Here is a 144,179-nt window from a genome sequence, read left to right on the forward strand (position 1 = left end):
AGTTCAAGCTAGCAGTGGTTGCTGTGGGATGAGGCCTTAGGAGGATAGACTGCACAGTTTCAAGAGGCAAGGTGGACTTAGAAGTTGAGAGGCCTAAAAGGTAAATATGTGCAGTTTCTAAAGGTAGTGAGCTCCAATTGGCGAAGAGCAATGGAAGAAGAATCCGCAAAATTTTAGAGGCCAAGGGAGTTTTGGCTATCTCCGCATTGCACCAGTAGGAAAGCGGAAATCTTGAGGGTTAAAGGTGCGAAATGTGCAATTCAGGGCAAACTCGGAGGCACAACTGCATAATTCCGGAGGTTAAGGGAGGTTGTTGGGCTCTGGAATTTCATAGAATAGTAGCCCTAGAGGTTAGTGACTACACACTATGAAGTTCCAAGCAGCAAGATCACATCCATGAGGGATGATACTGCACATTTTGCAGCTCAGTTAGGGCCAAATGAAGCCAAGTTTTCACACACTTAGCATATTTTGATGACACGACAACATAGATCATCGGAATAAACAAACAAAGCATTCCCATTTGTTTGACTACCTCATGACAAGATGCGGCAAGTGCGACACTTAAGATAGACTTTATGATGACTGTGATGACACTTGTGTGACAATGCTCTAGACCTTGTGTGTGAGTGTGACAAATTTTTACATGGTTAGGATAACTAATTTACTCAAAGACCAACCTTCTAAACCATGAGAAAATGCTCACAAAAATTACTTAATGGTCAAACATGCCAAAACAGGACAAGTAATCCAACAAGCAAAAGGGGCCAAGGAACTTCATGAAAGCTCATGGGATGAGCTTGAGTGTTTGCAACAATCAAGGAAAATACTAAGGAAGGCTCTGAAATTTGAGTGCAAGCCAAAACTTTGGAGGGTGTTGCAGCAACTATAACACTTGGTGACACATTGGTTGAACCCTAGCTTCTCTATCTTGGTTAGTTTCTTCTATGCAAGATCTTGGTTCCTCAGGGGGTATTGATTCTTCGTGGAGGTCACTTTGGCCTTATCACTTACCCCATGAGAAAACATGGTCCCCTTATCATTTTGGTATATGTATGTAATGTATAGGGATGTAAATACCTCCATGAGCTAAGTTATAAAGCTCCAATAAGTGGTATGGGTGTCATGTTATTATGGTTGTTATATTGTCATGTTGTCATGATTTTTTGATTTTGAGCAGATCTTTCATTGTAAATACTGCAACGAGATAAGTTAAAAATATCCATGGGCTGTATGTTTTCTTTTCAATGGTTTTGTTGAGGTCTTGGTGTGGTTTAACACTAAGGGCAGTGTTCCGCAAGGGGGAGTGTTCTATAACAACCCTGGTGAAAATTTCATGTAATAGACGTTAATAAAGGAAAAATAAGACCATGGTTAAGGGACACTTATTCCAAGTTGAATGTTGGGCAAAGACATCCTAGTAGGCATCACTGTTTGTGTGTTTGGCTAAGGAAAATTGGCAAAGGCATTAAAATCCAAAAAGGCATTTTTGGCACATTTATTTATGAAAATAAAAGAAAATAGGAGAAAAGTAAGGTGAAAGGTCCCAGGTTTCATGTGAGGAGGAAATTGAAGGAAAATAATGGAAAATGAAGAAAATAGAGGCCTCATTAATAAAAAGGTTTCTGAGGATCAATTGGTAACATTTTGTCAATTCAATTTTGGAGCTCTCTCACTATTTTCTCTCTCTCTCTCTCTCTTGGTCACTTAGAGTTTTCTTGGAGCATTCTAGTTTTGGATCAAGGGAGGAAAATCAAGCAAAGGGAAAGGAATGAAAGCAAGGATCAAGGAAGAAGAGTAGGATCAGGGAACTTCAGTAGGAATACTTGCAGGTAACCTTTTGCATGTGTGATTTCCTAGTTGATTTGGACATGCATGGATTTGCATGTTGGTGTATAGTTCTCTTGTTGTTGGTGGCATGGTTTTGTCAAGTTATGATAGTGGTTTTCAACCTAACCTTGACTTTTTCTAGATGCCACGGTATGTTTGGATGTTTATCTCGGTTTTGAGCTTTGGTTTGTCAAATGGATTTCAGAATCTGGGGTGGAGGTGGTTTCGAGTTTCATTCCCAAAGGCCTAGGAATCCCTTGACCGGTTTTGGCAGGATACACGGTAAAGCTTGAGGGAGAAGTCTTAGTTTAGGTCCTAATGATCTAGGTTTGGATTGCACTAAATCCTGAGATACTACTCTCGGTTTAGGGCCTAGTGATCTAGGATAGGATTGCATAAAGCCTCAAAGAAAAGGAGATGGAACATTCCTCAAGGATAGTGATGGATACTTGATGGCATTCCAAGTTCAGTTTGGTTGTGATCGGAGCATTGATTTTGGTGTGATCACGGTTTGGTGAGGGTGGAGGTGGTTTAACCTCTGGATTCCCTTGGTTTTTCTTGGATTGGTTGTTCTATGAGATCCCACATTCATGCTTGGAATCTCACAAGAGGATGACTAGCTGAAGGAGATATTTTATTCAGCCATGTCTATGGTCGAGTGGCATGTGGAGTCCCGAAACTGGTCAGATTTTCCTCTGATTAATCAAATCTAAGTTATCTTACTTTTTCGTAGGTTTATATGTGTATTTAATGCTTTTCATATCTCTAATATTTATATGGTTTTATGCTAGTTATAAGCATGGTTAAATGACTGGTTCATGGCATGGTTATTTCATGTATTTACTCGTAATTGTTAAATGGATGGATGCAAGACCTAATTGATGATATAATAGCCCAATGGATAAGTAGGTGATCCTTTTGGTTATCTTTCATATGTTATTTTAGTCATTTATGCTTTGTCTTGTATCCTAGACCTATTGGTTGCATTGATGCCAAGTGTTTGAAAAAATGTCATTCCCAGTTAAGGATGCTCAGGCCTAGTCCTAAGGTTTTTTATTTATTTATTAGCATAGTTATTGTGTCTTTGATGGACTGTTAATGTTGTAGCAAGTTCCGAGAAGAGGCCAATATTCTGGTCTAGAAACGTGGCTCAAATATCAGGGTTGTTGGCACAGGTCTGCTTGGAAAATTCCATAGTCGCTGGCACATAGGCCTATGAGAGTGAATTTTGGTTGTTGGATGTTATCATGCCTATGGCATGAGAGTGACCAGGGGTTAGAAGGATTAAATCATAAATGGGGCTCAAGGACAGGATACTTGAGTGGCTGACATGTCTCTTGGGGGTATTGTTGTTGATGTGGATGAGTTTGTTTGATATGTTTCAACGGTTCCATTTCCTTAAGGTCACCAAGGAAGTTGAATCCCTTATAGTAACCTATCTCGTTGCATGTTTACCCCAACTAGAAAGTTCTTGGGTGGACATGGGAGGAGGGGGAGTTACAGATTGGTATCAAAGTGTGGTTACACTCTCCTTGGGTGAAGGCGCTTGGTCATGCATGCATGCCAGTTTCATGCGTGTCTCTTACACTTGCATTCCATGTGCTTGTTCAATTGCATCATGTTTATCATGATTGTAGTAAGGTTGTCATGAGGAACTTGGTGTGATTTTGTGGGATGCATCATTCGAAGTATATGATTCGTTATATGATTATATGCAGCTTAAATACATCCTTGTATGTTAGGTTGCATGCTTGTATGTTTTGATTACATGTATCTGTCTTGTAGGTTGATTACAAGAATTGATCACTTATGCTCAACTACATGCATTCATATGTATGTGTATTCAATCAGGCATTGTTTATGCGTGTTGTAGTTTCATGTGGAAATGGGTGCAATGGAGTAATGGTTGTTGTCATACATAAGGTAATAGCATGCATTGTTGATATGGTCTTGCATTGATGGTTGGACCCTAACTAGAATGATGTTTATGCATTGATACACTCATTTGATATATGTCTATATGTTGTTATGATTATCTTATACATGTATCGTGCTAATTTGATGATCTTGCAAACAAGGTATCCTCTCCAAATTATGCTAAGGTACGTTGGTTTATTGTGATTTGGTTTATCTGACATATTATGCCTTGCAGGAAAGATATCAGATGGCTAGAAAGGTGGTAGACTACATAGAATATCCCTATGCATCAGATGGGAAATGTGGTGTGGGGCATTCTTCTGACTTGGCACACACATTAAGAATCCTTAAGGAAGAAATGAGGAGTTGCAAAGAAGACAATGGAAAAATCATGTAGGCACAAGGGAAACAAGTAGAGGTGAATGTGATACTACTTCAGAGTTTGTCAGATTTGCAACAATAGGGACCACTTCAAATCAGCCATAGACATGAGGATAGAACTAATGGGGTATATGGCAGTAGGTCTCCTATTAGACATAGGTCAGATAGATCTGACATGATCAAAGATGGAAGTTTTTTCGATACTCCGTGTTGGTGTCCGAGTGTGAATGCTATGATTCAACCCTTTACCACATTAATATGTCAATCCAAGGTCATTTATTATTGAAAAGTTATCATGCACAGTATATGGAGGGGCAAATTGAAAATCCAACAATTAATCAAGAATTCAATTAATAAATTAAACATGCAATCTGAAATAATAAATCAACTGTAACAACAAATGAAAATGATAGCAATAACTAATATGTAACAGCAATGGAAATGACAAAAACAATTAATCTATAACTACAAGCCGATTCATAGCAGTCACATCAAACCATTACAGCGAAAAGAAGAAATACATTAATTAAAAAGAAACTAAGCACACATTACTTCAGCAACACCTGATCAGGAGAGTGAGCCCAACTCCTTGATCAGGGCTGTGGTAGAAAGGATCGAAGTCTAGATAATCAGAATATCAATATTGCATTAATAAAAATGAAAATATAGAAGTCTCATGTTATATTCTCAAAGCAAAACCTTCAATATTTGATTTGCTTCCCTACTACCTACGTTCTCCCTGATTTGTGTCTTTTTAAATATACAAACAGCAAAGGGGGATTTAAAACAAGCTTGATTGCAAAATATCAATAAGAAAGATGAGGTTTGAGAGATTTTTCCATCATGATTTAGCTGGAACAAGTCGATTTTTCTCATTGCAATTAGGGCAATTTGGAAAACGGCCACAACAGAAAATCTGAAAATATATCCTTCTAAGAACCTTTATTTTCTCCCAATCCAAACCGAATTTCTAAACCCTGCTCGTAAGGAAATTGAATTTTTCCTTTCTGAACAAAACCCATGTCTCGGAAAATTCTAAGATTCTTCTTCGTTTGCCCGAAATGTTCAATACAATACTATCACATTCTATTCCAGCAAATTTCTGAGTTGGAATATTTGATTTTTCATTGAAGATCAGATTTGCAATCTACAAGAGAACTTGGAGGCTAAAATCATGAGTGATGTTATAAAAAAGTTATCTATAAATCATTATTAGCAATATCAATCATAATAATCATCAATTTATTAAAAATAAAGGAGAACCAATATTACTTATCCACAAGAGCATAATTAATTATGAAATGGAATTACATAATAAATTATGGTAAATAATGTGATAAAAAAACAGTAGAAATGGATGAAATGGATGTTAAAAAGTGATAATAATAATGAAAAATTAGGGGCCCAACACTCTGGATAGGAGAGGTAATCGACATAGATACTATTCTAGTTTTAGTTTTGATAGGCATCATGATCGCCATCATTATCATCCTTACAAGAGGAGTGACAAGGGATACTTTCCATATGAGTTTAAGAAGGCAAAGCCACCTACCTTTGATGTAGAGATGAATAAATCACAGGATGAAAAGGCATGGTTGTTGGGTATGAATAAATTCTTCCGATTGCATGAATATTTATAAAACATGAAAGCAAAGATAGCCACTTTCAGTCTTAAAGCGGATAGTTGGTGGGAAGACGTGAAGAATGTCAAAGGTATACATGAGGAGGATTTGACTTGGCATGAATTTGAAAGGCTCTTCAAGAAGAAGTACTTATCTGAGAGGTACTATGATGACAAGGCTAAGGATTTTTATGAGTTTTGGATGGGTTCTATGACAGATGATGAGTATACTAGCAAATTTTTGGAGTTGTTGAGATATGTGCCTTACCTCTGGGAGGAGAAGGCCAAGGTGCAGAGATTCATTAGTGAACTGCCAATTTCATAAAAAAACGGGATTGAGTTCGATGAGCCTAGATCATTGGAGGAGGCCATCTGAAAGTTGAAGCATTTCTATTTTGATTGATCCTAGATCTAACTATACTTATATTAATCTTGGCCTAGTGGATAAGTGTGCTTTGAGAAAAGAAGTGCATGCGAAATCTTGGTAGGTACAGTTAGCTACAGGTACGAAGAAGCGAGTTCACCATTGGGTAAGAGCTTGTTCATTTGAGTTAAATGGTATGCCTACAACATCACATTTGGATGTACTTCCATTGGGTTCATATAGTATGATTTTGGGTATGGATTTGCTATACCTTCATAGAACCAAAGTGGATTGCTTCAACAAGGTTGTTGAGTGTGTGGATGATAGTGGTGAACAGAGGACTTTGCAAGGAAAGAAGAAGCCTACATCAGTGAGGATGGTTATTGCTATGCAGGCTAAGAGAAGCTGCAGAAAAGGTTGTGTGATGTTTTCAGTACACATTTCTAGTGACAAGGGTTGAGGATACAGATGTGTTAAGCAGATACCCAATTTTGCAGCAGTTTCAAGATGTATTTCTTGAGGACATTTTAGAGTTTCCACCTCACACGGAGGTAAACTTTTCTACTGAGTTGGTGCCATGAGAATTCCCAGCATGAAAATCACCTTACAGGATGAGCACACCTGAGTTAGTTGAGTTAAAGTTGCAGCTGAAGAAAATTTTGTACGAGGGGTACATTAGGTCAAGTGTATTTCCTTGGGGAACACCAATGTTGCATGTAAATGAGAAAGATGGTACTCTTAGATTGTGCATTGAATACAGGCAAAAAATGTACCCTTTGTCAAGGATCAATGATTTTTTTGATCAGTTGAGGGGAGCATCAATGTTCTCTAAGATTGACTTGAGATCAGGATACCATTACGTATGCATCAAGGAAGAGGATACCTTCAAAACCACATTCAGGACTAGGTATGGGCATTATGAGTTTTTTGTTGTTCCATTCAGTTTGACTAATACTCCAGCTACATTTGTGTGTTTGATGAATAATGTGTTGCATCCTTATATGGACAAGTTTGTTATTGTATTCATTGATGACATACAGGTATATTCTAAGAATGCAGAAGAACATGTTGAGCATTTAGCAGCAGTGTTGAGATTTCTAAGAGAGAATCAGTTACATGCTAAACTTAGAGAGTGTAGTTTCTTTCAGAATGAGGTACATTACTTGGAGCATGTTGTGTCCAAGAATGGCATAGCAGTGGATCCAAAAAAGATCAGGGCTATCATGGAGTGGGCAGCTCCTAACAATGTGGATGAGGTGAGATCATTCATGGGATTGGCAGGTTACTACAGGAGGTTCATCAGGAACTTCTCACGCATTTCATATCCTATCACATCATTGCAACAAAGAGGTAAGCAATTTGAATGGACATAAGAATATGAGGCTAGTTTTCAGTAACTTAACAAGTTATTGACACATGCACCAATGCTAAAGATTGTGGATCTAGAAAAGGAGATTGTAGTGTGTACAGATGCTTGTGTTGTGGGGAAAAATGCCTATGCAGGACGATCCTATCCACCTAAGTTGTGACAGTACCTTAGCAACAAAATAATACAGCTACTTCGATTTCTTCCTTTATGAAATGTGAAAGGGAGGAGATTGGTAGACTTACCGTTATCTTCCGGTTGTCCCTCGATCTAGACCCTCTCCTCTTTGGGTGTCCACAGCTACTTGCCTCCTCGCTTGCTCAAGAGAACAGCTACTTGATTCCCACGAGATCACAAGAGAATAGCTACCTGTGACAAGAGAAAAGCTACTTGCGACAAGAGAAGGGCACAACACAAAGACAAATATACATATTCATAAATTATTCAGGATTAGAAATAAATCAAATATACTAATGCAAATAATACAAAATACACCAGCATATAGGAAAGAACCAAGAAGCTTTATTGATTGATAACAAGGTTCAGGAAGAGATACAACCCATAGGGCTCCAACTTAGCATCTCCTTCCCAGCAGAATGGAATTCCTTCTTCAGCCCCTTTCAAAGCATAAACACCCAATGATCCAACCAAAAACCAGCAACAATTCTTTGCAATCACAACATTCCAGCCTCCTGATCTCATTGAGGAGAGATCTATATATAGGAGTTTTGGAGAGAGGATGAGTCAGCTTGAGAAGTGACTAGTGTCCTCTCTCTCTCTTAGTTCTTGAGTCCACTTGGAGGTTCTTGCTTCCACTTAGAGATTTGGAACCTCTTACTCATCACCAGTCAAATTCCCTGATGCAAGTGTCATTTTGGAAGCTTCCTGGGCATTGACACCTTGAGAAATGAGCCTACCACTTGTCCAGTTACGCTCAGCACAGGTAGCCTTTGTTGCAGTTGACATTCAACGTAGGTAGACAGTGGAGCAGTTGACATTCAGCGCAGATGCTCAGTGGAGCAGTTGACATGATCCAGAATTGGCCTGTTTTTTAGTGTTTTTAGGTGGAGAACTTTAGTGAATTGTTGTGGTTTGCTGGCCTTGTTCCTCTAGGGGTAGGAACAACATGTTTAGGGACTTTGGATCCCTTGATTATAGACATTTCATGCTCAGTGATGCAAGGCACAAAAATTTCTATAACAGTTGCCCCCTAAAGTATGAGGCTGTTTATCAGGTGAAATGATTTATCCAGGAGAGTCCGAAGTTCATCCATTTACTGGGAGGAGACCTATAATAAGATACAATACAATACATTATGATTCATACTGCTTTCATGATCTAGCTGAGGCAGGCATTCCCATGCTCAGCTTTATAAATACATTTTGGTACATAGAACAGACGATCGTCTAATGGTAGACTGATAATTCTGGCGAAACTATCATCCTTTGAGTAGGATGATCATCTGCTGCACTGATGTACATGTCAAATGTCTTTATTTTTCCTGAATATATATATCGCAGCCCGGATGGATGAAAATAGATCCGGGGTCTTCAAACTCGTTCGATCTTCACTCTAAGTACAAGTCGATCCATGTGAGAATTGCGCTGAAGTCGAACATGGAAAGACATCGCTTGATTACCGGTCAATGATGTAAACCGTTAACAAGCGCAAGAGGAATCACTGATAATGATAATGACCCTCAAGGTACTGCAGTACAATTCATGTGGTGTGAATAAAGGACTTGGCGTCGAACACCACGCAAAATCTTCTGGTCGAAGGTCATTGATGTATACCTGTCGCCGGAAGTGAGAAACTTGCCATTGAGGCATGCAAGCTTCAAAGTACTGAAGGGGTTGTTCCTAGATCAACTTCTTGGATAATGAGCTGATGTCAACAAGAAGCGATCCGTCAAAGGAGGGCCTTGATGTATCCCACATCAGTGACATGGAACGGAGCTAATGATTTCAATGGAGGTGAAAACAATCTGTGACATATGATTCAGGGTGGCGGTCATGAATGGATGAAGGATAATGTATGGCAGTGGATGGGACCCAGTTGACTCTTTATGAACAACTTCTCTTGAACATATGGCGACACTGATGCGATGGATTGGTAGCATTACCCCAAGTATGGATGGTATGGCGAGACCATGGTGATGTGACCGGTGAATGAAACAACCCAACCCGATGTGGTACGGAGGAAAAGTGTCATGTTCAAGAGCGACCTTCTACCATCAAAGTTTTCTTGATTTTTTCCCAAATTTTCCCCAGTCATTTCTGACCAGTACCTCTTTATTTTTGTCAAGCTTGAGGAGGATAACATATGCTTGTTCTATAACTTGCCCTTCGGGCAAGCCCATCGCTATGTTTTAACGAGCTTAGCGATAGTGAAACTCGTTCTTGTCTAAAGACAAGTTTGTCGCTATTTAGTGATTTTAACGAGTCTAACGACAAGGAAAACTCGACCCTTTTCATTTTTAGAGAGTCTGAAAAGGTACATAAAGTTAACTCCAAAATTCCTTTTTCGTCATCTAATCCCTTAAGTCCGAAAAAGTATAAAACAATACAGAAGGGATGAGTTTTCGGTATTTTTAACGAGCCGAACAAAACAAGCGCTCGATCTTTTTGTGCAATAATTCCTCAGGTCCAAAAAGATTAAAATTTAGAGGAGGGATAGCTCTTCCGGTCGTTTAACGAGCTGGAAGGCCAAAACTCGGCAATCTTTTCTTATTTTACGAGTCAATTGAAAAGAGCTTAAAGAAGACTCGTCTTTTGAGGAACGAGTGATGAACAGGGTTAGCAGTTGATTCCAGGTACAGGTTGGAATTTTCCAATCACGGCAGTGTCACAAAGATGGCTAGGTGAAATCACTCTTCGCAGTTGTTCCTCAAAATGGGTAAACAATCAAATGGAGGTAAATGATCGGCCAAATGAACAGTGGAGGTGACGGTACACAAACACGACCAAGGCTTTTATGGTTGATTAGGTTACATACTCAATGGTTATTTATCGGGATGGGTTCATTTTTTAACGAGCTTGAATGCGCCAAAACACTGCTCAATCTTATGTTTATTTTTTAACGAGCATGAACTATGTGCTAAAACTGCTCGGATCTCGCTTTTCTATTTTTTAACGAGCATAAATTCCACGGTAAAACTGCTCGATATACCAGTCATATGATAAGAGTGTCTCATGGGAGATTGCTATTTTTTATGGAGCTTCATCTCCTTACGCTTTACTCCACATCCTTTCTTTATGCAAGTTCGGAAACGACTAATCCTACGAGTTTAAAGGGTTAGAGGTCCTAAAAATTTAAAAAATAAATAGTCGCCCCTTGGAAGCACTCCAAAAGGTTTGCATGCCCCTAGGCATAAGACAGAATTTCAAGGTTACCTCTACTTCTTTTCCACTAAAACTTTCGTTTTACCGGGAGAGGCTTACCTCTTTCAGGTTACCCAAAGATTGTCTCGTTAATCTTTCAAACAAAACACTTCCTCGGCAATGTCTACCGAAATAGACAAAGGTGAGCGACGGTTCCCGTCCGCCTCACATAACTTTGACAAAAGAATCTTATTCTAGAACAACCCCTCTTCCTCTACGGACGGGGTACGGACTAGTCATATTCTCCCGCGGAAACCTATCTTATACCCAAAGTTCTCTGCCGAAGAAGACCAGGACGCATGCCCCCTGGGTTCTAGTCATATCCTCCCGGATTACTCGCACTCATCAGGAGGACGGACCGTGGGTTGAGACACTTCTTTTGTGAATATACCATTTAGGGATGGTATATGACTATTTGCGATGTGTGATCCGGGAAACGAAAGTTGGTCCACGAGCTTGACCATTCTTCCTTCATGCAGAAAACACATTACTCTAAAGAGTGAGGAGACTATGGCTCCCATGCAATATATATAGTCTCGTCCAAGGAGTAGGTTATAAACCAAGGGTCCTTGAACGACCATCACGTTCATTTGAACGGTCTTCCCTTTCAATGTTATTGGCACATTGGGAAGGATCCCTAAAGGGCGACTGGTTCCCTTATCAAAGCCTGATAGATTTCTCATCTCAGGAAAAAGCGCAGGTGAACCAAGCGCTTTCCAAGCAATAGAGGAAAGGATACTCACAGATGCCCCTTCATCAATAACTGTACCAGCCATTACCATTCTGTATATTTGGACAATAATTCTGAATGGTATGCTAGCTGGCAAGCGGGATCTGCCTAGTTGGTTCCAGTCAAAGGACACAACCAGGTTGCTTGGTGGTGGGACCGAGTAAATGGCTGGATAGCGCTTTGATGAACTTCCTTCCTGCGATAAAGGAATGGTGGCATTGCCCCCTTGATCATCAGAGTTAGTGCTGATGAAGAGAATTTGGACGGTGTCGTCTTTATTCTCCTTTGTGATGGTGTCATTCGAAGATAGAGCCTATGAAGGCAAAACTGGGTCAACTGCCATTTCAACCTTTAGACTTTCGTCAGGTATGGATTCAGACGGTTCATATTCAATGATAGGTGCTTCGGCTGACCACCTGGGCGGGTCAACTGGATTCTCAACTAGCGAGGGACTTGGCAAGAGCTTTTGATATCCAGGAGGAAGATTCGCTCGTAAAATCGGGCGATCTTCTAGAACTCTTTTCGCCTCGTCTAAGAAGGGACAACGGTGGATGGCGTGATCGCCTTCACACAGTCTGCAGGGAAATTTAGCTTTCCCGCTCTGTCCTGGAGCTTCACTCCCACTAGTTGACGGTGAACAATCGACATGGCTATCAGAGGTCGATGCTACCGAATTGTGCAAATGGGGGGACCAGTCTCTTAGTATCTGGGGGATACATGGACAATCTCTATGGAAGTGGTATCCCCTGCATATTACGCATGGCGATTTAGGCCTTACAAGTGCTGTGTGTGGATTTTTGTTAGATGACGCTTGTTTGCCCCCAGTCGCCTTAGGCTCCTTCTGCTTCTTTTCTTTCTTCTTCTCCTCCTTCTTCTCCTTAGGAACCCGGTTCTTTGACCGACCAGTTCCGTCAAGCGAAGAGGAAGGAGGAGAGGAAGATGAAGTGGAAGGCTGGTGGGCAACTCTTGTCTGATCTAACTGTTGACTCGACTGTTCAGGAATGGTGGTATTCTGAACGACATTGGTTGAAAAGAGCCAAACTGGTAGGCCAATTGTCAGTCTTGGAAGCGAAAACGTAGCCATGTGGGGTGCACCAACATCTGCCCAAGAGGAGAAGGGACTAGGATTTCCACCAAGGGGAACTCCTTGGTTGGTGTGCTCCATATTTTCAACCTAAAGATCAATGCGGGAATGAGGGTGATTGTTCCGTTTAAAATAAATTGTTAACGACGCTTTAGACACAACTTGCTTTTTCAGTTTTAAAGAGTCGAGAAAAAGCTAAAGATGACTCTAGTCTCCTTCGATGTTTTAATGAGCCCGAAGTGACAAATGCTCGGATGGACTTTTTCTGTTATAGAGTTTGAAAAAGGCCAAAAGAAACTGCTCTAGAGATCTAGGTAGAGGTGTGCCAAACATTTCGCAAAACCACAGAATACTTTTTACGGTACGGGTGGTCGATCTTCGTGAATGCTGTGTTCACTGCATTGCGATTAGTAGGGCGGCCGACACGGCTTCCTAAGGATAAAGGATATATGCCTATAGGGGTCTCCCAATATATACGCGACGGTACGTGGGAGCACAAGTCCGTATTAGCGCTATAATCCCTCAGGAGGAATCACCCACCTTCCCCGAGATCGACAGTCACTAGGTTTAACGACGTCGGAACACGTCTCTACCTAGACCTCTATGTTGTGCGTTATGTTGCAAAGCATTGTTAGGTTCATTTAGTTTATTTTAAGTTGATCTTTTTAAAGTTTGTATTTCAGGATCACCACGAGATGTATGGTACAATTCCTAAATGCAGTCTAAGATGATAAGCAAGCTTTATAATCTTTCAACTTTGAAAATCCTAGCTACTAAGGGAAAAGAGAGCGACTATCTTTTCTCAAAGAGAAATCAGCACACTCTAATGCACTCTTCCTAAATCAAACATGCAAACTTATCAAAATGTAAAATTCACAATGCAGGTGTTTGTTTTCCACTTTCTTAGTATAAATGCCTACAAAGAAAGCTTTTTGTACAACTTTGAATTTGCTTTTAAATGACTGAAAATAAACAAGTTTACTTTTTCCAAAATCAACAAGGGTAGAAGAGATTACAATCACTTTGCGACTTTTCGAAAGGAATACTTGTTTCGACACTTAAAAGTGACAAATTCAAACCAATAAGCAAAAGCAAATGATAGTCAAACTGCAAACAGCCAATGAATTCTCTCCTAAGATCACAATCAATCAATCAATCAGATCTGAATCAAGGCTACAGGATGTCTATTTCGCTTATGCAAAGGAAAACTGTAAATGATGCCACAAACACATAAAAACACTTACAGTCTTTTTGTACAAAAATGAGGCGGAATTCAAGCAAAGAAAAGGGGTTATCAGACTGGTACCTATGTTGGTTAAAGGCTGCAAAAACAGAGATCAAAACAGGGTAAAAGAGAGCAAAGAACCCCAGCTGGACAAGGCCACACTGGTTCAGCGCAAGTCTAACACTGTCAGTTTGACATTCAGCACAGGTAGCCTTCACGGGACATGCGTTGAAATGCAGACTGCCTTCACAGTGTCTGCGCTGAAAGGAGAAACTCTCGTTTCTCTTGGATTCTGGGTCATAAAATGCTCAAAAATCAATTGTTTCAGGCCAAATCAGAAACACAAGCAAGGTATAAACAGAGGGATGCTTTGAGAAGGTACTAAAGACTATCACAAAGGATCATCAAGTCATTTGTGAGTTCATTGTTGAGATCATAGACAAAAATCCAGTAAAGGATCAAGGCAGCAACATTCTACCTTGCAAAGCAGTTCGATTGTTGCCGTTGAGTCTATGAAGTAAACAATGATGTAAACACAAACAAAATGACTAAAACAAATGTCCCCATCGGAGTCGCCAATTTGTTGTGGGGAAATATGCCTATGCAGGACGATCCTATCCACCTAAGGTGTGACAGTACCTTAGCAACAAACGAATACAGCTACTTCGGTTTCTTCCTTTATGAAATGTGAAAGAGAGGAGATTGGTAGACTTACCGTTATCTTTCGGTTGTCCCTCAATCTAGACCCTCTCCTCTTTGGGTGTCCACAACTACTTGCCTCCTCGCTTGCTCAAGAGAACAGCTACTTGATTCCCACGAGATCACAAGAGAACAGCTACCTGTGACAAGAGAACAGCTACTTGAGACAAGAGAAGGACACAACACAAAGGCAAATATACATATTCATAAATGATTCATGATTAGAAATAAATCAAATATACTAATGCAAATCATACAAAATACACCAGCATATAGGAAAGAACCAAGAAGCTTTATTGATTGATAACAAGGTTCAGGAAGAGATACAACCCATAGGGCTCCAACCCAGCATCTCCTTCCCAGCAGAATGGAATTCCTTCTTCAGCCCCTTTCAAAGCATAAACACCCAATGATCCAACCACAAACCAACAGCAATTCTTTGCAATCACAACATTCCAGCCTCCTGATCTCATTGAGGAGAGATCTATATATAGGAGTTTTGGAGAGAGGATGAGTCAGCTTGAGAAGTGACTAGTGTCCTCTCCCTCTCTCAGTTCTTGAGTCCACTTGGAGGTTCTTGCTTCCACTTGGAGATTTGGAACCTCTTACTCATCACCAGTCGAATTCCCTGATGCAAGTGTCATTTTGGAAGCTTCCTGGGCATTGACACCTTGAGAAATGAGCCTGCCACTTGTCCAGTTACGCTCAGCGCAGGTAGCCTTTGTTGCAGTTGACATTCAACGCAGGTAGACAGTGGAGCAGTTGACATTCAGCGCAGATGCTCAGTGGAGCAGTTGACATGATCCAGAATTGGCCTGTTTTTGAGTGTTTTCAGGTGGAGAACTTCAGTGAATTGCTATGGTTTGCTGGCCTTGTTCCTCTAGGGGTAGGAACAACATGTTTAGGGACATTGGATCCCTTGATTATTGAGATTTCATGCTCAGTGATGCAAGGCACAAAAATGTCTATAACAGCTTGTAAGAGAGGATTCAGTGGAGTTCTCATGAAAGAAGTACAGGTAGTGTGGTATGAGTCATGGAAATTGAATGAGCATGAACAAAAACACCCGACACACGATCTTGAGCTATCAACAATTATACATGCATTGAAGATGTGGAGACACTATCTTCTTGATAGAAGGTTTACATTGATGAGCGATCAGAGTGGGTTGAGGTATTTGTTTGATCAGCCGAATCTAAATTCCAGGCAAGCTATATGGTTGGCTACCCTTAGTGAGTTTGAGTTTGAGATCAGATACATCAAATGAAAGGAGAACCAGTTTACAGATGCTCTTAATAGGAAGTATAGCAGTTATGAGCTCTTATCGGATAGAGGTATAGGATAGGATCTTGAAAGCAAGATAGTGGGATGAAAAATGCATGGAGATTATGCATGGATTACAGAAGATTGAAGGTCTAGGTACAGGTGCAGGTATAGGTACAAGTGATCAGGATGCAGACTATCATCTCAAGGCATATGGTTTCGTGAGGTTTAGAGATAGGATCTACATGTCGAGTTGTAGTGAGCTCAAGAATATTATCTTTGAGGAGTTTCACACCAAGCCATACTCAAGTAATCCAAGATATTAAAATATGTTGATAGCAGTAAAGAAGTTCTACTATTGGCTAAATCTGAAGAAGGAAGTGGCGGATTTCATGGCTAGAGTTTAGATTGTTAGCAAGTAAAGGCAGAATGTAAGCATCCAAATGGTTTATGTTGATTTTTGGTAGCATCGGATGTGCTCTAAGTCTCAAATTTTTCATGGAGGCTTGGGCATGTGTATTCCAAAGAACCCAAAATGTGTTTTGGTAAATTCCATCTCGAGGCAGTTTTATTAAAATAATTAATTATTTTTAATGGGTCCCTAATTATAAACTTAGGAAAATAAAATAATTAATGGGTATTAATCTAACTATGGGTGTAACTTCTAGAAGAAGACGAGGATCAAGAAGAAATGATCTTAGCCATTGATTAGCTTCTAACCTAGGTCATTGAATGTCAACGAGAAGATTATTTAAGGAGGTTTGAGGTCATTTGGAAAACACACCAAGAGAGATCAAGAAGATCAAATTTCTCAGAGAGGGTAGCCCAGTAGTTGCTAGAGGAGTGATTGAAGTGATATTTTGTAGTGAGGAGAATATATAGTATCTGGAAGAGGGAAGTTTTTTTGGGTCGAAGAGTACGAGGCAGAGAGGATAGAATGACGTCTAGAGAGAGGCAGATGTTGGCCCACACAGTGATGGTGCTGGCCTTAGAGGGAGATCAAATTAATGCTGAGGAAATCTTGTTTCAAAAGTTGGGAGCCGACGTGTGTGACTGGGAGGTAGAAATTCAAAATTTCTAGCTAGAAGAGGGTCCGAAGGAGGACCAACATGATTCCTAGCAAGGGTGATGCAGAGACTACATGAGGCTTATGTAATTTTGTGCACAGGCCACAAAGAGGGGACGCGAAGGCTCCAAACCAACATAAGCAAACTTAGATTCTTCCAATGATAGGGTGAGATCATCTCACTAATTTTTTTTCCAGTTTCTCTCTGTATCGGATTGCTAGTTGAGCATCCAAGGAATTGTACTTAAAATTACTACTGCATAATAATAAAATCCTCAGATCTGCCGCACCAGTTTTCTTGCATTAGGCCTTTTCGAGGACATTTTTTTTAAAATAATGGTGTTATGGTGTTGTATTTTCTTTCTTGCTCAGTTTCTTGTTTCCGCATCTATTTTAATTAAGTGAATGTTTTAATGTATGTATTCCGATATTTATCATAGGAAATTGCAAGTAATTTGTTTAAAGGAATTTAACAAATAGGAGAAATATCATCAGTTGTTGCAGTAGGGATTCTGAGTTTAGGAATTTTGAGATGGTATCAGAGTGGTGCAGGTGAAACAAGAAGAGCAGTACCAGAGAACCCAACATTGAGCAGAGAAGGAGATCGAATAGCTACATGAGGCAGAAGTTCGAATCCCAAGAGGGATTGCATAGTCCAAGCCAGGAGGGTTGAAGTTTTGAGGAATGTCTCTCTCTGAGTGAGTTGACAGAGAGGAAGGGCTTCCATATTGAAATTTTGTCGTGCCAGACGGAGTAACGTAGAGCTTCAGCGTGAGGAAGAGCTAGTGGGACGCGATTTTTCTGCACGCAGTTTATTAGGAAGAAAATCCTCAGAAGAGAGAGGAGAATCACAATGAGGTAATTTTTTCTCAGTAGACTTCCTGCCAAGAAGTCTATTTTCTTATTGCTTGAGCAGCAAAAGTGAGAGACAGAGAAGAGAAATTTGACATTTTCATGACAGAGATGGAAGCCAGTGGACTGAGAGATCATAACAGGTTGGATGGGGAATCTAACTATGTGATCTGGAAGGCAGGGATGTCATGCCCTCTGGATGAGCATTTTCTTAAGGTCTATGTCGATAGCGTTGTGGCTGAGCCTGTAGATCTAGATCAACTGAAGACGTACAAGGGAGAAATAGTGAAGGCCAAGAGGATGATCTTTGATGGAGTAAAGGATCATGTGGTATGTCACATCACTATCAAAAGGACTACTAAGGATATGTGGGATGCCTTGGAAACGTTATATCAAGAATCTTCCAAGCAACAAAACATGTACTTAGAGTAGAAACTGAGATCTGCACAGACGCAGAAGGGGGAGCGCATTGATCTGTTCCTCGTGAAGCTTCAAGAGACCCAGGATCAGTTAGCAGCTATGGGGTCTACACCTCAAGGTTCCAAGATGGTGAGATTGGCCCTAAACTTAGACTCAGAAGAGTGGCAAGTCTTTTTCCAGAATATCCTCAGGAGGGTAGCTTTGTGAGACTAGGATAGTATGTGGGAAGCTCTCAAGTAGCAAGAGATGAAGAGAGATCTAGTCAAGTGTAATCTTGATAGAAGCAGCAGCATTGGGCTAAAGCCCAAGGAGGAGAAAGAGAATGCATCCCTTGCATCCAAGGGGCAATAGGAGTAGCGGAGCCAGAAGAAGGATGTATTGAAGATCAAATTCTTTAGGTGTGGTAAAATGGGTCACTACGTAACGCAATGTCCTCTCAAGAAGAAGGACAAAGATGAGAAGCATGATCAGAAGGTTTCACTCGAGAATATCGAGGAGGATTTTTCCATGACAACTGAGATACCTCCAAGAGGGAGGTGGGATGCTTTAGAGTTGTAGTTCGAAAGAGCTATATATGGGCAGGCCCCTTGAGGAGCCCACCTCTCGGATCAATTCCTTTCTATGGGAGCCTAGATCAGAAGTAATAGGATGGATCAATGTCAGTTGGTGTAGTGGAGTGTTGGAGCAACATATGTAGTGGCTAGAATGCCAAGTCTGAGCAACGTAGTGCAGATTTGCAGTAGTGCAGGGAGGCAGAGTGCAGTAGCAGAAAGCAGCATAGTGGCTTCAGAGGGATAGTGTGGGACTAGAAGTAGTTAGATCTTCATTATCGAGATGCATCTATTTTTAACACTTGTTCAGTAATTTTGGATGTTTTTTCGTTGTTGATGCAGTAGCAGCAGTAGTTTGCAGTGCACATGCAGTTGGTAGTGGTAGTTCCAGTAGCATCACGGATGCAGAAATTCAAAGGGAGTTGTAGTATGGATGCAGTGTTGAAAGTGGTAGTATCAACAATAGTATAGTTGTAGCAGTAGCGCAGTAGTTGGTGGATAGCATCTCATACATCAATAGTGCAGAGGACGATGTTACAAAGTCACGGTGAAGCTTCAGTGGGAGGTATTGCTAGAGCACATTCCTCTCTAAGAGGGATTATGGATTTCTGGCATCATCAGATGTGTTCTAAGTCTCAAATTTTACAAGGAGGCTTGGGCACATGTATTCCAAAGAACCTAGAAAGTGTTTTGGGAAATTCCATCCAGAGACAGTTTAATTAAAATAAATAATTATTTTTAATGGGTCCCTATGTCTAAACTTAGGAAATTAAAATAATTAATGGGTACTAATCTAACTGTGGGTGTAACTTCTAGAATAAGACAAGGATCAAGCATAAATGATCTTAGCCATTGATTAGTTTCTAATATGGGTCATTGAATGTCAATGAGAATATTAATATAAGGAGGCTTGAGGGTCAATTGGAAAACACATCGAGAGAGATCAAGAAGATTGATTTTTTCAAAGAGGGAAGCGCAACAATTGCTAGAGGAGTGATGGAAGTGATATTTTGCAGTGAGGGGCAGAGGTTGTATCCGAAAGAGGGAATTTTTCCTAGGTCGGAAAGTACGATGAAGAGAATACAGAGCAACGTCCAGAGAGAGGCAGATGTTGGCCCACGTAGAGCTGATGCAGTGACAACGTAGACCTTAGAGGGAGATCCAATTCCTGCTGAGGAAATCAAGTTTCAAAAGCCAAGAGCCGACGTGTGAGACCAAGAGGCAGAAATTTGGAATTTCCAGCCAGCAGAGGGTCTAAAGGATTAGTGTGATTCCCAGACAGGGTGATGCAGAGACTGCATGAGGCTTACACAGTTGTATGCAAAGGCCACACACCCTTGCAAGCATGCTAATTGATATGAATTTGGTCCATACCTTCTAGGGGAAATCCTATCAAATGTTAGTGAAGCTATCTAGAAATAAAAATAAATAAATAAAAAATAATAATAATATATAAATAAAATAAATAAAAAATATAAACCTTCAAATGATTATGGTGTTTTGAAACTAACCACGTGCCTTTATAAACATTAATAAAAAGTGTAAAACTTATTTCCAAAAAAAATCAAACTTGAGGTACCATATCATTTCTTCAAATGACTCTAATAGTGATCTTATGATGGCAAGAGACTCCTCACACATTTGAGGAAAATCTTAGCTAGGATATGACATTACAACATTTGGGGTCTCATATGGAATATCTCTCAATCAATTGGTTCATGTTAAAAATAATCTTTATTTAGTTTTGAGTTTTTGTTTTTGTTAATTCTCTAATTTTTCATGTTACGTTTTGTGCATGTTCATATGCTAAATTTATTATATGTTATCACTATTGTTGTGCATATTCTAAATATGCCTTGCATAATATATATCAATCTCCTGTATTTTTAAACATTGTATGTTGCTTAGAATTTCTAACAAACAACATATTCTTTGTGAATCTGTGTTAAATTGCACATCATCTTGGATTTGTTTTTGCAATTATTTTTGTCTTATTATTTTTTATAAAGATACTGAAACATGGTAATATTGTCATGAGGCTCTTCAATATGTGAGATTTTGTTTCCCATTTTGAATTCATAGATAATAAGACTTACTATTAATATTTTATATCTATAGTCTACAATTGAGGAGCATTATAATTTGTGAATATATCTTTTATGTATTCCCTTTTAAAGAAGTTTCTTATGTGAAGGGTGTTTCTTTCCAATATTGGATTTGTTGTCATGGGAGTGGATGTTGAAGAATGTAACTAGTGTCGATCTTCATAATTGTATTTGAGTCATGATGTAATGTGATTGTCAAAATAAATAAAAAGATATTTTATTATAAAAGAAATTGACTTATTAAAGCATGGGTTTGATGCTTGAGTCAATTGTTTTTAGGTCAAAGTCTTCATTGAAGGCTTCTAGGGTTTATGTCAAGTATCCTTGTCCATGTTTGTCAAGAAATAAATTTATTATAATTTAAATTAGGTCTTCTAGGCCTCCTCCACCAAGTTGGCCTCAAGAAAGGTCAATTCGGCCTCAACAAAGGAATTCGACCTCACATAATCACTATATAAAGGCACAAACTCTACCTCATTTGGCACACTCACTCAACAAGTTCGAATTGCAGTAGTTGGAGGCAGAAAAAGTGTGAAATTCAAGAAGGAAGAAGGAAAGGGATAGCTAAAGAGAACGAGGTCATTATCTAGATAAGGAAGACGAAATCTTATCACTCTTATTTCATACATGCGAAGGAACTGAAGCTGCAGGAGGTCTGAAATAGAAGTCTTGAAGCTGGGCCGAAATTATAATGCAGTAAAGGTCAAAAATTTTTCCTTTATGCCATGTTGAAGCAATGTTGATACAATATTGTTGCAGTCGATATTTGAAGGTTGGAAGAGAAGTTTAAGGGCTGACTTGGTGGAGAAGGAAGGTATTTGGACCTAAAGTCCGGTTCTATCTCAATTTGAGTCTACTGAAGGAAGATTTATTACTGGGTTTTCCCCTATAAGGGGGTTTTAGCCCTAGTTGAGTGCCTACTCTTGGTGTCCCTGATATTCATGTGTTTCTTTTGATGATTGCTTGATGCGGAGAAGATAAAGAAAGAACAAAAGAAATTAATAAAATCATAATATATCACAAGTAATTATCTACATAAGAAAATCTTTCTGCCTTTCTGATTTTCTAACATGGTATCACATCTAAGGTGAAGAAGACGGAAAAAGGCAGACTGAAGATCTATTGAAGAAAATTGGATCAAACAAAAGTCATTAACGAAAAGGATTATATAAGAAGATAATCCTACTATTTACGAACTATGTCAACTTCAATGAAGGGAGAAAACAATCTAGAAGGAGCATCCAACTATAGGGCATTGATAACGAGGATAGATCATATCCTTGAAAAACACAAAGTTTTGAATCTTGTTCAAGGAAAATTCAATAATTCTATTGATGAAGAAGAGAAAGAGAATTCTAGAGAAACTGAAATCTTGGCAATGAATCTCATAGTAGAGGGAGTAAATGAAAACCTAATTCCATACATATCCAACATAGGTTCCGCTCAATAAATGTATAAGGCTCTCTCCAAGTTATTCACCATCAAAAACATTGGTAAAAAAGAAAACCTCAAGAATGGATTAAGAACTATAAAGATAACGAAAGACGATACTATATCATCCTACTTTATCAGGATATCTAGAATCAGAGATTAACTCCAATCAATAGATGAAGTTCTACCTGAAAAGAGCTGGTAATTACTGCTCTTCTAATACTACCAAAATATTGGAGCGTTTTTGCATCAGGATTAAACAGTTGGAAGGATACTCCAACATTTGAACAAATGTGGAAGTCATGCAGTTAAGAAGAAGCCTGAATATCGATACTAAGCAATAAGAAGGAAGATGAAGATGAAAATACCTCTAATGCATATTCTGATCATCACAAGAAAAAGGGATCCTTTAAGAAGTTCAATGGACCAAAGAAGAAAGTTGAACTATCCAAAATTGAATGCTACAACTATTATAAGATGGGCCATTACAAGAATCAATGTCCTCATAATCCAAGGAATAAGAAGAGAGATAGGGAATAAGAAAATATTATCAATGAAGATCTACCTAAGAAGAACAAGGCTGAGGATTCATAAGTCCAGGACTTATACTACTAAATTCTCTCCCACATATCCTTCTTAGTTTTGTATTGTTTTCTTTTATGTTAAATTGATTTCTAAAGTTTGTAGGTGTAACATATTTTGTTAGAACATTTTTGAATTATTTTCATATGTTGTAGGTATCCCTCAAAAGGATTGGATTAAGAGGGTGCTTCCACCATTTTACCAAAAGATTGTAGAAATTCCCACTGCAAATCACCTGATAGTGCAATATACTAAAGCAAAATACTTGATCTACTTCTACAAACACTTATGCGGAAGCTTAATCAAATATGAGCAAGATCAATAGAACACATATAATTGATAAGGAGAAATCAATGACACATAACATAGAAGAAATAACCCACGGAAATCCTCAGCCTAAAACCCCAACTCTATATTATCATACAAGTGGAAATATAGTCTGGATTACAAAAAGAAGCAGCTCACAAGCTATCCTGCTCTCTCTGCAATCCCTCTGCTACTCATAGACAGTCAAAGGCTTCTCACAAACCTTATCCTCTTCCCTTCAAGCCTCCTATTTCATTGCGTAGTTTTTCCTGAGGTCCAGTGCTAACACAAGTGTGAATTACCACCTCACACTGCTGACTTGGCTCAGAAATAACTGCACAAACCTGAAGGAGATAATTCCTTCTACATGGATGAGTTTTCTTTATAGGAAAAATCCTCCAACTGATAGTACATTGTCCCTCCTCTGATCTCAAATGGGTCTTTCTCTGAACTGACATGCATGAGTTATTTATGAGAGAATATTCAGTTATCTAGAGAACAACAGTTACATGCATGCAAGCATTAACTAACTGAACTCACAATTTATTATACAAACTGTTTGAATTAATCTAACTAGACTTGACTGAGTTAAGTGGGCAAACTAACTACAACTCAATATTACAACTCATCCTTATCTCCTTAATTGATGGATAAATTCCTCAATCAATGGATAAATTGTTACATGTCCTCACATAGACTTCATGTTTGATTTTCTACAACTAATTAACTCATGGTGAATTAATTAATTATTTTACAAACAATTGCTAAGATCAAATTCGAATTTTACTTCTCAATTTTAGTCCAAGCACTAATTAAAATTGGAATCTATCCCGAACTCCTAAAAATAGCAATTTTATTTTTAGCACTTCCATTTTTCATTCCTTGTTGCTCAGTCCAACACTAATACCTCAACTGCTATTTATAGCAGTGCTATTTTTAGCACTTCTATTTTTAGCATTTCTTGTTGCCATTTTCAACACTCCCTCTCAAAAAGAAAGGCATTCAACTCGAACCCCATCCTGTACCTTTGGAATGTTTTGCATGCAACACTTCTCCCAAGTGTGGACGCTCCAACAACTCTAGAAACAAAAAAACTCCCAACTGACCTCCATGTTGGGCTAGAAACATCCTCTAATGCTAAAGCTCCATTTGCCGCTGATAAGTGCTCCCTATCTAACATTTGATCTGTTGCAACACTCCATGGATATCGTACCATTGCACACCTCTCTGTGCCATCCTGCACTGGTGCAACACTCTTGTGCCTCTCGCATTATTGCAGCTTGCTAGCTCTGTAGAGTCTTGGGACTCCTGCATTGTATCTCTCTCTGTCGCTCCATCCACGTCTATCTCTACCCACTAAGCTAGTCCTGCCACTCCTCATCGGGGCTCCCGTAGAAAGTTCTAATCAAAGAGGTTGGGTACCTCAATGATCCTACCCCTATTCCAGCCTTCTTGGGACTATCACTCCACATCGCCCCATCTCCTACCTGGAGGTATGGATACATGTGATCCCTCTGCCCACTTGGATCAAACTTTCCCCCTACCGGAGGTCTCTGCATGAGTGGATGCCTCCACTCCATCTCCTCTCGGCTTCCCCGGTTGTGGCTGCTCCACAACCTCCTGAAGCTGCTTCACCAATCGTGGCTCCTCCACAATTGTCTGAGACTTCCTCTGGTGCTACATGTTGAGAGGTAATTTACTCTCCCTCTCAACAACCAAGTATATATACTTTTACTTGCTCCTCAAGGCTTTGCATGCATCTTTTACCTCAAGTGCATATAGGTTCTTGGCTAGCACACCAATATGTTTCATCTTTCCCGCTGTCACGAAATTTTTGGGAAAAGGAGCTAATTTTAAATCAGCGATATCTCCCTCATTCGAACTCTGATTCAGCCGATTTTTTTATTATTATTTTGGGTATTTTTCCGCAAGGAATCCATATCTACTATTTGTTTCTAAAAATTTTGCACGAAAATTTTCAGATCTGCTCTGAAAAGTCATGGCCCAAAACCCAAAAATTTGAAATCTCCTCTACTATATTGTTCTCCGCTATAATCACCTTTGCTCTGATACCATGTTGAAATTCGCACTGTAGATTAAACTGATTATGAAATTTACTAAAGAAATATACTTTATCTACTTCGACAATCAAACTTGCGGAAGCTTAATCGAATATAAACAAGATCAGTAGAACACATATAACTGATAAGGAGAAATCAATCACACATAACACAGAAGAAATAATCCACGGAAAGCCTTAGCCTAAAACCCCAACTCTGTATTATCATACAAGTGGAAATATAGTCCGGATTACAAAAAGAATCAACTCACAAGCTATCCAGCTCTCTCTGCAATCTCTCTGTTGCCCATAGAGAGTCAAAGGCTTCTCAAAAACCTTCTCCTCTGCCCTCCAAGCCTCCTATTTGTTTGCACAGTTTTTCATGGGGTCCAGTGCTTCCACAAGTGTGAATTCCCACCTCACACTACTGACTTGGCTCAGAAATAACTACACAAACCTGAAGGAGATAATTCCTTCTACATGGATGAGTTTCCTTTATAGGAAAAATCCTCCAATTGATAGTACATTTTCCCTCCTCTAATCTCAACTGGGTCTTTCGCTGAAATGACATGCATGAGTTATTTATAAGATAATATTCAGTTATCTAGAGAACTGCAGTTACATGCATGCAAGCATTAACTAATTGAACTCACAATTTATTCTACAAACTATTTGAATTAATCTAATTGGACATGACTCAGTTAACTGAGCCAACTAATTACAACCCAATATTACAACTCATCCTTGTATATTTAATTGATGGATAAATTCCTCAATCAATGGATAAACTGTTGCATGTCCTCACATAGACTTCATGTTTGATTTTGTACATCTAATTAACTCATGGTGAATTAATTAATTATTTTACAAACAACTCCTAAGATCAAATTCGAATTTTACTTCTCAATTTTAGTCCAGGGACTAACTAAAATTGGAATCTATCCCGAACTGCTAAAAATAACACTTCCAATTTTCATTCTTTGTTGCTTAGTCCAGCACTGGTACCTGAACTGCTATTTATAGCAGTGATATTTTTAGCATTTCTTGTTGTCATTTTCAACAAAGATAATTATCTTGATTTTTATTTTTTTCATATATATATATATATATATATATATATATATATATATATATATATATATATATATATATATATATATATATATATATATATATTTATATTTATTTATTTATTTATTTTTATTTTTATTTTTATTTTTATTTTTATTTTTATTTTTATTTTTATTTTTATTTTTTATTTTTATTTTTATTTTTTAAACTAATATACTAATTTTTACCCTTAATAAACTATTAAGTAAATATTTTTATCAAGTTATTATGTGACTATGACTATGAAACTTATTTATTTATTTATATATATTTTAAAATATAATTAACTATTCTATTTTCAACCTTTACAACTAACTAATATCTATATAACCTCGTTGATTTATAATCAATTTATTTTAAGATTTAAATCTCCCTTTATATGATATTTTATTTGAAATATAATTAACTTATATTTATTTAAAATATAGTCAACTATTATCTATTTTTAATTACTTGATTATTTTATGTTTATAGTATATTAACTCACTTATTTTAATATATATTTATAAAATTGTCTATTTACGTTAATAAGAAAATTAATAACCGGATTTAACTGATTTGAATAAAAGTAAATAAATAAATATTTTGGTCTAACTTGTCGTTTCCTGGTCAAATCTATCCATTACCTGGATATTTTGCCCGATCTATTTATAATGCATAGCAATATCTTCTCATTCAACTTGTCGTGACGATGAACCACACTGGTTGGTTCGAAACGCGTCAACAAAAAATTATCTCTATGTGATTTTCACCGAAGATTCTTCTCTAAATTGATATGGATCACAGAAGCGTAAATTCAATAAATATACCCTTGTCATACGATCATTTTGATCATTCTTTTGAAACCATAACCTTTATGGTTCACCATAAAACCCTATCCTCTTAATGCTAAGGGTATGTCTATAATGTCGAAACCCTAGTCTACTTAGGGTTGTTGATGAAATCTAGAAATCATATTCTTTTGATGTTTAGGTTTTGGTATTTTATGATAGAAACCCTACTTCTTTAGTGTTTGTTCTTAATTTCTAATTCATATATTGAAACCCTGGATCTTTAGTGTGAATTAGGGTTTATGAGAAAAACCCTTGTAATGTCTATAATAAGATCCTAGGAATAAAACCTTAGGTATATATTCATCTAATCGAAACCTTAGCCACGAGAAAATTGTCATCTAACTTTGATGTATTGATGTTTTTGACCTGGGTTTACCTAGTATATATGAATACTGATGTAAAATTCTAGTATGTGATAATGAAATCCTAGATATGTATATGCAAGTATGTTGATCTAATCATTGATGCTCATTTTTTAGTTTATGAAACCTAGTGTTTGTAAAACCCTAGTAGAAGATTAATATTCTAGGATATGATGATATTGTTTTCGATATATTTTAGCTTTGATGATAAAATATAAGGTTTGCTACAAACCCTAGTAGAAGTCTAACATGTTGTTGAAATCCTAGATGTATAGTAGGATTGTTATTTGATTGAATTGTTGATATCTAAGGCTTTGTGTCTCAAAGATGAAGTCTATGTTTTATGACAAAACCCTAGCAAGAAGTCAAAGTCTAGTATGTCTCTTATGAACGTAACTAAGCTTAGGTGTTTGATATGTAAAGTCTAAATTCTTCCATTATAGTAACATGGTTTTGATATAGTTAAATTGATACTTTTGTATGTTTGTATTTGGTTGTACTTTCTATTAAAAATTAGGGTACATAATCTTCAGATGATGAAGATGTTTGTATGATAATAATAAGCGTGATGAAGTAAGTTGTGATGGTTAAGAAGACCTTGATGCCATAAGAAGGAATGGAGCCATGAAAGGCTCTCTGATGTTATAGAATAAGGAATTGGTTGGTCTCCCTAAATTGAGAGGGAACCTGGATACAAGAAAGGGTACATATTCCTAGTTGAGAGGGGTGGCATACTATGACAGTGAATACTTTTAAGTAATTAAAGGTATTATCGATAAATTTCCATGAAATAGAAAATAAAATACTTGAGAATATATAAATATGTATTTGGTGTTACTAAAGAAATGAAAGAAGAAGAAAGCTTTAGACAAATTGTATATGGATAACTTGATGATGAAAGTAGCATAAAAATGATTGAGGACCTTGAAGGTTTGTGTTTACTTATATTTCAAAATTTTATTGTTGATTGGGGTAGTGTTTGTGAAGAATCTCTCCATTAAAGTCTGAACGTTTGAAGCATGCTTGGAGTGGCGGATATATATCCAATTTATTTTATAAGGAGAGATGAGGCATCTTATGGAAAGAGGCTTGGGAGGAAATCTAGTCGGCCTATGTGTTAATGTCTAGTTCCTGAAGCGGGATGGTGGCATTGGTCATGGAGTTCTGACCTTGGATACACATCTAGATCCCTGGGTTGGTGGTAGATCTTAAAATTTGGATGGTACCTAAAGTTAGATAAAGCTTGAGTCCCCTTAGTCCCATGCAGATAGAATACCCTAGTCATATTTCTAGTCTGCAACACTGAGTGTGCTAGAACTATTCATAGTTCATTTTGAGATCTTCCATGTACCTATACATATATGTAATTATGAATACCTCCCTAGTTAAGAGGGAGTGTTGAAGAATGTAACTAGTGTCGATCTTCATAATTGTATTTGAGTCATGATGTAATGTATTTGTCAAATGAAAGAAAAATAAATTTTATTATAAAATAATTTGAATTATTAAAGAATGGGTTTCATGCTTGGGTCAATTTTTTTAGGTAAAATCCTCCATTGAAGGCTTTTAGGGTTTATTTCAAGTATCCTTGTCCATGTCATAATGTAAAAGACACTTCTTGGGCTTTATTTGTCAAGAAAGAAATTTTTTATAATGTAAAATAGGTCTTTTAGGCCTCCTCCACCAAGTCAGTCTCAATAGAGGAATTCGGCCTCACAAACTCACTATATAAAGGCAACAACTCACCTCATTTGACACACTCACTCAACAAGTTCAAATTGCAATAGTTGGAAGCAGAAAATGTATTAAATTCAAGATGGAAGAAGGAAAGGGTTAGTTAAGGAGAAGGAGGTCATTATCTAGCTAAGGAGGATGAAATTTTCCCTCTCTTATTTCACACGTGCGAAGGAGCTAAAGTTGTAAGAGGGCCAAAATAACAGTCTTGAAGTCGGGCCTAAATTCTGATGCAGTAAGTGTCAAAAATATGTCCTTGACGCAATATTGAAGGAGTGTTGATCCAATATTATTGCAGTCAATCTCTGAAGGTTGGAAGAATAGTTCAAGGGTTGGATTGGTGCTAGAGGAAGGCCTTTCGGTCTAAGGTCCTTATCTATCTCAATTTGAATCTACTAAAGGAAGAGGTTTGATTGGGTTTTAGCCTTGGCTGGGTGCCTACTTCTAGTGTCCCTGATCTTCTTGTTTTTACTTTGATGATTACTTGATGAGAATAAGATAAAGAAAGAACAAAATAAATTAATAAGAACATAGCAATATCACTAGTAATTATCTACATAAGAAAATATGTTCGCCTTTCCAATTTTCTAATAGTCGAGATGTATTTTCACATATTTAAATAGATTGTGAATAGATATAACATGTTTTTTGCTAGTGAGAATATTTTTTAGTTATTGTGATTACTTTCTTCAAATATATCAAGATGATTTAGATTAATCGTAACGGAATCTATATTTTTCATATTTGAATACTAACCATAGATTTGTGTACTTGTTTAAGTATTTCATATTAACTTGTTTCATTAATTGTATAGTTGTAATATTTATTACACCTTAAGGAGTTCCCCTGTGAGAAGAACTCCCCTCCTGCCCTCCTGTCATAATTTGTGTCATTCAAAATTTTGTTAGACGATTGGATCATGCTCACCCATTCATTTGAATTTCATCGAAAGGTGATAGGTGGTAGTTGCGACTAGCTCCGACAATTCCAAATTCCATGCCCATCCATTTCCCAATTACATGAACAACGTTCCAAATTCCCCATCCATCCATTTCCCAATTGCACCAACAACTGTTGCAGATGCATGCCATGGCTTGCATGCATCTTGTAGAAGTGGACTCTAATAGGGGAGAATTTTCAAGAGCGGAGAACCACCATTTAGACCAAATTCACCGAAGTAGAATGAAGCTCTAGAGTGTTTCAAACATGTCGAACGGTTTCGATTTCCAGGCACCTCTACAGATCAGGATACTTGTTTTTCCTTACAACGAAGAGAGAGAACCACCATTCGAACCAAATTCACCGAAGAGGAACGAATATCTAGATGGTTTTGAAGATGTTAGGTGATTTCTTTAGAGTAATTCAATCCCCTTAGAATGTTGACTTAGAGACAACAAAGAATGCAACAACGGTGGCAGAAGTTACAGCGAAGGTTTCTTCAAGAAATGCCTCATCGCATTCAAATTTAGAAGAAGAGAATGCAGACGGGAGGTAGAACGGAGAATGGTTAAGCTCATTTCTAATATCTTCATTGATCACTCACAGTCAACATTCGAGGTACTTCTTCTGAAATTTGCACACTAAAATGTTGGGCATAATTTAAGGAATAATAGTTTTGTGTATTTTTGTGACATTAATTGCAGTTATTCATTTGTAGCCTTGATTTTGTCCCAATGTTTCTTGCAAATTGAATAAATGGAAACAAATCAACAAGTCTTCTTGGTTACTTACATGCACTTAAGGTAGCAGCAGAAATGAGCCACTTAGTTTCCATGTGTTGATACTTTTCCTTAAGGAAATAATCATGTCTGCAACTTCCAACAAAGTTATTCCATGTGTGTAGTGTGGAATGCTACTAGACATAGTCAGTATCTTAGATCATTATAGCACAAAGAAGTATTTTCAACCTAAAAAAACCCACAATCCCTTGTTCCAGGCAAACCCCATTTTCTACCTACCAACCAATTTGATAGAGGTCGAAATAATGCTTAGAGTTGAGGAGATGAGATTTTAAAGTCTGCAAAAATGTTCACCAATGTTTCATCTTATGTATAAAGATATATTCATCGATTATATCTAGTTCGTGATGGGTTTTAGGGTTATTTCATGCTTTCACAGTGACTCTCATATTAATATATCGACTGGAATATTTTAAATCCATCCATACCCTTGACAGTGAAAATGAATTTATGATGTGACTTACAGTTGCACTCAACCTTGTTAAAATATAAATAGACAAATGATTCGATTTAATAAGCTAGTTTCAAATATGTTTTTTATCAAATATGTATTTTTTATTTTAAATATTCTTATATACTAATAATATTACATATCATTGGTTTAGTGTTTTAATAAATTTTATCAAACCATATAACATCATCCTCCACTTCTAAGAGTAGGGTGATCCGCTCTTCTATAACGTAAATAACCTTTCACAAAAGAAATACCTATATGATGTGTCAGACCATCCCTTTAAATGAGAATCCAATATAGTGTAGCCAATTTAATATATTTTTTTCCCTGCATACTTTTGATTTTATGGAAGACTTTAAGAATTGCAGAAGGAATTTAAAATACAAATTACAATCTCCATTGCAAAGCCTATGTAGATATTATTCATATATTTCTTCCAAAGATCATTGGATTTTTTTAAGCCAAATTAATACAGAAAACAAATTATTTTCATTGACCATAGACACATAAATATTCATAAATAGGAAATGTTTTAAAGAATAGGAAGGTTCGACGAATATATTCCTCTTCTGAAATGTATCTTACTGGGTAACCCCTTGCTTAGAAAGTGTTAGAGTCAAATATTTTATGAGTAGTCGAATGTCTTCGAAAATAATTTTGCTATCATGGAAAAGGTCAAACTCACAAACATTTTTTTTGTCATGAGTTCGACCAACCACTACCTGGAAATTCATCATGAACTTGGTCATCACTTGTTCGTCAAAGTTTTAATCATTAATGGAAAGGGGTATTTGCTTTCAAGAGTTGTCATTATAATTTTTGAGTTAGGGTTTTTAGGGTTTGTTAGAGTGGTTCACCTAAACATATGTTTACAGTCAAAGGGATGATGTCTAAAGCAGTATGGTCACAAATGTCACAATTTTTTCTCCCTCTTCTAATATCATTTATTTCCCTCATTTTCTATTCAAGATTTTCTTACTTGGCCCTACTTATCCTATTCCCTTATCCCCTTATTCTTTCAAACTTTTTTCCTATTCCTAAATATTCATGTTATCCCTTATCTCTATTATAGGCCTAAATTCCCTTTTATCCTAAGCCTAATCCCATGTAAAAACCATCATAGTGAATCATGTATGAATACTACCCATTTACCCTAATTCTCCATCCCCTCTATCACCTAATGGCCATCATTTCAAATCACATTCGCATGCCTCACATTCACTGTGGGAATCTTCTAGCCCTGTTTTCTCTTCCCAAGTGTTGCCCAAATACTTTGTTTTAGCCACCATTTTGCAGAACGGTTTCTAACTACATGGAGGATAATTTTGAAAACAGAAAGAGATTTTTCTCAATCACAGAACAAAGAACAATAACCACTTCCATATTTTGTACAAGTGTCACATATCGGGATATTGGATTGCATCTTCAAAGCCTATTTTTCGGACTACATAAATACTCTATTTTTAAACATGGTTTTGTAGAGAAGTTTTTGAGGCTCTAATGAAGAATTTTAAGAAACAAAGAAAGGTTTCTATCAAAAGCACGTTCATTTACAAAAACCACTCTCATTTTCTACAAAGGTGTCACAGTTTGGGAATTAAAGATGTCACTTGGAGTCCCATTTTTCATGATTTCCTACTACCAAAATTCTGAAATTTGTTTTTGCAATTTGATTTGTAAATACACATTTTTGGAAGGTTTGATGCATGATGGAAGTTATAAGGTGTTTTTGATGAATTCATGGACATTGTAATGCTTTTGGAGAAGCCTATAGTTCTATGGTGTTGATTTGTTGAAGCTTGATAGCATATAAGAGGCAGTTTTGGAAAATGTGCTATACATGTGTTCCGCAAGCCCTACCTACACACATGAACGTATATTGGGAGGAAGCCAACTATCAGGATTTGAAGCTATGAACGTGGAGAAGATGTGGCAACCAACGCAGATCTTCAACAGCCATCCATGTGTCAGTTTTGAAAGGAAAAATCTCCCACATATTCGTTGCTCAATCGTTGTCCCTGCTTTTTCTATTTGATTTGATTCATGAAGATATAATCTTCAAAGATAAACTTGTTTTATTTAAACATTTAGTTTTTTATATTTAGTTGAAGTCATCATGCTTTATGTTTTTTCATTTTCATCAAAACAGGGAAGTTTTTTCGTTTTCATCAAAACAGGGAAGTTTTTTCGTTTTCATCAAAACAGGGAAAGAACTTGGAATAGAAAAAAGCTTACCTTTTTTTAAGTTTTGTTTCGATCCACTGTTGGATCGATCATGCAGCGAATGTAGACATTTATCATATTATGTTTAGTATATTTAAACCAGTTACTACATATGGAAGTGGTTGTTGTTGGTTTCATCATTGTTGGGAAACTATTGTAGTTTTATGTTGTGACCTGTGTTAATGAGTATGTTTGGATGTTGAAGAGATTCCAGTTGAATTGCAGAGATATTTGTGGTATGAATGATTCGGAAATGTTTCTTCTTTAGTTTATGTGTTATCCTCTTTTTGTTATCTTCTAAATCTGATTTGAAGGTGTATGGAACAGTTATGATTGAATTCATTTCACATGCTCTTCTCTAACTGTTGGGGAAATTATATGTGTTATAATTCCAACATTAAATCATCAATATGGGACTCATAAGCTTCAAGGCACAAGCACAGGTAATGCAAGATCAGAGTGTCTAATCTAAACTAGCATCATGAAATCAGAAATATATTCCTAAATTAAATACAAAATTTCTATCCCTAATTTGAAACTAATCCATTGATAAAAGCATGCTCAAGCAATACCAATCACTATTCAAATGAAACTAACTTGAATTAATTATAAACCAAGAAATACAAATTACTATTCAAATGATTTTAATCTAATTGGAAATATCAATCTAAATAATAAGATCTATTTAATCTAAGTACAAGAATCTTAAATCAATCAATATTATTTTAAAATGATACCAAACTTATGTTAAATCTTAATTCCAATAAAATTCGCTCTCATTCAAACGATCTTAAACTAAGGCAATGGAAAAACAAGACTTCAACTAATCTAATTCTCGGGATGCATAAAACAAATCAAATAAGCATTCAAACTAACCTCTATCATCACTCTGCAATTGCTTCAAATTAGGAAACTAAGTAAACCAAGATTCTAATTGACATGCTACAAAATAAGAAACTAGTTTATCCTTAGATTACTTTAATCAAAATCAAGATATCATTCAAACATAAGAAAATTGACTAATGGATCTACCAATAACTAATTACAATTATAATGAATTTCAAAACTAAACTACATCTTCAAACAATGATTTAATGGTCTCATTTCATTGCTTTCAAATACTTGATTGCCAAAACACAATGTTACAAGAAATTATAGTGAATCAGTAAGGTACGAAATCGATTTCAATTCATATTTAAAATAAATAGAGTTATCAATCTCTTTTTTATTCAATTAAGAAGCACCTTTGAGTATTCCAATCGTAAGCTTGTAACAAAGGGGTTATTTATGCAATACAATTGTTGATCAAGACAATTCGTTAGTTTGCAACGAGTTGGAGATGAAGTATTTATTTAATTCAAGAAAACAAATTACAGTCTTGAGTACAAAATCGTAATTATGAGATCTAATTAACAACTGATTTCAAAACAAAATCCTTTATGCCTAGGTCTTAATTAATCATGCTACCTATAACCTATGAAATTTACAGGACTTGCTTCCAGGCGATGGTGGGCCCTTGCCACTCCTGGAGAAAGTTTAGATTAATGCAATGTTCTTAAGAATCAAAACAAATCATAATACTCACAGAAAATTCAAATGTTGAATCAAAAGTATATTAAGAATCAAGATTCAAATGACAAATACATCATCATGAAATGTATACTTATGAATTCAAACTCTCGTGCATCAAAACTATTTAATATACCTTTCACTCAACTCTCGCGTGCAACAAAACCATACAGACTCACCTCCTTGTAAAACAAACTATGCATCTGTGTATTGTTATCATACATATGCATGCTTGAGGGAAAAACTTCCTCGTGGTAAAAATTACATGACAGTATTCTCCCTGATCAGATTTCTCGTGCAACGAAACCAATCAGATTCGTATCATTCTGCCCCCTTGTTGTTTCTTCCTACGTACAACTTTATACAATTCAATTATTCTAACAAATCATAGAGGTGGTTATGGAAAATAAAGCAAGGAGTGGATCTAGGCTTTGGATACTAGAAAAGCGTTGGAGTTAAACTAAATAAAAATCTTTTGCAACATGCAATGAACTAGACTAATCGTGGTTGTCCCATGTGGCTCACCCGCAACTGTTCAAATCCGAACCCGTTCAGGCCCAAAACCATTCACCATTCAACGATTCTATACTTAAGCAGAGTATTTCGGCACTGATTTTGTACTTAAGAATTGTTTTGACCATAATTTCTTCTTGGTGATGAATTTTGACAAACGATTTCTAGGTTACCTGAAAAAGGGTATTTTGAACACAATCCAAGTCTCAAAATGTCGATATTCTTCTTCATTTTATGACAAAATGAGATTTTAAACTGTAGCAACTAGTTTAATTGACTCATAAAGAATTTTGACAATGGAACCCTATGGTAAATGCTCTTAGCAAAAACCATAATTAGTAAATCATGACAAAATAATTTCTAATCGTAGAAAATTCAAGAAAACTAACGATAATTAACCACAAAGTGTAAGACGTGAATTGGCAGAAAGTTGTGGAATTACGATATGAAATGAGTTAAAAATGTCGGAATTTAGGTTATGAAATATTGGTACTGTATGATGGAAAAATGGGCATATTCGAGGCCTAACACTAGTTGTACCAAAATATTTCAGTTGCAAATGGAATATTTATACCTTTGAATGTTTTTCCTTTCTCTTCTTGATAGTCATTCATCCAAGTTGCAGTAATGAAATGTTATTTATTCTCCCATTTTAGATGAATTTCTTGATGTTCTTATTTCCACTATACTACAATTTTTTTTTGCATTCTAAAGTTGTACTAGTCGAGCCTTTGTATATGAAATTAGTTGGGAAATGCATAGGCATGATGTATTTGGGAGGTCACGATTACATGCATTAGTTTTCCCAGAATCTCCTACCACCCCCAAACCAAAAAATTAAACATTTTTAGAACTTCTCTGTTAAAGATTATATTTCAAATTTTTATCTCTGAACTTGCTCAGTGAGGGAGCCACCTTAGGTTGAACAAGACTAGTCTATCAACCAAAAGAGGTATGTGGTTACCTCTAGGTTCCTCTCCCCAGCCTGGAGGAATTACAGAGTACTAACAGAAAGTGTTCCTTGAATATATGTTTAAAAGTGATCACTTAGGTAATGTATCTCGCTGAGTAATCCCCTCTTGAGAAAGTGTTCCTTGTATATATGATCAAAAGGGATCACTTAGATGTGGTTAGATGTAGATCCAATGGAAATAAGGTTGAATTATGAATCTGAATTCGTTATTGTATCTACCAAATAGTAAGTGTGAATCCTCAAATATTTAAAAGAGTCTTAATATCCTTGTTCCTAGAAGTTGCTTTGAACTCCCCTGAATTGTTTGCCTTTAAACTAAAACTGAGGTTTCCTTTAGCTAATAAAATCATGTGAATCTAAGAGAAAAAGTACTAGTCCTAGGATCCCAATTTAGCCTTGGCCTCTGCGTCAAAAGAAAAATCCATGTTGTTGACTTATCAATCACCAAATCCCCCACCGTTCTTTCAGTTGTCACCTTTTATGACGTGTGAAAAGAAGCTAGTAGAGGCATAACTTGTACAATAATTTAGAAAGGTTAATGTCAATGGTTTTGATTTGAAATAGAAATCAAATTTTCTAACTTAAGGTAACAACTGATCTATGGAGCTTGAAAAAAAGAGACCTACAAATTAGCAAGGACACTGAAACAAAGATACTTTCAAATAAGTAAGGACACTAAAAATTTCTGACTCTTTGCCTTATTAATTCTGGTGCCAACTCTTTCTTAGAATTCCAATGGAGTACCCTCTACAGGGATTATTTGGCATGTTTGAATCAAATGATCATCTGTAGGAGTATAATGTGAAGCCCATATTTTGACATAGTTGTCTCATATATCCCTACCGTCGTCATGCCCTACAAGGTTCTAGTAGGCATGAGTGGTTAAGCTCACAATTTGTGGCCTTGTTTCTTGGTATTTCCAAATAATCAAGTCTGAGTTCCATGTCTCCACTTATTTTATACATCACTAATACATTTAGCTCACCAGGTAAACATGCTTGTTATGTTTTAACAGACATAAAATATTTATGATTAGCTATAGGCAACATATCTTTCAACAATGTGAACAAACACAGACCTCTATAAAACTTTACAATGACCAATAATTAAGGAATAGGTTACTTGTGCAGCAAATATCCCGTACTTTTAGGTGAATTTTCTGGTCGGATTTGTGATGGATTAGTAAAATTACTAGTTTTGATCATTTCAATTGTAGTTAGAAGTTGTGAATCTAATGAAAGTAAGATCTATAAATCCATTTACAATACTAGAATTTGAAAAATTAAATTTATCAAAATTATGATATTCCCTCCCAGACTATTAATGTAGCAAACAAGAAGACTAATTTATTGATTGTTCATGTGGCATTTGACAATTTTCACGGTTGTAACTTCCAAAAAGTTTATTCCATGCATGTAGTATGGGATGCTACTAGACATAATCAAACCCTGGTCGGTCAGGGTTCGTTAGTACACTCGATTGCTAATGAGAGGGCTTTCACGAAAGCCTGTCCCAGAGCGTTGTAGCTCCTCTGAGGAGTGGAAGTGTACCCTCAAGGGTGCGTAAGCACGCTCAACTAATAAGGACCCTTTAGGGAGCTCACTATTCATATGGTGAGGAGAGGGGCAGCGTCATTGTTTATGGCCCTCAAGGTTCCGTAGCACGAACATTTCTTGATCAAAAACTGAAATAACATCAAATCATCGAAATGATATCAGATCCACTCGTACCCTCGCATCCCTTCCCTACCTTCTATTACTCAATTCATTGTGCCCAATGTCCCTCAGGTGCCCGTTCGAATGGCGGCTCCCACTGTCGTGGCGATACGAAGAATCTTCCTTGTTCGATCCTCAACAGTTATTCAAGGGGTCCGGTTTTATCCCGGGGGCAGCTTCAGATGAAGAGGGCATGGGTTTTCGATGATGAGCTTATAAGGGAGATTGGCTACTCAGAAGGTGAGGCTTGTATGGCTCACCCACAGCACATATATTTATTTCAACCTGAAAACCCACAATCTCCTATTTCAGCCAAACCCCATTTTCTACCTACCAACCAATTTGATAGAGGTAGAAATAACACTCAGAGGCGGGGAGATGAGATTTTAAATTCTGCATAAACATTCACCAATGTTTCATCTTATGTATAAATATATAATCACCAGTTATATATTGTTCATAATGGGTTCTAGGGTTATTTCATGTTTCCATAGTGACTCTCATATTGATATCTAGACTTGAATATTTCAAAGCCATCCATACACTTCATAGTGAAAATGAATTTATGGTGTGACTTGCAGCTGCACTCAACCTTGTTAAAATCTAAATAGACGGGTGCTTCCTTTTGATATGACAGTTTCAAATATATTTATTACATTCAAGTGAAAAATGTAATTTATTAATAATTTATATTGAGAGGTTTTCGAAAGTTTTATTAAGAGGGTCTATATAAATTTACTTAAAATAGTCATGAAGGTTATGTCATCAAATAATTAGTTTTATAATTTTGTGTGTGTGCTTCCAAAGCCAGAATGCACGTGAAGAGAATTTGGAAAGAATAATTTTCCATGTTTTGAACTTGGATAAAGCTATCATCCATATTACAAGCAAATGAAAGCAGGGAAAATCGTTTAATATGGAATCCTGATCCCAAAAGGAAACTAAATTTCCATTCTGTCAGACAATAAGTTTATAGAAATCAAGTCTGACAACAACAAAGGTGTTGCAACAACAAAAAGTGACTTTGTGACAGAGGGTGATTTGCACATTGTCCTATCACATATACAAAGACAGTGTTCACCAGTCCTCTTTCTGGATTGTCTTAGTATAATGTAAGGGAACAACTCTTCTGACCCAATGTAATGTGACTTGGAATCTGGAAAAACAGTTACATTTTAACCTTAACCAACTTGCTTTCAACTATAGAGAGATATTCCAAACTGAGCAGGTCCCTTGTCAACTATCTAAATCTAGCATGGAGAGATAAGGGGGAATCTCTCTACCTCTTTTGACTTGACATGACTCTGGTGACATGCATTGTCTTGATGATGTGGAAATGTCAAGCCACTGTTGTTGTTGAGTGTTAGATGTGTTCATGGATATGCTTTCTCTTCTCCTCTGCATAGCTTGGTGATGCAGGATCTTCAATGATCTTTGATCCTGGAAGGTGGTTGCAAACTTGTGTCCCTTTTCTTGCACTTGATAGGTCTACTCATAATTTCAGCTACAAGTGTGTCTTTAGGCATGCTTCCCTCCTTCTCTTCCTTCTTTATCATCTTGCCATGACATTGATAATGTACATATTCCTACAATTCACTCATGACAGAATGAAATCAATCTGAAAACTCCCTAGTCTAAGATGATGCATTATTATCCATGAATTAAGCTCGAGACAAGTGACAGACTAGGATGAAAGGCTTAGTGATTGTGCATTGCGTAGTTCCAGTTGTCAGGGAGATAGCTTGATCACTAAGACTTCACAGAGTGTAGCTTAGGCTTGACTAAGGAACGTTTTTGCACAGTCCTCACTAAGAGGAAAAATTGTGCAGTGCCCACTGAGGGACATAATTGCACAGTTCACGCAAGCAGTGGTTGTTGTGGGATGAGGCCTTAGGAGGATAGACTGCACAGTTTCAAGAGGCAAGGGGGACTTAGAAGTTGAGAGGCCTAAAAGGTAAATATGTGCAGTTTCTAAATGTAGTGAGCTCCAGCTGGGGAAGGGCACTTGAAGAAGAATATGCGTAGTTTTGGAGGGCAAGGGATTTTTGGCTCTCTACGCATTGCACAGTTCCAGTAGGAAAGGGAAAATCTTGATGGTTAAAGGTGTGAAGTGTGCAGTTCAAGGTAGACTGGGACGCACAACTGCATAATTCTGGAGGTCAAGGGAGGTTGTTGGGCTCTGAAATTTCATAGAACAGTAACCCTGGAGGTTACTGACTACACACTATGCAGTTCCAAGTAGCAAGGTCACATCCATGAGGGATGAGGTTGCACAGTGTGCAGCTCAATTAGGGCTTGGTGAAGCCAAGTTGTCTAGTTGGGAAGGTCTCCCTAACATGGCTAGGTGTGGGAAGCGAGTTGGACTTGTGATGAACTTGAATTGTGATCACACACTTAGCATGTTTTGACAACACGACAACATAGATCATCGAAACAAACAAACAAAGCATTCCCCTCTATCTAGCTACCTCATGACAAGACGCGACAAGTGCAACACTTAAGATAGAATTGAGGACAACCGTGACAACACTTGTACAACAAAGCTCTAGACCTTGTGTGTGAGTGTGACGAATGTTAACATGGTTAAGATGGTTAGGATAACTCATTTACACAAAGACCGACCTTCAAAACCACCAGAAAAGGCTCACAAACATTACATAATGGTAAAACATGTCAAAAGACGACAAGTAATCCAACAAGAAAAAGGGACCAAATAACTTCATGATAGCTCATGGCATGAGCTTGAGTGTTTGTCACAATCAAGGAAAAGACTAAGGAAGGCTCTGAAATTTGAGTGCAAGCCAAAATTTTGGAGGGTTTTGCAGCAGCTATAACACTTGCTGATGCACTGGTTGAACCCTAGCATCTCTGTCTTGGTTAGTTTCTTTTGTGCAAGGCCTTGGTTCCTCAGGGGGTATTGATTCTTCATGTAGATCACTTTGGCCTTCTAACTTACCCCATGCACAGACATGGACCCCTTATCATTTTGTTATATGTGTGTATATGTATACGGGTGTAAATATCACCATGAGCTAAGTTATAAAGCTCCAATAAGCGGTATGGGTGTCATGTTATTATGGTTGTTATATTGTCATGTTGTCATGATGTTTTTCTTTTGAGCAGGTATTTCATTGTAAATATTACAATGAGCTAAGTTAAAAAAACTCCATGGGCAGTGTGTTTTCTTTTCAACGGTTTTTCTGAGGTCTTGGTGTGGTTTAACACTGAGGTCTTTTTTCCCCAAGGGGGAGGGTTCTGTAATAGCCCTGGTGAAATTTCATGTAATAAAAGTTAATAAAGGAAAAATAAGACCATGGTTAAGGGACACTCATTCCAAGCTAAATGTTGGGCAAAGACATCCTAGTAGGCATCACTGGTTGTGTGTTTGGCTAAGGAAAATTGGCAAAGCCATTAAAAGCCAAAAATCCATTTTTGACACATTTATTTTTGAAAATAAAGGAAAATAGGAGAAAAGTAAGGTGAAAGGTCACATGTTGCATGTGAGGAGGAAATTGAAGGAAAATAATGGAAAATTAAGAAAATAAAGGCCTCATTAATAAAAAGGTTTATGAGGATTAGTTGGTAACCTTTTGTCAGTTCAATTTCTGAGCTCTCTCATTATTCTCTCTCTCTCTCTCACTCTTGGTCACTTAGAGTTTTCTTTGAGCACTCTAGTTTTGGATCAAGGAAGGAAAAGCAAGCAAAGGGAAAGGAAGGACAAAAAAGGGTCAAGGAAGAAGAGCAGGCTCAGGCAGCTTCAGCAGGAATACTTGCAGGCAACCTTTTGCATGTGTGATTTCCTAGCTAGTTTGGACATGCATGGATTTGCATGTTCGTGTATAGTTCTCTTATTGTCAGTGGCATGGTTTTGTCGGGTTATGACAATGGTTTTTAGCCTAGCCTTTCCTTTTTCCATATGCCATGGTATGTTGGGATGTTTATCTTGGTTTTGAGCTTTGGTTTTTCAGATGGATTTTGGAATCTAAGGCGGAGGTGGTCTCAAGTTTCATTCCCAAAGGCCTAGGAATCACTTGACCGGTTTTGGCAGGATACACGGTAAAGCCTAAGGGCGAAATCTTAGTTTAGGGCCTAGTGATCTAGGTTTGGATTGTGGTAAATCCTAAGAGATTAGTCTCGTTTAGGGCCTAGTGATCTGGGATAGAATTGTGGTAAAGCCTGAGAGACAAGGAGATGGAAAACTCCTCAAGGACAACGATGGATTCCGGATGGCATTCCAAGTTCGGTTTGGTTGTGATCGGAGCATTGGTTTTGGTGTGATCACGATTTAGTGAGGGTGGAGGTGGTTTAAACTCTGGATTCCCTTGGTTTTTCTTAGATTGGTTGTTCTATGAGATCCCACATTCATGCTTGGAATATGGCACGAGGGTGACTGGCTGAAAGAGAGATTTGATTCAGCCATGTCTATGGTCAGGTGGTACGTGGAAGTCCTAAACCTGGTCGGATTTGCCTCTGATTAATAAAATCTAAGTTCTCTTACTTTTGTACAAGTTTATATGTGGATTTAATGCTTGTCATATCTCTAATATTTATATGTTTTTATGCTAGTTATAAGCATGGTTAAATGACTAGTTCATGTCATGGTTATTTCATGTATTTACTTGTAATTATTAAATGGATGGATACAAGACCTAATTGATGATATAATAGCTCAATGGAGAAGGAGGTGATCCTTTTGGTTATGTTTCATAAGTTATTTTAGTCATTTATGCTTTGTCTTGTATCCTAGACCTGTAGGTTGCATTGATGTCAAGTGTTTTACAGAATGTCATTCCCGGTTTGGGATGCTCAGGCCTAGTCCTGAGGTTTATTTTTTATTTATCGGAATTGTTATCATGTATTTGATTGATTTTGAAAGTTGTAGCAAGTTCCGGGCAAAGGCCAAGATTCGAGGCTAGAAAAGTGGCTCAAATCTCGAGGTTGTTGGCACAAGTCTGCTTAGAAAAGTCCATAATCGTTGGCACATAGGCCTATGAGAGTGACTTTGGGTTATTGGACGTTGTCATGCCTATAGCATGAGTGCAACCAAGGGTTAAAAGGCTTAAATCATGAATGGGACTTAGGGATAGGATATCTGAGTGGCTGACATGTCTCCTGAGGGTGTTGTTGTTGATGTGGATGAGTTTGTTTGATATGTTTCATCGGTCCCATTTCCTTAAGGTCACCAAGGAAGTTGAATCCCTTATAGTAGCCTCTCTCATCACACATTTACCCCAGTTGGTAGGTTGCTTCGGTGGACCTGGGAGGAGGGGGTGTTACATATTGGTATCAGAGTGTGGTTACGCTCTCCTTAGGTGAAGGTGCTTGGTCATGCATGCATGCTAGTTGCATGTGTGTCTCTTACACCTGCATTCCATGTGCTTGTTGAATTGCATCATGTTTATCATGATTGCAGTAAGGTTGTCATGAGGAACTTGGTGTGATTTTGTGGGATGCATCGTCGAAAGTATATGATTGGTTATATGATTATATGCATCTTGAATACATCCTTATATGTTAGGTTGCATGCTTGTATGTTTTGATTACATGTATCCGTCTTGTAGGTTGATTACATGAATTGATCACTTATGCTCGACTACATGTGTTCATACGTATGTGTAGTCGATTAGGCATTGCTTATGCATGTTGTAGTTAAATGTGGCAATCAGTGAAATGGAGTAATGGTTGTTGTCATGCATGAGATCATAGCATGCATTGTTGATATGGCCTTGCATTGATGGTTGGACCCTAACTAGAATGATATTTATGCGTTGATACACTTCTTTGATATATATATATATATATATATATATATATATATATATATATATATATATATATATATATATATATATATATATATATATGTTGTTATGATAATGTTATACATGTATCGTGTTGATTTGATGATCTTGCAGACAAGGTATCCTCCCCAAATTATGCTAAGGTACATTGGTTTATTGTGATTTGGTTTAGCTGACATAGTATGCCTTGCAAGAAAGAGATCATATGGCTAGCAAGGTGGTAGACTACATAGAATATCCCTATGCATCAGATGGGAAACGTGGTGTGGGGCATTCTTCTAACTTGTTAAACACATTAAGAATCCTGAAGGAAGAAATGAGGAGTTGTAAAGTAGACAATGACAAAATCATGCAGGCACAAGAGAAACAAGCAAAGGTGAATGCAATACTAGTTCATAGTTTGTCAGATTTGCAGCGACAGAGACCACTTCAGATCAGCCATCGACATAAGGACAGAACTAATGGGGCATATGGCATTAGGTTGCCTAGTAGACACAGGTTGGATAGATCTAACACGATCATAGATGGAAGGCTTTTGGATACTCCAAATAGGAGAGGTGATCGACACAGGTACTATTCCAGTTCTGATTTTGATAGGCATCATGATCGCCATCGTTATCATCCTTACAAGAGGAGTGATAAGGGATACTTTCCATATGAGTTTAAGAAGGAAAATCCACCTACCTTTGATATAGAGATGAAGAAATAATAGGATGTGTTAACCCCCAGGTTGTTCCCTTTGACTCCTGAGGGAATACGGCCGGGGTAACCACTAACCAAGCTTAGGATTACAGTTTCTAGCCAACCTGTAATCAGAGAGGGCTCTCTCTTATGATTTTTCACTATGTTCTAGAGGATCTTAGGCTAGCTGTGAGGTAAGGGTTTTGTTTTATATTTTTGGTTGAATGATGTCTTTCAGTACCTAGGATGATATCTTCAGATAGTTTTAGTCCATTGGGCAATGGAGTTTGTGGTTACAGGCTGTTTGAGATGTTTAAGTGGGGTTGCTGAAACTGCAGGGTCATTTAAATATTTCATGAAACAAACTTGAGATTGAGATGATGAAGTATGTGTAACCAGTGGAAGGCATTTAAGAATTTTCCACTAAGCTGGTGGTGTGAGAAAGAGATGTATTGCCCAGGAGCAGGTTTGAATTCCTGAACAATAATCACTGTGATAGGTACAGTCCAAAGGTGCAGCAATTAAGAATCACACTCTTGTAACTATAACTGAGGAAAAACATTCGTAACAGCATAGATTGAGTCCAGGGTATTCTATGAATAAATCCTGCAACTATTCTTTTTCTTTGCCATTAAACTGTGAACATAGAACATGAAATGGATCATGAAGGAAATAAAAAACATAACGAAGAGGTTAAAGAAACCTATTGTTCCATGAAATACGCAGGAACCCTGTAGCATTCAGCAAACACACCATAAAGCGTCAGACAACACAGAACCTTGGAAATTCCATCAGCTTTTGTATTAAAACTCTGAACATTTACAGCATAGGATCTCTTCAAGAGAAAATCAACAACCCCTGCAAGCTTGTGCGAGGGGGAATATATACAATCGGTTTTACAAAAATATCTAAACCGTTGAGTCATTTGTTTAATAAATACATTCACCAACTTTCAAAATAGCAGCTAAGGAAGTTATTGCTGCTCTAAATACAAAATGAATGCTCTTTAATTGTGTCAGCAGTCTTTTTGACCTTTGGAGGCCACTGAGTCGGTTGAGCGTTCTGCATTAATGTTGAGTGATGTGTCTTTATGGCTCTGTCATACTGTAGAGTCCTAGGCCTTGTCACCTGTAGCTGTCAGTGTTGTTGTGGTGGCCGAATCTGCCTGCTGAGTTGGCTCAGCCCACTCTTCTCAAGTTATGTTGAATGCATCAAATTGTCTGAACTTGTTGATTATATGTTTTATGAAAAAAATTGATGGATACCTGTTGGTTCACAGCAAAAGCTATATCATGCTGGTCCACCATTCATGTGTAGGCAATTGATGACTCAAAATTGCACCTAAGCTTTCATCTGCCTCTGTATATTTATAGAAATTGGGAGGCACTTCAAACAAATGTCTGATCTCATTCATGTTAAAAAACAAATTCTCCACTTTTTCATAAATGCTCTGCCCAGATACAGGCCCTACATCCTCTGGAGTGCTTGATCCTGTAGTGATCTCATTAGTGGCAAATGCATTTACCCATTTTTCATAGTTCTCATGTGATAGTAGCCTTCCTGCACTGTTCAGTAAGCTGGGAAGGCCTCTGTTATGCAATGCTGTGAATTTTTCCACAAACTTATTTACTTCTGTTTGCATCTCCTGGCACCTTCTATCCAAGGTCTGCACCAGGGTTCTCAAAGTGAGCACTCTTTTTAGCAGTAATATGGTGTCAGTTCTGCCAGAGATACCCATGGCTGTCAGCTGAGAGCCTGTACGGTTGTTGAGGATGTTGATCATCATGTTGGCTATCTCAGGCATGTTTCCAAGAGATGCCCTTGCCTTTTGAATTTCCTTGTGAGCCCTGCTGATGAGATCCATCTGCTCATGAATAGTCTCTATATACTGCCATTGGTCTGTTATTGATTGGCCAATGCTGGCCCATAAAACCTTCTTGACCTCAGCCACCACCTTGTCAAGAGTGAGCTCCTTTTCCAGCTCCTTTATCTTCTCCTTAAGAGCTTTTATTTCTCTTCCTTTTTCAGCTACATTCTGCTTAGACTTGTCATATCTTTCATTAAGAGTAGCTAGCTTTTCCTTGGCCTCATTCAGCTCTGTCATCTGAGCTTCTAGGATTTGAATTTCATTCATCAACTTCTGCATGTCCAGGCTTGGAGCCTGCTCTGATGTTGGTGCTGGTGCTGATGTTGATGGAGTTGTCTCAACTGTCTGTACTGTAGGAGGAGTGAAAATTTGAGGGGGTTCCTCAAGGTTGATTACTTGCTAAGGGGGCTGAGATGTTTGGCCTCCCTCTTTTTGTTGTAGGGCTGCCTGCAATGCAGCCTCTGTTTCTACCAATTTTCCCTCTATCTGGACAAGTTGTTTATGGAGTGATACCAGCATGGCTGCTACATCTTGGTCCTGCCTTCGCTGGGCAACCTCTTCTGTTTGAGGGTGAAGGGTTGTTGGGATCTTTATCATCTTTCTTAAGGCTACAATGTCTGAATCCCTTATCTTTAGCAGCTCCTTTATAGCTTTAGGGTCCTTTGGGTCATGCCCAAGCTCTATGATTATATCCTCCAAAGACCTTATCCTGTTGTCTTTGGCCTGAGAGGATGCCTTCTCCAACTCAAGTTGGGCAGTTGTATTGTTCAGGCTATTTTCCAACCTATGTGCCAAGAAGGTCTTATCTGCAAGTGTCGAATACACCATCTCACCCATTTGCTTGTGAAGTTCTATTTGATCCATAGGGTGGATCTCTTTTGATGAACCTCAAGGTTGGTCCTTATATAGTCTGCAGCTGACTATGGCTACAGCATGGTTGGCATGAAATGACTCATGGTCATTTTCCCCTCTGTTATGTCATAAGCTGACATAAGCCTCTGCTAGTTTGTAGGGGCCATTTTAAGCAATTAATTATAGATCTGGAGCATGAGTGGCTCATTTCTCTTTTTTATGTCAATGAATTGTTGCTTGATGCTTGTTTCGGCTCTCCTTTGCTGACTTGAGGAGTTGACCTCTCCTCCGATTATTCTTTCTTGTTCCTGCTGAAAGGAACTAGCAGATGCCTCCATGCTTGGTGGGCCCATGCCCAAGGATTGCCCAATAGGCATCTCTTCTTCTGAAAGGGGATTTATCCTCTGCCTTTTCTCTCCTTGAGTTGTAGATGTGGTGAGGGGAGTCTCCTGCTCTCTCTCCCTCTTTCGGTTTCTCTCTTCATTCTGTGGAGTTTGGAGCACCGAGGCCTCCACTGTCGTTTCCTGCCTAGGAGGCACAGTTTCTTGAGTCTACTGCTCTTTGGTTTTTGGGGCCTCAGCTGTTTCTTCTTGCTGCATTGGCTGCTTTTCTTTTTGCTGTTCTGTTGTAGGAGGTGGTTTTTCCTACTCCATCTGCTTTTCTTTACCCTTGTTTGATACCTGATGATCAGTTCTAGCTGCTTGCTGGTGGGCTGTAGAGGATGAGGCAGCTGCCCGAAGTTGTCTTTGATAGGAAGAGGAAACCTGCCCACAAGTTTCCAAGTCAGCCTCTTTCTCAATGTTCTTTGCCTCTCTTTGTAGCATTTTCTCTCTAGTGATTGCCTCTTCTAGAGTGCCCTCTTTCCAACTTAGTAAATTGGCATATTTTTCAATATGAGGCAATCTGATGTGAGCATAGCCACCTAATTTATGTTTTACCCTCCTGAGAGAAATGAAATGATTAGGGTCATAAGATACCCAGCAGAAACTGGTTTCTAATTTGAGGGACTCTAGGATCCTATCTGCTTCCTTCCATCCCTCCTCCCTTTTGTTGTAAAGAAATGGGCCTAGCTGGTTCCTGACCTTTAGTTGCACCTTCTTGTTTTTACTGTGGAAATTGACCTGGTCTGCATTTCCAAATTGCCTGAAATACTCCAAGGCAAAGAGTCTCATAGGGACATATCTTGGCAGCCTATAAGGGTCCAACTCACAGCCATATATTCTGATTACTATATGGTGTTGGTAAAAGTACCAATCACCAATGCTGTAGACCTTTGAGAGCTGGAGTATTCTTTGCATCTCATCAGTCAATCTTGGAGGAGGGACACCAAATAACAAGGTCATAGCTGGATGGATAAAAAGGTCTATGAATTCACAGTATGTGTATGGTGAATAGGAGGTGTGATGAAAAACTGAAGTCCAAAATACTACAGACCTTGGGTTTTCCTGGGCATTAAGTTTCTTGAGAGGAATAGGGAAACTGTCAGGTTGATAAAATAAGAACAGGTGATAGATGTATGAGGTGTATCTAAACACATTTTCCCTCTCTAGATTCATCAGTTGCTCATGAATCTTATTGGCAATGTATGTAGCATAATCATAGTGCATAGTAAGAGGCTTTCCAGTGGAAAAAATGGACAACATGGCCATAATGGTGTCATCAACATCCTCACATCCCCTGTACCCCAAGACACAACTGATCAAATCCACCAGCATTTTGCCCAAGTAATTGAGATATGGATTTCCAATAGGAGGTGTTCTCACAGCTTCAGAGCTTGGCCGAATAAATAATTGATTAATCTTGATGACCTGGGCACTGGACAGCTTGCCCCCCTTCTTTAATAAGTCCATCATGAAAAGAGGAGTTAGTGGCTTTGCAGTGTGAAAGTGCAGCATCTCATTTATGGCCTCAGGGGTGATATGGAACAAGACTGAACCTGTGGGACTGAGAACAGCTCTTTGACATGGATCATAGTTTTCACAGCATCTATGGATCAAGTCTGGAAGGACATTGACTTGAGGAAGGTTGAAAATGGGCAAATTGGAGTCCCAAATCCCTAAAAGATCAGCTCCACTGAGGTGTTGAGCCTTTAACTCATTTAGCATATGAATGTTGAATTTGAAATTTATTGAGAATATCTCTGTTATCTGATAATCTTTATCACCCAGGGCCTTCCACTCTAACTCTCTGTGTGGGGCATTCAGAGGTGGGACATTTAATGCTACTGGTGTTTCCATGGCTAATTAGGACTCTGATTTGTACTAGAACTTGTGTTACTGGACAGAGCAACACAGAGGGGTATTTTGCAAGAGTGAGGTAATTTGCAGGGGAAAACAGGGTAAATTGAGGCGAGAACAATTGAAATGCTCGAACGAGAGATAAATGAGCAACTGTTGGGACTAGTACAATGTTTTTCTCGGTGAATTAGTGCAGCTCAAGTTTCAAGTCCACGAATGCGCGGATTGACTGTTAATTGATGGAAATTTGGCTTAGTGCTGGTTCCTGTAGGCGAATTTCAACCTTACGACTGAAAATAAAGCTGGTCACTGGAGAATTGCTGGTAATTACAGTGATTTTGACTCTTTTTATGCTTGCTTGGTAAATTATACTCAAAACCAGGCGTGGAGGGGAAACTCGGATAAATACCTGGTGAATTGCTGGCAATGGTTACAATGCAGGTAGATTGGAAGCGCCCACTGTCTTTAAGTTGAATTCTGCAGGTTGGCGGCGAAAAGATCGTATTTTGCATGCAAACCGGAGCAATAGTTCTTTTGGCCAAAGTGACAAAAAACACGAATTTTGGCAAAAATATGGACTTTTTGGGTTACTGGCGCCTTTTTTGAATGACGTCAGCATGACATCGTCGGGTGGGGTTGGGTACGGAAGGGTGACGTGGCGGCCTGTGAGTGGTCCACAGGGATTGACGAGGTGGCGGACAAGTCGGAGCAGTGGCGGGCAGGGCGCTGACACGGCACTGAGTTGACATGACGTGGGAGTGACGCATCGATGATGTGGGCAGGCGGTTTATGAAGGGTGGTAAGTGGTTCCATCGGACCGCTTATGGTACGGTGGTGGTAATGGTAGGGGGTCTCCTGATGAGATTTAGGAGCGACGCGTGGCAGAGGCCTGACGTCATCCTCTGCCATTTCTCGGGAGGTAACGTCCAGCCATTGGGGCTGACCCGATATAGATGTGGGCCATCAGATGGGAGAGCCCAGATCCGACGGTTGACGGGTCAATAACATGCAAGGACCATACGGCAGCGGGGCGGGAATAATTTATTATATTTTTTGAAATGTGCACCCGGGCGGTACTTTGAAGACCAAAGGAATATGTGTTTTTCAATGCATTTCTGTGTAAAGCGCGCTATACATCCAAACTTTGGATAAAAGGAAAAATGGGTTTATTTGGTGCTTTTTGAATTGAAATTCGCATAGTAACAGACTTAGGATAGAGGATGAAAGTGGGTTGTCTGGTGTATTTTGCAAATGGCGCAGGTTAGCGGTAATAGTGGGTTTTTTACAAGGCCGTTTTGCAAAATAAAGTGGGTAAATTATTTCAGAGGGTTGTGGAGGGAAAAAAGGGGTAGGGCTTAGGTTATTAAACTGACCAGAGGTCAATTTAATCCCTGACTTTGGACATATTGCTATAATGCCAAGGGGAAGGGAATATACATATTGCTGGGGTTTTATACACCATGGTGTTATAGTAATAGGGAAAGGGAAACATAGGGAATTAAGTAGTAATAAATTAGAAGTTAATATGAGTGGAAAAGGTGGATGAGGGGGGAAAAACACTAAGTTTTGTATGAAATCAACTTAGTTTAGGAAGTAGATCAAAATGAAAAGAATTTTTACACAAGAAATGTGGCTTTTAAAGAAACAAGAACCAACAAAAGACTTTGACTTCTTCCATGAACATAGGTGGCATTGGGATGTTAGTAATGAGTGTACTGGGGGGTAATCAGGGGGTTAGACATGCTTCATTGCATTGCTGCAAAACTGCTGAATGAGAGACTTGCATTGGCGCCATGTTTTTTCTTTGCTTGGGCCAATGACATAAAAGAAAACATGCTTCTGCAACCCCATCTACCTACCCACTCTATTTCCTAGCATTTTTTGTTACTCCAATGAGGGTGCACTTAGACTTGCAAACCCTTATGTGCCTTTTCTTTTCCTTTGGCTTTTTCTTTTGATTTTCTATCTAAGGCTAGTCTTATTGCTTCCAAGGCCCCAGATTTAACAGTTGGGAACCTTCATGCTCTACCTAACTACTTTATCTGCCAAGATTGAACTGTTTGTACAGACTTCTTTCTCTAATCTACAACAGAAAATTGAAACATGGGATGACCCAGCTTAGACTGTTTGATCACCCATTCAGAAGTGGGGCAGTATCAACCAACTGTAAACATGTGTCTTTCACCAAAATATGAGATCTTTGCATCACCAAAGTAGATCATATTGGCACTTCCCCTGCCAATCATGAAACATGAAACCTATTGGTATAGGTAGCTAACAGTGGCTCCACTTGGGGATGGTTTTTCTTCTTGAAAGACCAAGAAGAGCAGGTCAGACTGCCTTGACTGTGTGACTTCTCTTCAAAACTTCAAAACTTTCTCTTTGCACTTCAAAACTGGAATCTGTCACACTTGTGGAACTTGCTGGACTAAAAGCCTTTTCCTGATTCTGCAATACCTTTCAAACTGAGCTATTCACATGCTGAAAGAAAACAGTATATACAACATATTATGTACAGGGGAGGAGCCATGCTATATACATGGAAAGTAATCAAAGTAGTGCTTTAACATCCGGCCATTTACAGGGCCCTCTTCAGCTTCAATGCCATCTAGACTTTCCAAGAAATAAGTTTTATTTCCTTGTACTACTTGAATCACAAAAGGTCCTCTCAAAAGTGAGTCAAACTTGCCATGCTTACCCTTGTCTTCTCTTCTTGAATCCCATTTAAGCACTTTGTCACCAATAAAGAAGTCTTCAGCTTTGGTTCTTCTATCAAAGGCTTTCTTTAGTTTCTCTTGTAGGACTTGAACTCTGTTAAACACTTGTTCTCTGGTTTGCTGTAAGCATATAATTTGGTTTACTCTTCTTTGCATGTGATTTGGTTCAGCTTGACTTTCTTGAAGAAGTTTCATGATAGGGATCCCTAAGGATGAAGGGAATTTGGCTTCCATTCCATATACCAATTCATATGGGCTGACCCCTATAGATCTCTTGGTTGTTAGCCTGTCTGCCCATAAGGCATTTACAAGCTTCTTATGCCAATTTTTCTTATTCTCTTCCAATACTTTCTTGATGATGTTGATAAGACTTTTGTTAGAAGATTCAGCTAAACCATTGCCTTGAGGGTAGTATGCTGTGGAGTGACCCAAAGTGATATGAAATTTGTGACAAAAGTTCACCATCTTCTTGGATCTAAAAGCAGCAGCATTGTCTGTTATAACCTTGTCAGGACAACCAAATCTAGAAAGGATATTGGTCTCAAGGAACTGAATGATAGTTGAATCATTTGCCTGCCTACATGGAACAACTTCAATCCATTTCGTAAAGTAATCTGTGGCTGTTAGAATCCATCTATGTTGGCCTGAGGATGAAGGATGAATTTCCCCAATGAAGTCCAAGCCCCATTGCTGAAAGGGTTTTTCTGTTGCAATAGGCTTTAAAGGAAGTGGTAGTAACTTTATTTTTCCCTCAAACACTTGACATTTGTGACATGAAGTGGTAAATTTTTTTACATCAGAGAACAAAGTAGGCCAATAGTAACCAGCTCTTAATATCTTATCCACAGTGGACTTCTAGTAAAAATGATCACCACAATCTCCTGCATAAAATTCTTTCATAACATTGTCAGTCTCATCCATATTCAAACAGTTCAGCAGTATACCTTCATGATTTTTCCATAGTAAATTACCATCTATGATACAAAGTTTTGAAGCTTTCATTTTTAGAAATCTAGATTTGGTTCTGGACAATCCTGGGGGAGCACACAGGTTTTGCAATATATAACAAATATCAGAATACCATAGGGATTTTTCAAAGGCTACATTGATCTTTGGAGTCGCCAGCTCCGATTCATTGTCCAGTTGGTTAATGTCCAAGGCTTTGAAATTTGCTTCAGACATTAGTTTGGCCAAACCTTGCCCTTTTATCAGTTTGGTAGGTTTTATTTCAATGTCAAATTCTAAAATGTTGGCAATCCATTTTCCTCTCCTACCCTCTAATTTTTCTTGAGTGAGTATGGCTTTCACAATGGGACTTGGTACATAAGCTATAACATGGGAGTATAAGATGTGGATCCTAAAGTCTTTGATGGCTTTGACCAAGGCATAAGCTTGCTTCTCCATGATCTGATATTTCAGAGGTGCATCTCTAAGGGCTCTACTAAAGAAAGCAATAGGTTTTTCATTTCCTTGGTCATCTTTCTGTAATAAGACAACAACAATGGTATGCTAGGAGGCAAAAGAAAAAATGATAAACTCTCTTTCAAATTGAGGATTTGTTAGGACTGGGGTTTGGGTAAGGGCCAATTTTATACCTTCAAAAGCTTGATTTGCTTCTACTGTCCATTTTACCTTTGAATCCTTATTTAGCATGTTGTTTAGTAATCTGATCAATTCTGCTAAGTTTGGAATAAACATCCTTAAGAAGTTGATCTTTCCCAAGAAGGCTTGTAATTCTTTGATGTTTCTTGGATGGGGCATTTGCAAAATGGCCTGTATTCTGTCTGGATCAATTCTAATACCATCCTTTGAAATGATGTGACCTAACAGCTTACCTTCTTCCAAACCGAATAGAGACTTTTTAGGATTTAAGGAGATCCCATACTTCCTACATGTTATGAATATTTGTCTTAAGTGTTTTAGATGTTCTTGGTCAGATTTTGAAAAAGGCATGAGGTCATCTAAGTAAATAACAAGGAAGTCATGAATCTCTTTAGCAAAAGCAATATCCATTGCTCTCTGAAATGTAGCTCCTGCTTTTTTCAATCCAAAAGGAATTTTAACATATTTGAAAGTTCCCCATGGGGTTGTGAATGCTGTTTTATCTTGATCATCAGGGTGGACTAGGATCTGATTGAAGCCTGAGAATCCATCAAGTAATGATATTCTTGAAGCCCCCACCACTCTTTGGAGAATGTTATCCATTTTAGGTAAGGGATAATTGTCTTTGAGGGATACTTGGTTTAAATCCCTTAGATCAACGCAAAGCCTAATCTGACCGGTTTTCTTTCTTGTGGGCACCAAATTTGAAATCCAATTTGAGAACCTGATTGGGGCTATGATACCAGCTTTAAACATTTTTTGTACCTCTTTCTCACTTGAAGGGAGAAGCATAGGATTGATCCTTCTCAATTTTTGCTTGAATGGCTTTTGATTAGGCTTGAGAGGGATGGTGTGTTGGATAACAGAGGTGTCATAGGATTTTAAATCCTCATAACTCCATGCAAAGACATCTTGGAACTCTTTAAAGAGGTCAACGTATTTAGGCTTCTGGTCAAAAGGTAAAGATGCAGACAATTTGATTATTTTAGGTTTTTCAGGAGTCCCAATGTTGCATTCTTCAATGGCAGCACTGAGGGGCTGCATTTTCGGTTTTTTACGGACATCATTTGAGTCAAAAATGTCCTCCAATGGAGTTAAGCCTGTTGGTAGAAAGTTTTCCTTTAGCTCTATGATTTCAGCCTCTATTCCAGCTGCTTCATCAAAATGGCATTGTTCAAGTTCTTGTATTCTCTCCTTGTCAAAGTTTGTTGGACAAAGCATTTGATTTGCTGTTTTGGGTGATATTTTTGTTTGGTCTTGTTCCCTCAATGGTTCTGTGTCTTTCACAGTGTCAGCATCAATGTTCAAGCTTGAAACTTCATGCTGCAAGGTTAAGAAATTATTTATCTGTGTGTCATCCTCAAATACTTGCCAGTATTTAACATTTCTTGGGACAGAAGGTCTGTGTTTTATCTCAGCTGTAAAACAATGGTTAGGTTCAAAAGGCAATTTGCATGTACTAGCAAATGTAGCTAAACAGTGTGCATGAACGTTGTGGGTTCTAGCTATTTTAGTTATTTGAAATTCACTAAAAGTTTTGAGCACTTCAATAGCAGCAGACCTGTATGACCTTAGTCTTTTGTCATTGGTGACAAAATTGCCTTTCACTTGTTGGATAATAAGGTCTGAATCTCCCATGATTGAAACTTTTGTGGCCTGCAATGATTTTACCAATTTGAGGCCTAATATAAGAGCCTCATATTCTGCCATATTGTTAGTACATCTGAAATTAAGCCTAAAAGCTCGGCCTTTTGCATGATTGCTTTGTTTGTTATGAATCCACACTCCAGCTCCTGCCCCTAATTTGTTGACTGATCCATCAAACTCAAGGAACCATAAGATCTCTTGATTTAAGGGATTTTCAACATTTTCTCTATGACTAGGGATTATAAGTTGGAGTTCTTGTCTTTCACCTGGTTTGCCTTTTAGGACAGTTTCATTACTAGATTGCACCCCCTTGTTTTCTTGGGAACTTGATTCCTCATTTATATGCAAGTCTTGTTCAAGCATGATAGATTTGTTATTGCCCATTGGACATACATCATCATTGAACAGAATAAAGGAGTCCATATCTGAATGGACTGCATAAATGGGGAAATTTTGAGGTTTTTCTTCACTGCTCACCATGTATTTCATGAGCGACTCTCTGTATAGCCCCTTGGGTTGCCCAAAGACAGAGATGGTGGCGTATGACATGTCTAATTGCAGGGAACCTTGGAGTTTAGCCCCCCATGATCTTGATAATAGCATTGCATACTTGGGTGGGATATCAGCAACTACAACATCCATCAAGATTTTCTTATTTGGGTATTGGACAAGTGACACACAGAGATCCTTTATCAGGCCTAAACACTTAACTTGGCTAGAGTCGAATGAAAATAGGTCCTTGTATGGTCTTGTAATATCTAGGTTCAATCTTTCCATGACTGATTTGGGCATTAGGTTGTGAGAGGCGCCCGAGTCAAACATTGCATTATGTAATATCTTATCATGAACATGCAGGCTGACATAAAAAGGTAAGATTCCTGTAACTGCTGCCTTTCCATCAACCTCTGGGCCAAAAAGTAGCTCTGGGGTGTCATATAACACATTAACATCATCTTTATTGTGAGTGAGTTGAAGGGATTTCTTGATTTGTTGTTTGTAAATGTTATGCTTGGCTAGCTCTGAAAGAGGGATGGCTATCTTCAACTTTCAATTTTCAGCTTCTAAATCAAAAGGTCTATCAGATTGGGTATTGGTGTCTTGCTTAACAACTTTTTCTTTGCTAATTAAGTTTTCTTCTTGACTCACACTTTGATCTTGAGGCTTGTCCTTCTTGTTTACCTTTTGAAAAGTGTTGCTTAGATTATGCTGTGAGGGGGAAGTAGCCATTGGTTGTTGTTTGGAGGGAGATGTTTCAGTTATTTCTTCAACTTTTGCTTCATTTGTAATTGAATCAGTTTTGTCAATTGGCTCTGTGACAACGGTTTTCTTGGGCAGTAAGCTATCCTTTGTTTTCTCAGGTTGAGTCACATTTATAGTTCTGCTCCTTAGCTTGTATTGTTTATGAACTTCATAAACAACTGTGTCATAGCCTTGTTTAAAATCAAATGACTCACCTGATTTGGTTTGGAACTGCTTAATGTCATCATCCTTATGATCTTCTTGACTTAGAAAAATTTGTTGATCATCGTTCAGGCCCATTAGGTTAATATGGGTATCATCTATCTGCTCATTAGATGTAGAGGTTTTAGCATAGCTTTCCTGGAATGGTGGTCTAATTTCTGGTTCAGGGCTTGCCCTACCAACATTAGGATTTTGATTTCTTCTCAAATTGGGATTCCTGATTGGGTTATTTTGTGGTGCTTCCCATGATGATTTCCTCTCAACTGATTCTACTCTGTCACCTAATCTGTGCATACCAGTGATTATTGCATCCAGTTTTTGATCCCAGCCTGAAGGCTCTTCTTTAAAGGTAGTCTTTGTCTCAGTTCTTGTCCTATTTCTCTTGGCTATCAGGTTGGCTTCTACACTCACTACTATATCTTGCATTTCAGCTAAAGTTCGGGGAGCCCTTTCCCTTAATTGATATGCCATATCTGAATCAAACCCATCAGGAAAGGTATATAGGGCCAGATCCGGTGGGGGTGTAATATTTTGGGGAATAACATTGTAGACATTGTTAAACCGAGCACAGTAGTCCAGGACAGTTTCTTGTGGACATCTTTTGATTGTATTGTATTCGGATAAAATATGAAGTGGATCCTTCTTCTTCTCCCATCTGTTGATAAATAGTTGATATAGGGCCTCAGGATCAGCTATTGAGTTTACCGCCAGCGACCTAAACAATGTTCTTACATCTCCTGTTAGGCTTTGCACAAAAATTTTCATCCTAACCCCATCATCATCTATCTCATAGTTTTCAAAGTAGTCCTGCATTTTCTTAGTATGTTGAAGGGCTGGATAAGAGCCATTACCATCAAAGTATGAGATCTTACTTTGGTACTCTTGAGGCATAGGAGCTGGATTGGCCGGTAACTGCAGTGGAGCATATCTATTAGCCATGTTTGGAGGGACAATATGAATAAGAGGGATGAATGGGACAAGTGGAGGAAATGGGATAATAGGGATATGTGTAACTAATGGAGGAGTTGAGGAGGCACTATGTGGGGTGGAGGAAGAACTAGTAGATTGTGGACCAGTGGTATGAGGATGAAGAGAAGCCTTAGCAGGGGTTGGAATGTCAGTTTGAATACCTGCTTCTGAACTGGATTCTGATAAAGTCCCTTCTGATTTGTGTCTCTTGAGGATTCTTCAAATCAAGTTTGGGTTTTGAAACTCAGGTGATGGGTCAGGATCTGGGTTAGATCTTGTATAGCGAGTTTTCTTCTTAGGAGCCAGCTTCTGTGATTTTTATTTAGGAGAATTTTCGAGGAGGCTAATGATACTTGATAAGGACTGATCAGATATAGCACAACTATATGGAACTTAAGACTGAATAAAGATTGACTGAGCCAGCTTTTATATACTCCTGCAAATGCAAAGCAGAGGCAGTTTCTTAGGCTATCTGGTTGTCACTCAGGCTTTATCTACAGTATTAGGAATCAGACAGGGGGTTATAAAGTTTATTCAGGTCCCCAGTGGAGTCGCCATTTATGTTAACACCCAGGTTTTTCCCTTTGACTCTTGAGGGAATACGGCCGGGGTAACCACTAACCAAGCTTAGGATTACAGGTTCTAGCCAACCTGTAATCAGAGAGGGCTCTCTCTTATGATTTTTCACTATGTTCTAGGGGATCTTAGGCTAGCTGTGAGGTAAGGGTTTTGTTTTATATTTTTGGTTGAATGATGTCTTTCAGTACCTAGGAGGATATCTTCAGATAGTTTTAGTCCATTGGGCAATGGAGTCTGTGGTTACAGGTTGTTTGAGATGTTTAAGTGGGGTTGCTGAAACTGCAGGGCCATTTAAATATTTCATGAAACAAACTTGAGATTGAGATGATGAAGTATGTGTAACCAGTGGAAGGCATTTAAGAATTTTCCACTAGGCTGGTGGTGTGAGAAAGATATGTATTGCCCAGGAGCAGGTTTGAATTCCTGAACAATAATCACTGTGATAGGTACAGTCCAAAGGTGCAGCAATTAAGAATCACACTCTTGTAACTATAACTAAGGAAAAACATTCGTAACAGCATAGATTGAGTCCAGGGTATTCTATGAATAAATCCTGCAACTATTCTTTTTCTTTGCCATTAAACTGTGAACATAGAACATGAAATGGATCATGAAGGAAATAACAAACATAACGAAGAGGTTAAAGAAACTTATTGTTCCATGAAATACGCAGGAATCCTGTAGCATTCAGCAAACACACCATAAAGCATCAGACAACACAGAACCTTGGAAATTCCATCAACTTTTGTATTAAAACTCTGAACATTTACAGCATAGGATCTCTTCAAGAGAAAATCAAAAACCCCTGTAAGCTTGTGTGAGGGGGAATATATACAATCGGTTTTACAAAAATATCTAAACCACTGAGTCATTTGTTTAATAAATACATTCACCAACTTTCATAATAGCAGCTAAGGAAGTTATTGCTGCTCTAAATACAAAATGAATGCTCTTTAATTCTGTCAGCAGTCTTTTTGACCTTTGGAGGCCATTGAGTCGGTTGAGTGTTATGCATTAATGTTGAGTGATGTGTCTTTATGGCTCTGTCATACTGTAGAGTCCTCGGCCTTGTCACCTGTAGCTTTCAGTGTTGCTATGGTGGCCGAATCTGCCTGCTGAGTTGGCTCAGCCCACTCTTCTCAAGTTATGTTGAATGCATCAAATTGTCTGAACCTGCTGATTATATGTTTTATGCAAAAAGTTGATGGATACCTGTTGGTTCACAGCAACAGTTGTATCATGCTGGTCCACCATTCCTGTGTAGGCAATTGATGACTCAAAATTGCACCTAAGGTTTCATCTGCCTCTGTATATTTATAGAAATTGGGAGGCACTTCAAACAAATGTCTGATCTCATTCATAATAAAAAACAAATTCTCCACTTTTTCATAAAGGCTATGCCCAGATACAGGCCCTACTTCCTCTGGAGTGCTTGATCCTGCAGTGATCTCATTAGTGGAAAATGCATTTACCCTTTTTGCATAGTTCTCATGTGATAGTAGCCTTCCTCGTTGTTCAGTAAGCTCGGAAGGCCTCTGTTATGCAATGCTGTGAATTTTTCCACAAACTTATTTACTTCTGTTTGCATCTCCTGGCACCTTATATCCAAGGTCTGCACCACGCTTCTCAAAGTGAACACTCTTTTTATCAGTAATATGGTGTCAGTTCTGCCAGAGATACCCATGGCTGTCAGCTGAGAGCCTGTACGGTTGTTGAGGACGTTGATCATCCTGTTGGCTATCTCAGGCATGTTTCCAAGAGATGCCCTTGCCTTTTGAATTTCCTTGTGAGCCCTGCTGATGAGATCCATCTGCTCATGAATAGTCTCTATATACTGCCATTGGTCTGTTATTGATTGGCCAATGTTGGCCCATAAAACCTTCTTGACCTCAGCCACAACCTTGTCAAGAGTGAGCTCCTTTTCCAGCTCCTTTATCTTCTCCTTAAGAGCTTTTATTTCTCTTCCTTTTTCAGCTACATTCTGCTTAGACTTGTGTATCTTTCATTAAGAGTAGCTAGCTTTTCCTTGGCCTCATTCAGCTCTGTCATCTGAGCTTCTAGGATTTGAATTTCATTCATCAACTTCTGCATGTCCAGGCTTGGAGCCTGCTCTGATGTTGGTGCTGGTGCTAATGTTGATGGAGCTGTCTCAACTGTCTATATTGTAGGATGAGTGACAATTTGAGGGGGTTCCTCAAGGTTGGTTACTTGCTGAGGGCGCTGAGATGTTTGGCCTCCTTCTTTCTGTTGCAGGGCTTCCTTCAATGCAGCCTCTGTTTCTACCAATTTTCCCTCTGTCTGGACAAGTTGTTTATGGAGTGATACCAGCATGGCTGCTACATCTTGGTCCTGCCTTCGCTGGGAAACCTCTTCTGTTTGAGGGTGAATGGTTGCTGGGATCTTTATCATCTTTCTTAAGGCTGCAATGTCTGAATCCCTTATCTTTAGCAACCCCTTTATAGCTTTAGGGTCCTTTGGGTCATGCCCAAGCTCTATGATTATATCCTTCAAAGACCTTATCCTGTTGTCTTTGGCCTGATAGGATGCCTTCTCCAACTCAAGTTGGGTACTTGTATTGTTCAGGCTATTTTCCAACCTATGTGCCAAGAAGGTCTTATCTGCAAGTGTCGAATACACCATCTCACCCGTTTTCTTGTGAAGTTCTATTTGATCCATAGGGTGAATGTCTTTTCCAAGAACCACAAGGTTGGTCCTTATATAGTCTACAGCTAACTGTGGCTGCAGCATGGTTGGCATGAAATGAATCATGGTCATTTTCCCCTCTGTTATGTCATAAGCTAACATAATCCTCTGCTGGTTTGTAGGGGCCATTTTAAGCAATTGATTATAGATTTGGACCCTGAGTGGCTCATTTCTCTTTTTTATGTCAATGAATTGTTGCTTGATACTTGTTTCGGCTCTCCTTTGCTGACTTGAGGAGCTGACCTCTCCTCCGATTATTCTTTCTTGTTCCTGCTGAAAGGAACTGGCAGATGCCTCCATGCTTGGTGGGCCCATGCCCAAGGATTGCCCAATAGGCATCTCTTCTTCTGCAAGGGGATTTATCCTCTGCCTTTTCTCTCCTTGAGTTGTAGATGTGGTGAGGGGAGTCTCCTTCTCTCTCTCCCTCTTTCGCTTTCTCTCTTCATTCTGTGGAGTTTGGAGCACTGAGGCCTCCACTGTCGTTTCCTGCGTAGGAGGCACAGTTTCTTGAGTCTGCTGCTCTTTGGTTTTTGGGGCCTCATCTGTTTCTTCTTGCTGCATTGGCTGCTTTGCTTTTTGTTGTTTTGCTGTAGGAGGTGGTTGTTCCTGCTCCATCTGCTTTCCTTTACCCTTGTTTGATACCTGATGATCAGTTCTAGCTGCTTGCTGGTGGGCTGTAGAGGATGAGGCAGCTGCTCCAAGTTGCCTTTGATAGGAAGAGGAAACCCGCCCACAAGTTTCCAAGTCAGCCTATTTCTCAATGTTCTTTGCCTCTCTTTGTAGCATTTTCTCTCTAGTGATTGCCTCTTCTAGAGTGCCCTCTTTCCAACTTAGTAAATTGGCATATTTTTCAATATGAGGCAATCTGATGTGAGCATAGCCACCCAATTTATGTTTTACCCTCCTGAGAGAAATGAAATGATTAGGGTCATAAGGCACCCAACGGAAACTGGTTTCTAATTTGAGGGTCTCTAGGATCCTATCTTCTTCCTTCCATCCCTCCTCCGTTTTGTTGTAAAGAAATGGGCCTAGCTGGTTCCTGACCTTTAGTTGCTCCTTCTTGTTTTTACTGTGGAAATGGACCTAGTCTGCATTTCCAAATTGCCTGAAATACTCCAAGGCAAAGAGTCTCATAGGGACATATCTTGGCAGCCTATAAGGGTCCAACTCACAGCCATATATTCTGATTACTATATGGTGTTGGTAAAAGTACCAATCACCAATGATGTAGACCTTTGAGAGCTGGAGTATTCTTTGCATCTCATCAGTCAATCTTGGAGGAGGGACACCAAATAACAAGGCCATAGCTGGATGGATAAAAAGGTCTATGAATTCACAGTATGTGTATGGTGAATAGGAGGTGTGATGAAAAACTGAAGTCCAAAATACTACAGACCTTGGGTTTCCCTGGGCATCGAGCTTCTTGAGAGGAATAGGGAAACTCTCAGGTTGATAAAATAAGAACATGTGATAGATGTATGAGGTGTATCTAAACACCTTTTCCCTCTCTAGATTCATCAGTTGCTCATGAATATTATTGGCAATGTATGTAGCATAATCATAGTGCACAGCAGGAGGCTTTCCAGGGGAAAAAATGGACAACATGGCCATAATGGTGTCATCAACATCCTCACATCCCCTGTACCCCAGGACATAACTAATCAAATCCACCAGCATTTTGCCCAAGTCATTGAGATATGGATTTCCAATAGGAGGTGTTCTCATAGCTTCAGAGCTTGGCCGAATAAATAATTGATTAATCTTGATGACCTGGGCACTGGACAGCTTGCCCCCCTTCTTTAATAAGTCCATCATGAAAAGAGGAGTTAGTCGCTTTGTAGTGTGAAAGTGCAGCATCTCATTTATGGCCTCAGGGGTGATATGGAACAAGACTGAACCTGTGGGACTGAGAACAGCTCTTTGACATGGATCATAGTTTTCACAGCATTTATGGATCAAGTCTGGAAGGACATTGACTTGAGGAAGGTTGAAAATGGGCAAATTTGAGTCCCAAATCCCTAAAATACCACCTCCACTGAGGTGTTGAGCCTTTAACTCATTTAGCATATGAATGTTAAATTTGGAATTTATTGAGAATATCTCTGTTATCTAATAATCTTTATCACCCAGGGCCTTCCACTCTAACTCTCTGTGTGGGGCATTCAGAGGTGGGACATTTAATGCTACTGGTGTTTCCATGGCTAATTAGGACTCGGATTTGTACTAGAACTGGTGTTACTGGACAGAGCAACACAAAGGGATATTTTGCAAGAGTGAGGCAATTTGCAGGGGAAAACAGGGTAAATTGAGGCAAGAACAATTGAAATTCTCCAACGAGAGATAAATGAGCAACTGTTGGGACTAGTACCACGGTTTTCTCGGTGAATTAGTGCAGCTCAGGTTTCAAGTCCACGAATGCGCGGACTGACTGTTAATTGATGGAAATTTGGCTTAATGCTGGTTCCCGTAGGTGAATTTCGACCTTACGACTCAAAATAAAGCTGGTCACTGGAGAATTGCTGGTAATTACAGTGATTTTGACTCTTTTTATGCTTGCTTGGTAAATTATACTCAAAACCGGGCATGGAGGGGAAACTCGGATAAATACCTGGGGAATTGCCGGCAATGGTTACAATGCAGGTAGATTAGAAGTGCCCACTGTCTTTAAGTTGAATTCTGAAGGTTGGCGGTGAAAAGATCGTATTTTGCATGCAAATCGGAGCAATAGTTCTTTTGGCCAAAGTGATAAAAAACACGAATTTTGGCGAAAATATGGACTTTTGGGTTATTGGCGCCTTTTTTGGATGACATCAGCATGACGTCATTGGGTGGGGTTGGGTACGGAAGGGTGATGTGGCGGCCTGTGAGTGGTCCACGGGGATTGATGAGGTGGCGGACAAGTCGGAGCAGTGGCGGGCCGGGCGCTGACACGGCGCTGAGTTGACATGACGTGGGCGTGACGCAGCGATGATGTGGGCAGGCGGTTTATGAAGGGCGGTAAGCGGTTCCATCGGACCGCTTATGGTACGGTGGTGGTAATGGCAGGCGGTCTCCCGATGAGATTTAGGAGTGACGCGTGGCAGAGGCCTGACGTCACCCTCTGCCATTTCTCGGGAGGTAACGTCCAGCCATCGGGGCCGACCTGATATGGATGTGGGCCGTCGGATGGGAGAGCCCAGATCCGACGGTTGATGGGTCGATAACATGCAAGGACCATACGGCAGCAGGGCAGGAATAATTTATTATATTTTTTGAAATGTGAGCTCGGGCGGTACTTTGAAGACGAAAGGAATATGTGTTTTTCAATGCATTTCTGTGTAAAGCGCGCTATACATCCAAACTTTGGATAAAAGGAAAAATGGGTTTATTTGGTGCTTTTTGTATTGAAATGCGCATAGTAACAGACTTAGGATAGAGGGTGAAAGTGGGTTGTCTGGTGTATTTTGCAAATGGCGCGGGTTAGGGGTAATAGTGGGTTTTTTACAAGGCTATTTTGCAAAATAAAGTGGGTAAATTATTTCATAGGGTTGTGGAGGGAAAAAAGGGGTAGGGCTTAGGTTATTAAACTGACCAGAGGTCAATTTAATCCCTGACTTTGGACATATGGCTATAATGCCAAGGGGAAGGGAATATACATATTGCTGGGGTTTTATACACCATGGTGTTATAGTAATAGGGAAAGGGAAACATAGGGAATTAAGTAGTAAGAAATTAGGAGTTAATATGAGTGGAAAAGGTGGATGAGGGGGGAAAAACACTAAGTTTTATATGAAATCAACTTAGTTTAGGAAGTAGATCAAAATGAAAAGAATTTTTACACAAGAAATGTGGCTTTTAAAGAAACAAGAACCAACAAAAGACTTTGACTTCTTCCATGAACATAGGTGGCATTGGGATGTTAGTAATGAGTGTAATGGGGGGTAATCAGGGGGTTAGACATGCTTCATTGTATTGCTGCAAAACTGTTGAATGAGAGACCTGCACTGGCGCCATGTTTTTTCTTTGCTTGGGCGAGTGACATAAAAGAAAGCATGCTTTTGCAACCCCATCTACCTACCCACTCTATTGCCTAGCATTTTTTGTTACTCCAATGAGGGTGCACTTAGACTTCCAAACCGTTATGTGCCTTCTCTTTACCTTTGGCTTTTTCTTTTGATTTTATATCTAAGGCTAGTCTTATTGCTTCCAAGGCCCCAGATTTAACAGTTGGGAACCTTCATTCTCTACCTAACTACTTTATCTGCCAATATTGAACTGTTTGGACAGACTTCTTTCTCTAATCTACAACAGAAAATTGAAACATGGGATGACCCAGCTTAGACTGTTGGATCACCCATTCAGAAGTGGGGCAGTATCAACCAACTGTAAACATGTGTCTTTCACCAAAATATGAGATCTTTGCATCACCAAAGTAGATCATATTGGCACTTCCCCTGCCAATCATGAAACATGAAACCTATTGGTATAGGTAGCTAATAGGATGTAGAGACATGGTTGTTGGGTATGAATAAATTCTTTTGATTTCATGATTATTTAGAAAACATGAAAGCAAAGATAGGCACTTTCAGTCTTAAATGTAAAGCAAATTTTTGGTGGGAAGACGTGAAGAATGTCATAGGTATACATGAGGAGGATTTTACTTGGCATGCATTTGAGAGGCTCTTCAAGAAGAAGTACTTGTCTGAGAGGTACTATGATGACAAGGCTAAGGAGTTTTATGAGTTGCGGATGGGTTCTATGACAGATGATGAGTATACTAGCAAATTTTTGGAGCTGTAGAGATATGTGCCTTACCTCAGGGATGAGAAGGCCAAGGTTCAAAGATTCATCAGTGGACTGCAAATTTCATACAAAAATCGGATTGATTTTGATGAGCCTAGATCGTTGGAGGAGGCCATCTGAAAGTTGAAGCATTTCTATGAGTAATTGAAGCGCATATTTGAGCCTAAGCATGACTTGAAAATAAATGAGAAAGCTAAAGGAAAATGGCCACCAAAGAGAGGAAGACCTCAATATGCAAGTGAGAAAGAAAATGCAGTGCCTTACAAGATATTCAATACAACTTAGAAGGGATGTGGAGAGCAGCAGGGTAGAGGAGGTGGTAGGGAACCATTACAGTGTTGGATATGTGGTAAGGATCATCGTAAGAGGGATTTCCCGCAGTATTAGAGTGTTGGTAGAACCCAGATCTACAGAGATTAGGAGGTGCATACAGTTGGTGATGTTGTTCATAACATTCCTTGGATCTATGCAATTGTGGACAACAGGTAGGCAGATCATCAAGCATTGATCATTGAGATGGACGGTAAGCTTTGCGATCAAGTTGTTTCTATTTTGATTGATCCTAGATTTAACTATAGTTATATTAATCCCGGCCTAGTGGATAATTGTGGTTTGAGAAAAGAAGTGCATGCAGAATCTTAGTAGGTACAGTTGGCTATAGGTATGAAGAAGAGAGTTCTCCATTGGGTAAGAGCTTGTTCATTTGAGTTAAATGGCATGCCTACATCAACGAATTTGAATGTACTACCATTGGGTTCATATAGTATGCTTTTGGGTATGGATTGGTTATACTTTCACATAACCAAAGTGGATTGTTTCGGCAAGGCCATTGAGTTTGTGGATGATAGTGGGGAAAAGAGCACTTTGCACGGAAGGAAGAAGCCTACATCAGTGAGGATGGTTACCGCTATGCAAACTAAGTGCAATTGCAGAAAATGTTGTGTGATGTTTGCAGTACACATTTCTACTGAAAAGGGTAATGAGGTTGAGGATGCAAATGTGTTAAGCAAATACCCAGTTTTGCAGTAGTTTCAAGATGTATTTCCTTAGGATATTACAGATTTTCCACATCACACAGAGGTAGAATTTTCTATTGAGTTGGTCACATGGGCAGCCCCAACATCAAAAGCACCTTACAGGATGAGCACACCTGAGTTGGTTGATTTAAAGTTGTAGCTGAAGGAAATGTTGGACAAGGGGTACATCAGGTCAAGTGTATTGCCTTGGGGCACACCAATGTTGTTCGTAAAGAAGAAATATGGTACTCTTAGATTATGCAGTGACTACAGGCAGCTAAAAAAGGTAAAGATCAAGAACATGTACCCTTTATCGAGGATTGATAATTTGTTTAATTAGTTGAAGGGAGCAGCAGTGTTCTCTAAGATCAACTTGAGATCAGGATACTGTTACGTACGCATCAAGGAAGAGGATATATTCAAGACTGCGTTCAGGACCAGGTATGGGCATTATGAGTTTGGTGTTGTTCCATTTGGTTTGACTAATGATCTAGCTACATTTATGTGTTTGATGAATAGTGTGTTGTGTCCTTATATGGACAAGTTTGTTATTGTATTCATTGATGACATACAAGTATATTCTAAGAATGAGGAAGAATATGCCAAGCATTTAGCAGTAATGTTGAGATTGCTAAGAGAGCATCAGTTGTATGCTAAAATTAGCAAGTGTAGTGTCTTTCAGACTGAGGTACATTACTTGGGGCATGTTGTCTCCAAGAATGTCATAGCAATGGATCCATAAAAGATAAGGGCTATCATGGAGTGGGTAGCTCCTAAAAATGTGGATGAGGTGAGATCATTCATGGGATTGGCAAGTTACTATAGGAGGTTCATTAGGAACTTCTCATGCATTGCATATCCTATCACATCATTGCAACAAAAAGGTAAGAAGTTTTAATGGACATAAGAATGTGAGGCTAGTTTTGAGAAGCTTAAGAAGTTATTGACACATGCACCAGTGCTAAAGATAACAGCTTTAGACAAGGAGTTTGTAGTGTGTACAAATGCTTGCAAGAGAGGACTTGGTGGAGTCCTCACGCAAAAAGGACAGGTAGTGTGCTATGTTTCAAGAAAACTGAATGAGCATGAGTGGAAATACTCGACGCACGATCTTGAGCTAGCAGTGATTATACATGCATTGAATATGTGGAGACATTATCTTCTTGGCAGAAGGTTCATATTGATGAGAGATCACAGTCAATTGAGGTATTTGTTTGATCAGCCGAATCTAAATTCCAGGCAAGCTAAATGGTTGGCTACCCTTAGTGAGTTTGACTTTGAGATTAGATACATCAAATGCAAGGACAATCGGGTTGCAATTGCTCTTAGCAGGAAGTATAGCAGTTATGAGCTCTTATGGGATAGGGTTACATGATAGGATCTTGCAGGAAGGACAGTGGGATGAAAAATGCATGGAGATTATGCATCGATTACAACAGATTGAAGGTACAGATATAGGTGCAAGTATAGGTACAGGTGATCAGGATGTAGACTATCATCTCATGACAGATGGTTTGGTGAGGTTTAAAGACAAGATCTACATGTCGAATTGCAGTGAGCTCAAGAATCTTATCTTGAGGGAGTTTCATGCCAAGCCATACTCGAGTAATCTAAGATATCAGAAGACATTGACTGTGGTAAATAAGTTCTACTATTGGCTGAATCTCAAGAAGGAAGTGGAAGATTTCATGGCTAGATGTTTAGATTGTTAGCAAGTAAAGGTGGAATGTAAGCATCTAGGTGGTTTATGTTGATTTTTGGTAGCATCGAATGTGCTCTAAGTCTCAAATTTTGTAGAGAGGCTTAGGCACATGTATTCCAAAGAACCTAGAAAGAATTTTGGGAAATTCCATCCGAAGGCAATTTTATTAAAATAATTAATTATTTTTAATGGGTACCTAAGTCTAAACTTAGGAAAATAAAATAATTAATGGGTATTAATCTAACTATGGGTGTAACTTCTAGAAAAAGATGAGGTTCGAGCAGAAATAATCTTAGTCGTTGATTAGCTTCTAATCTGGGTCGTTGAATGTCAACGAGAAGATTATTTAAGGAGGCTTGAGGGTCATTTGGAAAACACACCGAGAGAGATCAAGAAGATCAAATTTCTCACAAAGGGTAGCGCAGCAGTTTCTAGAGGATTGATCGAAATGATCTTTTGCAGTGAGGAGCAGAGATAGTATTTGGAAGAGGGAAGTTTTCCTCAGCCTGAGAGTACAAGGAAGAGACGAAAGAATGATGTCCAGAGAGAGGCATACATTGGCCCACACAGAGCTGACGTAGTGACAACGCAAGCCTTAGAGGGAGATCGAATTCATGCTGAGGAAATCGAGTTTCAAAATTTGGGAGCCGACGTGTGAGACCGAGAGGCAGAAATTAGGAATTTCCAGCCAGAAGAGGGTACGAAGGAGGAGCAACATGATTCTCAGTAGGGGTGATGCATAAACTGCATGAGGCTTACGCAGTTCTGCGTAGAGGCCACGTAGACGAGACGCAAAGGCTCTAGTCTAGTGTGATCATACTCAGATTCTTCCAATGATAGGGTGAGAGAATCTCACTATTTGTTTTATCTAGTTTCTCCCTATATCAGATTGCTAATTGAGCATCCAAGGAATTGTATGTAGAATTAATACTGCATAATAATAGAACCCTCAGATCTGCAGCACTGGTTTTCCCGCATTGGGTTCTTTTGGGGACATTTGTTTAAAAATAACAGTGTTATGGTGTTGTATTTTCTTTCTTTCTCAGTTTCTTCTTTCCCCATATATTTTAATTAAGTGAAGGTTGCAATGTGTGTATTTCAATATTTGTCGTAGGAAACTGCAAGTAATTTGTTTAAAGGAATTTAACAAATAGGAGAAATATCATTAGTTGTTGCAGTAGCGGTTCTAGGTTTAGGAATTTTCACATAGTATCGGAGCAATGTAGGTAAAAAAAGAAGAGCAGTGCCAGAGAACCCAGTGTTGAGCAGAGAAGGAGATTGAATAGCTACAGGAGGTAGAAGTTCGAATCCCTAGAAGGATTGCACAGTCTAGGCCAGGAGGGCTGAATTTTCGAGGAATCTCTCTTTGAGTGATTCGACGGAGAGGAAGGGCTTCCAGATTGGAATTTTATCATGCCAGAGGGAGCAATGCAAATCCTTAGCATGAGGAAGATCTGGTGGGACACAATTTTTCTGCAGCCAGTTTGTTGGGAAGAAAATCATCAAAAGGGAGAGGAGAAGCACCGTGAGGGAATTTATCCTCAATAAACTTCCCGCCAAGAAGTTTGCTTTCTTATTGCCTGAGCAGAAGCAGTAAGAGACAAAGAGGAGCAATTCAACATTTTCGTGACACAGATGGAAGCCAGTGGACTGAGAGATCAGAGCAGGTTGGATGGGGCATCCAACTATGTGATCTGGAAGGCAACGATTTTGTGCTTTCTGGATGAGCATTTTCTTAGGGTCTATTGTCGATAGTGTGGTGGCTGAGCCCACGGATCCAGATCAGCTGAAGAAGTACAAGAGAGAAATAGTGAAGGCCAAGAGGATGATCCTTGATGGAGTAAAGGATCATGCGGTATGTCACATCGCTAGTAAAGGGACTTCTAAGGAGATGTGGGATGCCTTGGTGACATTGTATCAAGAATCTTCTGAGCAGCAGAAGATGTACTTAGAGCAGAAACTGAGATATGCACAGATGTAAAAGGGGGAGCGCATTGATCTGTTCCTCACGAAGCTTTAGGAGACCTAGGGCAAGTTAGCAGTTGTGGGGTCTACACGTCAAGGTTCCGAGATGGTGAGACTAGCCTTAAACTCAGTCTCAGAAGAGTGGCAAGTCTTTTTCCAGAGCATCCTGGGTAGGGCAGCTTTGCAAGACTGGAAATGTATGTGGGCAACTCTCAAGTAGGAAGAGCTGAAGAGAGATCTAGTCAAGTGTAATCTTGACGGAAGTAGCAGCAGTGGGTCGAAGCCCAAGGAGGAGGAAGAGAATGCATCCCTTACATCCAAGGGGCAGCAAGAGAAGCGGAGGCGGACAAACTATCGAAGATCAAATGCTTCAGGTGTGGTGAAATAGGTCACTACATAACGCAGTGTCCTCTTAGGAAGAAGGACAAAGATGAGAAGCATGATCTGAAGGCTACACCTGCGAAGATCGAGGAGGAGTTTTCCATGACCACCAAGATACCTTCACAAGGGAGGTGGGTTGATTTAGAGTTGTAGCTTGAAAGAGATGCAAATGGGAAAGATCCTTGGGGAGCCCACCTCTCAGATCAATTCCTTGTTATGGGAGCCCAGATCAGAAGTAGTAGGATGGATTAATGTCAGTTGATGTAGAGGAGTGTTGGAACGGTAGATGCAGTGGCTAGAACACCAAGTCTGAGCAACGTAGTTTAGAGTTGCAACAGTGCAGGGAGGCACAGTGCAGTAGCAGCAGTAGTGTAGTGGCTTCAGAGGGATAGCATGGGACTAGTAGCAGTCAGATCTCCAACATCAAGATGCATATATGTTTAACACTTGTTCAGTAATTTGGGATATTTTTTCGTTTTTGATGCAGTAGCAGCAACAATTTGTAGTGTAGATGCAGTTGGTAGTGGCAGTGCCAACAGCATCACGGATGCAAAAATTCAGAGGGAGTTGTAGTACGTATGCAGTGTTGATAGTGGCAGTGTCAGTAGCAGTACAGTTGTAGTAGTAGTGCAATAGTTGGTGGACAACATGTCAGACATCAGCAGTGCAAAGGACGATGTTATGAAGTCAGGGTGATGCTTCAGTGGGAGGCATTGCTAGAGCATATTCCTCTCTAAGAGGGAGTGTTGATTTTTGGCAGCATCAAATGTGCTCTAAGTCTCAAATTTTGTAGAGAGGCTTGGGCACATGTATTCCAAAGAACTCAGAAAGAGTTTTTGTAAATTCCATCCGGAAATAGTTTTATTAAAATAATTATTTATTTTTAATGGGTCCCTAAGTCTAAACTTAGAAAATTAAAATAATTAATGGGTATTAATCTATCTGTGGGTGTTACTTCTAGAAGAAGACAAGGATTAAGCAGAAATTATCTTAGCCATTGATTAGCTTATAATATGGTCCATTGAATGTCAATGAGAAGATTATTTAAGGAGGCTTGAGAGTCATTTGGAAAACACATCGAGAGAGATCAAGAATATTGAATTTCTCCGAGAGGGCAGCGCAACAGTTTCTAGAGGAGTGATCGAAGTGATATTTTGTAGTGAGGGGCAAAGATAGTATCCGAAAGAGGAAAGTTTTCCTAGGCCGGTGAGTATGATGCAGAGAGGACAGAATGACGTCCAGAGAGAGGCAGACGCTGGCCCACATAGAGCTGACACGGTGACAATGTAGGCCTTAAAGGGAGATCCAATTCTTGATGAGGAAATCGAGTTTCAAAAGCCAGGAGCCAACATGTGCGACCGAGAGGCAGAAATTCAGAATTTCCAGATAGCAAAGAATCTAAAGGAGGAGTAGCATGATTCCTAGTAGGGGTAATGCAAAGACTGCGTAAGGCTTATGCACTTCTGCGCAGAGGCCACGCAGAGGGGATGGAAAGGCTCCAGTCCAGCATGATCAGACTTAGATTCTTCCAGTGACAGGGTGAGAGCATATCACTATTTGTTTTGTCCAGTTTCTCTCTCTATCGGATTGCTTGTTGAGCATCCAAAGAATTGTACTCAGAATTACTACTGGATAATAATAAAACCCTCAGATCTGTTTCACTGGTTTTCCCGCATTGGGTTTTTTCGGGCACATTTGTCCAAAATTAATGGTGTTATGTTGTTGTATTTTCTTTCTTGCTCTGTTTCTTGTTTCCACATATATTTTAATTAAGTGAAGGCTACAGTGTATGTGTTTTGATATTTTTCATAGACTGCAAGTAATTTCTTTAAAGGAATTTAACAAATAGCAAAAATATCATCAGTTGTTACAGTAGGGTTTCCGGGTATAGGAATTTTCACAGTTTACTATAGCCTATATCAATTCTGGAATGGAAATGGGAGGTCATTTCCATGGATTTCATCATAGGTCTTCCAAGGAAAATGAGGCAAAATGATTCTATTATGGTCAGGGTTGACAGGTTGAGCAAGGTAGCTCACTTCATTCACGTAAAGACTGCATATTCAGCCAGTGAGGTAGCACAGGTTTTCATCATAGAGATAGTGAGACTACATGGTGTTCCGAAGAATGTTGTGTTAGACAAGGATGCAAAGTTCACTTCCAAGTTTTGGAAGGATTTATTTGCAGGCTTGGGCACAGAGTTGGCCTTCAGTACATCTTATCATCCATAGACAGATGGATAGACAGAGAGGGTTAACAAGATCTTGTAGGATATATTGAGGATGTACTTGATGCATCAGCAGAGGAAATGGGAGGAGTATCTTCCATTGGTTGAGTTCACATACAACAATGGTTATTAGGAGTCATTGAGGATGAGTCCTTTCGAGGCATTGTATGGGTGAAGTTGTAACACTCCCATCAACTGGAGTGATCCAGTGAACAGGGTACTTATTGGACCAGATATGTTGGTAGACATGGAGAAGGAAATGTAGGTTATAAAGAGGAATCTAAAGCCAACACACGATAGACATAAGAGTGTTGGGTCCCTATAATACTAGCAATTACCCCATTACTATTGTAGTTATACCCCTTATTTATATTGTTGTGCCCCTATTATCCCCATATTTTTATTTCTGTGCCCCATAGAATCCCTCTATTGTTATTTTTGTGGCTTTATATTATTATTGTTAGGTCAGCTGGATTATATTGTGACTCCTTAGACTCCTATATATAGAAAGGAGGTTTTGTCATTTTTATCATCCAAGAATTGTTCATTTATGTAATGTAAAGGAGGTTGCCCCCTCGAAGAGGCTGAATTCTAAGGCGTTGATCTTTCTTTTCCATCTTTTCTTGAGCTGGTTTCATAACATTTGGTATCAGAGCTTTGGATTCTAGGGTTTCGCTGCTCCAAACAGGTCATCGTGGCATTTTCACTATAACGTTTTTTCTGTTACGTTTCAGAAGTCGCAAAAAAAACCCATTTGAAAAGAAATCGTGCTGAAGCTTGGGTCCGAATTTCAGATCTTTTCGCACGATATTTGCGGAGATATGCTCTGAGGAAGTTGGTCTTTTTACAGACTCCTGAATTACATTCAAAACAGGTGACCTAGGGAAAATCGTCATAACTTTCTCTCTGGGGATCGGATTGAAATTTCGTAAGAAGGTACAGAAAGAGGACGGACTGTAGTTTCTTGTATATCTATTTCAGAACCAGAGGTCGAAAATTGTACACGTGGCACTTCATACAAGTGCACTCTTCTCGAAAGGTCTATAATCAGGTCATCTTGGGAGATTGTGCATAACGCTTTCTTGGAGAATCCAATTTAGATCAGACTGGTGGCATTGGAAAGAGGACACAAAGAGCTACTACAGGTCACAATTTCAGAACTAGATGATAGGAAAGTACAGAGATACATCAGAGGCAATATCAAGCTCCTACAAAGTGAAAAAAGGTGTGTAGATTTTTTTTAATTTTTTGCTTAAGCTTGGTTTGAAAATTTATTTTGAAGGAATTCAAAGGGCATAGTAGAGCATTATTATCAGTAACTAATGCCCCGAGGAAAGAAAATGCAAACACCTAGTAAGGAACCTGAAAGCTCTAGCATGACTCATGAAGAAGAGGAAGAAATGCAACATGATATATCAAAATTACAAGACCAAGTGCAACAACTGTCCCTTGCACAAAAAGGAACAGAATCTAAGATGGATGGTTTAAAGAAAGATGTAGAAGCTAAGATGGATGGTTTAAAGAAAGGTGTAGAAGCTAAGATGGACTGTTTAAATAAAGGCGTAGAAGCTAAGATGGATGGCATGTAAGCTAAGGTGAATGGCATGGACACTAAAATTGATGGAATGGATGATAAGATGGAAGAATTGAAGATAAATATGAATAAGTTGCTACAAGAAATGGTCACTAAGGGTGAAAGAGTACTAAAGGAAACTCATGATGAGAACAAAAGAAATGTTAATCATGATTCCATAGACTCTAATGTTGGATCGAAGACTCACCATGTTCCAAAAATCGATATGAGGAAGTTTGATGGCAAGGATCCCGCCACATGGATATTACAGATGGAGCAATTCTTCGATCTCAATAATGTGCAAAACACACAAAAGGTACGTATGGCAACTTTATATTTGGAACCAAATCAGTTTGTATGGTATCAATGGCTTTGTTCTCGTAAACAATTTATCACTTGGGCAATTTTTACGGAAGAATTGATAGCACATTATGAGGATACAAAAAGCAACACTTTTTTTAGCCAATTGATAAGTCTCAAACAAAAGGGTTCAATAATGGAGCACATTGAGGAGTTCCAAAAATTGAACATAAGGGTAAAAGATATTCCAGAGGAGCATAAAGGATAATATCCAACATGATGTGTGCCTTTGGGAACCTGATTCATTAGAGAAGGCATTCAGGTTAGCAAGAAGAATGGAAAGCAAAATTATGGCAACTAGGAAGCATACCATTCACAACTATAAAGACAGAAGTGTTGTTGCCCATAGTCCTCCACAACCTACAAGGTTGACACCACAACAATTGGAAGAAAAAAGAGCAAAAGGGCTTTGTTACAATTGTGATAGCAAATACACAAAAGGTCATAAGTGTGCTGAGAAGAAATTATTCTACATAGATTGTGAAGAGGAAGAAGAAAAGGAGCAAGAAAGGTCAAAAGAAGAGGATATATTTCAGGAACAAAGCCTAGATGAAGAACAAATAAATCCGACCATATCTTGTAATGCATTGGCGGGAATTACCACTCCTCAAACCATCAAGATAGAAGGACAAATCAAGAAGAAAAAGGTAATAGTGTTGATTGATTCAGGAAGCACCCACAATTTTATTCATTGTAGGGTAGCAAAAGAATTGAATTGCTTCCTATATCCAGCACCAGAGTGTCAAGTGATGATTGCAAATGGAGGAACAATAAATTGTTCTGGAAAGTGCCATAATATCAAGCTATCCATGGGAGAATATGTATTGACTAGCCCAATGCTTTCCATTCCAATGGGAGGTGCTGATGTTGTACTAGGAGTCCAATGGCTACAATCCTTGGGTACAATAGCTTTTAATTTTCAAGAACTTTTCATGAAATTTTCTGTGGAAGGAAAGGAAGTTGAATTAAGGGGTATTGCAGGGAAACCAGGAAAGATAATCAGCTCTAATGGCATGACAAAGCTTCTAAAAAAGGAGCAAAGAGGTGTAATTGCACAATTATGTTCGCTAGATGTTTCCACATTGGAATCATCTATTTCTCCAGATCTCCAAAAAGTCCTGGACAATCATTCCAAGGTATTTGAGACTCCCAAAGGTCTCCCACCTATGTGTGATCATGATCATGCTATTCATCTGATTCCAGGAGGTGTTCCTCCAAACATCAGGCCGTACAGATATCCATATGTCCAAAAAAGTGAAATTGAACGTATGGTTGCAGAAATGCTAGAGGCTGGTATAATTCAACCAAGTCAAAGTTCTTTCTCAGCTCCAGTAGTATTGGTGCACAAGAAGGATGGATCATGGCGCATGTGTCCAGATTATAGGGAGCTCAACAAGCTCACTATTAAAGATAAGTTCCCCATTCCTGTCATTGATGAATTACTGGATGAATTGCATGGATCAATTTACTTCACCAAGTTGGATCTTCGTTCGGGATATCATCAAATCAGAATGAAGATTGAAGACATTCCGAAAACGGCATTTAGAACTCATGAGGGTCATTATGAATTTTTGGTCATGCCTTTTGGCCTTACCAATGCACCTTCAACATTTCAAGGTTTGATGAATTCAATTTTCAAACCATTCCTTAGAAAATTTGTGTTAGTATTTTTTGATGATATACTAATCTACAACAAGTCTTGGAAGGATCATGTTGAACATGTTGACAAGGTGCTACAACTATTGGAGGAGAAACAATTATATGCAAAAAGATCCAAATGTTTCTTTGGAGTCCAGGAGGTGGAATATTTGGGTCATATTGTATCTCATGAAGGAGTTAAGGTAGACCCTAGCAAAATTAAAGCCATTAAGGAATGGAAAATCCCCACATCCATAAAGCATCTGCGAGGATTTCTTGGGTTGACAGGGTATTATCGCAAGTTCGTTAAGAATTATGGGAGAATAGCAGCACCTCTAACAACATTATTGAAGAAAGATTCATTTTCATGGACTCCGGAAGCAACAAAGGCCTTTAAACATCTTAAAGAGGCAATGTGCCAAGCACCGGTCTTAGCTACACCGGACTTCACAAAAACCTTTATTGTGGAATGTGATGCTTCAGGAAATGGAATTGGTGCTGTTCTAATGCAAGATGAAAGACCCATTGCTTTTGAAAGTCGTCCAATCAAGGGAAATTTTTTAAGAAAAGCTATTTATGAGAAGGAAATGTTGGCAATACTCCATGCACTTAAGAAATGGCGACCCTACCTAATGGGAAGACACTTCAAGGTAAAAACGGATCATGATAGCCTTAAATACTTTTTAGAACAAAGATTATCCTCTGAAGAGCAACAAAAGTGGGTCACAAAGATGTTGGGTTATGACTTTGAAATCATCTACAAAAAAGGGAAGCAAAATGTGGTGGCAGATGCACTCTCAAGAAAGGATGAGGATATGGAAGCATTGTTGTGTGCCATTTCTATTATCCAACCAGATTGGATAAACGAAGCAAAGGAGGAATGGAAGAATGACGAAGAAGTGTGGGCACTTATTCGAAAGCTACAACAAGATTCCAGTACTTCTGATACATTTAGCTGGCAAAATGATTCGTTATGGTACAAAGATCGCTTATACCTCTGTAAGAATTCCCAGCTAAAACAAAAGATTCTTATGGAATTGCACACTTCTCCCTTAGGAGGGCACTCAGGATTTTTAAAAACTTACCACAGGTTAAGAAGGAATTTTTTTGGGATGGCCTTAAATCAGATATTCAAAAGTTTGTGGCGGAATGTTTGGTTTGCCAACAAAATAAAGTTGAAACAATTAAGACACCGGGTCTATTACAACCTTTATCCATTCCAAGCCAACGTTGGGAGGAGGTTTCAATGGATTTTATCACAGGTTTACCCAAGTCTGAGGGAAAGAGTGTCATCATGGTGGTAGTTGACAGACTTACCAAGTATGCACACTTTTGTGCATTATCACATCCATTTAAAGCCAGTACAGTTTCTACTGCATTTATGGAAACAGTTCAAAAGCTACATGGAAACCCAAAGATTATTGTAAGTGACAGAGATCCCATTTTCACTGGAAATTTTTGGACAGAATTATTTTCTTGTCTTGGTACTCAGTTAGCTCATAGCTCATCTTATCATCCTCAATCTGATGGGCAAACTGAGATAGTAAACAAATGTTTGGAAGGATATCTTCGTTGCTTTGTATCTGATAAACAGACACAATGGGTCAAATGGTTGCCTCTGGCTGAATGGTGGTATAACACTTCCTTCCATACAGCAACAAAAATGACCCCATTTATGGCACTTTATGGTTATCAACCACCATCAATCACATCATATTTAAGAGAAAATTCTAAGGTTCAGGCAGTGGAACATCACATCGAACATCAACAACAAGTCCTCCAACTCTTAAAGGATAACCTCGTGTTGGCACAAAATAGAATGAAACAACAGGCAGATCAACATCGCAGTGAAAGAAGTTTTGATGTAGGTGATTGGGTATTCCTACGGCTACAACCATATAAGCAAATGTCCCTAAAGCAAGCTAAGAAGGATAATAAATTATCACCAAAGTATTATGGTCCGTACAAGGTGTTGGAAAAGATTGGTACTATGGCATACAAATTGGAGCTTCCTGCAGCTTCTCGATTGCACCCAGTTTTCCATGTTTCATGTTTAAAGAAGGTTATAGGCGACAAGCTCCCAGTTCAAACAATATTGCCAGAACTTGACGAGGAAGGAAAAATTATATTGGAACCGAAAGCAGTCACAGAAACAAGAACTCGACAGCTACGAAATCGATCAATTTCAGAGTATCTTATCAAGTGGAAGAACTTATCCGCTGAAGATTCCACATGGGAGGATGAGAATTTTATGAAGAAGTATCCAGAACTGCTCAAGCGTTGAGGACAACACTTTTTTGAAGGAGAGGGGCATGTTGGGTCCCTATAATACTAGTGATTACCCCATTACTATTGTAGTTATACGCCTTATTTATATTGTTGTGCCCCTATTACCCCCATATTTTTATTTCTGTGCCCCATAGAATCCCTCTATTGTTATTTTTATGGCTTTATATTATTATTGTTAGGTCGGCTGGATTATATTGTAACTCCTTAGACTCCTATATATAGAAAGGAGGTTTTGTCATTTGTATCATCCAAGAATTGTTCATTTATGTAATGTAAAGGAGGTTGCCCCCTCGAAGAGGCTGAATTCTAAGGCGTTGATCTTTCTTTTCTATCTTTTCTTGAGCTGGTTTCAAAACAAAGAGTTATGCGGATCAACACAAGGTGCTTAAGGAGTTTCAGGTTGGGGAGCATGTGTATTTGCGCTGAGGATTGGTTCATGTGCCAAGTTGGCACCACGGTATTGCAGGCCTTTCGATAACCTTGAGAGGAATGGACAAGTGGCATATCGACTTGTGCTGCCTCCAACAGTGAAATTCCATGATGTTTCCATATTTCATTGCTTAAGAACTATATAAAGGATGTTGATCATGTTATTCATTGTTTTGTATTGCAGGTGGAGCAAGAAGGAGAGTTCTAGTCAGAGCCTCAATGCATATTGTAGCAGAAACATCTCATGCTCAGGAATACAGCCATAGAGCAAGTTAAAGTGCAGGGAAGCACTTTGGGCTTGAAGAAGCTACATGGGAGATGGTGGATCAATTGCGGGCCCTGTATCCTTCATTGTTTGTTAGTTGAGGCAAAGAAATTTTGGTTTGATACTGGTATATGTTTGGCATATGTTTTTCTAATGTTTTTGTATATGTATGTATATGTATACGGATGTAAATACCTCCATGAGCTAAGATATAAAGCTCCAATAAGTAGTATCGATGTCATGTTATTATGGTTGTTATTTTTCATGTTGTCGTTATGTTTTTCTTTTGAGCAGGTCTTTCATTGTAAACACTGCAATGAGCTAAGTTATAAAACTCCATGGGAAGTATGTTTGCTTTTCAATGGTTTTACTAAGGTCTTGGTGTGGTTTAACACTGAGGATGATTTTCCCCAAGTGGGAGGGTTCTATAACAGTCCTAGTGAAAATTCATGTAATAAAAGTTAATAAAGGCAAAATAAGACCACGGTTAAGGGACACTTATTCCAAGTTTAATGTTGGGCAAAGATATCATAGTGGGAATCACTATATGTGTGTTTGGCTAAGGAAAATTGGAAAAGGCTTAGGTAAAGGCATTAAAAGGAAAAAAATCATTTTTGGCACATTTATTTATGAAAATAAAGGAAAATAGGAAAAAAGTAAGGTGAAAGGTCACAGGTTGCATGTGAGGAGGAAATTGAACGAAATAATGGAAAATGGAGAAAATAGAGGCCTCATTAATAAAAAGGCTTCTGAGGATCAGTTGGTAACCTTTTGTCAGTTCAAGTTTGGAGCTCTCTCATTATTCTCTCTCTCTCTCTATCCCTCTTGGTCACTTAGATTTTTCTTGGAGCACTCTAGTTTTGGATCAAGGAAGGAAAAGCAAGCAAAGTGAAAGGAAGGAAAGCAAGGATCAAGGAAGAAGAGTAGGATCATGTAGCTTTAGCAGGAATACTTGCAGGTAACCTCATTAGAGAACTTTTGAGGTATAAAATGGGCCTCCTCAAAAAAGTGTACAACCAAAATAAAGTTTATAAGAACTAATAGGATTTAAGATGATAATGTCAACCATGGGGGATGATTCACTATTTTTGGGGTAAAAAAGTAAAAATAATAAAAAATAATAAAATAATAACTACTTTTTCAACTTATCTCCCTAAGGTTTGACTCAAATTTCGAGTAGGAGTACTCATTGGATGCAAAATTTAATTCCTCATCTAAGTAACCATGTTGCATCCTTTCGATGGACCCTGCAACATGAAAAATGAGAAATACTTGAAAAAACGTGAATGCAATTACGTTTTTCATGTATTTTTCATTTTTGTGTAGTAGGCTCCATCAAAATTATGCAACATGGGTACTCCTTGGATGAGGAATCAAATTTTGCATCCAATGAGTGTTCATACTTGAAATTTGAGTAAACACATAGGGAGATAAGTTGAAAATACGAGTTGTAAAAGTAGTTTTTTGTTTTTTCCCTCTAAAATTTGATTATGTAATCTAATATTATTTTATTATTTCCACTATTATTTTATAATTTCCTTAGGAGGCCCATTTTAGACCTCAAAATTTCCCTAATCCTTTTGCATGTGTGATTTCCTAGCTGGTTTGGACATGCATGGCTTTGCATGTTGGTGTATGGTTCTCTTATTGTCGGTGGCATTGTTTTATCAGGTTATGATAGTGGTTTTTAGCCTAGCCTTGCCTCTTTCTAGATGCCATGGTATGTTGGGATGTTTATCTCGGTTTTGAGCTTTTGTTTGTCGAATGGATTTTGGAATCTGGGGTGGAGGTGGTCTCAAGTTTCATTCCCAAAGGCCTAGGAATCCCTTGATCGATTTTGGTGGGATACATGGTAAAGCCTGGGGGAGAAGTCTCGGTTTAGGGCCTAGTGATGCATGTTTGGATTGCGATAAATCTTAAGAGACTAGTCTTTGTTTAGGGCCTAGTGATCTGGGATTGGATTGCGGTAAAGCCTGAGAGACAAGGAGATGGAAAATTCCTCAAGGATAGTGATGGATTCCAAATGGCATTCCAAGTTCGGTTCAGTTTTGATCATAACTCTGATTTTTTTTTATCACGGTTTGGTGAGGGTGGAGGTGGCTTAACCTCTAGATTCCCTTGGTTGTTCTATGAGATCCCACATTCACGCTTGGACTATGGCACGAGGGTGATTCGCTGAAAGAGAGATTTGGTTCAGCCATGTCTATGGTCGGGTGGTACGTGGAAGTCTCAAACATGGTTGCATTTTCCTCTGATTAATAAAAGCTAAGTTCTATTACTTTTTCATAGGATTATATGTGAATTTAGTGGTTGTCATATATCTATTATTTATACGGTGTTACACTAGTTATAAGCATTATTAAATGACTAGTTCATGTCATGGTTATTTCATGTATTTACTTGTAATTGTTAAATGGATGGATGCAAGACCTAATTTATGATATAATAGCTCAATGGAGAAGGAGGTGATCCTCTTGGTTCTGTTTCATAATTTCTTTCAATCATTTATGCTCTGTCTTGTATCCTAGACCTATAGGTTGCATTGATGCCAAGTTTTTGATAGAATTTCAATCGCGGTTGGGGATACTCAGGGGTAGTCTTGATGTTTATTTTTGATTTATCAACTTTGTTATCATGTCTTTGATGGATTCTTAAGGTTGTAGCAAGTTTTGGGTAGAGCTCGAGATTCTAAGCTAGAAAAGTGGCTCAAATATTGGGGTCGTTGGCACAGGTCTGCTGAGAAAAGTACACAGTCGCTAGCACATAGGCCTATGAGAGCAACTTTGCATTTTTGGATATTATCATGCCTATAGAATGAGAGTGACAAAGGGTTAAAGGGCTTAAATCATCAATGGGACTCAAGGGCAGAATGGTTGAGTGGTTTTCATGTCTCCTGAGGGTGTTGTTGCCAATGTGGATGAGTTTGTTTGATATTTTCCATTGGTTCCATTTCCTTAAGGTCACCAAGGAAGTTGAATCCATTATAGTATTCTCTCTCTTCACATGTTTACCCTGGCTGCCATGTTTCTTAGGTGGACCTGGGAGGAGGGGGTGTTACAAAAACATATATACAACCATAAATAAGAGTGAAACTAGTAGTTTCATTACACAATTTCATAGGAGGATAAACATACATGAAATGGTATACAGAGGGGAAAACATACTGCACATTACTCCACTTGGAATCAATAGAACTGCATCATTAATCTTTGAAGATAGATTCCAAATCACCAGTCCATCATAGTTAACATTTTTATAAGCCTGAGCACCTCATGAACAAGCAAATTAAACAAAAATTGGAATCGCTTTTTTTACAAACAAAGCTCAGAACTTGTAAAAGCAGAATTCTGACCTCTAGAATGTAGAATTTAGGAACCTTTCAAATGATTTTATTCCCCCTATTTATAAGGAGATGGGAGGCTTAAAACAATAGTTACAAAATATCTCAGTGATGCCCTAGTTGTCTAATCGACTAGTTATCTCGACATGCATAGGGTCTGTTGCCCAAATGATTACAACAAATTTGATTCCTTCTTTAAAATAGGGAAATGACATAATCACAAAATTTGGTAAACCTGAATGATGTTCATAGAAACATATCTCCATGCCATTTCCTATGATTTCCTTTGATCAAGCCATGTTTCTGCCATAGTTTTCCTCCGCAGTTACCGACCAATACACTTGTCGCTTTCTCCCTTAACTATTTGAATTCCCCAATTTCTAGAGCTGGAAGTGATCAGTTGTGGTGGCCTTGGCAATGCTCTGTAATCATAGCTACTGACCCATCCACTTGCCTACACTCCTGACTATACCATCAAAACCTGATGCATCTCTTAACTTTATTTTAATTAGCCTATTGAAATCACAAATTTCTAATGCCTTCAAGTTTGTTTTCTATTTTCCCTCTTCCTTTCTATCCCATGGGACTGGGTGTCATGACCTCAAGGTCAGAGGTATGTACTAAAACCTTTTATGCTCTTATTGGTGCTTATCTCTCTTTTTGATTCATACTTCACCTTTGGTTTTATGGATGGTCATGACCGAGCACCATCTATATCAGAAGCCCTCTTCCTCGTAACCCTTTCTGAAAGGGTTTTGATACTTTCAACCTTTGATATTTCTCCTTAGCACTTGAGTGCTCCAACCAGCTCAATGCCTATTGTGAAGACAATCCCTTTTGCAGACATAAGCGATCTCTCTAGTCCTATGAGAGGATCTAGTAAAAAAACAGATAAACAAGTGCAATAACCTGCCTCACTCCAATGTTAAGCACTCGTTGATGCCATCCTCAACCTTCTCGCTTCTAGGATCAATCCTCTTTACGCCATTATGGATGAGTACCTACAAGGAAGATCAAACAAGAAAGACATAAGCATAGATAGCATAATTCATTCTAACATGAACTACATGACATATAAAGCAACATCATGCTAAATGAATAATGATTTATACACTTATGGAAAGTAAACACATGATGTATTTATTAATAGAAATGAGGGAATCATACAACCATAGGTGCCTTGATGTTCGAATCCTCCTTTTTGGTGGATTTCCAAGTCCAAGCCAAGACCTTCAAACACTCCTTCTCCTTCGTTAGATGGGCAACATTTAAGCATAGTTTCATCATAAGAATGCAAATGACCAACCAGTTGGGGATAGAAGGGATTTCATTTATAGGGAAGGAGAGAGATTTATGGATCCAAGAAATGGGAATAAGGTCCACATCTTAAGGGGAAGATCCCTAAAGGTAGGATCAAAGACTCAAAAGGGGATAACTTGGCCATATCCTCATTCAACAATATCCAGCTCGCCCTTCTCAGGGCTTCTAGTAAGAGAAGCTTCTCCTCCACTTTAGGAAAAACTTCCATAAGAGGTTTAGCACGGGTTTTCCTATCAAAAGCCACGCTAGTAGCGCTAGGTCAACATATTGCAACAAACCATCAGCATAGGTCAAGAGTAGTGCAAAGCATGTTGATCCTAAAAACTAGGGTTTCAGGGAAACTTCTTCACAATTCTCTCAGGGTGGGTTTTCTTCTCTTCTTCAGGGATATTTATGTATGTGTTTCATGGTGTGATCTAAAATGATCATATGCTAAAAATTGAAGTAGAATTGATTAGCCATTAATGAATAGAATGTTTAACTGAAAGTGTTGAAACCGTGAGAATTGCTTGAGTAAAAGACCTTACGACAGATGAGTAAACAAGAATAAGATATAAGACAATAGTGAAAATAGCAAATACACGACGATAAGACAACAAGATTGATTATAGAGTCTGTCCTTAATGCACTACGTCTTCGGGTCTGCTTTTAAGATGGGCGATTGCTTTAATAAGATTGAAACCAAGGAGGTCGATTATACAACAATTTGACCAAACTGAATGTGCACACAGGCACTTCTAGTCACTGTCATGAGAAATCTCTCTAAACCCGCTTTCCAATGCCTATCATGGATTCCAATTCCGACTCCAGATGCTCTTGTCACACTGAAAACAAAATCAACTATAACCTCCAGAACCTGCATACAAAAACCCAAAACCACTTTCCTCACACTTCAATGAGCAGACTACCTTTTTAAACCCACTAGGTGTATTCAAACTCCCTCCATCGAGTTTAGGAATGCATTTGATCTAATTTGTGTTCTTGGGCCTCGGTCTATCCATGTCTTGACACCGCAGGGATAACACCACGGTCATCGCAGTAGTTTAATGTCAAATAAAAAACATAAAACCCACAATTGGACCATATATTAAAACTGAAACCGTGGTGACTTGCTGACCAGGCAGAGGAGGTTAACTGCCCGCATGTGAATAGGGCGATCTAACCATTATTATACACCTGGTGGTTTATCTTGACGGTTGCAGTCGACGATTTTTATGCGACAACTATCAAACACAGTGCTGCTAACAGTCCTGACTCCTGGCGCTAACCCTAATGGTTAATCCCCGCAGCTTCTCACATGGCATAGTTCCCGCCGCGGTTACTTAGGTAGACCCTTGCTCCATCATTTGTAACCCTGACTGCCTATTCACATGGTTTAAAACCCTCGTGTGATTTCCAATCTGGTGGTTAACATAACCACGATGGTTATTCGACCTTCGTTCACATGACCATGCAGTCCCACTGCGGTCTCCTCTGCAGTTAGGGACTGTGTATATGATTTATATTTTTTTACAATGTTTTTTGTATTGCTTAACAAAGGCCGAGAGTTTGTAGCATTAGGTTTTATGTATTAATTTGGAATTGTTTTAATACATGGTTTGGATTGTAATATATCTGATAGGTTTAGAACCTAGGGTAAAAGGTTTAGGACTTAGGTTTTATGTTTGTTAATGCATTTTAATGTATGTTTAATACATGTTTTAATGCATAGAGGTAATGTATTAGGGTTTTAGGTCTTTAGGTTTTTTTATGTTTTTCTCCATAGCTTTTAGGGCTAGGGTTTAGTCATAGGTTTTAGCCTTACAAAAAAAATCTTTTACATCAAATTGTCACAAAGTGACCTTTGCGACAATCGTAACTTGAAGACGACAAACAAACCTGGAAACATGGAAGACAAACCATATCCTGGCGGACTGAAGACAACCAACATGTCGACAATGAAATCCTATGAGGTGGATGACCATAACATGTCGAAAACCAGATACAAAACCATCACCATGAAAACCATTAACATCGCCTGAACAACCTAAACCATTAACAACACTGTTGAAATTGAATGACACTGAACTGAATGCTGATGGCGAAATTGAACCTATATGACTGATCTGACGAGATCCTCCTGGATCAATCCTCTCCACTTCAAAGCTCTTGGACCACAAAATTTTGACTAAACAAATAGTAAATGAGGGTAGAGCTTCCTCACTCTCCACCTTGTCCTGATGATGTACCAATAGATTCGATCAATCACATGCAAGTGATGACCCTGATAACGCTGACCATGGCACATTTTGAATTGGGGACCTGCTTCTTCCATCTGCATTATGCACAACTTGTGATGATGGTTAAACAACCTATTATGAACATGGCAATTGATTTCTTTCCACGAAATACCATGAGTTAGTGATTAATAATCATCTTTGAAAATAGTCTCTACAAGATATTGTTCAATACCATTGACATGTATTAACAATCTATTTTGTGGAATGACAGATACAATCAAAGATATTCTTGACATCAAACCATCTACTTGGTTTAATATACTTTCGTGCTTCCTGATTACTAAGTGAACTTGCTGCCATAAATCCATCAAACTGTAAGGTGAAAACTGCTGCAACTTAGTTTGATTTTGAAAGTATTGAATTAGCTATTGATTTGTTTGAATCACTTTTTCCTTATTCATTAAATGATGTTTCCATTGATTAGCACTTTCCCCTATTGCATAATTTTCCCTTAGATACTTTGACACTGCTTTAGAGAAGGCTTTGATATGAAAACAAATGGGCTTCCTCTCCACTTGAAAAGAGGCTTCCAAATTGTTTGAAATATGAAATGGTGACACAATACAAGAGAAATTGAAAATTGACTTTCCCCAATACTAACCTACATCCCTATAACTGTTAACTTCCAAACTATTTGAAACATGAATTGGTGACACAATATAAGAGAAATTGAACACTGACTTTCCCCAATACTAACATGCATCGCTGTAACTATTAATTTCCAAACTTGGACTGAATTGATTCATTCTGACATTAGGAAGAGGAGCTTTAGACATCAATTGTAATTCATGTTGTATTCCCTGCTTATGAGTAAGATGTTTGGTTTCTTTTAATAGAACTGGAAAATTTCCTAGCTCTTTAATCAAACTATATTTAAATTGAGACTCATAACCTGAACAAGCATCATGTTGATTGTTATGTTGTTCCTTTACACACATGATTACAAATCTCTTATTTGAACTTATTAATCGCTTCATGTGATTAGCAACAATATTCAAATGATTTTTTCTTTGATGTGCCGTAACAATAAATTCAACCCCATATTCCTTAAGCTGATATTTATGCTCTCTCCTATAAAATACTACATCACGATCATAAATATAAGGACTTCTTAAGACAACTCCACATGTGTCTATTAGAACCACATCTAGTTCCACTTCATCATTGTAATTAGCTATAATGGAAAATATTAATCGACACTATTTGGTGACTTTTATCTGAGTTGATTTATTAAGCCATCCTAATGGGTAAGGTCTTGGGTGATTCTGTGCTTCCAAACCCAAATTATTAACTAAATATTCAGATATTAGATTAGCGTGTGATCTATTGTCAAACATTGTATCTATCTTTGTGTGCTTAGAAGTTATCCTTATGTTAAATAATTCAACTCTTTTCCTCATTTGAAGGATTTATGTTTGATGAAGATGCAATAGTATTCGAACTTGAACCAGTGTCAAAAGTTTTACCTGTCGTAACCATAGTAGTTATCCTCCTTTCATCACCTGAATTGGAACCTAGATCCTGTTGGAATACTGCAATTGCCTTCTTTTCATCCTTCTCCTTAAGGAACTTTTTGGGCTTAAGTTTTGGATGAAGTTTCCAACACTTAGATTCATCATGACTGATTCTCTGGCAATGAGAACAAGTATGTCTTTCCTTCTAAGCTATCGTTGATTCTTTCTCTTCAAATTGTTCTTCCCTTCACTGTCATTGGAATCTTTTACTTCCAACTCTTTGGATGATTGTGATGAAAAATTGAATGGTTTGGCACCTGATTCAATATGTATGGCCTGAACACACACTTCATCAAAGTCATCAGGATTAAAAATCAATAATGTATGTTGCAAATATGAATGTAAATTGTCGATGTATTTTAATAAAGTTTCACGTGTATCCAATGAAATAATAAACGCCAATGCTTTCTTTCTGAACTCCTGAGTAAACTCCTAAACACTCTATCCTTTACCTTGCCTCAAGTGTTGCCAATCAATAACAACTTGCTGCATGTATCCTAAAGGATAAAATTGTTTCCTAAGAGCTTTTAAAAACTTAGACCATGAAGAGATGAATTTTCCTTTTCGCTTTACATCTATCAGAGTTTTACTTTCCCACCAGATTAAATTTGTTCCCCCCATTCTAAGTGTAGCTAACTGAATTTCTGTTTCATCATCGGAAATGTTCCGAATACGACAATACACTTCTAACTGCTTAATCCAGTTATCTAGCTTTTTAGGATTCATTTCGCCATCATAAATAGGTAACTCAAATTTCACATCAAGTTTCAAAAGAGATGTTTTCTTAGGTTTCTTTTCTGTTTCATATTTTTCACTCGAAGAAGAAGAAGAAGAAGATGATGATGATGGAGATGATGGAGGTGAAGGTGGTTTATCAGCCTTTCCTTTACCTTTGTCCTTATTCGATGTCTTTGAAGAAGAGGCGGCATCTCTTGCCTTCTTGTCTTTGTAGAGTTCTCCCAACATCGACTACATAGTCAAGAATGCTTGCTGAAACTATTCATCACTCATCTTAGTTTCAGTATTTTCACCTACATCAGATCCTATCATGGTCGACTTATGAACGACTCGTCACTTTCCAATCTCTAGATCTATCTGCTCAAGGATTCCTTCTCCACGTTGTGACTTTGACCTGGTTAACATTCAATGGAAAATTATACAAACGAAACCTACTCTAATACCAAATTATATGATCTGAAATGATCATATGTTAAAAACTGAAGTAGAATTGACTAGTCATTAATGAATAGAATGTTTAACTAAAAGTGTTGAAACCATGAGAACTGCTTGACGAAAAATCTTTACGACAGATGAGTAAACATGAATAAGATGCAAGACAGTAGTGGAAATAGCAAATACACAGTGATACCAGACAACAATATTGATTACAGAGTTCATCCTTAATGGACTACATCTCCGGGTCCACTTTCAAGATGCGTGACTGCTTTATTAGGATTGAAGCCAAGGAGGTCAATTACACAGAAATTTGACCAAATTGAATGTGCACACAGACACTTCTAGTCACTATCATGAGAAATCTCTCTGAACTAGATTTCCAACGCCTATCACGGTTTCCAATTCTGACTCTCGATGCTCCTGTTACACTAAAAACAAAATCAACTATAACCTCCAAAACCTGCATACAAAAACCCAAAACCACTCTCCTCACACTTCAATAAGTAGACTGACTTTTTAAACCCACCAAGTGCATTCGAACTCCCTCCACCAAGTTTAGGAATGCATTTGATCTAATTTTGGTGCTTGGGCCTTGGTCTATCCATGTCTTGACACCTTAGGGATAACACCATGGTCATCACATTAGTTTAATGTCGAATAACAACCATAAAACCCACAATTGGACCATATATTAAAACTAAAACCATGTCATCTTGCTGACCGGGCGGAGGAGGTTGATCGCCCGCATGTGAACAGGGCAGTCTAACCATTGTTATACACCTGGTGGTTTATCACGATGGTTGCAGTCGACGGTTTGTATGTGATAGCTATCCAACGTGGTGCTGCTAACGGTCCTGACTCCTGGTGCTAACCCTCACGGTTAATCCCTGCAACTGCTCACATGGAATAGTTCCCACCGCAGTTATGGTTAGGTGGACTCCCACTCCGCCGTTTTTAACCCTAGTTGCTTGTTCACATGGTTTACAACCCCCGCATAGTTTCCAAGCCAATGGTTAACATAACCCCAACAGTTATCTAACCTCAGTTCAAATGACCATGCGGTCCTGTTGCGGTCTCCTCCACGGTTAGGGACTCTGTATATGATTTATATTTTTTTACAATGTCTTTTGTATTGCTTTAACAAAGGTCGAGAGTTTGTAGCATTAGGTTTAATGTATTAATTTGGAATTGTTTTAATACATTGTTTGGATTGTAATATATCCGATAGGTTTAGAACCTAGGGTAAAAGGTTTAGGACTTAGGTTTTATGTTTGCTAATGCATTTTAATGTATGTTTAATACATGTTTTAATGAATAGAGGTAATGTATTAGGGTTTTAGCTCTTTAGGTTTTTTTATTTTTTCCTCCATAGCTTTTAGGCTAGGGTTTAGTCATAGGTTTTAGCCTTACATAAAAAAAAAAAAAAAAAAAAAAAAAAATTACATTAAATTGTCACAAAGTGACATTTGCGACAATCGTAACTTGAAAACGACAACCAAACCCGGTAACATGGAAGACAAACCATATCCTGGTGGACTAATGATAACCAACATGTTGACAACGAAATCCTGCGAGGTGGACGACAATCACATGTTGAAAACCAGATACAAAACCATCACCATGAAAACCATTAACATCACCTGAACAACCTGAACCATTAACAACATTGTCGAATCTGAACGATACCAGACTGAATGCTGACAACAAAACTGAACCTGTGTGACTAATCTGATGAGATCTTCCTCCATCAATCCTCTCCACTTGAAAGTTTTTGTACCACAAAAGTTTGACTAGACAAATAGTAAATGAGGGTAGAGCTCCCTCACTCTCCACCTTGTCCTGATGATGTCCCAATACATTCGATCAATCACCTGCAAGTGATGACCCTGATGATGCTGACCATGGCGCATTTTGAATTGGTGACATGTTTCCTCCATCTGCAATATGCACAACTTGCGACGATGGTTAAACAACCTGTTATGAACATGGAAATTGATTTCTTTTCACGAAATACCATGAGTTAGTGATTCATAATCATCTTTGAAAATAATCTCTACAAGATATTGTTCAATATCATTGACATGTATTAACAATCTATTTTGTGGAATGACAGAGACAATCAAAGATATTCTTGACATCAAACCAACTACTTGATTTAACATACTTTATTACTTCCTGATTACTAAGTGAACTTTCTACCATAAACCCATCAAACTATAAGGTGAAAACTGCGACAACTTAGTTTGGTTTTGAAAGTATTGAATTAGTTGTTGATTTGTTTGAATCACTTTTTCCTTATTCATTAAATGATGTTTCCATTAATAATCACTTTCCCCTGATGCCTAAGTTTCCCTTAGATACTTTGACGCTGCTTTAGAAAACGCTTTGATATGAAAACAAATAGGCTTCCTCTCCACTTGAAAAGAGGCTTCCAAATTGTTTGAAATATGAAATGGTGACACAATACAAGAGAAATCGAACACTGACTTTCCCCAATACTGACCTGCATCCCTGTAACTGTTAACTTCCAAACTATTTGAAACATGAATTGGTGGCACAATATAAGAGAAATTGAACACTGACTTTCCCCAATACTGACCTACATCCATGTAACTGTTAATCTCCAAACTTAGAGTGAATTGATTCATTTTGAGATTAGGAAGAGGAGCTTTAGACATCAAGTGTAATTCATGTTGTATTCCCGCTTATGAGTAAGATGTTTGGTTTCTTTTAATAGAACTATAAAATTTTCTACCTCTTTGATCAAACTATCTTTAAGCTAAGACTCATAACCTGAAAAAGCATCATGTTGATTGTTATGTTGTTCCTTTAAACACATGATTACAAATCTCTTATTTGAACTTATTAATCACTTCATCTGATTAGAACAATATTCAAACGATTTTTACTTTGATGTTCCCTAACAATAAAGTAAACCCCATATTTCTTAAGCTGATATTTATGCTCTCTCCTGTAAAATACTGCATCACGATCATAATGATATGGACTTCCTAAGACAACTCCACATATGTCTATTAGAACCACATCTAATTCCACTTCATCAATTTAATTAGCTGTAATGGCAAATCCTACGAGGTAGATGACAATCAAATGTCGACAACCAGATATAAAACCATCACCATGAAAATCATTAACATCACCTCAACAACCTGAACCATTAACAACATTGTTGAAACTGAACGACACCAGACTGAATGTTGAGGACAAAACTAAACCTGTGTGACTGATCTTACGAGATCCTTCTCGATCATGGTGAGTACATTGACAGACTTCATCATTTTGACACTTCAGGATATGGGACGGGAAGTGTGACAAAATACTGTGTAACAATTCCCTTGGTCCTTTAAGGTCTTTGTGACCAAGTGCTAGTAGATATTGAAGCACCCCTCATCGGAAGTTTTGCAAAGAGATTTAAAAAGAGTTATGATGGCCTCTTCCTCCGATATTTAGGCCTCTGAAGTGACATCATGTTGACATCTCATTTCCACGTGGTGCCTCCTGTGCGTTGACACATATCACCCATATTTGTCCTTTAAGGCCCTCCAAAACATTGAAAGAACTTGCCATCTGTCCTTGACCCTCCACGTCATGCTGACATAATTTACCCTGTCACTTCTTGGCACCAACTACCTGTTGTTGTGTGTCCAATTTTGAGGAGAGAGAAAGGGTCCTTAGGGCCTTTGTTTTTGTGCCAGATTCTTTTGTAATGTTGTGATCAAGCGCTAGTCTCCATTGGAAGCCCTCTTTATCATAACTTTTCCAAAATTGACTTACACAAGAGTTACGATATTTTCCTCCTCGATATGGTCTGTAGCATTCATGTTTCTAATCTTCCATTGGCTCTAGGTTATGTGGATCTCTCATGAATATGTTCCAATCTATATCAGAAGCCCCCTTCAATCGCCTTGGAAATGGCCTATCAAATTCCAATATGGTCATTAAACAAATTTTGGAGGCAGAATACATCGATGATATGGAGCCCTAGTCAGAACTTGTCGGGCACCCTGTAACCAAGAAAAATTCTATGAAAAATGCATACTACTGGTAAGGATACCTCAGGCCTCATAGAACGCAAATCATTGGTGATTATCATGCCTTTGAGATCTTTGATTCCCATGGAGGAAACAAAATTCAGTAAATTGCTGACAACAATTGGTTTTCGGATGATGCATCATTTGTTGTATACCCAAAAGAGTATTTCCCTCCCGATGGTCGGGTTGTTTTAGTGCAGGTTTGAGATTAGGTCGTTTAATAGACTCTGTACCATGTTTTTGAGCTCCTCAATTGAAATTTGTTTGTTTTTGCTGCAGAAAAACAAGTAACATTGTCCTTGCATGTACGCTTTCATGTGGTCGAGGTGGAAATGCAAAACGAATTGATTTCCTTTTTTTATTGAAATTTGATTTCACTGTTGTGGGGTATTTTTGCGCATTCTTGTCAATAGCTAATGATGTAGCAGGGGATTATATAATCATTCACGACGTTTATGTGGTGCTACAGATATTGAACTATGCAGTGTGGCATCGAGATGGATAGTTGATTAATGGAGATCTGATTTCCTAGTGGCTGGTTAATTAATGGAGATCTAATTTCCTAGGATTGTGATTTCACATTCGAAGCAACAATTTCATTGTTTGATGAGGAAGATAAGTCACTTTCCTTCATATTTACCTCAGCTTCCACTAATCTCATACTTCTATGGACAAAGTATTTATCTTGATTATGCAAATTTCACCCCCTAATTCGATTGTCCTCTTCCATTGTTTCCAGAATGAATACTTCAAATCAAACAAGAACTATTAGCCCTATTGAATACTACATTACCTTCTATTGGATTATTGATTTTGAGACTCCCCTATTTTTAACTCTTGAAGAAGAATTTTGACTTTCATCATGATTTCTATGAGATTGTTCATATTCCTCATTGTTATGATATTGTTCATCTTCTTGTGTCTCAAGATAGCCCTCATCATGACCATCTTCAACTGGATCCTCATCTTGACCTATATCAACTTCATTGTCATTACAGACATTCTTATCAAAATCTTCTTCTCATGTTTCACTTTGTTTCGTTTCTTCACCATCGCTATCGTCTTCCACTGCATAACTTTTCTTTAGACATGTTGTAACTTCTACACATGATTTTTATAATCCTTCAAATGCTTCTTGAATTTTACTAAACTTCTCAACTTATTTAGGGTGAAAACTTAAGGACATATTGTGTGACGAACAAAGTTCAAGGACTCACATGGTTATATCGTGTGGCATGGCTCTAATACCACTAAAGCAACGAAACTTATAGCTTGTTGACTTTAACGTAAAATACACAAATGTATTTGTAAGTAATAATTTATTATATATATAAATGTACAAGTGATGAGAAATGTTACAATGAGACCCTGCTTATATACTTAGGTAGGTGTCCTTTCATGATTGGGCATGTCTTTAGACATGCCTTTTCACTTTAAGTTAATGATTATTTAACATAATCATTATTTGATTATTTATTTTACGTTATTTATTTTTATTTTTATTTGTTATAAATTTTATTCATAACATCTGCGCTTTCCTCTTGGCTTTCAAATTTAATCTTTGGTAATGGCCTCCTCAAGCTTTCAACCTCTAATATTTGTTCTCCCTTTGGCCTTTTGCACTTCGGCTCCCCTTTTTGGGCCAACATTTGACATCATTTGGCACAATTCAAAAAAGGTACAGTAGGTGACAACATTGGCTCCAATTGGGGACAGTGCCTTGCTAGAAAGGTGTTGAGAACGTGCAAACTAGTAGCCTTTTATCCATTGGGGTTGGAGTCATTATATTCAAGTATATAAAAATAAAAATAGAAACATAAAAACTTATAGTTACCGGTATCTACAATGGCTCACCGGTATGTATAGTGGATGAAAATGAACTTATTTAGTGCTAGAAGTGAAGCTTGAGAAACGGCCCATTCACAAGCATCTCAAGTGCTTCACCATCCAAGTTTTTCAGTAAGAAAGTATTGTTCCCCTTTGCCTCAGCAATCTTGAAAGGTCCAAACCATAAAGGATCGAATTTTATATGTTTTCCTTTATCTTTTCTTTTGACATCCCACCTGAGCACCAAACCCCCTGGCTATAAGGTTCTGTGTTTTTCTTTTGTGTCAAATAGGGCCTTCATATTTTCCTAATACAGAATCATATTTTGAGTCACCTCCCCCCTAGTTTCTTGAAGTTCTACTAGCGGATTGATCCTCCTGGGTAGAGAATTTGTCTCTTCATCCATCTCCTGTATAATTTTGGCCACCGACATTGTTAGTTGTATGGGAAAAATTACTTCTTTCCCATACACTAATTCAAAAGGGCATTTCCCAGTTGACCACCTAGTAGTAACTTTATTTTCCCATAAAGAAAACTTCAGTAGTGAATCCCATATTTTCTGATTTTCTAATATTGTCTTCTTAAGAATCCTTACCAAGGTTTTATTTGATGATTCCGCCAATCCATTTCCCTATGGATAGTAGCTAGTGGAGTGACCCACAATGATTTTATACTTATGGTAGAAGCTCATAAACTTGGTAGATTTAAAAAATTGAGCATTATCAATGATGATCTTCCTTGGGAATCAAACTTGGCAAGGATATTTTCCTCCATGAATTTGATAACAACGACATCGGTTGCATTCCTGGCTAGGACTGCTTCCACCAACTTAGTGAGGTAATCGGTGGTTATAAGAATCCACTTGTGTTGATCAATGGAGGGTGGTTTTATTTCCCCAATGAAGTCTAAACCCCATTGTCTGAAATGTTCTTCAATGAAAATAGGGATTAAAGGAAAAGGTGTTAATTTCTACCTTTCAGCAAACATTTGGCACCTCTCACGAGCCCAAACATTGTTGGCATTATGATACATATGTTGTACTTGATGGCAACCCACTCATTTCAGATAAATTATAGTGTAGAGAAAAGTTCACGCACTTTTATGCAGAGAAAAGTTTATTTCATGTAGAGAAAAAGTTCACGCACTTTCATGCAAGGAAAAGCGCGTATATGTTGGAGAACTTACCTTTGGTCCATGGTAGTTAGTCCTTGGTATTTAAACCTATGAGGAAAAGCGCGTATATGTTGGAGAACTTACCTTTGGTCCATGGTAGTTAGTCCTTGGTATTTGAACCTATGAGGAAAAGCGCGTATATGTTGGAGAACTTACCTTTGGTCCATGGTAGTTAGTCCTTGGTATTTGAACCTATGAGGAAAAGCGCGTATATGTTGGAGAACTTACCTTTGGTCCATGGTAGTTAGTCCTTGGTATTTGAACCTATGGTTTTGGACCATTGTACTTCGTCAAAAGTGTTCATCTCACGTACTTTCATGGTTGGTTCATGGTATTAGTCCAACAGTTTTTTTGATCCTATGGTTTTGGCCCATGGTATTGTGAAAGGCCTAAGCCTATATAAAGCAAAGGAGATCACTTGGCTAATTCATTCTTGCAAATCGAATATCTTAAGATCTGAAATATTGCGTTATTGTTTTAAAAGTTTGATCTATGAAAGGGAAGTTGAAAGCGAATCTATGAAGGGTGATCTCTCGAGCGCTGCAGCTGTGGAAGTGCGGAGGCACAACAGAAGGCGCAGTGCGGAGGCGCCATAGAAGGCGCAGTGCGGAGACGCCACATAGGCGCCACAGAAGGCGCAGTGTGGAGACGCCACAGAGGTGCCACAGAAGGCGCAGTGCGGAGACGCCACAGAGGCGCCACAGAAGGCGCAGTGTGGAGGCGCCACAGAAGGCGCAGTGCGGAGACGCCACAAAGGCGCCACAGAAGGCGCAGTGCGGAGGTGCCACAGAAGGCGCAGTGCGGAGGCGCCACAGAAGGCGCAGTGCGGAGGTGCCACAGAAGGCACAGTGCGGAGACGCCATAGAGGTGCCATAGAAGGCACAGTGCGGAGGTGCCACAGAAGGCGCAGTGCAGAGGCGCCACAGAAGGCGCAGTGCGGAGGCGCCACAGAAGGTGCAGGTGCGGTGGTCGCGGCGCCACAGAAGGCGCAGTTTGAAAATTTATGAAAAGTGGTCCTTGAAAGAAAAGAAGTAGGGGGTTGTAGCTCCCTTCCAGGAGAGACTGGAAAACGAGAGAGAGTTGTAGCTCTCTGCAGGTTGCAGCCTACGTACTGGTAAAGGATTGCACCAGTACAAAACCATTGTAAAAGGAGTTTCTAATTTGAAAGAAGATAGAGACATATTGTAGCAGGTGGTTTTCACCCATTATGTTTCCACCTTACATCTTGTGTTCTTTGGTGTGACTATCTATTTTCTTTGTTCATGCTCATTATTTTATGGTACTACCATGCAAAAATAATTCAAAGAATAAATAAGGAAGATTTATTAAAAGAACTTGATAATACTGATTCACCCCCCCTCTCAGTATTATTTCCAACAATTGGTATCAGAGCAGGTCCTTCAGAGAAGCTTGATCGCTTGAAGGAAGATCATTCATCATGAGCAACTACGAGAGGGAACCATCAATCAGGCCACCAATTTTTGATGGGACAAACTTCAATTATTGGAAGGTAAGAGTTACTACCTATCTTCAATCTCTTGGTACAGAAGTTTGGGATATCATAGATACAGGCTACACTTTTCCTTCAGCTACTCCTACAGATACGGCCGAAAAGAAGAAATATGAAACAAATGCTAAAGCAGTCAATACTCTACTCAGATGCTTATCTCAAATAGAATTCGTGAAGGTTATGCTATATAAATCCGCAAAAGAAATATGGGACAAGATTGTCTTGAGCTACGAAGGAGATGAACACGTAAAGCGTGCTAAACTTCAAACCCTCATGATTCAGTATGAGAATCTCAGAATGTATAATGATGAAAGTGTGGCTAACTATTTCCTTCGGGTAGATGAGATTGTTAATTGCATGAAAAACTTGGGTGAAGAAATAAAAGAGGCTATTGTGGTTGAAAAAGTTCTAAGATCATTGTTCCCCAAGTTTGAATCTAAAGTGTCTGCAATAGAAGAAAAGGAAAATCTACGAATTCTTACTATGTCTCAGCTACACGGAATTCTAAATGCTTATGAAATGAGAAAGGGAGGTCCATCAGACAGAAGAGAAGCTGCTTTCAAGGCTTCAGGCAAAGGAGACTATTATGAAGCAAGTCACGTGCCAGAAGAAGAAGAAGAAGAATCAAATTTTGTCGGAAATCTTCAAAGGGGAACTGGAAGGTTCAGAGGTAAGTTACCTTTTAAATGCTTTGCTTGTGGAAGAGTAGGTCATTATGCTGCAAAATGTCCTCATAAGGATAAAGGAAAGGAACCTGCTAGATGGAACAAGAAACAGATTGCAAATAAGAAAAGCTACTACACTCATGAAGATAGTGATGGTCTATCAAATAGTGACGAAGATGGACGAGGTAATGACTATAAACTCTTAATGGCATTTGAAGATGATGATTACATGGATGCTATAGATGTGAATAGCTTTTGTGAAGAAATTTCTAGACTCAAGACATGTATAGAAGAAAAGAATAGGATCATTGATACTCTACAACTTCAAATTGATGAAAAAGAAAAATATCTTGAAAAGTTAGAAGGCGAAATTGTTGGTCTTAGAAAAGAGATTGAGAAAACAAAGGCTATTAATCTTAAGTTTGTCAAAGGATCTGAAACTCTGGATGAGATCATCAATGTACAACGCTCCCCTCTAAACAAGACAGGTCTGGGCTATAATGGAGAAACTTCTCAAGCATCCACCTCAAAGAGTTATCTTGATGCAGCAAGAAGGAATGAGCAAAAGCACAATGGAGATCACCAAGTAAAGCAAGGACCAATTACAAACAAAGACTATCAGGCAAATCGGGGGCAATCTGTCTTAAGGATGAACAAAAGCTACAACCAGCCACAGGTAAAATCCTCTCAATTTGCTTCAAGAATGAATGACAATAGAAATTACAATCATTTGGTCGGAAGATTTGATAACCGCAGAAATTTCTTCAATGGACAATGCTTTTCTTGCCATAACTTTGGTCACAAAGCAGCTCAATGTGTTGCATATAAAACGATCATGACTAGAGAAGCTCAAAAACAAAGAAGTATGACCGGGATTACAAAAAGGACCTATAACAACTTTTCGGTTCTTGAAAATGAAGTTGAATGTTCTATTTGCAATAACTTTGGTCATGAAGATTCTGAATGCAGGAGCAGGTTTCAGCGGACAAAGGAACAAGCCTCAAGCACCAAAACATGGAGAATAAAGGAACCACAAACAGAAAGATGTGGGATAGCATTTTATGCAGAGGGATAGGAAAATCTATGGTACATTGACAGTGGTTGTTCGAAGCATATGACAGGTGATACAGAAAAACTTGAGTCATATTCTGCTCTAGAAAAGGGAAAGAAAGTTTCTTTTGGAAATGATACTCCTGCAACTATAAAAGGAAAAGGCACTGCTCAGTTAAAAGAAAAGGTCAAGGCCGAAAATGTTTTGTATGTTGATGGATTGCAACATAATCTTCTAAGTGTCAGCCAGATGTGTGATCAAGGAACCGAGGTGATATTTAGAACAAATGGATGTCTTGTTCGTGATCTTGATACAGGTAAAACGGTGATCAAAGGTAAAAGAACTCCAAATAATATATACGTATTTGATGAAGGATAACAACAATGCTATCTAAGCAAGGATGATGAACACTGGCTATGGCATCGGAGGTTGGGGCATCTAAGCTTTTCACAAATAAGGAAAGCATGCAAATATCAGGCAGTTCGCGATCTTCCAGATATCAAAATTCCAGACAACACCATATGCAAATCATGTCAGTTTGGAAAGCAAACCAGAACTAATTTTCCAGAGAAGGAAGGATCAGCTAGCATGCCTCTTGAGCTAGTACATACAGATACATGTGGCCCATTCAGAAAAAGAACACCTCGAGGAGAAGAATACTTGATATTATTCATTGATGATTTCTCCAGGTTTGTGTGGTTAGGACTAATGAAGCACAAAGATGAAGTATTTGAAAAATTCAAATCCTTCAAAGCCTTGGTTGAAAATGAATCAGGATACAAAATTAAGTGCCTTAGATCTGACAGAGGTGGGGAGTTTACCTCGAATGAATTTTTCGATGTCTATGAAGAACATGGGATAAGAAGAGAATTATCTACAGCTAGAACTCCTCAGCAAAATGGAGTTGTGGAAAGAATGAACAGAACAGTCCAACAAATGGCTCGTGCTATGCTTGATGAGTCGAGTACTCCCGCAACTTTCTGGGGTGAAGCTGCACATGCTATGGTTGTTATTCTCAACAAGACAAATGTCCATGTTAACAGCACTCAAACCCCTCATGATCTCTGGTGTGGTGAGACTCCTTCGGTGAAGCACTTCAAAATCTTTGGGAGAAAATGTTATACTAAGAATACTGATGAGCAACTTGGAAAAATTGAACCTAGAGCAGATGAAGGCATTCTTCTTGGTTATTCTCCACATAGCAAAGCATACAAGTGCTACAATAAAAGACTTGGCAGAATTGTTGACAGCATTGATGTAGTGGTTGATGAGAAGGGATACATTCCTAGGCAAGTACATCATGAAGACATCGAAGAAGATGAAGGCTACCCTCAAAGACAGAATGATGAAGAAGAAGAACCTCAAGAAGAACCAGAGGAGCAGACAGGAATAGAAGAGAAGACTCCATCTAGATATGTTCAGAAGAATCATCCAGAATCTCGGATTGTGGGGCAGAAAGAAGCAGGTGTACAAACAAGAAGAACAATTGCAGAAGCTTCAAGCTATTTGGCATTACTCTCTTCCACTGAACCACAAAATGTGAAAGAGGCATGCAAAGATGAATGTTGGGTCAAAGCAATGGATGAAGAACTTGAGCAGATCGAAAATAACAACACTTGGGAGTTGGTTCCTAGGCCGAAAGATAAGAATGTTATAGGAACAAAATGGGTCTTCAAAAATAAATTGAATGAAAATGGAGAAGTAATTAGAAACAAGGCGAGACTTGTTTGTAAAGGGTATGCGCAGCAAGAAGGAATAGATTTTGAAGAAACCTTTGCTCCTGTTGCAAGCCTTGAGGCCATCCGAATGTTCCTTGCTCTCTCAAGCTTTCAAAACTTCAAAGTATTTCAAATGGACGTGAAATCAGCCTTTCTGAATGGAGACTTAGAAGAAGAAGTATATATTGAGCAGCTAGATGGTTTCATTATTGGAAATGATCCAAATCTTGTATGCAGATTGAAAAAGGCTCTCTATGGTCTCAAACAAGCTCCAAGGGCTTGGTACTATCGTTTGGACAAATATCATCATCAACAAGGTTTTTCAAAAGGATCAACAGATAGCAATCTTTATATAAAAGTTGAAAATGACAAATTGCTAATACTTGTTGTGTATGTAGATGACATTATCTTTGGCAGCAATAAAGAAGCTATGAGTCAAAGCTTTGCCTTGGTCATGCAGAAAGAATTTGAAATGTCCTTGCTGGGAGAACTGACATATTTCCTTGGTTTGCAAATCCAACAAAAGGAAGGAGGAATCTTTTTGTCTCAAACCAAGTATCTCAAACAGATTTTGAAGAAATATGGCATGGAAGATGCAAAACCAGTATGTACACCCATGGTCACAGGATGTAGCCTCAGTGCAAATGATGAATCTGCAGCAGTACATCAACCAACCTACAGATCTATTATTGGAAGTCTACTTTATCTAACAGGTACCCGACCGGACATCATGCATGCAGTTGGAATAGTTGGAAGATTTCAGGAAAATCCGAAGGAGACTCATCTTCAGGAAGTGAAGAGAATTTTCAAATATCTTCAAGGGACTCAAAATTATGGTTTATGGTATCCTAGAGATACAAATCTCACACTTCATGCTTATACAGATGCCGATTGGGCCGGAAGCGTGGCTGACAAGAAGAGCACAAGTGGTGGCGCATTCTGGTTCAGCAAGAAACAGAGTTCGATTGCCTTATCTACAGCTGAAGCAGAATATGTTGCGGCTGCATCTTGCTGCACTCAACTCCTTTGGATGATGCAGACCTTGAAGGATTTTCAAATCACTTGTACACCACCTATCTCCATCTTATGTGATAACACAAGTGCAATCAGCATCTCAAAGAACCCAGTCATGTATTCAAAAACCAAGCACATACCAATTAAGTATCACTTTCTCCGGGAACAAGTGCTTGAACAAAAGGTCAAGTTGGAGTATGTTCCTTCTAAGGAACAGGTTGTTGATATACTCACCAAACCATTGCCTAGGGAGACCTTTGCATACCTCAGGCGAAAGCTGGGGGTTGTTGATGCATCATGTTGTTATTGAATCTCTTTTGATTGTTGGTTGTACGCAAGGTTCATCTGAAGTATATGTGTACATGTGCTGGGTTGCGGATTGGTCAAAGATCAAATGGCACAGGTTCAGGGGGAGCATATCATGCATTATTGGCATTATGGAGGAAGTACAGAATGAGATCATGGATGCTGGTCTGAATATTGCTGCAATACGTCTCTATCTCTTTCATGGTCATGGATTATGGTTCTTCTTTGCAGATCTGGTTTATAGTCAGGGGGAGCATAACCCTTTTCCCTTGATGTCAAAGGGGGAGAGTGATTGGTTGTTGTTGCCATCAAGTCCAAAGGGGGATATTGTTGGCATTATGATACATATGTTGTACTTGATGGAAACCCACTCATCTCAGATAAATTATAGTGTAGAGAAAAGTTCACGCACTTTTATGCAGAGAAAAGTTTATTTCATGTAGAGAAAAGTTCACGCACTTTTATGCAGAGAAAAGTTCATTTCATGTAGAGAAAAATTTCACGCACTTTCATGCAAGGAAAAGCACGTATATGTTGGAGAACTTACCTTTGGTCCATGGTAGTTAGTCCTTGGTATTTGAACCTATGAGGAAAAGCACGTATATGTTGGAGAACTTACCTTTGGTCCATGATAGTTAGTCCTTGGTATTTGAACCTATGAGGAAAAGCACGTATATGTTGGAGAACTTACCTTTGGTCCATGGTAGTTAGTCCTTGGTATTTGAACCTATGAGGAAAAGTGCGTATATGTTGGAGAACTTACCTTTGGTCCATGGTAATTAGTCCTTGGTATTTGAACCTATGGTTTTGGACCATGGTACTTCGTCAAAAGTGTTGATCTCACGTACTTTCATGTTTGGTTCATGGTATTAGTCCAACAGTTTTTTTGATCCTATGGTTTTGGCCCGTGGTATTGTGAAAGGCCTAAGCCTATATAAAGCAAAGGAGATCACTTGGCTAATTCATTCTTGCAAATCGAATATCTTAAGATCTGAAATATTGGGTTATTGTTTTAAAAGTTTGATCTATGAAAGGGAAGTTGAAAGCGAATCTGTGAAGGGTGATCTCTCGAGCGCTGCAGCTGCGGAAGTGCAGAGGCGCCACAGAAGGTGCAGTGCAGAGGCGCCACAGAAGGCGCAGTGCGGAGGCGCCACAGAAGGCGTAGTGCGGAGACGCCACAAAGGCACCACAGAAGGCGCAGTGCGAAGACGCCACAGAAGGCGCAGTGCGGAGACGCCACAGAAGGCGCAGTGCGGAGACGCCATAAAGGCGCCATAGAAGGCGTAGTGCGGAGGCGCCACAAAAGGCACAGTCCGGAGGCGCCACAGAGGCGCCATAGAAGGCGCAGTGCGGAGACGCCACAAAGGCATCACAGAAGGCGCAGTGCGGAGGCACCACAGAAGGCGCAGTGCGGAGGCGCCACAGAAGGCGCAGTGCGGAGACGCCACAGAGGCGCCACAGAAGGCGCAGTGCGGAGGCGCCACAGAAGGCGCAGTGCGAAGGTGCCACAGAAGGTGCAGTGCGGAGATGCCACAGAGGTGCCACAGAAGGCGCAGTGCGGAGGCGCCACAGAAGGCGCAGTGCAGAGGCGCCACAGAAGGCGCAGTGCGGAGGCGCCACAGAAGGTGCAGGTGCGGAGGCGCCACAGAAGGTGCAGGTGCGGTGGTCGCAGCGCCACAGAAGGCGCAGTTTGAAAATTTATGAAAAGTGGTCCTTGAAAGAAAATAAGTAGGGGGCTGTAGCTCCCTTCTAGGAGAGACTGGAGAATGAGAGAGAGTTGTAGCTCTCTGCAGGTTGCAGCCTGCGTACTGGTAAAGGACTGCACCAGTACAAAACCATTGTAAAAGGAGTTTCTAATTTGAAAGAAGATAGAGACATATTGCAGCAGGTGGTTTTCATCCACATTGGGTTTCCACCTTACATCTTGTGTTCTTTGGTGTGACTATCTGTTTTCTTTGTTCATGCTCATTATTTTATGGTACTGACATGCAAAAATAATCCAAAGAATAAATAAGGAATATTTATTAAAAGAACTTGATAATACTGATTCACCCCCCCTCTCAATATTATTTCCAACAAACATATGCATGTACCTCACCAAATAGTTTGGACCAATAGAAACCTGCTTTGAGAATTTTATGGGTTGTAGCTCTCCAACTATAATGCCCCGCACACACACAATTATCAAACTCATCCATCACTTTATGGATCTTTTCTTAAACTAGGCATAAAATAAAAAAACCCCACTCGGTCTTTCCAATACAGTTGGCCATTTAAAATGAAAAACAGTATGGGCCTGTAACCTCAAAGCTATGCATTTAACTTTATCAAAATTGACTGGAAACTAAGAAAAAGTAAATAGTGGATTATATGTTTATACCAGTGAGACATGAGGTACTTCATTTGGATATTCTGCGTTTTGGTCTTGACCTTATTCTTTTCCTCTTCTCTCTGGATTTCTCCTTCCTCTATCAGCAAATTTATACCGAAAGCTTGAGAGTTTGATTCAGACAATATTTTAGCTAATCCCTGCCCTTTGATCAACTTCATGGATTTGATCTCCAGGTCATATTCTTGGATTTTAGCAATCTGTTTACCTCTTTTTCCCTCACTATCTCCTTGTACCAAAATGTCTTTCACAACCATTGTAGGAACATCGGTTGTTATGCTTGATTGCAGGACATATATTTTGAAGGTCGTCAGCACATTGACCAAGGCTTAGGCCTGTTATCACTCCAAAATTTCTTCAAAGTTGTCAGACAAAGAAATGATATAGGTAACCACAAACCACTTTTGGAGATCAGGACCTAGCCTTCCTAATCTCAGAGAGGGCTCTCTCTTTATTATTTAACATTGTTTTAGTTAATTAATTTTAGGCTAGTTATGGTTGCACTTGGGTTTTTGATTTGAATTTGGGTAGTGGGATCACTCACTTAGATGAAAAAGGTTATGTTTTACCATTGAGCTATGGGGTAAAATGTCAGACAAACAAGACTAGATTAAGTTCTAAAAACAATGTCTAGAGGGAAAGATAGAGGAGTTACTACAGATCTCAAAGGCTTGAAGGTGGAATGGTTTCCAATCGGATCCAGGGAGTAATTAAGGGTTCCCAAGGTTGGATCATGAAGATAAGGGAAAGAGGTCAACCAAGATGGGAGAGAAATTAAGGGTTCTCAAATCCGGGTTTTAGAGAAAAACATATAAATGACTAACTGTGCAAAACAGAGTGTACTTAAACAAATTATGAGTTAAATTTCCAGTTAATTCATTCAAATTTAGATAACATTTAAGTTTATGAGACACATAAGAAGGTAACAAAATCAAACAAAGAAGATACTTCACTACAATAGCTCATCTCATGAATCCTCTAGTGCAATTTTTTTATTACTTTCTCCAGTCTTTTGACTTGAAAGTTGGTACAATCACCCTTAGGTTTAAGATCAAAATAACTCTACAAATGTATAGCAATCCACCCTGTATACTTCGAATTATGAAGTATTTATACAAAAGAACTTTACAAAATATCTCAAACTACATTGAGAACTAATCTATTGAACTGTTGTTTGTTGTCCTTGTTATTTAGGTTATGTTGTCTTTTAGTCTCTGATCTTTTGCCCTTTAAGCTGCTTGGTTGTTTGGTCTTCACGCTAGATGTCATATTTATTTATGACCTTTCATCTGATACACTTTCATCTGCCTCCTCTGTTTGTCTTTCAATTGTATTTCTTTTACCATGAATGTTATGTCACCTGCTTTTACTTTTACTTATTACAGTAAATCTTACTCACACTTTCTTGTTTCTGTGTTTTTAGTAAAAAATGATTTTTACTATAAGAATACAAAATGTCGCTTGGAGAGTAGTTTGTAAGAATGTTCTGCTGTGCTGGTGAAAATGATTTCATTTTTGTTTTAACCATTACTGTCTCTTTATAAAGGATTTCTTCCTGCTCTATGATAATTGTCATTTTTCTTCTAAATTAAGCTTTTGAATACATTTTCCTTGTGAATCTTCGAGTAAACAGGTTTTGGAACTAGTATCAAAATTGTTTATCCAAGCTCCTATTCTGTTAATCACCTGAAAATACAACAATTCGTTAATAAAATCCAGGTCTGAGAGGAGGTGACCAAAGGCTGTATTTGAATTGAGAAGAACTATGGACGAAGTCGAGAGTGTGTTCGAGAGGTAATCCATGGTGAAATCCAGTCGCAGAGGCTTAGGGTGGCGTAAATGGCTAAAGCATCTTTCACTGAAAAAACGAGTGAAAAGAGTGAAAATGAGGGTCTTCAACGTTTTAACAGATAACGGCTAGAATTGGCGCGCAAATTCATAATGTGAACAGTGAGTGGTTTCAGCTTTAGCGGGGAGGTAGTTTCGGAGGCCATCACACCCCTTTTGGCCATCGGGTGGTATTTTCATCAGAGCATGCGAGTTCACCTAGAGCTGCCACATAGCCAAAAGGGGCCCGAGCAAAGCCACGAATCTTGCGTGCTCTCAGGCAGGTAAAGGTCGGACGTCGGGAGCACGCAATATGGATGTGCGCCTTCAGATCTGGGGGTGCAAGATCTAATAGCTATCGCGCGACGGAGTTGCACAGAGGGCAATCAGGCAGAGATTAGCGGGGCCTGGGGGATAATTACACTTGTAATTATTTAATGAATAAGTGGTGCGGGTAAAAAGTATAATGTGCGGGTTTAAATATAGTAGGACTGGGGTTAACTGTGGTGGGGTTTATTTAACCACACCAAGGGGGTGCGTTAAACGGGTTTTGAATTGGGAATATGTGAATTTGCAGAGGTTTCTTTATAAAGCAGGGTGAAACAAAACTTTGGATATATTGGTTTTTATGGTTTAAAGAGGTTTTTATATCAGGAAATGTATGAATGGCGGAGTTAATCAAGTAATGCGGGGGGGAATTAAACTTAAGAAAAGGGAGTTTTATGGGTTTTTATGGGTTTTTTGTGTGAAATAGGGAAATTAATAAGGGGAAAATGATTTTTTCAAAGGGGAATGGGTTTCACACTAGGGAAAAGGGGTTTTTGGTAGGGAAATGACCTTTGGTGGTTAAATTGCTAGGGAAATGTGTGAAACCAACTTGTAAGGGTCAAAATGAAGGGAAAAGGGTACTGTTAACACCCAGGTTGTTCCCTACGACTCCCAAGGGAATACGGCCGGGGTAACCACTAACCAATCTTTGGATCACTGTTTCTAGCCAAACTGTGATCAGAGAGGGCTCTCTCTTTATGATTTGTAACTGTTTATGATAGGGTTTTAGGCTAGCTATTATGCACAGGTTTTGTTTATGTTTTGGTTGATGAAACTCCTTTTAGATTCCAGTGATGTAGTTTTCAGAGAGGTTGAGTACCATTGGGCAATGGAGTCTGTGGCTATATGTGTTTGAAACTTTGAGATGAAAGATGGAACTTACAGGGCCATTTGAGTGCTTAATAGAACATATTTTTTGATTAAATGACTGGAAACAGGTAACACAAACAGTGAAAGCATTTAAGAATTTTCACTTATTGTCTATATATTCCCAACAGACAGCTTTAAGAGGAAAAGACAGAGGTCTCAGGGGCAAAAATTGAATCCCTGAGAATGCCTATCACAGTAAAAGACACAGTTTTGAAATGCAGCAATTAAGAATTACAATTCAGTCACTGTATCTGAGGAAAACATGTGTAATAGCTCAGTTTGAGTCCAGGGTAATCATGGTTAAGTCCTGGAACTATCCTTTCACCTTGCTATCAAGTGTAAAACATTTGAACAATAAAAGAGAACAAAAGACTCGAAAACATATAACAAAGAGATTTGAGAATACTTATTGTTTTATGTAACACCCTGGAATCCTGTAACATTCATCTTTCACCACAAAACATCAAAGAACACCAAGCCTTGGAAATTCCATTCTTCCTTTGTATTACTTCTCTGAAAATATTACAACGAGCGAGAGCTCTTCAAAGGAAAATTACAACAACCCCATTCAACTGCTGTGAAGGGTGAATATATACTTGCGGTGATTTACAAAATATCTGAGTTCTGAGTTATCTCAGATTTTACATTCTTACCAACTACTTAAGATATTATGACCAAAATTTAATACAACATTGATTACAGAGTACAGGCATTTTAATGCTCTGTCAGAAGATATTTTAGCTTTTGGAAACAGCTAAGTCGGTCGAGATATTCTGAATAAATGCTGGAAGACCTGTCTTTAAGGCTTGTACGCTGTATCCTGGACTTGTCACCTGTGATTGTGACTGTTGCTTGTGGTGAGTCAATGGTCCTGCTGAGTTGGCTCAGCCTCTGCCTCTTCTCTGTAGATATCTTTCTTCAAAATTGTGCCTGCGCATGTATGCTCACTTGCCTGGAGAATTAGCGCTACTGATTCTGGCCTGTCAAAACTGTCTGTGTCAAATTTCTCCAGACATCCTGTGTGGGCAGTTGGTGTGCTAAGATTGCCCCTAGAGTTTCATCTGCTTCTGTGAATTTGAAGAAGTTAGGTGGTGTATCAAACAGATGCTCAACTTCATTCATGAGTAAAAACAGGTTCTCCACCCTGTCATACATAGTCTGCCCGGTGGCTGGCCCTGTGTCTGTTGAAGTGTTGGGCGGTTTTGCAATCTCTGCTACTGCATGGGCATCAATTCTCTTATTTTAATTGTCTAGGGTGAGCAGTCTTCCTACACTGCTTAAAATGCTGGGGAGGCCTCTGTTCTGTAGTGCCACGAATTTTTCCAGGAATCTGTTGATTTCAGTCTGCATATCCTGTGTCCTCCTCTCCAGTGTTCCAACCAAGTTCCTCAATGTTATGACTCTTTTGGCTACAGCAATTGTTTCTGTCCTGTTGGTGATTCCCATGACAGCTAATTGAGAGCTAGTCTTATAGTTCAGAATATTGATCATCCTAGTAGCAGCTTCTGGCATGTGTCCGAGGCTTGCCCTGGCTCTTTGTATTTCTTTGTTTGCTTTAGTGATGAGCACCATTTGCTCATCCATGGTCTCAATATATTGCCACTGGTTGGCAATGGACCACCCAATGTTGCTCCATAGCACTGCTTTCATTTCAGCTGTCACTTTTTCTAGTGCAAGCTCTTTCTCTAGTTCAGCAATTCTCCTCTTAAGAGCTTTTACCTCTCTCTCCTTGGCTGCCTCATTCTGTTTGCTCTTGTCAAACTTTTCATTTACCTTAGCCAAGGTTTTCTTAAGTTCATCCAGCTCTTTCATTTGAGATTCCATGGCTTCGATCTCAGCTTGCAGCTTTTGCATGTCTAAACTAGTAGCCTGTTCCGATGTTGTAGTTGTTGTTGCTGTGGATGGCGCTGTAGTTGGTGCTGTAGCTTCTGTTTGCTGAGGAGGAGGAGTAGTCTTTGGAGGGACTTCCTCAAGATTTATTATCACAGGAGGAGGCTGGGAGGGTTGGCCCTCTTCTCTTTGCTTCAGTGCTTCTTGTAGTGCTGCCTTTGCAGCTTCAGTTTGTCCTAGCTGGTCTTGAGTCCTAACCAGCTCTTTGTATAGGGATACCAGCAGATCTGTAGCATCCTTTTCTTGCCTTTGCTGGGCAACTTCATCTGTTTGTGGATGGATGGTGGCCGGGAGTTTGATTTTCTTTCTTAGGGCCGCCATGTCTGCATCCCTTATCTTCAGGAGTTCTTGGATGCCTTTGACATCTTTAGGATCATGCCCTATTTCTATAATTACCTCTTCCAAGGACTTGATCCTATTGTCCTTGGCTTGTGATGATGCTCTTTCTAATTCCAGCTGAGAAGCTGTGTTATCCAGGCTGCTCTTTAGTTTATAATTCTCCAATGTCTCATCTGCCAGGGAGGCATACACCATTTCACCAGTTTGTTTATGTAATTCAATCTTGTCCATAGGGTGTATGTCTTTGGCAAGAACCTCCATGTTGGTTCTTAGATAGTCCGAGGTGGACTGAGGCTGCAAAGTTGTGGGCATGAAGTGGCTCATTATCATTTTGCCTTCGCTCACATCGAAAGCAGACATGAGTCTCTGCTGGTTGCTAGGAGCTAGGTTTAACAAGTGATCATACAGCTGCACTTTTATGGGATCACTCCTCCTTTTGATGTCAATGAATTGCTGCTTTATACTTGACTGCCCTTTTCTATGTTGACCGGAGGAGCTGACCTCTCCTCCCATAGTCATGTCATGTCCACGCTGAGATGAGCTGGCCGAAAGTTCTCCACTGGGTGGGCCCATGCCCATGGCTTGCCTTACTGCTATGTCCTCCTCTTGGGAGTCATTCAGTCTTTGTCTCTTCTCTCCTCTGATGAAGGATGGGGTGTGGGGGGTCTCTCTCTCCCTTTTCCTGGTCAACTCCTCCTTCTGTGGTGTTTGGAGGACTGAGGTGTCTACATTGGTGTCTGTCCTGGGAGGCACCTCTGTCTGGGGCTGCTGCTCAGTGTAACTAGGTAGATCTGTCCCCTTTTCCTGCTGCAAGGGCTGCTGTTCACTGGACTGTGCTTCTTCTTGTTGCTGCCCCAGTTCTTGCTGTTCCATTTCTTCTTGCTGCTGTAGCAAGGTGTCAACTTGTTCTTCTGTCAATATAGGTGGCTGTTCCACCTGTTTTCCTTTGTCTTTGCTTGCTGCCTGGGGTGTCTTCTCAGTAGTTTGCTGCTGTGCTGCTGAAGATTTAGCAGCTGTTCCAGTTTGCTTTCTGTAGGAGAGGGGCACCTGTCCACAAGTTTCCAAGTCAGCTTCTTTTTACACATTCCTAGCTTCTTTCTCAAGTAATTCTACCTCAGTGACTTGTTCTACTAGTGTACCCTCTTCCCAATCTAGTGCATTGGCATACTGTTCAATTTCAGGTTGTCTTTTATGTGCATAGTTGCCCAATTTGTATCTAATTCTCCTGAGGGAGATAGAATGATTGGGGTCATAGGGAATCCATTCAAAACTGGTCTGCAATCTGAGGCCTTCCAGTATGCTGTGTGCCTCTTTCCACCCTTCCTCTTTCCTGTTATATAGGAAGGAACCTAGCTGGTTTCTTACCTTCAATTGTGACTTCTTGTTTCTACTCTGAAAGTGAAGGTAATCTGAGTTCCCAAACTGCCTGAAATATTCTAAGGCAAAAAGCCTCATGGGGACATACCTTGGCAACCTAAATGGGTTCAATTCACAGCCATATATCCTAATGACTGTGTGGTTCTGGTAGAAATACCAGTTGCCAATATTGTAAGATTTGTTCAAATGTAGAATCCTCTTCATTTCATCGGTTAATCTAGGAGGAGGAGTACCTTGCAGCGCTGTTAGGGCTGGATGAACAAATAAATCAATAAACTCACAGTATGTATAGGGTGATACTGAGGTAGAATGAAAAACAGAGGTCCAGAAAACAACTGATCTTGGGATTCCTTGGGCATTGAGTGGCCTCAAAGGAACAGAGAAGGTAGCTGGCTGGTAGAAAAGGAATAAATGATATATATAGGAGCTGTACCTGAACAGTCTCTCCCTTTTCAAATTCATGAACTGCTCATGGATTTTCTCTGCTATGTAAGTTGCATAATCATACTGCACAGCTGGAGGCTTACCAGGGGCAAACATAGACAGCATTGCCATTATGCTGTCATCTACATCTTCCAACCCCCTGAATCCTAGGACATAGCCAATTAGATCCACCAACATTCTGCCCAACTCATTTAGATATTGGTACCCAATAGGAGGGGTTCTGACTGTTTCAGAGCCTGGTGTGACAAACAGTTGGTTGATTTTGACAATCTGGTCACTGGACAGCTTGATCCCTTTGTTAATCAGATTCTGCATGGATAGAGGGGTCAATTTCTTGGCTGTTTTGAAGCGCAGCATCTGGTTTATGCTCTCTGGGGTGATCTGGAACAGGACTAGGCCTGTGGGGCTCATGACTGCTCTTTGGCTGGGGTCATAGCATTCCTGGCAGCTATAAATGAGCTCTGGCATAGGATTGACTTGGGGAAGGTTGTATATGGGCAAATTTGACTCCCAAATCCCCAAGATATCTGCCCCACTGAGGTGCTGGGCTCTTAATTCATTCAACATTTGAATATTGTACTTGGTTCCCATAGGGAACCAATCCAGCATTTGGTAGTCCATGTCTCCCAGGGCTTTCCATGCTAATTCCTGGTGAGGAGCATTGATGGGCTTAATATTCAGTGCAATAGGGGTCTCCATAGCTCTTCAAGTTGCAAGAATTGCAGGTGGACAGGTGGAATGGTGAAAACACAGTCTGGAGGCAGTTCTCTGTGGAAACAGTTGATGTTCTGAGTATCCAAGGGGAATTCTCTCAATAGCAATTGAAATACTACTGGAGTCTAGTGACAGAACTTCTCTGTGGTCTAATTGAACTCTCCAATCGGGTGAATTATATCTATTAAGAACTCTGCCGGGAAAACGCAGAACTACAGAGGTTTTATGTGAATTGCAGGTTTCTAAAGCTCTGCAGGTATTTCTTGGCCCTCACAATGACAATGGTGGATGAATGAATGGAAATGAACGGTGTAAATAGCGTTTTTATGGTTCTACTATCCCTCTGAGCAATTTCAAGCTTAATGAAGGTCGTATGGAGGGCGAAACGGTCTAAATACCTGTAATTCGATGAGCAGAGGTTGAAGCAAAGGTGCACAGTTGCTGCTTGAGGAGGTCGCCCGGGCTAATAGACTGGTTGGCGAAAATTGGAGTGTAAACGGTCATGCAGAGCGTCCAACAGAAATAACAGTGAAAGTGGTAAAAAACACGGGAAAATTGGTAAATATGGGTTATTTTACCAATTTGGCGCTTTTTTCTGCTGACGTCAGCATGACGTCATTGGTGGGTCATGGTGAGGTGACGTCAGCTGACGTCATCGGGCGACGTGGCAGTGGGTGACTGGTCAAAGGGGCGGTGAGGTGGCAACCCAGTCAGCAGTGAGGTGGACCAATGACAAAGGCAGGTACGAGCAGATAAGGACGTGGCGGCGAGTCAGCGACGGGTAGGTGGCAGTCAAACCGCAGCGGTTACGGTTAAGGCCTTAACCGCCGCGGTTTCTCGGGGCGGTTTAGGTACGGCGCAGAGGCTGTCAGAGTCGGCTCCGAGATGGTTCATCGGTTGACGCGTGGAGGAGGCGTGACAAGGCGCAACGTCACTTTCCCGGAGGTTAAAGTGCCGCCATAGGATGCGCTCCGATATTGATGTGGACCGTCGGATCTGATGGGCTTGATCCGACGGCTGGCGGAGGAGAAAGGTGCACGCTTCATACTGCGGGCGGAAAAGATTAGAGTTTGTGGGTTTTTATGGGTTTTTCAAATGTTTTGGTTAACCAGTAATGTGGTAGGATCGGGGAACGTGCCAGAGGCGGGTATTAACCTTTGCAAAGGTTTTTATAGGCAAAAGGGGTTTGGAGAGGGGTTTTATCAATGCAGAGGTGATTTGAGGGTAAATTAACTTGCAGCAAAGGGGAAACAGGGTGGAATAGGTTCACCAAAGTGGCCAGATGCCATTTTGGTCCCTTTTGAAAAATACACGGCTATTATGCCTAGGGGAAGGAATATACATAAGATTTGGGGTTTTATACACCTTAGTGTTAGTATTATTAGGGGTGGGGGTAAGATAGGGGAGGTTATATAGTAAAATTAGAGGTTAATATGAATGAAGGGGGCAAATGAAAGGGATTTTACTAAGTTTATCTGAAATTGACTTGGTTTTGAGAGTAGATCAAAATGAAAAGATCTTAGACAAGAAATGTGGATTCTGAATGAACTAGAACCACCATAAAACCATGATCTCTCTCCATAAATCTCAGCTGAAAGAAAGGGAGTGTTAGTAATGGAATAAAGGGGAAGAGGGAAGTTAGTCATGCTCCTGCTGTAGTCTTTTACTTTGCTGTCCATCATCACCATTTCTGCAATGATAGGACTCACTTTCTGCGACCCCAACTACCTACCCAGCTGCTTACCTAGCATTTTTTGTTTCTCCTTGGAGGGTGCACTTGAACTTGCAAACCCTTTTTGCCTTTTCTTTTCTTTGGCTTTTTTCCTTATTCTTTTCTCTATCTATTTCTACCCTTATCTCTTGCAAGGTCCCAGATTAAACTGTTGGGAACCTTTGCTTCTCTACCTAAACTATTTGTCTGCCAAGATTAGGCTGTTTGGACAGACTTCTTTCTCTATTCTAAAACTCAAAATTGAACACCTGGCATGATCCAGATTAGACTGTTGAATCATCCACAAAATTGAAATAAGGTCCTCAATACTTGAAACACTTTGCCCAGCTCTTGCTTTCTAGGAAATATGGGATCTTTGGGATACCAGAGCAGAGCATATTTGGCTTTTCTCTTGCCAATCATGAAATATGAAACCTATTAGTATAGGTATCCAACAGTGGCTCCACATGGGGATGGTTTTTCTTTTGAAAGACCAAGAACAGCAGGTCAGATTGCCTTATTCCTTGACTGCCTATCTTAATCTTTGAAATTTGCTGCATATAATCTGTCAAAATTGTGTGCCCTTTCTTGGAGAACCTCTGATTCTATCTGCCTGTTGCTGCTAGGTGCAGCATTTGGGAAAACCTCTTTTTACATTCTAAAATAGAAGATAATATGTAAGGCTGCATATATACAATGAACCTCTGAATTTCTATCATAGTGAACAGTCAAAATAGTGCTTCAGCATCCTGCCATTGACAGGACCTTCATCCAGTTCAGTTACAGTCAAACTTTTTAGGAAGTAGGTGTTGTTACCTTGTACTGCTTGGACAGAAAATGGTCCTTTCCATAAAGAATCAAACTTCCCATGTTTTCCTTTCTCTTCTCTTCTTGCATCCCACTTTAAAACTTTGTCCCCTACATTGAAATCTTCTGCTTTAGTTCTTCTGTCAAAGGCCTTTTTTAGTTTCTCTTGTAATATCTGCACTCTGCTGAAAACTTGTTCTCTGGTCTGCTGTAAACAGATTATCTGGTTAATCCTTCTTTGCATGCCATTTGGCTCTGCTTGGCTTTCTTGTAGAAGTTTCATAACCGGCACTCCTAGTGATGAAGGAAATCTGGCCTCTAATCCATAGACTAACTCATATGGGCTGGTCCCAATTGATCTTTTAGTGGTTAATCTGTCTGCCCATAAAGCATTTACTAGTTTCTTATGCCAGTTCTTTTTGTTCTCTTCCAGCACTTTCTTTATGATGTTTATCAGGCTTTTGTTTGATGATTCAGCAAGACCATTTCCTTGAGGATAGTAAGCTGTAGAATGGCCCAGGGTAATGTGAAATTTATGGCAGAAGTTCACCATCTTCTTGGATCTGAAGGCAGCAGCATTGTCTGTTATTATCTTGTCTGGGCAGCCAAATCTAGCCAGTATATTGTTTTCCAAAAATTGAATGATTACTGAATCATTTGCTTGTCTGCATGGGACAGCTTCAATCCACTTGGTGAAGTAGTCTGTTGCTGTCAAGATCCATCTGTGTTGTCCTGAAGATGAAGGGTGAATTTCTCCAATGAAATCCAAGCCCCATTGTTGAAAAGGTCTCTCTGTTGCAATGGGCCTCAAAGGAAGTGGCAGCAACTGTCTTTTGCCTTCAAACAGTTGGCACTTGTGGCATGATGTTGTGAATTTTTTTACATCAGAGAACATAGTGGGCCAGAAATAACCAGCCCTTAATATCTTGTCTACAGTGGACTTCCAGTACAAATGTCCACCACAGTCTCCAGCATGGAATTCTTGCATGATATTGTCAGTTTCACTCTCAAGAAGACAGTGCAGCAAAATACCTTCATGGTTTTTCCAGAGTAGATTCTCATCTATCACACAAAATTTAGATGTTTTCATTTTTAGGAACCTAGACTTAGTTCTGGACAGTCCTGGGGGAGCACACAGGTTTTGTAACACATAACAGATATCAGAATACCATGGAGATTGTTCAAAGGCTACATTGATCTTTGGAGTCGCCAGCTCTGTTTCACTGTCCAGTTGGTTGATATCTAAGGCTTGGAAATTTGCTTCTGTCATTAACTTGGCCAAACCTTGCCCTTTTATCAGCTTTGTAGGCTTTATTTCAATGTCAAATTCAAGTATGTTTGCAATCCATTTTCCTCTTCTACCCTCTAGGTTTTCTTGGGTGAGAATGTCTTTGACAATAGGACTTGGTACATAAGCCACAACATGGGAGTAAAGGATGTAAATCCTAAAGTCTTTGATAGCTTTGATTAAGGCATAGGCTTGTTTCTCCATTATTTGGTACTTTAGAGGAGCATCTCTAAGAGCTCTGCTGAAAAAAGCAATGGGCTTTTCATTCCCTTGGTCATCTTTCTGTAATAAAACAGCAGCAATAGTATGTTGGGATGCAAAGGAGAAAATGATAAAGTCTCTGTCAAACTGAGGATTAGTTAACACTGGGGTTTGAGTCAAAGCCAATTTTATACTTTCAAAAGCTTGTTTTGCTTCAACAGTCCATTTGACCTTTGAATCTTTCTTTAGCATATTGTTTAGTAATCTGATTAACTCTGCTAAATTTGGGATAAACCTTCTCAAAAAGTTGATTTTTCCTAAGAATCCTTGCAGCTCCTTGACATTCCTTGGGTGAGGCATTTGTAGGATAGCTTGTATCCTATCTGGATCAATTCTTATGCCATTTTTTGAAATGATATGCCCTAGAAGTTTCCCTTCTTCCAAGCCAAATAATGACTTCTTGGGGTTTAAGGAAATACCATATTTTCTGCATGTTATGAAGATTTGTCTTAAATGTTTCAAGTGTTCTTGGTCAGATTTTGAAAAGGGTGTTAGATCATCTAAGTAAATGACCAAGAAGTCATGAATTTCCTTTGCAAAAGCAATGTCCATTGCTCTTTGAAACGTTGCCCCTGCATTTTTCAATCCAAAGGGCATCTTCACATACTTGAAAGTGCCCCATGGGGTAGTAAATGCAGTTTTGTCTTGATCATCAGGGTGTACTAGGATTTGATTGAAGCCTGAGAAACCATCCAACAATGATATTCTTGAGGCCCCTACTACCCTCTGAAGGATGTGATCCATTTTGGGTAAGGGGTAGTTATCTTTGAGTGATACTAGGTTCAAATTCCTTAAGTCTACACAAAGTCTAATCTCACCAGTTTTCTTTCTTGTAGGGACCAAATTTGAAATCCACTCAGAAAACCTGATTGGTGCTATGATACCAGCTTTGAACATTTTTTGTAATTCCTTTTCAATGGAAGGAAGGAGCACAGGATTGATTCTTCTCAATTTCTGTTTGAATGGTTTTTGATTAGGCTTGAGGGGAATGGTGTGCTGGATAACAGAGGTATCATAAGACTTCAAGTCCTCATAACCCCAAGCAAAGACATCTTGGAACTCTTTAAAGAGATCAATATATTTGGGTTTTTGATCAGGGGGCAAAGCAGCAGATAGCTTTATTATTTTAGGCTTGTCAGTGGTACCAATGTTACATTCTTCAATTGTTGCATCTAATGGCTGCATCTTTGGTTTCCTGGGGACATCATTTGAGTCAAAAATGTCCTCTAGTGGGGTAAGGCCTGCTGGAAGAAGATTGTCTTTGAGTTGTATGATTTCATCTTCAGCGTTGCTCAGCTCTTCACAGTCAATTTGGTGAATTTGCTGAATGTTTTCTTTGTTGAAAATGGTTGGACTGAGTAATTGTTTGGCTGTTCTAGGTGACATTGGGTGGGCAGACTGTTGAAACTGTAATTGTGATTGACTTGCTCCATCAACTATTTGAGATTGACTTGCTGTCTCAAGGTCAATATTTAATCCTGTAAACTCTTGTTGCAAGGTTAAAAAGTTGTTTATTTGCATGTCATTCTCAAATACTTGCCACTCTTTGACATTGTTTGGAATAGAAGGCCTATATTTGACCTCTGCTGTGAAACAATTGTTGGGTTGTAGTGGGAATTTGAAGGTGCTGGCAAATGTTGCCAAGCTGTGAGCATGGAGATTGTGGCCCCTTGGAATCTTTGTGATAACAAACTCGGAGAAAGTCTCTAGTATTTCAATTACAGCAGACCTATAGGACCTCAGTCTTTTGTCATTGGCAACAAAATTTCCTTTCACTTGTTGAATTATTAGATCAGAGTCTCCCATGATGGAGAGTTTAGGAGCTTGTAGTGATTTTGCTAGCTTTAGACCCAATAGCAGAGCTTCATATTCTGCTATGTTGTTAGTGCATCTAAACTTTAATCTGTAAGCCCTGCCTTCTGCATAGCCTTTCTCTTTGTTATGTATCCATACTCCAGCTCCTGCCCCTAACTTGTTAACTGAGCCATCAAATTCTAGGACCCACCAGATGCCTTGCTGGTCAGGAGATTTCAAATTCTGTTCATGGGATGGTAGTGTGAGCATGAGTTGGGGTTTGTTCTCCCATTTGTTTTCTAGGATAACTTCATCATTTGCTTGACCATCTTTGACCACTAGAGGAGAGCTAAAGTGTCTTGTTGAACTGATTGATGTTTGACAGGTGCTACTTGTTTGATCAAGGTTTTGTTCTTGTATAAGTGTCTCCGTCTTAATATCACTGTTTGAGAAGCTTGCGCTGTCATTGAAGAGGATAAAGGAGTCTATGTCCGAATGAACAACGTATATTGGGAAATTTTGGGGTTTCTCTTCACTGCTGACCATATATTTCATGAGTGTTTCCCTATAAAGTCTCTTTGGTTGTCCAAAGACAGAGATGGTTGCATATGACATGTCTAATTGCAGGGAGCCTTGGAGTTTCGCTCCCCATGATCTTGATAAGAGCATCCCATATTTGGGTGGGATATCAGCAACAACAACATCCATTAAAATGGTTTTGTTGGGAAATTGAACCAAGGACACACATAAATCCTTAATTAGGCCCAAGCATTTGACTTGACTAGAATCAAAAGAAAACAGGTCTTTGTATGGTCTTGTGATGTCTAAGTTTAATCTTTCCATGACTGCTTTTGGCATCAGGTTGTGAGAGGCACCTGAGTCAAACATTGCATTGTGCAGTATTTTGTCATGTATATGCAAGCTGACATAAAACGGTAAAACCCCTGTGACTACTGTTTTTCCATCTACCTCTGGGCCAAACAGTAATTCTGGAGTGTCATCTAACACATTTACATCATCTTTGCTATTGGTGAGCTGAAGGGATTTTTTGATCTGTTGTTTGTATATGTCATGCTTGGCTAGCTCTGAAAGGGGATTGCTACCTTTAACTTGCCAATCTCTGTTCCTAGGTCAAAGGGTTTATCAATTTGGATTTTGGAGTCACGGGTAGCAGTTCTTTCTCTGTTCATTAGATCTTCTTGGTGGATTTCATCCTGATTTTGGAACCTGCCCCTTATATTGATGTCTTGAGGGTTAATGTTTGGGTTAGGGTGAGAGGACGAGGCTGCCATGGGCTGTTGTGGTGTGGACAGTAATTCAGTGACTTCCTCAACCACTACTTCTTTTGTAGGTAAGTTTGTTTTGTCATTAGGTTCAGTGACTAAGGTTTCTTTAGATTGCTGTTTCTCCTTTACCTTCTCAGGCTGATTTGCATTTACAGTCCGACTTCTTAGTTTGTATTGTTTATGGACTTCATAGACAGCAGTATCATACCCTTGTTTAAAGTCAAAAGATTCTCCTGATTGTGTTTGGAATGTTTTGTTTTCATCTTCCTCATGGTCTTCTTGTGTTAAGAAAACCTGGCTTTTACCATCCAGACCTATTAAGTTGATCTCAGGATCTTCATTGAGCTGATTAGCTGAGGAAGTTTCTGCATAATTTTCTTGAAAAGGGGGTCTGATATCTTGGTCTGCACCTGTTTTTCCTATATTTGGGTTCTGTGTTCTCCTAAAATTTGGGTTTCTAGGAGGATTGTTTTGTGGTGCCTCCCATGATGACTTTCTTTCAACTGATTCCACTCTCTCACCTAGTCTTTTCATGCTGTTTAGTATTGCATCCAACTTTTGATCAAAACCCGAGGGTTCTTCTTTGAAACCAACCTTCTTTTCCAGCTTTGCCCTGTTTCTTTTGGCAATTAGGTTGGCCTCTACAGTGACTGCAACCCTTTGGGCTTCTGCAAGGGTTGGAGGGTCTCTTTCTCTCAACTGATAGGCCATATCAGAATCAAAACCATCAGGGAAGTTATAAAGGGCCAAATCAGGAGGGGGCCTTAAGTTCTGGGGGATAGCATTGTATATGTTGTTAAACCTAGCACAATACTCCAAAACCGTTTCTTGGGGACCTCTTTTAATAGTGTTATATTCACCAAGTATATGGTGCGGATCTCTCTTTTTCTCCCATCTGTTGGTAAATTCCTGGTATAGAACTTCAGGGGTTGCAATGGAATTTGCATTCAAGGATCTAAACCAAGTTCTGACATCCCCAGTTAAGCTTTGAACAAAGATTCTCATCCTGACACTGTCATCATCTATTTCATAGGTCTCAAAGTGGTCTTGCATCTTTTTAGCATGCTGGATGGCTGTCAAAGGGCCATGGGAGTCAAAAAATGAGAGTCTAGTTTGGTAGTCTTGGGGTAGAGCTGGAGCATTGGCTGGTATCTGCAGAGGTGCATATCTGTTAGCCATATTTATGGGGTTTATAGGGTTAATAGGAACAAATGGGACAACAGGGATTACAGGTGTAACCGGGTTAAGAGGATGGGTAATAAGTGGGGAACTGGTTGAGGGAGTATGTGCAGATGGTGAAGATGGAAGGAGAGGACTTTGAGGGGTTGATGGTGAACTAGGGGAATTAGGTGTGGAACGGAAAAGGACTTTACAAGGAGTTGGAATGAGGATAGGTTGGTCTAAACTTATATCTGAATCAGCAAGCTTTTCCTGCTTTTGCTGTCTCCTTATGTTCTTTGGTATGATATTTGGATTATCAACAATGATGGGTTGATCAGGGTCAGGGTTTGCCCTAGTGTGCCTTGGGTTTCTTTTGGGAGCCAGCTTCTAAGTATTCTTTTAGAACTTTATACAGGAGGTTTTGTATGTACAAGGACTGGGTAAGAATTCTGGAATGACTATATATTTTTCAAAGCTAAGATGAAGATTCCCTAGCTAGCTCTTCCCTAAAGCTGTCCCTGTGTTTACAGAAACAGTCCTAAGGCCTCTTGGCTAGTTTCAGGCTTGATGGTAGCTTTTGAAAATAGATAGTAATTGAAAAAATCTTAAGTCCCCAGCGGAGTCGCCAATTATGTTAACACCCAGGTTGTTCCCTATGACTCCCAAGGGAATACGGCCGGGGTAACCACTAACCAATCTTTGGATCACTGTTTCTAGCCAAACTGTGATCAGAGAGGGCTCTCTCTTTATGATTTGTAACTGTTTATGATAGGGTTTTAGGCTAGCTATTATGCACAGGTTTTGTTTATGTTTTGGTTGATGAAACTCCTTTTAGATTCCAGTGATGTAGTTTTCAGAGAGGTTGAGTACCATTGGGCAATGGAGTCTGTGGCTATATGTGTTTGAAACTTTGAGATGAAAGATGGAACTTACAGGGCCATTTGAGTGCTTAATAGAACAGATTTTTGATTAAATGACTGGAAACAGGTAACACAAACAGTGAAAGCATTTAAGAATTTTCACTTATTGTCTATATATTCCCAACAGACAGCTTTAAGAGGAAAAGACAGAGGTCTCAGGGGCAAAAATTGAATCCCTGAGAATGCCTATCACAGTAAAAGACACAGTTTTGAAATGCAGCAATTAAGAATTACAATTCTGTCACTGTATCTGAGGAAAACATGTATAATAGCTCAGTTTGAGTCCAGGGTAATCATGGTTAAGTCCTGGAACTATCCTTTCACCTTGCTATCAAGTGTAAAACATTTGAACAACAAAAGAGAACAAAAGACTCGAAAACATATAACAAAGAGATTTGAGAATACTTATTGTTTTATGCAACACCCTGGAATCCTGTAACATTCATCTTTCACCACAATACATCAAAGAACACCAAGCCTTGGAAATTCCATTCTTCCTTTGTATTACTTCTCTGAAAATATTACAACGAGCGAGAGCTCTTCAAAGGAAAATTACAACAACCCCATTCAACTGCTGTGAAGGGTGAATATATACTTGCGGTGATTTACAAAATATCTGAGTTCTGAGTTATCTCAGATTTTACATTCTTACCAACTACTTAAGATATTATGACCAAAATTTAATACAGCATTGATTACAGAGTACAGGCATTTTAATGCTCTGTCAGAAGATATTTTAGCTTTTGGAAACAGCTAAGTCGGTCGAGATATTCTGAATAAATGCTGGAAGACCTGTCTTTAAGGCTTGTACGCTGTATCCTGGACTTGTCACCTGTGATTGTGACTGTTGCTTGTGGTGAGTCAATGGTCCTGCTGAGTTGGCTCAGCCTCTGCCTCTTCTCTGTAGATATCTTTCTTCAAAATTGTGCCTGCGCATGTATGCTCACTTGCCTGGAGAATTAGCGCTACTGATTCTGGCCTGTCAAAACTGTCTGTGTCAAATTTCTCCAGACATCCTGTGTGGGCAGTTGGTGTGCTAAGATTGCCCCTAGAGTTTCATCTGCTTCTGTGAATTTGAAGAAGTTAGGTGGTGTATCAAACAGATGCTCAACTTCATTCATGAGTAAAAACAGGTTCTCCACCCTGTCATACATAGTCTGCCCGGTGGCTGGCCCTGTGTCTGTTGAAGTGCTGGGCGGTTTTGCAATCTCTGCTACTGCATGGGCATCAATTCTCTTATTGTAATTGTCTAGGGTGAGCAGTCTTCCTACACTGCTTAAAATGCTGGGGAGGCCTCTGTTCTGTAGTGCCACGAATTTTTCCAGGAATCTGTTGATTTCAGTCTGCATATCCTGTGTCCTCCTCTCCAGTGTTCCAACCAAGTTCCTCAATGTTATGACTCTTTTGGCTACAGCAATTGTTTCTGTCCTGTTGGTGATTCCCATGACAGCTAATTGAGAGCTAGTCTTATAGTTCAGAATATTGATCATCCTAGTAGCAGCTTCTGGCATGTGTCCAAGGCTTGCCCTGGCTCTCTGTATTTCTTTGTTTGCTTTAGTGATGAGCACCATTTGCTCATCCATGGTCTCAATATATTGCCACTGGTTGGCAATGGACCGCCCAATGTTGCTCCATAGCACTGCTTTCATTTCAGCTGTCACTTTTTCTAGTGCAAGCTCTTTCTCTAGTTCAGCAATTCTCCTCTTAAGAGCTTTTACCTCTCTCTCCTTGGCTGCCTCATTCTGTTTGCTCTTGTCAAACTTTTCATTTACCTTAGCCAAGGTTTTCTTAAGTTCATCCAGCTCTTTCATTTGAGATTCCATGGCTTTGATCTCAGCTTGCAGCTTTTGCATGTCTAAACTAGTAGCCTGTTCCGATGTTGTAGTTGTTGTTGCTGTGGATGGCGCTGTAGTTGGTGCTGTAGCTTCTGTTTGCTGAGGAGGAGGAGTAGTCTTTGGAGGGACTTCCTCAAGATTTATTATCACAGGAGGAGGCTGGGAGGGTTGGCCCTCTTCTCTTTGCTTCAGTGCTTCTTGTAGTGCTGCCTTTGCAGCTTCAGTTTGTCCTAGCTGGTCTTGAGTCCTAACCAGCTCTTTGTATAGGGATACCAGCAGATCTGTAGCATCCTTTTCTTGCCTTTGCTGGGCAACTTCATCTGTTTGTGGATGGATGGTGGCCGGGAGTTTGATTTTCTTTCTTAGGGCCGCCATGTCTGCATCCCTTATCTTCAGGAGTTCTTGGATGCCTTTGACATCTTTAGGATCATGCCCTATTTCTATAATTACCTCTTCCAAGGACTTGATCCTATTGTCCTTGGCTTGTGATGATGCTCTTTCTAATTCCAGCTGAGAAGCTGTGTTATCCAGGCTGCTCTTTAGTTTATAATTCTCCAATGTCTCATCTGCCAGGGAGGCATACACCATTTCACCAGTTTGTTTATGTAATTCAATCTTGTCCATAGGGTGTATGTCTTTGGCAAGAACCTCCATGTTGGTTCTTAGATAGTCCGAGGTGGACTGAGGCTGCAAAGTTGTGGGCATGAAGTGGCTCATTATCATTTTGCCTTCGCTCACATCGAAAGCAGACATGAGTCTCTGCTGGTTGCTAGGAGCTAGGTTTAACAAGTGATCATACAGCTGCACTTTTATGGGATCACTCCTCCTTTTGATGTCAATGAATTGCTGCTTTATACTTGACTGCCCTTTTCTATGTTGACCGGAGGAGCTGACCTCTCCTCCCATAGTCATGTCATGTCCACGCTGAGATGAGCTGGCCGAAAGTTCTCCACTGGGTGGGCCCATGCCCATGGCTTGCCTTACTGCTATGTCCTCCTCTTGGGAGTCATTCAGTCTTTGTCTCTTCTCTCCTCTGATGAAGGATGGGGTGTGGGGGGTCTCTCTCTCCCTTTTCCTGGTCAAGTCCTCCTTCTGTGGTGTTTGGAGGACTGAGGTGTCTACATTGGTGTCTGTCCTGGGAGGCACCTCTGTTTGGGGCTGCTGCTCAGTGTAACTAGGTAGATCTGTCCCCTTTTCCTGCTGCAAGGGCTGCTGTTCACTGGACTGTGCTTCTTCTTGTTGCTGCCCCAGTTCTTGCTGTTCCATTTCTTCTTGCTGCTGTAGCAAGGTGTCAACTTGTTCTTCTGTCAATATAGGTGGCTGTTCCACCTGTTTTCCTTTGTCTTTGCTTGCTGCCTGGGGTGTCTTCTCAGTAGTTTGCTGCTGTGCTGCTGAAGATTTAGCAGCTGTTCCAATTTGCTTTCTGTAGGAGAGGGGCACCTGTCCACAAGTTTCCAAGTCAGCTTCTTTTTGCACATTCCTAGCTTCTTTCTCAAGTAATTCTACCTCAGTGACTTGTTCTACTAGTGTACCCTCTTCCCAATCTAGTGCATTGGCATACTGTTCAATTTCAGGTTGTCTTTTATGTGCATAGTTGCCCAATTTGTATCTAATTCTCCTGAGGGAGATAGAATGATTGGGGTCATAGGGAATCCATTCAAAACTGGTCTGCAATCTGAGGCCTTCCAGTATGCTGTGTGCCTCTTTCCACCCTTCCTCTTTCCTGTTATATAGGAAGGAACCTAGCTGGTTTCTTACCTTCAATTGTGACTTCTTGTTTCTACTCTGAAAGTGAAGGTAATCTGAGTTCCCAAACTGCCTGAAATATTCTAAGGCAAAAAGCCTCATGGGGACATACCTTGGCAACCTAAATGGGTTCAATTCACAGCCATATATCCTAATGACTGTGTGGTTCTGGTAGAAGTACCAGTTGCCAATATTGTAAGATTTGTTCAAATGTAGAATCCTCTTCATTTCATCGGTTAATCTAGGAGGAGGAGTACCTTGCAGCGCTGTTAGGGCTGGATGAACAAATAAATCAATAAACTCACAGTATGTATAGGGTGATACTGAGGTAGAATGAAAAACAGAGGTCCAGAAAACAACTGATCTTGGGATTCCTTGGGCATTGAGTGGCCTCAAAGGAACAGAGAAGGTAGCTGGCTGGTAGAAAAGGAATAAATGATATATATAGGAGCTGTACCTGAACAGTCTCTCCCTTTTCAAATTCATGAACTGCTCATGGATTTTCTCTGCTATGTAAGTTGCATAATCATACTGCACAGCTGGAGGCTTACCAGGGGCAAACATAGACAGCATTGCCATTATGCTGTCATCTACATCTTCCAACCCCCTGAATCCTAGGACATAGCCAATTAGATCCACCAACATTCTGCCCAACTCATTTAGATATTGGTACCCAATAGGAGGGGTTCTGACTGTTTCAGAGCCTGGTGTGACAAACAGTTGGTTGATTTTGACAATCTGGTCACTGGACAGCTTGATCCCTTTGTTAATCAGATTCTGCATGGATAGAGGGGTCAATTTCTTGGCTGTTTTGAAGCGCAGCATCTGGTTTATGCTCTCTGGGGTGATCTGGAACAGGACTAGGCCTGTGGGGCTCATGACTGCTCTTTGGCTGGGGTCATAGCATTCCTGGCAGCTATAAATGAGCTCTGGCATAGGATTGACTTGGGGAAGGTTGTATATGGGCAAATTTGACTCCCAAATCCCCAAGATATCTGCCCCACTGAGGTGCTGGGCTCTTAATTCATTCAACATTTGAATATTGTACTTGGTTCCCATAGGGAACCAATCCAGCATTTGGTAGTCCATGTCTCCCAGGGCTTTCCATGCTAATTCCTGGTGAGGAGCATTGATGGGCTTAATATTCAGTGCAATAGGGGTCTCCATAGCTCTTCAAGTTGCAAGAATTGCAGGTGGACAGGTGGAATGGTGAAAACATAGTCTGGAGGCAGTTCTCTGTGGAAACAGTTGATGTTCTGAGTATCCAAGGGGAATTCTCTCAATAGCAATTGAAATACTACTGGAGTCTAGTGACAGAACTTCTCTGTGGTCTAATTGAACTCTCCAATCGGGTGAATTATATCTATTAAGAACTCTGCCGGGAAAACGCAGAACTACAGAGGTTTTATGTGAATTGCAGGTTTCTAAAGCTCTGCAGGTATTTCTTAGCCCTCACAATGACAATGGTGGATGAATGAATGGAAATGAACGGTGTAAATAGCGTTTTTATGGTTCTACTATCCCTCTGAGCAATTTCAAGCTTAATGAAGGTCGTATGGAGGGCGAAACGGTCTAAATACCTGTAATTCGATGAGCAGAGGTTGAAGCAAAGGTGCACAGTTGCTGCTTGAGGAGGTCGCCCGGGCTAATAGACTGGTTGGCGAAAATTGGAGTGTAAACGGTCATGCAGAGCGTCCAACAGAAATAACAGTGAAAGTGGTAAAAAACACGGGAAAATTGGTAAATATGGGTTATTTTACCAATTTGGCGCTTTTTTCTGCTGACGTCAGCATGACGTCATTGGTGGGTCATGGTGAGGTGACGTCAGCTGACGTCATCGGGCGACGTGGCAGTGGGTGACTGGTCAAAGGGGCGGTGAGGTGGCAACCCAGTCAGCAGTGAGGTGGACCAATGACAAAGGCAGGTACGAGCAGATAAGGACGTGGCGGCGAGTCAGCGACGGGTAGGTGGCAGTCAAACCGCAGCGGTTACGGTTAAGGCCTTAACCGCCGCGGTTTCTCGGGGCGGTTTAGGTACGGCGCAGAGGCTGTCAGAGTCGGCTCCGAGATGGTTCATCGGTTGACGCGTGGAGGAGGCATGACAAGGCGCAACGTCACTTTCCCGGAGGTTAAAGTGCCGCCATAGGATGCGCTCCGATATTGATGTGGACCGTCGGATCTGATGGGCTTGATCCGACGGCTGGCGGAGCAGAAAGGTGCGCGCTTCATACTGCGGGCGGAAAAGATTAGAGTTTGTGGGTTTTTATGGGTTTTTCAAATGTTTTGGTTAACCAGTAATGTGGTAGGATCGGGGAACGTGCCAGAGGCGGGTATTAACCTTTGCAAAGGTTTTTATAGGCAAAAGGGGTTTGGAGAGGGGGTTTTATCAATGCAGAGGTGATTTGAGGGTAAATTAACTTGCAGCAAAGGGGAAACAGGGTGGAATAGGTTCACCAAAGTGGCCAGATGCCATTTTGGTCCCTTTTGAAAAATACACGGCTATTATGCCTAGGGGAAGGAATATACATAAGATTTGGGGTTTTATACACCTTAGTGTTAGTATTATTAGGGGTGGGGGTAAGATAGGGGAGGTTATATAGTAAAATTAGAGGTTAATATGAATGAAGGGGGCAAATGAAAGGGATTTTACTGAGTTTATTTGAAATTGACTTGGTTTTGAGAGTAGATCAAAATGAAAAGATCTTAGACAAGAAATGTGGATTCTGAATGAACTAGAACCACCATAAAACCATGATCTCTCTCCATAAATCTCAGCTGAAAGAAAGGGAGTGTTAGTAATGGAATAAAGGGGAAGAGGGAAGTTAGTCATGCTCCTGCTGTAGTCTTTTACTTTGCTGTCCATCATCACCATTTCTGCAATGATAGGACTCACTTTCTGCGACCCCAACTACCTACCCAGCTGCTTACCTAGCATTTTTTGTTTCTCCTTGGAGGGTGCACTTGAACTTGCAAACCCTTTTTGCCTTTTCTTTTCTTTGGCTTTTTTCCTTATTCTTTTCTCTATCTATTTCTACCCTTATCTCTTCCAAGGTCCCAGATTAAACTGTTGGGAACCTTTGCTTCTCTACCTAAACTATTTGTCTGCCAAGATTAGGCTGTTTGGACAGACTTCTTTCTCTATTCTAAAACTCAAAATTGAACACCTGGCATGATCCAGATTAGACTGTTGAATCATCCACAAAATTGAAATAAGGTCCTCAATACTTGAAACACTTTGCCCAGCTCTTGCTTTCTAGGAAATATGGGATCTTTGGGATACCAGAGCAGAGCATATTTGGCTTTTCTCTTGCCAATCATGAAATATGAAACCTATTAGTATAGGTATCCAACAGGTACGTTCCTAGGAAATGAGGGGATAATGGGGAAATTAGTAAGTATGCAGTGGGGGATGAAATGAAATGACGGGAAGTTAACCAAATCAACTTGCGAACATTCTTTCACTTTCAAAACTTCTCCTGCACACTGAAACATAGGATTAAACATGATAAATGTGCTTATGTTTCAATCAAATTTGTACTTCTGCAACCTTTCTTCTACTTACCCTAACATTTTTTTCTTCACTTAATTGGGTGCATTTAAGCTAGCAAACCCTTTCTTTCCTTTTTCTTCTGAAAATTAAACTATCTAATTTTAACCTTATATCTTCCAATGGCTCAGATTAAGCTTATGAGCACATTTTATTTCTCTACCTAACTATTGATCTGCCAAGATTAAACAGTTTGGCTAGATCTTTATTCTCCATCTATAAACATGAAATTTAAAGCATGAACTAGTGAAAATTAAACAGTTTGACTATCATGGTTTGTGGCATTTATGACAAGCTGCACACAACCATTATTTTGTACAGTAAAGTAAAAAGTAGTGGCACTTAGACTTGCACACTTTCATGATATATTTTTGTTTGGGGTTCATATTTTTTCATTTTTTTGATATTTTCTTATTCCTTTTTTCATTTGATATTTCTTTTAGGACACACCCTCTTTACCATTTTTAATTTTAAATATGGAAAACATTTTGCAAAAAGAAAAAGTATTACAATATTACAAAACTAACCATAGACAATTCAAAATTATAAATCCTATTATAATAGCACCCTAATAGTGGCTCCACATGGGGATGGAATTTCCTGGTGACGTGTCAAGAACTTTAAGATCAGTGGGCTTTGAATTGTGACTGCAGTTACCCTGTAAATAGTTCTTCTATGATTTCTGCCTTATTCATACTTATGATGGTGAAACTTTCAAAGCTCGGGGCCTTCTCTCCAGGTTTCAACTTCAAAAGATTACCATCCAATCCAATCTACACTCTGCAATGTTATGTACAATGATGCAAAATAAAGTGAAATATTGTTAATCAATGGAAAATTAATGCTTCAGCATTTTGCGATTGACAGGTCCTCCTGGTAGATCTGATCCATCTATCTCTCTCAAGAAAAAATCGTTGTTACCCCTGTAACCATAAATGACATAAGGCCTTTTCCAAAAGAAGTCAACTTTGCCATGTTTTCCTTTGTCTTCTCTTCTTGAATCCCACTTAAGAACTTTATCACCTATGTAAAAATCATCAGCTTTGGTATTTTTATCAAATACCTTTTTTATTTTGTCCTGGATTACCTGTGATTTTACATATACTTCTTCTCTGGTCTGGTGCAAGTGTATGGTCTGATTTATCCTTCTCTGGATATCATTTGGTTCTACCTACAACTCTTGGATGATCTTCATCACTGGCACTCCCAAAAAATATGGAAAAACAACATCCATCCCATATACTAAATGATAGGGAGATGTGCCAATGGACTTCTTAGTAGTTAGTTTGTCTGCCCATAAGGCATTGACCAACCTTTTGCTCCATGTCTTCTTGTTGTCTTCCAGTAACTTCTTAATGATATTGACCAAGCTTTTGTTGGAGGATTTTTCAAGTCCATTACCTTGAGGGTAATAGGTTGTGGAGTGGCCAAGGGTGATGTGGTATTTTTTACAGAAATCTATCATTTTCTTGGACTTAAAAGGCAGTTGCATTATCAGTAATGAGATTTTGGGGCACCCAAATCTTGATGGGATATTATTTTCTAGGAAGGAGATAATGGCAGTGTTTGTGGCTTGTCTAGAAGGGATGGCTACTATCCATTTGGTAAAATAATTAGTGGCTATCAAAATCCACTTATGTTGGGCTGAGGAGGCTGGGTGTATTTCTCCAATGAAGTCTAACCCCCATTGTTGAAATGGAATTTCTGTGGAGATTGGTTTAAAAGGAAAGGGTAAAAGTTTTCTCTTTCCCTCAAATATCGGGCACTTATGACAGGAGGTCACATGTTTCTTAACATCTACTGTTAGCCTCCTATACCAATAGGTTTTCATTTCTCATGATTGACAGTGGAAGTGCCAAAAATGTTCACCTTCCATGCTACTAAGGTTCCATTTTTGTGAAAGAAGCAGACAGTTAAAAAATGTAAAGAGGGTATGCCTTAAAAGAAAAATCAAAAGGCAAGAAAATGAATTGGTCAAAGAAAAAATAAAGCAAATGAACCCCAAATAAAGACCATGAAAGTGGCTAATCCAAAATGCCACTGCTACTTTGATGGGTGGTCCAACAGCTCAAGCTGGGCTTCACCATGTTTTAAATTGCATGTTGTAGACTAGAAAGGAAGTACCTGCTCAAACAGTTCAAGCTTGACAGATGACTAGGTGGATAGAGAAAGAAAGGAGCCCAACTGCTTAATCTGGGCCCTTGGAAGTCATAAGGGTAGATTTAGATAGGAGGACAGTAAAAAGAAAAGAGAATTATCAGGGTTTGCAAGGCTAAATGCACCCATCCAAAGGAAGAAAGAATGTTAGGCATATTAGGCAGGGTAGGCATTGGAAGGTTGCAGAATACAAGATTTAAGCATATGACATGAGGAAAATCACATATGATGTCACCGGTAGGAGAAAGCCAAGGGAAATGGCCTATTTGGCAAACTACCAAACCCTCACTAACTTCCCTAATCCCCTTCAAAAGTTTCTTACTAACATCCCCTTGAGGACTGTAGGATCTGCCTAAACAGTCCTCCTTACATTTCTCATTTGCAAATTTCATGTCAAGTAGTGACTTCTTTCTCCAAAAAGAAGCCACATTTCCTGTGTAAAATCTTTCTTCACTCCCATCTGCTTCTAAATCTAAGTTTACTCATTAAACTTAGATTTCTATCCCTCTCTCACATCACCAATTCATATTAATTTCTTATTCTACTATATAAATCCCTAAGTGCTACCCCTCCCCTACTATTATAGCATTCTATGCAATAAGCCCAGAACATGTAAAAATATCCCCTCCCTTTAGAATTATAGCTAATTAGCACTTATATGGGAGACATTAGTCCATCAGGGACTATAGTCAACCCTTACTTGGGGATTACTCTAACCCCTGGTTAGAATAATAGCCTACACTAAACCCTCTCCTACCCTTTTTCCGAAAATACATATGAAAACCCCTTCCCCCCGCTCAAACCTAATGATAAATATTTGGTTGAACCCCGACATATTAACCCACATATGTTTAAAACCCATTAAAACCCCCTAACCAAAGTTTTGACCCCGACATATTAAATATTATTTAATTGTGTGGCGGGTCCCCACCCAAACTTGCATGCTGGGTCGGGGCACCTGCCAGCCGCCGATCTTCCCCTGCCCCCAATCCAAAGGTGGGCGGTCAATTTCATTCCTGGACCTGCCGCGCTTTAGCGTCTGGGAGCGGGTGGTTTTGCTCCCATATGCTGGACACGTGGCGGCCCCCAGGGTTGTTAGGAGCCCCTCACCCCTTTACCGCCTTTCCCCAATAGCGGTGCGGGGAAACCGGAAACCGACCTCCCGTAACCCACTTCCCCTGTCGCGTCACTCCCACATCATCATTACGTCATACCCAAAGCCCCCGCTACCGCGCCACGTCGCCGTACACGCCATCTTGTGACCCCCGTGCCCCTCCACCGTGTCCCGCCACGCTGGCCTCCAACTCAGCACCCACGTCATCATCCGTACCTAGGCCCGCCGATGACGTCACGCTGACGTCATCGCGCAAAAGTGCCAAAAACCCATATTTGCCAAATTTTCCGTTATAAACGCAAAAATCAAATGTTTTTGTCACATTCATTGGAAACAAAGAGAGCCGTTTGACTCGTTCGCTCCGAAAAACTGCCTCCACGCCGCAAATTTGAAGCTTCAGGCGCCGCCACTCACTAATTCATATGTGTTCTTCATCCATTGCTCAACCCGGTAGCATCTCAGTGTTAATTGTCCAGGTATTTGCCAAAATTTACCCATTTGCCCGTATTCTTGCCATTTTTCTGCAAAATTCTCCACTAAATACCTGGTAAATCCTAAATTAAAGACTGTCATTCAGTTAATGTTGGACCAAAACAACCTACATTGTCCCCTTGTTCAAAATCACTGTTGAAAAACCATTCTCGGCCTTAATTTGCAAATTGACCCTCCAATTGCCCGACATTGTTCCCTTTTGTCGGGTACATGATCGAAGAACTGCATTTCACCAGCCTATAGTCCTTCCCCCCTCTGCAATTCATCCTTATTGTTCACAATCCTTGTGAATTTACCAGAGCAGAACAGAGGCAAGTCTGCTTAATCTACCTACTCCTCTTTGAAGACATATCTGGCATCACCTGCATTCAACCTGCCACCTGACTTTTGAAAAGATTTACAAGCTATTACAGTTACATTGTTACATTCAGAAACTGCATTTCAAAGATAACACTTGAGGACTATACAATGGCTGCACCTGCACCCATAGCTCTCAGTGTTGCCCCCATGAATCCACCCAACAAAGAGCTTGAGGCCCTGCCTCTTGCTGACAGAGATTACCTCATCCAAGACCTGGTGGGTGACAGGAACCATTTACAGACCTTCCGGGAATTGAGGGATAACTATTTGAGCAACAATGACACATACGGGATATGGGAATCTAATCTGCCTTATTACTTTCTCCCATCTGTTAACATTTTTCCAGAAATTATCTGCTTATGTGCTGAGAATTATGATCCAAATCACAGAGCTGTCAAGTCTCCATCTGGGAGCATACTCTTCCACATCAATGCTGAATCCATCAACCAGATGCTCAACTTCAAACAAACTCAGCTGTTGTATCCCTTCTCCATGAACTATCTACTGGATACAGGTGCCAAGCTTTCCACTGCTGACATTCAGAAGATCACCAAAACATTTATCAGAGCTGACCGCCAGCCCACAGGGCCACCTCCTTTCTTGCATGTCCATTTTACTGATGTAGGCCAACTTCTGGTTGACATCATTTCTTATGTGTTGGGCTATAAAACTAGTGAGCATGTTGATTAGACAGTGTTGGTGTTATTAGCTGCTTATAGCCCAGGCCAACCTCCTGCTTACAAGTATAACTTTGCTAAATTCATAGCCAACAAGATACATGAACAACTCTTCAAAGTGGACAGGGAGGGTATATTCAAATATTCATCATATATCTACCACTTGTTCATGTATTATCAGTCTGAGGCTTTTCAATGCCCTATCAAGAAGCTGGATTCTAAGGGGGAAAGAAGGTCTGTCATCTTCTGGTCATCAGTTTTCCACCAAGTCCAAGATTCACCATATTCATATTGTGAATTTATTGATCAATTTGTCTACCTAGTCTCTTGCCTATTGATGAGATCCCCTCCTCCTAGAGTGTCATTGGAAATCCAGAAAACTCTGCAGTTGTCAAAAAATTATAAGATAGGTGATTGGTACCTATACCAAAATCACATAGTCATCAGAATTTATGGCTGTGAGCTCTGTCCATACAGACTCCCAAGATATGTACCAATGAGACTGTTCGCCTTGGAGTACTATAGGCAGCTTATTAACTCTGACCTCACCCACTTTCATAGTGCCAAGAAGAAATCCCACCTCAAGTTCAAACACCACCTAGGCCCCTTTATCATGAACAAAAAAGAGGGATGGCAAGAGGCTGAGGAAATCCTTGGAGATAAATACAAGTTATCAAGAAGCTTCTGGTGGGTCCCTTATGACCCTGAAGGCTTCATCAGTGCTAGAAGAGTCAAGTACAGGCTACTAGGCTATGAGCACTGTAAAATTCCACATTTTGAGCAGTATGCTAATCAACAAGAATGGCTGCAAGACACATTAGTTGAGGAACTAACTCAAGAAGAAATAATGCAAAGAAATGTCAAGGATTTGGAAAAAACTCTTGACTTAGATTCTGTGCAGCAGGTAATCTTCAAGCAACCACATCCAGTTGGAGAAGGAACCTCAAAAACTACAACTGCACCAGCCACCCAGGCGCCATCTACACCAGCATCAGGCACAGATAAGGGCAAGGGAATAATGGGTACTGAAGAAGAGATAGTAAAAGAAAAGCCTGCCTCCTCAATTGGGCAGCAACAAGAGCAAACCCCTCCACCACAAACAGAGCCACCAACAGCACCTGCATTGCAGACCCCTGCACATGAGGAGAGGGGCAAGAAAAGGGACAGAGAAGAGTCCACTCCTGCTAGTGGGTCCTCCCAGCTACTGGAATCCAAGAGGCAAAACGTTGACTCCCCAGTCATAGAAGAAATAAGCGAAGAAGTTATTGAGAGTCCAAGGAAGGAAGGAGGAGACGGCCAGCAAACGGCTACAAGCTCTTTTCAGCAAGAGCAGGGATTAGAGCTTGGCATGGAGGTGTCCTCCTCCACTCACCAGAGCAAGAAGCCTTCAAGCACCAAGGCTTCCTTCAAAGAGATAAAAGCACAAAATGAACTGTTGAGAATAGAGGTGTACAAGCAATTCCTCAAAGCAACACCAGCTAAGCAAGAGAGGCTGATGTCGGTGTATGACATACAAGAGGAAAAGATAGTCCTCAGCCACTTCAAACCCAAGGTACCGCAGCCTCAATCAGCTGCAGATTTTGTAAAAACAAAGCTGGAAGTCATGGCAAAGGACATTCACCCCATGGACCAGATAGAGCTGCACAAACAAACGGGGGAAATGGTCTATGCCACCTTGGTAGACAAGGCCACAATGGCCCATGAATTGAAAGAATCGCTAAAGAACACCAACATTTAGCTAGATTTTGAGAGAATGTCCTCCACGGCCAAGGACAACAGGATTAAGACACTGGAGGACATCATCGTGGACCTAGGACATGATCCTAAGGACCCAAAGGGCGTGAGGGCCCTCATGAAAAAGAAGGAAGATGATATTGTTGCATTGAAGAAAAGGCTGAAACTGCTTCCATTTGAGCACCCACAAACAACAGAACTGCAAAAGGAAAAAGAGTCTGAAGATCAGCTTGATCTAATAATGCAGCTGAATCAAAAATTCATTGATCTAGAGAAGGGGCTAGAAGAGGCACTGCAAGACAAACAGGGAGAATCAACCTCCCAACCTCCTCAAACTACCTCAACCACTTCCACCACTACAGAGGCAGCAGTAGCCCCTGTAACAACTACAACGACAACAGAAGCAGCAGCAACAACAACAGCTCCTGAGTCCAGCTTAAACATGGACGAATTGACAAAGGCTATCAAAGAGCTGGAACTGCAGGCAACCGAGATCAAGCAGGCCAAGGAAAAATTGGCAGAACTAGAGGCCAAATATGACAAGTCAAAGATGACTGTAGCAGAGCAGTCTAGAGAAATTAAGGCCCTCAAAGACAAAATAAAGGCCTTAGAAAAGGAGCTCAAACTTGAAAATACTCTGGCAGAAATAAAGAGAATTTTGTGGACTCGGATTGACCACTCCCTTACTAGACAATGGAAGTCAATCAAGACAGTGCATGAACAAATGGAATTGATTGGCCAAGCACAAATTGAGATCCAAAAAGCGAGAACAGTACTAGGGAACAGGCCTAAGCAGGCCAATAGAATGATAATTTTTCTCAAAAATCAGACTAAGGAGGAGCTGGCAGCCCTGAACATTATTAACAGAACTGATGTTGTCCTTATAGCTAAAAAAGTGCTCACCCTCAGATTTTTTGCACAAACTATAGGAAGAAAATGTCATGAAATGCAGGCTGAGGTAGATGAGTACAAGCTCAAAATGGGAGCACTGCAAGAAAAGGGATTTCCCAGCCTACTAACCAGCACAGGAAGACTGCTCCCCCGTAAGCAATATGCTACCAGGATGACAAATTTTATTGAAAATCAAATTACTGCATCTGCCAGTACTTCTGAGGAAACAGGGCCTCCAACAGAGCAGGGCCTCTATGACAAGCTTGAAAATCTGTTTTTTATTGAACATGAGATCAATCACCTATTTGAGGTTCCTCCAAATTTTTATAGATATACAGAGGCAGATGAAACCTTGGTAAAAATTCGAAGACACCAACTGCCTAAAGAGGACTGGTGGCAGGCAATGCTGCAAATCTTGCCTCAGTAATTTCAGTTGATTAATCCTAGTCAGCCTCCACTCAGCCAAAAGCAAAAAACAGAATCTGGACAGCATACGAGGCAGCCGAAAAAGGTGACTCAGCATGAAGACAGCGGCAGCAAGCCAAATATAGGAAATGTGCAAATTTTGGGCAGCACGGCTTCAGCCGACTCCATCGGTCACAAAGTCAACATTCTCTGACCATTTTGGAAAACTAATATACTAAGAAGTTACTACAGCATTTATTTTCTCAGCTGCAATGCTCCAGGAGTTGGCACAATATTAATGAGCCATTAACTCACCAGCTAGATATTTTCTGATGTAAACTTTGTATATATACCTCCCCTGGCAGCATATTTGGGGTTGGTGATTTTCACTCTAAGGCAAATGTATTGTATATTTTCAGACAATCTAATGCAAAAAGCTGGAAAAGCTCAGTGTTTCTTGGATGCTTGATGTCTCAATGATGCTCTGCGTGCTGTTGCAGAATTCCTGTGCTGTCTAATGGAACAATAAGTCTTCTTAATCTATGTTTTATATTCCTATGTTTGTTTGAATCATATGCATGTTTCACCAATCTAATAATAGAGAAATAGAATAGTACAAGATATGTTTGTATACACCCTGTACTCAATCTCTATTGTTGAAATGTTTTCTTCAGAATTAATCATGAACATGAATTCTTAATTGCTCATGTTTGTATCAATTCTATATATATGAATGTTATGCAGGAATTCTTCAGTGCATCCTAAGTAATATTCCCACTTTTCTCCATATCATCTTACTGAAAGATCCTTAGTTGCCTTTCACGCCCTGATTCCATCACATCCATCTGCAGATTTAAAAAATTGTTCCTTGGACACTTATCTGGCTCTGTAGCACCGCTGTTGTATCAACACAGACATATCAAGCAATTAAACATCACTGACTCCATGCCCAATGGCCTAGATCACCCTGTAAACATACATCTGTTTTGACTGAAATCATCATCCAGCAAAATTTAAAACAAAACCTTGAGCAATCATAACTAGCCTAAAATATTATACAAACAAAGTTAAATCATAAAGAGAGAGCCCTCTCTGGTCATAGGTAGGCTAGAACCTGTGACCCAAAGATTGGTCAGTGGTTACCTCGGCCGTATTCCCTTGGGAGTCAAAGGGAACAACCTGAGCATTAGCATAAATGGCGACTCCGCTGGGGACCAGAGCGTATTTTTTAATTGTTGTCCGTTTCTAGACAGTGGTTCCAAAAACTTAAACAGTTCTAAAAATATTCTCAAAAATACCAAAAACAAGTTCAGAAGCTGGCTCCTGAAAAGAGAACTAGGCATACCAGGTCAAATCCTGACCCAAATCCCCCACCTGTTTTTGAAAATCCAAATTTGATCCATAAAACTCTTAGGAACCAGAAGGAACTAGAACAATCTCCTGAATCTAGCCCTGAGGCAGTTCAGCAAAGTTTTATTCCAACCCCTGCTAAACCATCAGCACACCATCATATAGCTCATTCTTCCCCCTCTTCATCATCCACTTCACAAAACATATTGTCTACACCCAACACACAAACTGATGTTGATGTCCCTGTTGTTCCAGTTGTTCCCTTTTTGCTAGTTGTACCACTTATCCCCCCAAATATGGCTAATCGTTATGCTCCCCTTCAGTTACCTGGTAATCCTGGGGCCATGCCTTAGGACTACCAAAGTAAGATTACTTATTTTGATGGAATCAGTACATACACTGCCTTACAGCATACTAAGAAAATGCAAGATTACTTTGAAAATTATGAGATAGATGATGATGATGTTAGAATGAAGATTTTCGTGCAAAGTCTGACAGGTGAAGTAAGAACTTGGTTCAGGGCACTGGCTGCAAATTCTATAGCTGATTCGGGTGCCCTTTATCAGTCTTTTCTGAACAGATGGGAAAAGAAAAAGGACCCTCTACACATTTTATCTGAATATGACACCATAAGGAGAGGCCCTAAAGAAACTGTCTTGGACTATTGCACTAGATTCAACACTATTTATAATGCCATTCCTCAAAATCTTAGGCCTCCACCTGATTTAGCTTTGATTAAGTTCCCTGATGGGTTTGATGCTGATATGGCATATCAACTAAGAGAAAGAGCCCCTGCAACCCTAGCAGACATGCAGAACATAGCTGTAAGTGTAGAGGCAAATCTGATTGCTAAGAGAAACCGGGCAAGGACTGAAAGGAGAACTACTTTCAAAGAAGAACCATCATCATTTGAGCAAAAGCTAGATGCAATCATCAAAGGGATGGATAGACTTGGTGACAGGGTGGAAACCATAGAAAGAAAATCATCATGGGAAGGTCAAACAAGCAATATTAGAAACCCAAACTTCAGAAAGAATCAAAATCCCAATGTTGGAAGGACTGATCCTGACCAGCATGTTAGACCTCCTTTCCAAGAAAACTATGCTGAAGCTTCCACATCTAGTGAACCTAATGAGGATCCTCACATCAACCTAATGGGTTTGGACAGTGAACATCAAGTCTTCTTAACACAAGAAGATCAAGAGGTTTACAATGACAATCAATACCACACTAAGTCAGGAGAATCATTTGATTTCAAAGAGGGTTATGATGCAGCTGTGTATGAGGTACACAAACAGTACAAACTAAGGACCAGAACAATAGATGTACCTGAACCTCTTAAAAAGGATAATAAGCAACCAAAAAAAGTCAATGATAAGAGGACTCCCCCAAAATTAGCTGGCAATTCAAACCCAAACACCACAGAAGTTACTGTGGAGGATGTTTCAGAGCATCAGACATCTGAAAACCAGCCAGCCTCACTCCAACCAGCAAAAGTAAAGTCAGATAATACCCTTGGAAGCAAACATGGTACCAATTTTACTCAAGATAATATCAACCATGAACAAAAGATCACTGACAACCCAGCTGAAAGGGAAAAATCTGTTGCACTTAATGCCAAAATTCAATTGGAAAAGCCTTTTAACCTGGAAACCAAAATAAGTAAACTAAAGATATCAGTCCCTCTTTCGGAATTGGCCAAACATGAGGTATACAGGCAACAGATTAACAAGTCACTCCAAGTGTCAGACAATAAAGATGCTGTGAATGTCCTAGATGACCAACCTGAGGTGCTATTCGGACCTGAGGTTAATGGAAAAACAGAAAATGGAGGGGTTCCACCCTTCTATGGCAGTCTAAACATTCATGACAAGGTTCTACATAACGCAATGTTTGATTCCGGGGCCTCACACAACTTAATGCCCAAATCTGTAATGGAAAAACTTGACTTAGACATCACAAGACCTTACAAAGATCTATTCTTATTTGATTCAAGCCAAGTCAGGTGCTTAGGCCTGATTAAAGATTTATGTGTCTCCCTGGTCCAATACCCAACCAAGACAATATTGATGGATGTAGTGGTAGCTGATATACCTCCTAAGTATGGCATGCTCTTGTCCAGATCCTGGGGGGCCAAACTCCAAGGATCGTTGCAATTGGATATGTCCTATGCAACTATCTCAGTCTTTGGACAGACAAAGAGATTATACCGTGAAACCTTGATGAAATATGTGGTAAGCAGTCAAGAGAAGCCCCAAAACTTTCCAATCTATTCAATACACTCTGACATGGATTCATTTATTCTCTATAATGCCGACATCTGCCACAAAGCTTATTCTGAACTATTAATGACAGTAGAGACCGAGGAGTTAGATGAGCAATGTGCTTTCAAAGACCAAGGGACTGTGGGTATAGCTGATAAGAAGACAAAAGAACATGATGTATCAAGTTACTTGCAAGAAGCCAACCCACCCATGATCCAACTTTCTAGTGATTCCAATCCAAATCTTGATCATGAAACCTTATGGTATTTAGAATTTGATGGTTTTGTAAACAGGTTAGGAGCTGGGGCAGGAGTCTGGATCCATAACATGCACAATGACCAAGCTGAGGGCCATGCATACAGACTAAACTTTCTATGCACAAACAACATGGCTGAATATGGAGCCCTTCTGTTAGGTTTGAAACTCATAAAAAATCTAGGTGCAACCAAAATTTCAATCTTAGGGGATTCAGATCTAATCATACAAAAAATTAAAGGAAACTTTACCAAAAACGATATAAGGTTGAGAGCATACAAGGGAGCAGCTATTCAAGTACTTGAGAGCTTCTCACAAACACAGTTGACTAAAATTTCCAGAGAACTCAATCTACATGCTCACAGCTTGGCAACCTTTGCTAACACTTGCAAGTTTCCTTTCAAAACCAATCATACGTTTACTGCTGAAATCAAACACAGACCTTCAGTTCCGGATAATATCAAGAATTGGCAAGTCTTCGAGAGTAACACTCAGATAAATAACTTCCTCACTTTAAAGGAAGAATTTTCTGGCATGAACATTGACACTAGCACTAGAGATGATCAACCACAGGTATGCACAATTACACAGAAAATATCAGCTGAAACAGCTAATCTAGTTTTACATCCTACCACCTTTGACAAGGAAACTATACGGGAGTTGAAACAACAAGATGGAGAGGAAATGGCTGAAACAGAAGTAGAGGTAGTTGAGCTAAAGGATAATTTTCTGCCCACAGGTTTAACCCCTTTGGAGGATCTGTTCGATTCAAATGATATCTCAAGAAAACCAAAAATGCAACCATTGAATGCTGAAATAGAAGATTATAACATTGGGACTCCTGAAAATCCAAAAATGGTCAAGTTATCCAAAGCATTACCACCTGAGCAGAAACTGAAATACATTGAGTTATTCAAAGAGTTTCAAGATGTCTTTGCCTGGAGCTATGAGGACCTTAAATCTTATGATACATCAGTTATCCAGCACACTATACCTTTAAAAGAAAACCAAAAGCCTTTCAAATAGAAGCTTAGGAGAGTCAATCTGGTCCTCCTCCCCCTCATTGAAAAAGAGGTTAAACGTATGTATGAAGCAGGGATCATTGCCCCAATCAGATTCTCAGAGTGGATTTCAAACCTAGTGCCTACTAGGAAAAAGACAGGAGAAATCAGGTTGTGTGTTGACCTAAGAAATTTGAACAAAGTCTCTCTCAAGGACCATTACCCCTTACCAAAAATGGATCATATCTTGTAGAGGGTAGTGGGAGCCGCTAGGATCTCTTTACTAGATGGTTTCTAAGGATTCAATCAGATTCTAGTACACCCGGATGATCAAGACAAAACTGCCTTCACAACACCTTGGGGAACATTCAAATATGTCAAAATGCCTTTTGGGCTTAAAAATGCAGGGGCCACATTCCAAAGAGCAATGGATATTGCCTTTGCCAAGGAAATTCATGATTTCCTAGTTGTCTATCTTGATGATCTCACTGCCTTTTCAAAATCAGATCAAAAACACTTAGAACACTTGAGGCAGGTTTTCACAATTTGTAGAAAGTATGGCATATCTTTGAACCCAAAGAAGTCACTGTTTGGGTTGGAGGAAGGAAAACTCCTGGGGCATATAATCTCAAAATATGGTATTAGGATTGACCCAGACAGAATTCAAGCTATTCTACAAGTACCACATTCAAGAAACATCAAAGAACTGCAAAGCTTCCTAGGAAAAATCAACTTCTTGAGGAGGTTCATTCCCAATTTGGCTGAACTCATAAGACGGTTAAATAATATGCTGAAAAAGGATTCCAAGGTCAAATGGACCATGGAAGCTAGACAAGCCTTTGAGGATATCAAAAGGGCATTGACAAACACACCAGTGCTAGCAAGCCCTAGATTTGATCAAGATTTTATCATTTTTTCTTTCGCATCTGAACATACAATTGCTGCTGTTCTACTACAAAAAGATGACGAGGGCTGTGAAAAACCCATTGCATTTTTTAGCAGAGCCCTTAGGGGTGCTCCCTTGAAATATCAGATCATGGAAAAACAAGCCTATGCATTGGTAAAAGCCATCAAGGAATTTAGAATCTATATCCTGTACTCTCATATAATTGCCTATGTTCCTAATGCAGTGGTCAAAGACATTCTAACCCAAGAAGGAATTGAGGGCAAGAGGGGCAAGTGGATTGCCAATATCTTAGAATATGACATTAAGATCAAACCTACCAAACTGATAAAAGGACAAGGCCTAGCCAAACTAATGACTGAAACCAATTTTCAAGCCCTTGACATCAATGAACTGGAAGACGAACAGGAGATGGCGACTCCATAGATCAATCAAGCCTTTATGCAATCTCCATGGTATGTTGATATATGTTTTGTATTATTAAACCTGCAAGCTCCTCCAGGGTTGTCCAGAACCAAGAAAAGATTCTTGAAAATGAAAGCATCAAAGTTTTGTATTATTGACAATGTTTTGTTTTGGAGAAATCATGAAGGGATCTTACTCAATTGCTTAACATTAGAAGAAACTAACAATGTACTCAAAGAATTTCATGCAGGTGACTGTGGAGGACACTTATACTGGAAGTCCACAGCTGATAAAATCCTAAGGGCTGAATTTTATTGGCCCTCCTTGTTTGCTGATGTGAAGAAATTTGTAATGTCTTGTCACAAATGCCAAATTTTTGAGGGAAAAAGAAAGCTGCTACCTCTACCACTCAAACCAGTTTCAACTGAGAGACCATTCCAGCAATGGGGTTTAGACTTCATTGGTGAAATTCACCCTCCATCCTCTGGCCAGC

The sequence above is a fragment of the Pinus tabuliformis genome, chromosome 8 (assembly GCF_031772625.1).
Source record: "Pinus tabuliformis cultivar Carrire ecotype Pingquan chromosome 8, CPIR1, whole genome shotgun sequence".
NCBI lineage: Eukaryota > Viridiplantae > Streptophyta > Pinopsida > Pinales > Pinaceae > Pinus > Pinus tabuliformis.